The 144,179-nt window shown below is 47.7% G+C and overlaps 1 protein-coding gene across 1 annotated transcript; it reads left to right on the top strand.

Annotated features, from left to right (window-relative positions):
* The first annotated feature begins 37,386 nt into the window (after nucleotides 1-37,386).
* Nucleotides 37,387-120,667, top strand: LOC149445074 (vomeronasal type-2 receptor 26-like). The gene is made up of 5 exons (XM_089654246.1): nucleotides 37,387-37,641; nucleotides 41,083-41,868; nucleotides 66,592-66,810; nucleotides 100,074-100,197; nucleotides 119,259-120,667. Exons 1-5 carry the CDS (start codon nucleotides 37,387-37,389, stop codon nucleotides 120,149-120,151), a joined length of 2,277 nt encoding a protein of 758 aa, XP_089510372.1. The 3' UTR covers nucleotides 120,152-120,667.
* Nucleotides 120,668-144,179: the final 23,512 nt, after the last annotated feature.

Here is a 144,179-nt window from a genome sequence, read left to right on the forward strand (position 1 = left end):
GAGGAAGAATGGAGAGGTCCAAGGACCCCGAGAATGGAGGAAGAATGGAGAGGCACAAGGACCCCGAGTACGGAGGAAGAATGGAGAGGCACAAGGACCCCGAGAATGGAGGAAGAATGGAGAGGCACAAGGACCCCGAGTACGGAGGAAGAATGGAGAGGCCCAAGGACCCCTAGTATGGAGGAAGAATGGAGAGGCCCAAGGACCCCGAGTATGGAGGAAGAATGGAGAGGCCCAAGGACCCCGAGTATGGAGGAAGAATGGAGAGGCCCAAGGACCCCGAGTATGGAGGAAGAATGGAGAGGCACAAGGACCCCGAGTATGGAGGAAGAATGGAGAGGCACACACTGCAAGATGCTTGAAGTCCAGTGTGAAGTTTCCACAGTCTGTGTTGATTTGGGGAGCCATGTCATCTGCTGGTGTTGGCCCACTGTGCTTCATGAAGTCCAGGGTCAATGCAGCCATCTACCAGGAGATTTTGGAGAACTTCATGCTTCCTTCCGCAGACGAGCTTTATGGGGATGCTGACTTCATTTTCCAGCAGGACTTGGCACCGCCCACACTGCCAAAAGCACCAAAACCTGGTTCAATGACCGTGGGATTAGTGTGCTTGATTGGCCAGCAAACTCGCCTGACCTGAACCCCATAGATAATCTATGGGGCATTTCCAAGAGAAAGATGAGAGACATGAGACCGAACAATGCAGAAGAGCTGAAGGCCGCTATTGAAGCATCCTGGTCTTCCATAACACCTCAGCAGTGCCACAGGCTGAGAGCTTCCATGCCATGCCGCATTGAGGCAGTAATTGCTGCAAAAGGGGCCCAAACCAAGTACTGAGTACATATGCATGCTTCTACTTTTCAGAGGTGCGATATTGTTCTATGTACAATCCGTGTTTTATTGATTGCATGGAATATTCTCATTTTCTGAGATTGTGGATTTGGGGTTTTCATGAGCTGTAAGCCATAATCATCACAATGATGACAAATCACGGCTTTAACTATCTTGCTTTGCATGTAATGAGTCTCATATATTAGTGTCACCTTTTAAGTTGCTGCACTGAAATATATATATACACACACACATACATATATATACATACATATACACATACACACACATTATATATATATATATAAGTATATATACACACATATACACACACACACACTGTATATGCCCAACATGGACCAGCAATGTAATGGTATGTCGCTGGACTTTGAGTGGTCATACCAGGATGATGCTTGCAGCAACAGGGATCATCCTGGTATTGTTTTTTTCAGCTGGCAGTCTGCTTTCATGTAAAAGCAATTCTAGTGGCCAATTAGCAGCTGGATTGTTTTGAAAAGCGTCAGGAAGGGACTCCTCCTCCCTCTTGCCGCCTTCCACAGTTTTCTTGGGCTCTTCTGTCCCACAGGGGAATCTGAGAATGCAGCCAGCAGTTCTGCTGGCTGACCATAGAGCTGATTAGAGACCACAATGGCTCCAAGAAAGGGACAGTGTAAAAAAAAAACAAATCACCCTGCCCCTCCCCCCTTCCCATGCTCCTGCAAAAAGGCGAATGCAAGCGTTGGTCCCATGTTGGTATGTAAACAGGGATTGCTCCATTCATGTGAGGTATCACCATGAACGTTAGATCAACGGCAGTAATTATTGCATTAGACCTCCTGTGTAAATATAAATTTGGGACCTGTAAAGGCTTTTAAAGCATTGCCTATCGATATTATTAAGATATCTATTCTTCGGTTCTTTGTTCTGTAGTGTAAATCGGTCTCAGTCGATGTTTCTATTCTTCCGTTCTTTGTTCTGTAGTGTAAATCGGTCTCAGTCCATGTTTCTATTCTTCCCTTCTTTGCTCTGTAGTGTAAATCGGTCTCAGTCGATGTTTCTATTCTTCCGTTCTTTGTTCTGTAGTGTAAATCGGTCTCAGTCGATGTTTCTATTCTTCCGTTCTTTGTTCTGTAGTGTAAATCGGTCTCAGTCGATGTGTATAAAGTTCAGGTGATTGTGTCTCCTCCTGGGCAGATCTGCCGGTGACTGAGAGGATCTGCTGTGTGCCATGAGATGGTCTCCACTCTTCTGTGTCTGTTACCTGCTGATCCTTGTCCTTCCCATCACATTCTATGGAGTTGTATTGACCCGGAGATCAGCATCTCCTTGTAGACTTGATATGTTGAAGCCATTGTTTGAGTATGAATATTACCAGGAGGGAGATGTCATTATTGGAGGATTAATGTCTGCTCACCATAACACCCTATATACAGCCAATGTTAAAGGTTATGGTCTGGCTGGTGCACCTGTGTGCTTTGACTTTTGTGAGTTGTAAGTCTCTTTTTATCATGTTTCTTCTCTCTGTATAACTCAACAAAAAAAATGTTCTGTCTTTATTTTCACAGTAATATTGTATGAACATGTATAGCTTTTATTCTGATATAACCCTTTACATATACTAACATGTATCATTTTATATTAACCCACTACTAAAAACATACATCTATCGGTACCGGCACAATTCTGCACAATTCTGATTGCTGGGAAGGGCTATGGCAGTTGTACAGCAGCTCCTTGTGGCTTAGTGGTGGACAGCACAGTGGCTCAGTGGTTAGTGTTCCTTCTCTGAAGCACTAAAGTCCTTGGCATGATTCCCAACTAGGAGAAGGAAGAATATCCATCTATCCTTCTCCTCTCTGACGAATAATGCCGGAAGCTATGAGGATTTTGTCATTTCCGGTTACTGATCTGTGTTTGATCAAATGCTTCAGAGGGCAGAGGAGGCATCAGGGGTACAATAGATCCCTACACTCTTCATAAAGAGTACCTGTCACTGTCCGAGCATTCACAAAGGATGTTGTTAATCCCTTGCCCTTTAAACTGGGCCGCTGTGATCCCAGGTGTAACAGTCTCCTCTCCATGTGTAAGCGTTGGCTTCTCCTGCTGCACCACACACCAGATCCTCTCTACATCAGCAAGGTTGGCTCAAGAGAAAAGATAACTTTCATTGTGGAATATATTAATTAAAACGCCCCAAAATATTTAAAAGCCAGAGAAAAGCTCTCACAAACAATGTACACTGTATCCCAATGAACTCAGATATATTGCCTCCATGAAAGCTGTATTGCCCCCTTAAGTAATACATAGACATCGGTACATGTGTAAAAACCTCATTCCTGGTAACGACCCCGGAGTGATGACATCATCATCATACGGCCGCACTCCTGCTGTGTTTGGTCATTTTACTGAAACCTTTTCTAAGGTAGACAGCCGTAACACTGTTCCTGTGCTATGTATACCAGCTTCCTATTTAGAATCACCAAGATTAAAATGTTGCCTATGAATAATTGTAAGCACTGTAGTTTGTCGCCATTTTACAGGAATGCACAGTTCTAAGTCTTGACATGTTTGGTATCTATTTACTAGATGCAATGTTATCTTTTATATTTAACCAAAAAATGTGTATTATTTTGTGTCTGTGTGCACTAAAATTCATGTAGGTTTATTTTTTTTCTGAATAGTTTAGAAAATCTTTGATGTTTGGGGGTTCAAAGTACTTTTGTAGGAAAAGAAAATCTGCTACCAACCTGTATGTGATGTCATAACTATTCTGGATGGCAAGTGGTTATATTGTCCCAATAAACCTAGATACAGTATTCATACAGTATTCACCCATTCTGCAAAACAGGATAGAAAGGACATTGTTCCAATTTGTAGATTACTTACATTCCTCATAGTATCCATAAAAGCATCAACAGACCTGGTCTGACTTGTTAGAATGTCCTACAGGACTTCCTTCCCTTTACCAACATGGTGCACATTGAGCCATTCCTTACAGGTCTGACACCTTGCACAATGTGACCAGTCCACAACACAATGTGACCCGTCCACAACACAATGACCCAACATGGTTCAATGTTATGGCACCACGTGCGAGGAATGCACACCTAACAACATCGGACCACAAATGGTCACATATACAGTAGTTCAGGTGGCCTGTGCAGCTGAGCTTGTGGAGAACAACCAGCAATCCACCATCCAGATCTACACAGCCCCGCCCCGACCCACAATGGACCTCCAGAATTAAAGCCAATCTCAGTGCTGCTGGAGTCCCTCTGCTGGAATCACTGGGAGGACCATGACATGGACACATAGCTCCCCAGAGTAGCACAATAAAATTGCAGGCATACAGGACATTTTCATTATATACAAATCACATGTACAAAGGTGGTTACATTAAATTCAGTGAATATATATTATGCAGACACACACACACACACGGGCTTCCCTCGGGTTGCTGTCACCCGGTGCGGTAACACTTGGTGACACCCCCTCCAACGATCCCCGCAGAATGGTTCAGATCTGCGGATTGAGCATAATGGATTGGAGTCTGATCCATTATACTCCCCAATCCACAGATCCCATCCATCCTGCGGGGATCATTGGCATTCAACCTATACGGGGTGACACCGGACCCACTCCACGAAAAGGTAAGTTGTACAGCAAGCCAGTGATCTCCGCAGGATGGATCTGACATGCGGATTGAGCATAATGGATCAGAGTCCGATCCATTATGCTCCCCAATCCACAGATCCCATCCATTCTGCGGGGATCGTCGGCATTCAACCTATACGGGGTGACACTGGACCCGCTCCACAAAAAGGTAAGTTGTAAAGCAAGCCGACAATCCTCGCAGGATGGATTGGATCTGTGGATTGGGGAGCATAATGGATTGGTCTCCGATCCATTATGCTCCATCCGCAGATCCGATCCATCCTGCGGGAATCATTGGTTTGCTTTACAACTTACCTTTTTGTGGAGCGGGTCCTCTGTCACCCCGTGCGGGAGGTGTCACCCGGTGACAATGGGGATGTATAGCTCCGTGGTAGATGCATTTCCAAGTGAGTTCCCATCAGTCAGGAACTATATTTCAGGGCTTGGTAGCCCACTTTTATTAACCACTTTCCCTCCTGAAGGTTTACCTCCCTTCATGATCAGGCCATTTTTTTGCTGTTTGGCACTGCACTATTTCAACTGGTAATTGTGCGATCATGCAGTGCTGCACCCCATCGAAATGTATCTCCTTTTTTCAGACAAATAGAGCTTTCTTTTGGTGGTATTTGGTCACTTCTGTGTTTTCTACTTTTTGCGCTATAAATAAAAAAAGACTGAAAATTTAAAAAAAAAAACAATATTTTTCACTTCATAAATTGAGGCCAAAATGTATTCCGCTCCGTGTCTTTGGTAAAAAAAAATCCCAATCCGTGTAATTTCATTGGTTTGTGTGAAAGTTATAGCATCTACAAATGGCGGTATAGATACTGGAATTTTTTTTTATACTAATAATGGTGGAAATCAGCGACTTATACTGGGACTGCGGGATTGCGGTGGACATTCTGACATTGGGGGGAACTGACTGGGGGTCACTGACATCCCCAGTGACACCAATACAGTGATCAGTGCTATAAAAAGCCCTGACACTGTACTAATGGCACTGGGCAGGAATGGTTAACATTTGGGGGTGATCAATGGGGTAGCTGTGTGATGGGAGTGTTTTACTAAGGGGGGGGGGGGGTGTTCTTCAATGTAATCATATTATATATATATAGCGTCTACAAACTATGGGATATATATTGGAATTTCCACAGATTTTACTTTCTGCCCATCACATTTCTTGAGGTGCTAAAATACCAGGATAGTACAACCCCCCTCCATCCCCCCAATGACCCCTTTTTGGAAAGTAGATACCTCTAGGATTTTGCAGAGAGGCATGCTAAGTCCCTGGAAAATTGTATTTTTTGCCCTTCTCTCCCTGGACTTATGGGGGGCAGCTGGGGTCAGGCACGTTCACACCGCAAAATAGGAAGCGACGTAAGATCACGTTGCTTTGCCCAGATTGCTGATCGCCCGCAGACATGTGGGTAAGCGGTCGGAAAGATGTTTAAGAAATAACCCTTACCATTTTTTTTTTACTCTCAATATGGAATTTTTTTACATGCTTTTAAATTTTTTTTAATACTTTTATGAGAAAAGTACAATGTTACCATAGTAACATTGTACTACTGTGGGGGGTTGGGGAGATCAGAGATCTTTTTTTTTTAACACAGAAATTATGATCATTTCTCCTGCAATGCAAAACCTGAACTGTCATGAATGATTTAGGTTTTGACAGCTCAAGATAGTGATCTGTGATTGGCTGGAGCTGGTCACATGGTACAGGATGCTGTGATTGGCCCCATGTATCATGTGGGCCAATCACAGCTCATTAGGAAGAGAAGCAGAGCTGTTATGAATCAGATTGATTCATAACAGCTTTGCTTACATTGTGATCATGTGATCGCATACTGATCACATGTTCACCGTGATCTTCATTCCGCTGTGTCTGCCGCGGGGGGAGTGTTGTGCACCCGCTCGGGCCCGCAGCGCCCTCTGTGTTAGTACAGCCAGAGTGACGTACCGGTACGTCGCTTTGCCTGTAGCTGCCGCCCGGCTGCAGTACATTGCAGGTGGGCAGGAAGTGGTTGAAAGGAAAGGCAAAAAAAAAGTCCAACATTAGGTTTCCCACACAGAGGTTCTTCTCCTGCTGTTCCTCCACAAAACCTGGACACTGGATTGGAGATTCCATCCCGCCCAAGACACTATGGGATCTACAAACTAGGGAGCCCCATCCAGGACTATCAAAACCTGAAGAAAGCTGCAAAATCAGTTTTTTCCATTTAAAACCTATGCTCCCTAATCCTGCACTTGGCAAAAGTGCAAACCCCGAGACCTTTAGATGACCAATTTCACCATGACAGAGTCTCGTCCGGTCACAATATATATATATATACATACATACATACAATGAATACAGTATTAATGTGGTAAAGCCTTTACTACTCCAAAGCCACAATAAAGCCTGGTTACAATATGTCCGACAACACTTTGACATGCATCACCAGGCTATTTTGTGGCTTTGGCACAGTAAAGGGCTGAGTAGCACCCTGAGTGGGAGTCAACCTGGGTATGAGTCAGTCAGGTCATTTTAGGTCATGGCTGAGGGCTCTGCAGGTCAGTTCCCTGATGCCTCTGCCTGCTCGGGAAACTTGAAAAGTTTCTAGAAGGCAGTGGGTGGGGGTGAGGAGGATCTGATCTGCATAATTAAATGATCTTGACCAATCCCCAAGAAGGAGGTTTAACATGGAGTCAGGACAGCCTTAAATATGAGAGATCCTGGTCAGCAGCAGAAGAGTGTTGGGTGGAAGATGAAGTGAGGAGGCTGGAGTGTGGAGTTTGGGGGGAGGGGGCAGGGAGGGGTCTACCTACAGTCAAGAGTGCTGGAAAGGAGGATCTCTCAGCAGACCCCTGAGAAAGGACCACCTGTATAGCAGTGAAGGAGCCAGCCCAGCGGAAGGTCTGAAGGCAGCTACCAACCCAACAAGCTTGCAGGAGAGGTGGAGTTAGTAAACCTACACCCCCTGGGCCAGCTAAGGGGAGAGGGCTTTCGGGTGGGAAAACTAACTAGCCCCCATATGAGACTGTTGATTTAAAGCGGAAGATTCTGGGTCCCCTTGCCCAGGGATTCCTTCAAGCAGCTGTGTAAAGAGGAGAATTCATCTGGGGTCTGAGGTGGTACACAAGGAGGGCTGGAGAACTCTCCAAGAAGAGAATTGTTGTTTATGGACATGTATATCGTTGCAAGGAGATTGTCCTCAATTACAGTTCCCTTGGGCACCCCATACACCCATCTACCCCACTCAAGTTCAATACCTCTAAATAAAACACAAAATCAAGCTCAAGAAATGCTTGCTGACTCCAGTGTGCAAGTGTGAAGAAAATGTGTGTTGCCTGGCTGTGCAGAACTATAGGGGGCCCCAAAACTCAGTGACTCCTAAGGTGATATTGTAGCAATCATGCACACAGAGATGGAAGCGATCATCCATTTTGCTCCAAACCCCTCCATTTTGTATTTCTCTCCCCCATAATCAGATTCCTCCGATATCCCCCCTCCCTCTCTGCTGAGTGACATGTGGTCTGTTTGATGCAGAGTTCAAAAGGCAACAGACCCCAGTGGGAGAGCTCCATGGCTATAAAACCCCCAGCTGAGCTGTGTTAGATGCCTGTTAACTTCACAATCTGGGATATCGTACAACCATAACCCAAGTCCTTCACTGAGTTCACAGACATTCCAAGGAGTCACTTCCATATAATTTTATATCTTCAAATAGGAAATAATTGTACAAACATGGAGCACACTTTCGGATGGCTCACTGTAAGACAAGTCGCCTGGTATATTACACTCACTATCTGACATACACAGGAGAGCAGAAAATTATATCTCCTGAACCATTCAAGCAGATATTTCATATCTAACTGTTCAACAGATGATTCTGGGTATTAATCTACTTGTGGATAGAATGTTATATGTACCTAGGAAAAATTATTGGCCATAGTATAATTTGTGAAGGCTTTGATCAAAGCCTGAGCTCCCCGCCTACACAACCCCCTCCCCAAATGAGGCGATTGGTTCTCTGAGTCAGGGAGACACCCTGTGGAGTTCGAAGAAAAGCTAAGCTAAGCTGAGTTGAGAAAAGTTGAAGATTTCTCCCTTTTTAACATCGTAACCAACTTTGGGAGAAAACACCCTTTTGCTCAGAAAACTTGAAAGCTGCTCAACCCAAGGCTTTTGGCAAGAACTTTATCTATCTAAATACCTTTCTGTTATCTCTTTGCTGTGCTATTGCTTTCTGTATATTTATGTATAAATATTGGCTACATCTTTTTCCATAAATATTTTTATTGCACCCTTTTGACCTTTTAGTAATAAATCTTACTTTCTGAAAGTGTTGAACTGTTTCTAAAGCTCTTTAATGCACACTAAGAATCCCTGCCTCTGAAGAGCGCTACTGTGTGTTTTAAACTTCTATATATCTCTGCCTGCGGTGACAGTGGTATACCGACGATTATTCCAACATCATAGTGTTATTGCTGAGTTTCCTTATTCTCTGTACAAAAAGGAGGGGGTGGCAGTGGGAAGGGTTAATTACGGAATTAACCTGACCCAGTAACAATCGCTCCCAGGCTGCCGGCACACAGGTTGTGTTCCATTAGCTGGAAAATCGTTGTGCAGGGTGAAGCTGGGCGTGGCATTGTTACGCACGTGACAGCACGGTTTTAGATTGGCTAGTCCTTCGGTCATGAGTTTGGTGAGAAGGGCTGGGGTCTAACGCCGCGATCGTCACAGGTATTGCTACATATGTAAATGTTTCTGTGAGGACTCCCAGTGGGTGATGCAATGAGAATGTTTATGGGATAAAGAAGTCGCTGATTGCCACTGTACTGGCAAGGAAGTGATTGTTCCCAGAAGGACATTGTTTGGACAAAAGGGTGTATATTGCTGAAATTCCTCTTTGCGATGTATTTGGTGTCATGACTAGGGGATGGGATCACCTGGGACTGTAAACTCAAGATCTAGCGGCCAGTGGAAATGACTAAACGGGTACCCGGGTACTGGTGTTGGAAGATGCAGGATCAGTGAGTCCGCAGAGGTGTGTCAGAGTCACAGGGTCTAAGGAACCACATGGAGACCACTGGAGGTGCGGATGTTGCTCTGTGAGGCATCCCCCTGGTTGCAGCTCTCTAACACACCCACGCGAGTACAGTGCAACCATGTAGCATGCTGGAAGGACGCGGGAAGACACAGCATAAAGGAAACCAAGGGAACCTACAGTAGCAAGGAAGGGACATCAGGGGAGAGGATGCAGGGAACAAGCATGAAGTGCAGGAGAGTGGGAGATGCTCAGCAATGGTGGAGAGAGAGGAAGAGACTCAGCAGGATGGAAAGGGCTGCAGGAGGAACAATAAGAAATGGTGCTGAGACACACACACAGCAACAGGAGAGAAATGGATCCACAGACAGAAGGCGAAGGGAACAGCACAGCCAGAGGGAAACACTGATAACAAAGACAGGACAAACCAACACAGAGTAGGAGAATACTCAAATGGTGGCCAACACCATAGGAACAGAGGGATCCAGATTCAACGTGAAGACACGTTGCTCAAACACACAGGAAGGGCCACTGTTAGAAATCATGGGGCCCATGTAGCCTACCTGATGTGTCCCCCTTTGACCCTACCCTTGACCCCAACCCTGAGTCTGCCACAAAACAAAACGCAGGCCACCAGTGACCTGTCATAGAGAATGGGGCCAGCAACCGCACCTACCTGCTGAGAACCACAGGAGGAACTGCCGCTACAATGTTCACCGGCCCTAAACGCTGGTGTGAATGTAGCCAATGGAGGATGTCATTCACTGTCCTATCATCATCATGATAATCACACAATACAGGTGCTGTGGCTCAAAACCCCCTGTACTGTGTGATGGTGATGACAACATTTGGCTGCTGACTGAACCCTCCGTGTGCCGACTCCTGCGCGCGAACCCTCCGTGTGCCGACTCCTGCGCGCGAACCCTCCGTGTGCCGACTCCTGCGCGCGATCCCTCCGTGTGCCGACTCCTGCGCGCGATCCCTCCGTGTGCCGACTCCTGCAGATGATCCCTCCGTGTGCCGACTCCTGCACACGATCCCTCCGTGTGCCGACTCCTGCACACGATCCCTCCGTGTGCCGACTCCTGCACACGATCCCTCCGTGTGCCGACTCCTGCACACGATCCCTCCGTGTGCCGACTCCTGCACACGATCCCTCCGTGTGCCGACTCCTGCACACGATCCCTCCGTGTGCCGACTCCTGCAGATTGACTGCTGACTCTGCTCTGCCACTACCTGCTGCACTGATGATGGTTGCTGCCAGCCTGAGCCTGCCACTGTTCTGCTGCTATTTCCCTAAGACTGAGCTGCTCTCTCCTCAGCACTTACAGTGAAGGAAATGCATATTTGCTCCCCGGCTGATGCTGAATGTTCGCCCCTCACACAGAAATGATCGGTCTAACAATGGAATGTTCGCCCCTCACACAGAAATGATCGGTCTAACAATGGAATGTTCGGTGTAACACTGAGAGACAGAATACAACAACAAATTCAGCAGAAATGCGTCTAATAAATGATGACTGATCTGCATGTTCATGAGGGAAAGAAGGATTTGATCCCCTTCACAAAACATGAATTAGTACTTGGTGGCCAATCCCTTGTTGGCAATCACAGAGGTCAGACCTTTCCTGGAGTTGGCCACCAGGTTTGCACACATCTCAGGAGGGATTTTGGCCCACTCCTCTTGGCAGATCCTCTCCAAGTCATTAAGGTTTGGTGGCTGACGTTTGGCAACTCGAACTTTCAGCTCCCTCTACAGATTTTCCATCGAATGAAGGTCTGGAGACTGGTTAGGCCACTCCAGGACCTTCTTGAGCCACTCCTTTGTTGCCTTGGTCGTGTGTTTTGGGTCATTGTCATGCTGGAACACCCATCCAGGACCTATTTTCAATGCCCTGGCTGAGGGAAGAAGGTTCTCACCCTAGATTTGAGGGTACATTGCCCTGTCCATCGTCCCTTTGATGTGGTGCAGTTGTCCTGTCCCCTTAGCAGAAAAACACCCCAAAGCAGAATGTTTCCACCACCATTTTTCACAGTTGGGATGGTGTTCTTGGGGTCATAGGCAGCATTCCTCCTCCTCCAAACACGGCGAGTTGAGTTGATGCCAAAGAGCTGGATTTTGGTCTCCTCTGACCACAACACTTCCAACCAGTCCTCCTCTGCATCATTCAGATGTTCAGTGGCAGACTTCAGACGGTCCTGGACATGTGCTTTCTTGAGCAGAGGGACCTTGCGGGCACTGCAGGATTTCAGTCCTTGTCGGCGTAGTGTGTTACCAATTGTTTTCTTGGTGACTGTGGTCCCAGCTGCCTGGAGATCATTGACAAGATCCTCACGTGTAGTTCTGGGATGATTCCTCACTGTTCTCATGATCATTGACACCCCACGAGGTGAGATCTTGCATGGTGCACCAGACCTAGGGAGACTGACACTTGTTTTGTGTTTCTTCCATTTGTGAATGATTGCACCAACTGTTGTCACCTTCTCACCAAGCTGCTTGGCCATAGTTTGGTAGCCCAGTCCAGCCTTGTGTAGGTCTACCATCTTGTCCCTGACATCCTTGGACAGCTCTTTGGTCTTTGCCATGGTGGAGAGTTTGGAATCTGATGGTTTGATTGCTCCTGTGGACAGGTGTCTTTTATACAGGTAACACAATGAGATTAGCAGCACTCCCTTTAAGAGACTGCTTCTAATCTCAGCTTGTTACCTGTATGAGAGACACCTGGGAGCCAGAAATCCTGCTGAATGATAGGGGATCAAATCCTTCTTTCCCTCATGAACATGCAGATCCGTCATCATTTGTTAGACGCATTTCTGCTGAATTTGTTGTTGTATTCTGTCTCTCAGTGTTACACCGAACATTCCATTGTTAGACCGATCATTTCTGTGTGAGGGGCGAACATTCACCATCAGGGGGGAGCAAATACATATTTCCTGCACTGTACTTGCTGAAGGAGGCAGGCAGTGAGGAGGCTGATATAACTCCACCAGCAGCAGGGACTGTGAGCAAGGCCTTTCATGTTACCATTGACAAATGCGGCTCTGACATGTGGTGCAAATCAGCCTGTGCGTCAGATAAGGAAAAATGTCCCTCTATTCTTCACCTACCAGACACATACTGCAGGAGATGGTCAGAGACTGCAGATATTGTACAGGAGATGGTCAGAGACTGCACACTACAGGAGATGGTCAGAGACTGCAGATATTGTACAGGAGATGGTCAGAGACTGCAGATATTGTACAGGAGATGGTCAGACACTGCAGATATGATACAGGAGATGGTCAGAGACTGCAGATATTGTAAAGGAGATGGTCATACACTACAGACACTACAGGATATGGTCAGAGACTGAAGATACAGTACAGGAGATGGTCAGAGACTGAAGATACACTACAAGAGATGGTCAGAGACTGCAGACACACTACAGGAGATGGTCAGAGACTGAAGACACACTACAGGAGATGGTCAGAGACTGCAGACACTCTACAGGAGATGGTCAGAGACTGCAGAAACACTACAGGAGATGGTTAGAGACTGAAGATACATAACAGGAGATGGTCAGACACTGCAGATATTGTGCAGCAGATGGTCAGAGACAGCAGACACACTACAGGAGATGGTCAGAGACTGAAGACACACTGCAGGAGATGGTCAGAGACTGAAGACAGAGTACAGGAGATGGCCATAGACTGCAGACACACTACAGAAGATGGTCAGAGACTGAAGACACACTACAGGAGATGGTCAGAGACTGAAGACACACTACAGGAGATGGTCAGAGACTGCAGACACTCTACAGGAGATGGTCAGAGACTGCAGAAACACTACAGGAGATGGTCAGAGACTGAAGACACACTACAGGAGTTGGTCAGAGACTGAAGATACACTACAGGAGTTGGTCAGAGACTGAAGACCAGACATAGTACAGGGGATGGTCAGAGACTGCAGACATAGTACAGGAGATGGTTAGAGACTGCTGATATAGTACAGGAGATGGTCGGAGACTGTGGACACAGTACAGGAGACGGTCAGAGACTGCAGATTTAGTACAGGAGACGGTCAGAGACTGCAGATATAGTACAGGAGACGGTCAGAGACTGCATTTATGCAATGATGCCTGACCCCAGTGGAAAAGTGTATAATATTGCAGAGCTTATCCACTCTACTTAAGCCAGCTCTGCAAGATCCAGTCAGAAATCCTCATTACAAAGTACAAGTGACAGGAGGAAGCAGCACTTCCAATCTTCCAGTCTTATAAAACAGTCAACTGGTCAGGAGCCGTGGAGGACAGTAATCAGTTAATGAATTTGTTAAGCTGCCAGCCCTAACCAGCAGTAACTCCTCATCAATGTGTCCAACCATGTGTCACTGGTCACCGGCAATGCCAACCATGTGTCACTGGTCAACGGCAATCCCAGCCATGTGTCACTGGTCACCGGAAATGCCAACCATGTGTCACTGGTCACCGGCAATGCCAACCATGTGTCACTGGTCACCGGCAATGCCAGCCATGTGTCACTAGTCACCGGAAATGCCAACCATGTGTCACTGGTCACCGGCAATGCCAACCATGTCACTGGTCACTGGCAATGCCAACCATGTGTCACTGGTCACCGGCAATGCCAAACATGTGTCACTGGTCACCGGCAATGCCAAAGATGTGTCACTGGTCACTGGTAATGCCAAACATGTGTTACTGGTCATCGGCAATGCCAACCATGCGTCACTGGTCACTGGCAATGCCAACCATGCATCACTGGTCACTGGCAATGCCAACCATGTGTCACTGGTCACCAGCAGTGCCAACCATGTGTCAGGTCACCAGCAATGCCAACCATGTGTCACTGGTCACTGGTAATGCCAAACATGTGTCACTGGTCATCGGCAATGCCAACCATGCGTCACTGGTCACTGGTAATGCCAACCATATGTCACTGGTCACCGGCAATGCCAACCATGTGTCACTGGTCACTGGCAATGCAATGCCAACCATGTGTCACTGGTAATGCCAATCATGTGTCACTGGTCACCGGCAATGCCAACCATGTCACTGGTCACCGGCAATGCCAACCATGTGTCACTGGTCACCAGTAATGCCGGCTGATCCTATCGGTGTGTTCAGGCAGCTTTCAGGTTAGATTAGGCAGTTATAAAATGAAGAGTAATGAGTGAGACAAGACAGAGGGGAGGTTGTAGGTATCCTGTGTAACCTGCACCCTGCCTGAACACACAGAGAAGATCGGCCGCCATTACAGTGACACAGTTGTTTCTGATTGGACCTTCTTCTTGTAGCTCCTGGGCTTCAGGTTTTATGTCTCCCCCTGCCTAGGCCCTCATTCAGCCTTGCTCCAGCCACCAGCATCTTCCATATACAGTCAAATGTGGCGGGCTGGGGAAGGGGAGCATTACAGTGTTTGCTGATGGGCTAAGGATGGGCGAGAGGAGGAGCAACTGTTGCTGCAGCCAGTGCGGTGTATTTGTCTTGTCCCTCCCCCATACTTACATAGGCAGCACTATTGCTTGCTCTACTAAGCATTCAGAAACCAGAATCTTTTGTGTAACTTCAAAACCAAGTTAACCCCAAATGCTATTAGACCAAAAACTCAATAAGTATGTGCTATAGATACGTTTCCAAAGTGTCCAACCCCTGGTCACCAAGTTATCTCTTCCTCCTCAGGAAGTCCAAAATGTCAACTCCTCCACAGCGTCCAATCAATAAATGTCCTCAATTTGTAACCCTAAGTGATCTGTCATTTCATCCCGGCTCACAAGGTGCTCAACTTTCAAATCCTCCGAGTGATATCATCCTCTTCCTCTTCTAACCCTCAAAAAAATGTGTATAAACAGCACATAGTGCATTACCTTCATCACATGGAAATCAGCTATAATAAATGACACTCACAAAAAGTGCTCAAAACCGGGCCAAAAACTCCACCAAGTGTCAGCATATAATATCTGTCATTCCCACCCTTACCCTCTGGGTAGGCCTTGCTTGCTTTATATATACATTTTCAATGCATGGACTCCTCTAATAATCCTCCTCGTGGATAATCATACCCTCCATGAGATTTAAAACATATAGTGTAACACTGTTAAATAGATTTCATATAGTGCCACTCAGTGCTCCTTTTACTCCATCCTTTGACAAAGTCGTCATGATGAGACGTGTACAGGAAGTGACATCAGAAGCCAACCGGAAGTTATATGGCAGCCATTTTGGACGAGGTCCATTCCATAGAAACTGTAACCCAAACGCTGATGTACATCCCATACTTGTAAGAGCTTTTACATTCAATAAATCTGATGGTTGTGATTTGCTATGCGATGTTTGCCCATTCTGTTTTGATTGACATGCTGGCATTGTGGTGGGAGTAACAAGAGCCTTGAGAGTTGATCTGGAAAGAGACTGTCTGCTCAAGGCTGGTAAGGTGCATGGACTGTGAGGTGGCCGATCACTTTATGGTTTTACTCATGCTGGTGGTCACTTGTTTGGAATAAAAGGAGCACTGAGTGGCACTATATGAAATGTATTTAACAGTATTACACTATATGTTTTAAAGCTCTTGGAGGGTATGATTATTGTAATGGAACCGACCCCAGACTGCGCTTGGGTACTCCTGTTAGAATACTGCTTCCCCGTCCGAACACCAACCACAGCCAACCATACAAGACTAGACAACACCAGTCTTGAAGTAAACCAGAGTAGACTAGATTATTTTAACACAGATACAAGATATATACACTCAGGGGAACAATCCCCCCTCCCTGCATAATGACACAGGGCGGGGCAATCTACATTTAGTAACAAGAGACACACTAGCAGACAGTCCCATCAGGAGGGTGGGCAGCTGGAGACAACCCCCCCCCACCAAGCCAATACACATAAACACCTGCATCCCATAATAGTTTGCTCCCAAGCAAGACACACATTAGAACAATGGGATGCAACCACATGGCATTAAACAACCCCCACCCCACCTATACATGTCTACACAATATTAGGACAGATCACCCTGTACCCCTAACAGGCACAGGGTGACTTACACATAATAGGGATATGAGGATCTGAGACAGGGGTCTCCCCACCTCCCCAAAGTGAGCTGTGTTCCATGGGCCCCCCACCCAAAGTGACTCTCGTCACAATAATCTATGAAGAGGATTATTAGAGGAAGAGTCCACGCATTAAATATTTATATATAAAGCAAGCAAGGCCTACCCAGAGGGTAAGGGTGGGAATTACAGACACTGTATTATATGCTGACACTTGGTAGAGTTTTTGGCTCGGTTTTGAGCACTTTTTGTGAGTGTCATTTATTATAGCTGATTTCCATGTGATGAAGGTAATGCACTATGTGCGGTTTATACACATTTTTTTGAGGGTTAGAAGAGGAAGAGGATGATATCACTCAGAGGATTTGAAAGTTGAGCACCTAGTGAGCCAGGATGAAATGACAGTGTCAGGAATGGACTCGCCAATAGTAGTGGGACTCACCTGCCTTGTGGGTTGCAGTAGCAGGACTGGCCAGCGGGTGCTCTCAACAACCAGAGGCTCACTCCGGCAATTAGCCACCACCTGGGGCTGATTGCAGGTGATGTATTTAAGGGATGGCCAGACCTGCAGTCAGTGCCTTGTTGTACTGTTTGCTTGGCCCTGGTTTCCTGATCCTGTTACTTCTGTCCTGACTCTGCTTGAACTCTGCCTGCACTGACCTCGGCTAGTCCTGACCACTCTCCCGCCTGCTCCTGGTACTCTGTTTGCCCGTTTGCTATCGACCTGTCTGACTACTCTTGTATTGTATGTTTGTTATCTGTTGGAGGCTTGGTTCAGTTTGTTTGCACTGTGTTATGTTTAGTTTTGCACTGTGTTTGTATTGTTAGTCTTAATAAATTATATTATTTACTATATCTGAAGCCTGCGTTTCCCTGTGTCAGTCCACACATCTGGTCACACCCGCATCCCTGACATTACACCAAGGCCAATCCTGACCAGAGGTGGCTGCACAGGGAAGCCATCTTGGCTTGTTGCTGGGAAGGATGCATCTTGATGAGGTTGTGTATTTGTCGCTGCTGGTCTTTGATGACAGGGAGTATGCTTATCAGACTCTGAGGGAGTATACCCGGGATCAACTGCTAGAATGTATACGGATCGCTCATGTTCTAGTAGATCAGGGCACAGAATTCTCTGAGGTGCAGCCATTGATTCAGGTTTGTGTTGAGTTGGTTTCATCTGGTACCCCTGAAAGCAGGAATGACTTTTTGCCACCATTTAGTGCAGACCAGGTAGAGTCCCTGGTGTGGTTATTAGAGGATGATGTGGATTGCTTCTTGGAGCGTTATTCTGCATGTTCACCACAGACACTAAGAGATTGTATAAACGCAGTGCAGTCATTGACCAGACAGGCTTTGTGTAAGCTAAGCTTTGTTCAACCCATACTGCAGACATGGACAGACTTGTTGCACCCAGCCTCAGTCAGCTTACAACATCATTCCTCTGCTCAAAGCACTCTTCCTGCATCCCCGACAGCACCCCCAGTGACGGCCCAGTATACTCTGCTAACTACCACATATCAGTCCCCTGCTCCCACTCGCTGCACCTATCCTGCCTTTAACCCTGTAAAGAAGTCCTCGGTAGCAAACGGAGTACCAGGAGCAGGCGGGAGAGTGGTCAGGACTAGCCGAGGTCAGCACAGGCAGAGTTCAAGCAGAGTCAGGACAGAAGTAACAGGATCAGGAAACCAGGGCAAAGCAAACAACAACAACAAGGCACTGACTGCAGGTCTGGCCATCCCTTAAATACATCACCTGCAATCAGCCCCTGGTGGTGGCTAATTGCCGGAGTGAGCCTCTGGTTGTTGAGAGCACCCGCTGGCCAGTCCTGGTACTGCAACCCACAAGGCAGGTGAGTCCCACCACTATTGGCGAGTCCATTCCTGACAGTACCCACGATCGAGCCAGATGACCCAATGCCTGATGACTCAGCGCCCGCAGTCTTGCCAGATGACTCGATGCCCGCTGTTCCACCAGATGACTCGGTGCCCGCAGTCTTGCCAGATGACTCGATGCCCGCTGTTCCGCCAGATGACTCGGTGCCCGCAGTCTTGCCAGATGACTCGGTGCCCGCAGTCTTGCCAGATGACTCGGTGCCCGCAGTCTTGCCAGATGACTTGGTGCCCGCTGTTCCGCCAGATGACTCGGCGCCCGCAGTCTTGCCAGACGTCTCGGTGCCCGCAGTCTTGCCAGACGACTCGGTGCCCGCAGTCTTGCCAGATGACTCGGCTACCGCGGTCTTGCCAGATGACTCGGTGCCTGCTGTCGAGCTTAAAGACCCGATGCCCGCTGTTTTGCCAGATGACTCGGTGCCCGCTGTTTTGCCAGATGGCGCGGTGCCCGCAGTCTTGCCAGATGACTCGGAGCCCGCTGTCCTGCCAGATGACTCGATGTCCGCTGTTCCGCCAGATGACTCGGTGCCCGCTGTCTTGCCAGATGACTCGGTGCCCGCAGTCTTGCCAGATGACTCAATGCCCGCTGTTCCGCCAGATGACTTGGTGCCCGCTGTCTTGCCATATGACTCGGTGCCCACAGTCTTGCCAGATGACTCGGTGCCCGCAGTCTTGCCAGATGACTTGATGCCCGCTGTTCCGCCAGATGACTCGGTGCCTGCAGTCTTGCCAGATGACTCGGTGCCCGCAGTCTTACCAGATGACTCAGTGCCTGCAGTCTTGCCAGACGACTCGGTGCCCGCAGTCTTGCCAGACGACTCGGTGCCCGCTGTTCCGCCGGATGGCTTGGTGACCGCAGTCTTGCCAGATGACTCGGTGTCCGCGGTTTTGCCAGATGACTCGGTGCCTGCTGTCGAGCTTAAAGACCCGATGCCCGCTGTTTTGCCAGATGACTCGGTGCCCACTGTTTTGCCAGATGGTGCGGTGCCCGCAGTCTTGCCAGATGACTCGGAGCCCGCTGTCTTGCCAGATGACTCGATGCCCGCTGTTCCGCCAGATGACTCGATGCCCGCTGTTCCGCCAGATGACTCGGAGCCCACTGTCTTGCCAGACGACTCGGAGCCCGCAGTCTTGCCAGACGACTCGGTGCCCGCAGTCTTGCCAGACGACTCGGTGCCCGCAGTCTTGCCAGACGACTCGGTGCCCGCTATTCTGCTGGATGGCTTGGTGCCCGCCGTCTTGCCAGATGATTCGGCGCCCGCAGTCTTGCCAGAGGACTCGGCGCCCACGGTCTTGCCAGATGACTCGGTGCTTGCTGTCGAGCTTAAAGACCCGATGCCCGCTGTTTTGCCAGATGACTCGGTGCCCGCAGTCTTGCCAGATGACTTGGAGCCCGCTGTCTTGCCAGATAACTCGGTGCCTGCTGCTCCGCCTGGTGGCCTGGTGCCCGCTGCTCCGCCTGGTGGCCCGGTGCCCGCTGCTCCGCCTGGTGGCCCGGTGCCAAGCCTGATGTGCCTCTGTCCAGTGCCCAGCCTAATGTGCCTCTGTCCGGTGCCCAGCCTGATGTGCCTCTGCCCGGTGCCCAGCCTGATGTACCAGTCCTTGATATCCCACCAATTACCGGATCCGGGCGGTGGAACATTTTGCCCATTTAGGATGGTTTGGAGCATCCTGAGGCCGCTCCTTGAGGGGGGGTACTGTCAGGAATGGACTTGCCAATAGTGGTGGGACTCACCTGCCTTGTGGGTTGCAGTACCAGGACTGGCCAGCGGGTGCTCTCAACAACCAGAGGCTTACTCCAGCATTTAGCCACCACCTGGGGCTGATTGCAGGTGGTGTATTTAAGGGATGGCCAGACCTGCAGTCAGTGCGTTGATGTACTGTTTGCTTGGCCCTGGTTTCCTGATCCTGTTACTTCTGTCCTGACTCTGCTGGAACTCTGCCTGTACTGACCTCGGCTAGTCCTGACCACTCTCCCGCCTGCTCCTGGTACTCTGTTTGCCCGTTTGCTACCGACCCGGCCTGTCTGACTACTCTTGTATTGTATGTTTGTTATCTGTTGGAGGTTCGGTTCAGTTTGTTTGCACTGTGTTTATGTTTAGTTTTGCACTGTGTTTGTATTGTTAGTCTTAATAAATTATATTATTTACTATATCTGAAGCCTGCGTTTCCCTGTGTCAGTCCACACACATCTGGTCACACCCGCATCCCTGACAGACAGATCACTTAGGGTTACAAATTGAGGACATTTATTGATTGGACACTAAGGAAGAGTTGAGCAACCTGAATCTGCCAGATTGCCAGGCCCCTCTGTCAAAGTGGCAGGGCCTGGGCCCCCTACAGGATATCTGGAGGTACCCCCTTATCAGCGGCTCTGCACACAGGTATAACAGCTTAACCTCCTTGGCGGTATGATTCTTTCTGATTTTTTGTGCTGAAAGCGGTACATTTTTTTTGCATGGAAATATTTTTATTGTAGGCTGTAATTTTTAGGAATAACTCCCTGAAATCTGTCCAAACAAGAGTCTAGTAAACATTCCGGATATGATAAAATTTGAAACACAAAATCATAAATTATAATTTAATAAATAATCATAAAAAATAATAATATAATAATAAAATTAATTCAATAATATAATCAAACCAAAAACACTGAAATTTGAAATACAGAGGCAAGTTCGCACATCGCTGAGCAAAGTCGCAAAATCATTTTCAGTGTCGGATGACGAATTTCCCCCACAAATCATTATCACTCAATTCTGCAAGTGGTTCTGATTTACTATCGCTGTTCTAAAACCGCTTTTGACGTAAAGGGACGCTTTTTGGACGCCGTGGACTTTTCTAAGTTTCCAGGCAGAAAGAACAGACAAAATGCAGGCAGGGCGCCGGACAAAGCACTCGGGACAAAATGTATGTGAAATGCATTGAAATAGCAATGACAGCAAAAATGACATTTTTAAAAAAATTCATATTTCCCGCCGTTTGCGGCGCCCGTACGTCCCGACGTCACGGACCGGAACACAGAAGCCGGATGCCGGCATCAGCCGGAGGAGATGGCCGGGGACGCTGCAGGGGACACATCGTGGGAGCGAAGGACAAGGTAAGTGCTGCAGGGACCCCCAGAGCAGCGCCGCATGGTAAGCCCGAGTGTAGCTCGGGGTTACCCCTTTTGGTATAGAAATTTTACCCCGACCTACACTCGGGAATACCGCCAGGGAGGTTAATAATACCTAGATTCAGGGTGAATAGGCAGGAATCCAGGCAACTAGGGCAGGAGACAAAACCCAGGGCTGGATCAATGTGCATGGCAGTGTGACATTCGCAGAGTTGAAGAGTTCCAAAAGTGGGGAGCTGAGAAGTTGAACATGTTGTAAGGCGTGGTATATTTGAAGAACATGGAATGTGGTGTGGAGTAGACACAACAGAAGTCTTAGAAAGAACAAAGTTGTGATTGGGAGGACAAATGAGCAACTGAGGGGATGCTTGAAGATTCCCAAGAATGAAAAAATATCTCACAGATGAGAGGTTCCAGTGATCCCAACCTTAACCGATGCAGAGCTGTGGATGAGAGGTGATAACAGGGCCCCACTAAAGAATTCCACACCTTGCAGGCAGTAGTGTTGGGTTCTATGTTCGACTCGAACATGGGCCATTCGTGTGTTCATTGAACACAGGAACGGTACGGGCATTTGGTGGGCTGTTCGCCCGCTACACCCCACAATGCACTGTGCCCTGACAGTGTATTTTGATTGGTCAAAGCAATGCACTTGACTGCAGGTTTCCCTCAAAATGCATGCCAGACCTAATGGGCTTGATATGAATGGGACGGGGACTCCACACCATAAAAAAAAAAAAAAATTTGTATATACAGCTGTGTTCAAAATAATAGCAGTGTGTTGAAAAAAATGACTAAAGCTGAAAATCCTTCTAATAGCTTTTATTTCCATCCACACAAATGCATTGGGAACACGACACATTCTATTCCAAATCAAAACAGGAAGAAAAATACATCAAATTTGTGTTGTTCCTCTAAAAAAATGGAAGAAAGTGAATATTAGACGGTTCAAAAAAATGGCCGTGTTTGTATTCTTCTTTACAAACTCCAACATTCACTATATAAACTGAGAAATGTTTGAAGATTTTGCTTTCCTTTGAATGACTTCATGAATATTTGGTTGTAGTCGCACTGTTTCTGAGAACTGCTGTACATCTGTGTTGCATGGAGTCACCCAACTTCTGGCCCCTGTGATCAGGTATTCCAGCCCAGGATGATTGGACCACATTCCACAGTTCTTCTCTATTTCTTGGTTTTGCCTCAGAAACTGCATTTTTGATGTCACCCCACAAGTTTTCTATTGGATGAAGATCCGGGGATTGGGCTGGCCACTCCATAACGTCCATCTTGTTGGTCTGGAACCAAGATGTTGCACGTTTACTGGTGTGTTTGGGGTCGTTGTCTTGTTGGAACACCCATTTCAAGGGCATTTCCTCTTCAGCATAAGGCAGCATGACCTCTTCAAGTATTCTGATGGATTCAAACTGATCCATGATCCCTGGTATGCGATAAATAGGCCCAACACCGTAGTATGAGAAACATCCCCATATCATGATGCTTGCACCACCATGCTTCACTGTCTGCACAGTGTACTGTGGATGAATTCAGTGTTTGGGGGTCGTCTGACAAACTGTCTCCGCCCAATAGACCCAAAAAGAACAATCTTACTTCCATCAGTCCACAAAATGTTGCGCCATTTCTCTTTAGGCCAGTCAATGTGCTCTTTGGCAGATTGTAACCTCTTCAGCACACGTCTTTTTCCCAACAGTGGGACTTTGCGGGGACTTCTTGCAGATAGCTTGGCTTCACATAGGCGTCTTCTAATTGTAACAGTCCTCACAGGGAACGTCACACCTTCTTTCATCTTCCTGGGGCTGATTGTTGGCTGAGTCCTCACAGGGAACGTCACACCTTCTTTCATCTTCCTGGAGCTGATTGTTGGCTGAGTCCGCCCCATTTTGGCTATTCTTCTATCCATTCCAATGGTATTTTTTCGCTTTCTTCCACATCTTTCAGGTTTTAGTTGCCATTTTAAAGCATTTGTGATCATTTTAGCTGAGCAGCCGATCATTTTCTGCACTTCTTTATATGTTTTCCCCTCTCCAATCAACTTTTAATCAAGGTACGCTGTTCTTCTGAACAATGTCTGGAACCACCCATTTTCCTCAGAATTTCAGAGAGAAATGCACTGTAACCAGCATGTACAACATTTGCTGCCTTCCTTCCTTAAATAAGGGCAATAATTGCCACCTGTTTATCAAAGAATGAATGACCTCACTAATAGAACTCCACACTGCTATTATTTTGAACACGCCCCTTTCAATGAGTGATTCAATGACACAGAATCAGCAGCATGCATGTCATGACTGTTGGGTCTGTTGGATTTCTATGACTCTACTACACCTGCTAGGAAATTATTTGCCGTGTAGAAATATCATTTCCACCAAAAACAGTGATTGATCCGGTTAGTGATGTCTGACGGATATTATTTTGAACATATATATATACAGTGGGGATCGAAAGTTTGGGCACCCCAGCTAAAAATTTGTATTAATGTGCATAAAGAAGCCAAGGAAAGATGGAAAAATCTCCAAAAGGCATCAAATTACAGATTAGACATTCTTATATGTCAACAAAAGTTAGATTTTATTTCCATCATTTACACTTTCAAGATAACAGAAAACAAAAAAATGGCGTCTGCAAAAGTTTGGGCACCCTGCAGAATTTATAGCATGCACTGCCCCCTTTGCAAAGCTGAGACCTGCCAGTGTCATGGATTGTTCTCAATCATCGTCTGGGAAGACCAGGTGATGTCAATCTCAAAGGTTTTAAATGCCCAGACTCATCTGACCTTGCCCCAACAATCAGCACCATGGGTTCTTCTAAGCAGTTGTCTAGAAAACTGAAACTGAAAATAGCTGACGCTCACAAAGCTGGAGAAGGCTATAAGAAGATAGCAAAGCGTTTTCAGATGTCAATATCCTCTGTTCGGAATGTAATTAAGAAATGGCAGTCATCAGGAACAGTGGAAGTTAAAGCAAGATCTGGAAGACCAAGAAAAATATCAGACAGAACAGCTCGCAGGATTGTGAGAAAAACAATTCAAAACCCACGTTTGACTGCACGATCCCACCAGAAAGATCTGGCAGACACTGGAGTTGTGGTACACTATTCCACTATAAAGAGATACTTGTACAAATATGGTCTTCATGTAAGAGTCATCAGAAGAAAACCTCTTCTACGTCCTCACCACAAAAATCATCGTTTGAACTTTGCAAATGAACATATAGACAAGCCTGATGCATTTTGGAAACAAGTTCTGTGGACCGATGAGGTTAAAATTGAACTTTTTGGCCGGAATGAGCAAAGGTACGTTTGGAGAAGAAGGGGCACAGAATTTAATGAAAAGAACCTCTGTCCAACTGTGAAGCATGGGGTTGGATCAATCATGCTTTGGGGTTGTGTTGCAGCCAGTGGCACAGGGAACATCTCACGAGTAGAAGGAAAAATGGATTCAATAAAATGTCAGCAAATTTTGGATGGTAACTTGATGCCATCTGTGAAAAAGCTGAAGTTAAAGAGAGGATGGCTTCTACAAATGGATAATGATCCTAAACACACCTCGAAATCCACGGGGGATTACATCAAGAGGCGTAAACTGAAGGTTTTGCCATGGCCTTCACAATCTCCTGACCTCAACATAATTGAAAATCTATGGATAGACCTTAAAAGAGCCGTGCGTGACAGACAGCCCAGAAATCTCAAAGAACTGGAAGACTTTTGTAAGGAAGAATGGGCAAAGATACCTCAAACAAGAATTGAAAGACTCTTGGCTGGCAACAAACAGCGTTTACAAGCTGTGATACTTGCCAAAGGGGGCAGTACAAGATATTAACTCTGCAGGGTGCCCAAACTTTTGCAGACGCCATTTTTTTGTTTTCTGTTATTTTGAAAGTGTAAATGATGGAAATAAAATCTAACTTTTGTTGACATATTATAAGAATGTCTAATCTGTAATTTGATGCCTTTTGGAGATTTTTCCATCTTTCCTTGGCTTCTTTATGCACATTAATACAAATTTTTAGCTGGGGTGCCCAAACTTTCCATCCCCACTGTATATATATTAGTATTTGCTATAAAACATATTAAAGAAATACAATGTCTTCACCAATTTAGGCCAAAATGTAGTCTCCTATATGTCTTTGGTACAAATAATCATGAAAATTGTAGCATCTCAAAGGACGGTATACAGTATATACTGGAATTTTATTTTTGTACTAGTAATGGCAGCAATCAGCATCTTATAGCGGGACGGTGATAGTATGGCGGCATTCTGACACCGGCATGACCAGCGACACTAATACACTGAGAAGTGCTGTATAATGCACTGACACGGTACTAATGACACTGGGCAGGAAGGGGTTAACATCTGGGGCAATCAAAGGGTTAAAGTATAACTAAAAGGCAAAACTTTTTTTTTTTTTAGTTTCGGACGAGTAGAGATAGATTAGAGCCCCTGTCAGTTTGTATTGCCATTTGTGTTTTTTTTAATATATTATAATATGGTTTAAATGATATTCTGTTAAACAAACCCTCAAATAATAATTTAATGTAACAGCCCTAACCCCATATTGTTCTAGCAGAAGCAGTCTTGCCATCAGCATGTCCTGCACCCCCCCACTCGGGGGGGACATTCCTTGGTTTCATAACAAGAACCTGGAGTGGTAGATAGCAGAGCCGTCATTAAGGTGAGGAAAAGGGGGCAGTTGCCCTGGGCCCAGTCATAGTTGTGGGACCCAAAGCATCTGCCCCATACTTGCCAACTGTCCCAGGTTACATTCCCTTATCCCTTGAAGTCTTCGTCCCGCGCTGCCTTCCAATATCTCCGTGTGAAGTGCTGTCACTTCTGCTGCCCAGCTCTGACCTATTGCCAAGACTCACATGCAGACCATGTCAGCATTCACATGGAAACAACTGGCATTCATATGTAAAGAGAGGCGGGCGGGTAGAATTGATATGTAAATAGGGGGCATTCATATGTAAAGAGAGGCGGGCGGGTAGAATTGATATGTAAATAGGGGGCATTCATATGTAAATAGAGGCGGGCGGGTAGAATTGATATGTAAATAGGGGGCATTCATATGTAAATAGAGGCGGGCGGGTTGAATTGATATGTAAATAGGGGGCATTCATATGTAAGTAGAGGCGGGCGGGTAGAATTGATATGTAAATAGTGGGGCATTCATATGTAAATAGAGGCGGGCGGGTAGAATTGATATGTAAATAGGGGGCATTCATATGTAAATAGAGGCGGGCGGGTAGAATTGATATGTAAATAGGGGGCATTCATATGTAAATAGAGGCAGGCGGGTAGAATTGATATGTAAATAGGGGGCATTCATATGTAAATAGAGGCGGGCGGGTTGAATTGATATGTAAATAGGGGGCATTCATATGTAAGTAGAGGCGGGCGGGTAGAATTGATATGTAAATAGTGGGGCATTCATATGTAAATAGAGGCGGGCGGGTAGAATTGATATGTAAATAGGGGGCATTCATATGTAAATAGAGGCGGGCGGGTAGAATTGATATGTAAATAGGGGGCATTCATATGTAAATAGAGGCGGGCGGGTTGAATTGATATGTAAATAGGGGGCATTCATATGTAAATAGAGGCGGGCGGGTAGAATTGATATGTAAATAGGGGGCATTCATATGTAAATAGAGGCGGGCGGGTAGAATTGATATGTAAATAGGGGGCATTCATATGTAAATAGAGGCGGGCGGGTTGAATTGATATGTAAATAGGGGGGCATTCATATGTAAATAGAGGCGGGCGGGTAGAATTGATATGTAAATAGGGGGCATTCATATGTAAATAGAGGCGGGCGGGTAGAATTGATATGTAAATAGGGGGCATTCATATGTAAATAGAGGCGGGCGGGTAGAATTGATATGTAAATAGGGGGCATTCATATGTAAATAGAGGCGGGCGGGTTGAATTGATATGTAAATAGGGGGGGCATTCATATGTAAATAGAGGCGGGCGGGTAGAATTGATATGTAAATAGGGGGGCATTCATATGTAAGTAGAGGCGGGCGGGTAGAATTGATATGTAAATAGGGGGCATTCATATGTAAGTAGAGGCGGGCGGGTAGAATTGATATATAAATAGGGGGCATTGAAATGTAAATAACGACTGAATTCATATGTATATTATACCCCCCCCATGTGGGTCACATGCAGAGCAGCAGCAGCGCATTTATTTGAATTGGCTTCTCAGTGCGCTAGAAATGCGAAAAATAAAGTCCTTTAAAATCACACCGAGCCTCAACACCGTGAATTTTGGTGCATGTGGAAATGCGCACGTCAGCAGATGTGTGAGGGTGTCACCAACAATTAATGACACCGCGATGTATCTGCTAAAGGGCATCACATTTTTGTGGTGTCAGGAAAGCGATTTTGCATGCGTTCCCGACACCCACAAATGTGAACATAGGCTGAATGACTCAATTACATTGGAGGTCAGTGTAAATCTTCTCATCACATTGGGGCTTGGTGAAGAATCCTTTCATTCACACTAGTGGTCAGTGTAAATCCCTCCTCACATTGGTGGTCACTGTGAATGGTCCTATTTCATTAGTGATCGGTGTAAATCTCCTTTACATTGGTGGCCTCTGGAAAAACTCCTCTTTATATTGGTAGGCGGTAAAAAATCCTAACTTTCATTTTTGGTCAGTGTTGAATCTTCTTTTACATTGGTGGTCCATGTAGAGGCCTCCCTTTAATTGGTGGTCAGTATAAATTCTCCCTTACATTGTTGGTCAGTGTAGAAATGTATTGCTTGTTGGTGTAAAATCCCCCCATTACATTGGTCGTCAGTAAATTCCCCATTACATTGGTCATCAGTAAATTCCCCATTACATTGGTCATCACTAAATTCTCCATTACATTGGTCATCAGTGCAAATTCCCCATTACATTGGTCATCAGTAAATTCTCCATTACATTGGTCATCAGTAAATTCTCCATTACATTGGTCATCACTAAATTCTCCATTACATTGGTCCTCAGTGTAAATTCTCCATTACATTGGTCCTCAGTGTAAATTCCCCATTACATTGGTCCTCAGTGTAAATTCCCCATTACATTGGTCCTCAGTGTAAATTCTCCATTACATTGGTCCTCAGTGTAAATTCTCCATTACATTGGTCCTCAGTGTAAATTCCCCATTACATTGGTTGTGAGTGTAAATTCTCCATTACATTGGTCATCAGTGTAAATTCCCCATTACATTGGTCCTCAGTGTAAATTCCCCATTACATTGGTCCTCAGTGTAAATTCCCCATTACATTGGTTGTGAGTGTAAATTCTCCATTACATTGGTCGTCAGTGTAAATTCCCCATTACATTGGTCGTCTGTGTAAATTCCCCATTACATTGGTCCTCAGTGTAAATTCTCCATTACATTGGTCCTCAGTGTAAATTCCCCATTACATTGGTCCTCAGTGTAAATTCTCCATTACATTGGTCGTCAGTGTAAATTCCCCATTACATTGGTCGTCTGTGTAAATTCCCCATTACATTAGTCATCAGTAAATTCCCCCTTACATTGGTTGGCAGTGTAAATTCCCCATTACATTGGTTGTGAGTGTAAATTCCCCATTACATTGGTCATCAGTAAATTCCCCATTACATTGGTCATCAGTAAATTCCCCATTACATTGGTCATCAGTAAATTCCCCATTACATTGGTCATCAGTAAATTCTCCATTACATTGGTCATCAGTAAATTCTCCATTACATTGGTCATCAGTAAATTCTCCATTACATTGGTCGTCAGTGTAAATTCTCCATTACATTGGTCGTCAGTGTAAATTCCCCATTACATTGGTCGTCAGTGTAAATTCCCCATTACATTGGTCGTCAGTGTAAATTCCCCATTACATTGGTCCTCAGTGTAAATTCTCCATTACATTGGTCCTCAGTGTAAATTCTCCATTACATTGGTCATCAGTAAATTCTCCATTACATTGGTGGTCAGTGCACATTCTCCATTACATTGGTGGTCAGTGCACATTCTCCATTACATTGGTGGTCAGTGCAAATTCTCCATTACATTGGTGGTCATTGTAAATCCCCTCTTACATTGGTGGTCAATGTAGAAATGTCATCTCCCATCCCCATCCAGAAATGCCACTAATCCCATCCACCCCAGGCACTGCCACTGATCCCATACCCCAAGTACTGCCACTGATCCCATTCCCCCACCAGCACTGTCACTCATCCCATCCCCCCAACACTGCCACTTATCCCATCCCCCCACCGCTGCCACTGATCCCATCCTCAAACCACTGCCACTGATCCCATCAACCCCCCAGCACTACCACTGATCACACCCTCCCCCCCGCACTGCCACTGATTCCAGGAGTCCTAGAATCCCTAGGAGTTTCTGTCTTTTAGTGGGTCCCTTCACCTTCCAGTTCAAAGGTGTGCAGGCAGTGAGGAGATGATGTGCTGTAACATTCAGCAATCAATCAGTGAGCTGCAATAATGTGCTGTAACTTGTAGCAATCAACGAGTAAGTGGTAATGATGCACGGTAACCAACAGCAACCAATGAGCAGTAATAATTTGCAACAACCTCTAGCAACCAGTGACCAGTAATGATGTGCAGTAATCTCCAGCAACCAACCAGTGAGCAGTAATGATGTGCAGTAACCTCTAGCAACCAATCAGCAAGCAGAAATCATGTGCTGTAACCTCCAGCAATTAAGCAGTGAGACATAATGTGCGCTGTAACCTCTACCAACCAGTCAGTAAGCTGTAATGATATGCTGTAACCTCCTGCAGCCAATTGCAATTGCTGGCAGTCCTGCTAAATAAACTGATTTTAGCTGCTAAATAAACTGAGTCTATCTGCTGTCTCAGAGCAGGTGGAGAGCGAAATTGCATGGGGGGCCCAAGAAAATGTTTTCCCAGGGTCCAATCAATAATAAAGATGGCCCTGGTAGATAGTATGCAAAAAGCTTTCATATAGTTGTCATAGGCCAGGGGTGGGCAAACTTTTTGACTTGAGGGCCGCAATGGGTTCATATATTGGACCCGGGGGCCAGACTAGCTGCTGGCCGGCCCAGCCACTACCATGCCATCCATAGTAAGTATAGTAATATTCCCCCATAGTAAGCATAGTAATTAATCCCCCATATAGTAATTCATCCCCCATATAGTAATTCATCCCCCATAGTAATTCATCCCCCATATAGTAATTCATCCCCCATATAGTAATTCATCCCCCATAGTAATTCATCCCCCATATAGTAATTCATCCCCCATATAGTAATTCATCCCCCATAGTAATTCATCCCCCCTATAGTAATTCATCCCCCATATAGTAATTCATCCCCCATATAGTAATTCATCCCCCATATAGTAATTCATCCCCCATAGTAATTCATCCCCCATAGTAATTCATCCCTCATAGTAATTCATCCCCCATATAGTAATTCATCCCCCCTATAGTAATTCATCCCCCATATAGTAATTCATCCCCCATAGTAATTCATCCCCCATAGTAATTCATCCCCCATATAGTAATTCATCCCCCATATAGTAATTCATCCCCCATAGTAATTCATCCCCCATATAGTAATTCATCCCCCATAATAATTCATCCCCCCTATAGTAATTCATCCCCCATAGTAATTCATCCCCCCTATAGTAATTCATCCCCCATATAGTAATTCATCCCCTATAGTAATTCATCCCCCATATAGTAATTCATCCCCCATAGTAATTCATCCCCCATATAGCAATTCATCCCCATATAGTAATTCATCCCCCATAGTAATTCATCCCCCCTATAGTAATTCATCCCCCCTATAGTAATTCATCCCCCATATAGTAATTCATCCCCCCTATAGTAATTCATCCCCCATATAGTAATTCATCCCCCATAGTAATTAATCCCCCATATTGTGCCAATTCACTTACCTTTGCTCCGCGCGTTCCTCTCGCCGTGTTCCCGCGCCATTCCGGTCTTCAGGGCGGACTGTGAGAGGAGAGGAGTTTGTCACGCTGCCCCGCCTACATCCTGACAGCCAATGTTTGCCACGCTCCGCAGGCTGGATTAAAAGGTCCGCCGGGCCGTATACGGCCTGCGGGCTGTAGTTTGCCCATTGCTGTCATAGGCACTACAATGAAAAGGGGGTTGGAGATTAGAAACATTGTGAGAGTTCCATGTATCATTCCACTGGCCTCCATGGCCTGCAGCAGAAGCCAGAAGAGTCCGGTGGGATCACTGACAAGAGCTGGTGCAGGAGAGAGTGTAGGCGCTGGGGCAGTGGTAGGAGCATAGCAAAATAGAACCTCATCCTTCTGTATATACAGCACATGGGCCCAGTATGAGCTGGGAATGGTGGGGGTGGTGGGGGGACTACAGTGATGGCAGTAGATGCTAACAGTGCCAGGCCAGTAGTGGCAGAAGAAAGTGTTAATGGTGGCCAGCTGTGCTCATGGGGGGCAGGAGACAGCAATAGAGGAGGAAGGTGGGATTTATATCATTCCTGGAGTGATGAAAGAAGAGGTTTAGACTGTTCAGAAATCAATACTTTAGCAGAATGCCCCAATTATTCAGAAGCATCTGCAGAAGGGGCTTGCTATTTGTTCCCGATTCAGGATTGGATCATCTTCAGGCACACAACTGTGTGCAAGGGCAGATGAAATAATTGTTTTGTCACAAGGACTCCCCCCCCCCCCACATTACTAAATGTATGTGCAGAGAGGATACTCACTGTAGCACAGCCCAGCATCTTGAGTGCATACTGGGAGAGCTTTTGTCAGTGATCCATCTTTCTTGCCCAATGATCAAGGGGGTCACCCATTATAATGGTGTCAGAGTGTGCCTTTGACTCCAAGTAATCCTTCACCACATGATGCAGCCTCTGCCAATAGCTGCTGGCAGTATACAGTGTACGAGGTCTTGCGAGGAGCAGAGAGTACGGTTTGGGTGATATTTGGAGACAAGATTGGTGATGTAATTGGGGCGGAGTTATAAATGTTTTTATATGTTATTTTTAATGGTTTGAATTTTATCCATTGGCCAATGGGAAGCCAGTGGAGGGACTGGCAGAGAGGGGTGGAGGACACTGAGTAGAGGCCAGTGGAGGGATTGGCAGAGAGGGGTGGCAGATATAGAACGGTTAGTAAGGTGGATGAGTCTGGCAGCAGCATTCATGGTAGACTGAAGAGGGGACAGAGATTAGGTAGGCCAATGAGGAGGGAGTTACAATAGTCAAGGCGAGATATAACAAGGGAGTGAATAAGTTGCTTAGTGGTTTCCGAGGTTAGGAACGGACGTATCTTGGAGATGTTGCGGGGGTTGGAGATGTTGCAGAGGTGAAGTCTACAAGATTTGGACAGTGATTGGATTTGGGGCTGAAAGGACAGATGGGAGTCTAGGATTACACCTAGTACCCTGGTATGAGGGGAGGGACTGATGATTGTGTTATTGATCTTGATAGAGAAGTCAGGGGAGGGGGCACGGGCTGGGGGAATACTAAGAGCTCAGTTTTGGAAAGACTGAGTTTGAGGAAGTGGAGTGACATCCATGCCGATATGTCACTTAGTAGGTTAGTAATGTGAGAGGAGACTGAAGGGGTGAGGTGAGGGGTAGACAGATAGATTTGTGTGTCATCAGCATAGAGATGGTACTTAAAGCCATGGGAGTTTATCAAGTGACCAAGGGAGGAGGTGTAGATGGAGAAGAGAAGGGGTCCAAAGACAGAACCTTGAGGGACCCCTACAGAAAGAGGCAGCGTTATAGGCAACACTGAAGGAGCGCTGCGATAGGTAGGAGGAGAACCAGGAGAAAGCAGAGTCTCTGAGGCCAAGAGAGTGGAGTTTTTGAGGAGGAGGGGATGGTCAACAGTATCAAAAGCCGCAGAGAGGTCGAGTAGTAAGAGTACGGAGCAGTAGCCATTGGTTTTAGCAGTTAGTAGATCATTAGTGAGTTTGAGTAGGTCAGTTTCAGTGGAGTGGAGTGAATGAAAGCCAGACTGTAAAGGGTCAAGAAGGTTGTTGTTGGTGAGGTAGGAGCTCAGGCCATTGTAGACTAAGTGTTCTAGGAGTTTAGAGGTAAATGGCAGCAGGGAGATGGGTTTTAAGTTGTTCAGGTTGGTGGGGTCCAGGTAGGGCTTTTTAAGTATGGGAGTGATGTGCGCATGCTTTAGAGGGGAGGGGAAGACACCAGTAGAGAGGGAAAGATTGAAGATGTGAGTGAGGGAGCATAGAATGGAAGAAGAGGGTGACCATAGTAGTTGTGAGGGGACAGGATCCAGGGGGCAGGTAGTGAGATGGGCTTCTGAGAAAACCTTAGTGACCTCTTCGGTAGTAGCAAGGTCAAAAGAGGAAAGTGTTCAGGGAGGTTTAGTATAAGGTATGCTAAGTGGGATGGATGTCTGTGCAGTGGCGATGCACCTACGAATTGCATCAATCTTGTTTTTGAAATGATTTGCAATCTCGTGAGCAGTGAGTGAGGTACTGGGTGGAGGTGGAGAAAGCAGAGAAGAGATGACGAGGTACTAATAAGAGTGACAAAGTAGGCTTGTTTGGCAGCATGGAGGGAGGAATTGTATGTTAAAAAAGCAGATTTATATCGGGTGAATGCTTGGTGAGATTTGGTTTTACGCCACATTCGCTGCAGCGCACGACTATGTTGCTTAAGATTTCTGGTGTCATCAGTCTGCCGTGGTTGTAATGGTCGGGGCCTGATGCTTCGTGTTGTTAGAGGAGCAAGTGAGTCTAATGTGGATGAAAGTGAACTGTTGTAGACAGCAGTGGCCAGGTCAGGGCAGGACAGGGAGATATTCTGTCATAGAGTTGGTCAGTTGTAGAGTGTAAAGGAGCCGGGTTCAAGTTGTGAAGGTTTCTGCAGATAATTCATAGCACATCCTCCAAGTATTTTATCTCTCTGCATAGACAGGATGAGCTCTGATACTTTCCCCTTGTGACATGGATCCAGGAGGGTTGCCAACCAGTAAAGTGCCCCCTATTTGTGCCCTAAATTCTGGGGATCTTCTCCAGGCTCTGGAGCATGGATGAGACCATCTAAAACAAGTTATAGAGGAAACAAAGTCCCCAGGGTCAGTGAGACTTACATATTCCTCAGCTACCTCCTCATATCTACATATAATTAAACCCCCCTGAAGCCTGCTCTATGCCCTCCTTCTCCTCAATACCACCATGGCAACTATACTCCCCCTAATGTTGCTCCTGTATCTACTAAGGCCTCACAGTGATGGTGGCCATATATATCAGACCCTGAGACACTGGGAAGTTCACCTTTTAATTCTACTGTGCCCCCAGTGCCCTGTCTATAACATCATGAACTGTATGTTTCAGCAGAAATGCCACAGGAAGAGTGATGCTGATGCCCGCAGTGTCACAGCTCACCATTGTGGTTGCCTCCTTTAATCATGACAATATGATGCATGCATCTTGTATGAATTGTTATTGACTTGGGGAGAAGAATCCCAATTCCCGGAGTCTGTGCTCATTTCATACTTATAAAAGGACTAATTTATGGCCTGAAGATGCATGAGCAGTTGATGCAGCAAGTCAGTAGAGTTCCACCAGCTGGGTTACATATCAAGCAGTTTCCAGATATATCAATTTCCGTGCTGAATTTCACAAGGTTGCATACAATCTGGGTGTGACCAGCTGAAATGACTACAAACTCTCTTCTTGCCTGCCTCAGAAGATTCTGTAAGCCAGGGTACCTGTCCAGGAAGCACTTCGCCACCAGACTGAGGACTTGCACCAGGCAAAGTATGTATATGAACTTTTCATGCTGAAGGGTGGACAACAGGTTGATGCCGTATTCCCACATGGCCTTACCCAGCACAAATATCATACAATCATCCATTTCTGGGCCAGCCGTATCTCTGCCTCAGTGAGGTTCCTGTCACCTAGGGGTACCAGCTGCAACAGCACATGGCATGGTTTTGCCTGAGCCATTGCATAGTCTCTAGGTTCAGTGGTTGACTCACCCAAAGAGGGCATTAAAGAGGCAAAGAAGTTGGTGGCTATATTCACCATCAGCAGTTATAAGGACACAGGAAAGAACAATCAGCTCCAATGGTGTGCCCCATCCTACATTCACCCTTGATGCCAGCACAGTCGTCCAGTGGGCCATGAGTGATAAATATATAATGCCCCCGACCATACTGTCCGGATTACATGTCTATGGTCAGGTGAAAAACCCCAGTTCATCACGGTGTGTTTGCTCTAGACTTTTATACAAGTTTACAATAGCCATTAGCAAACTCTGGCTTCATTTACATGTACGATATTCTGCTTTGCTGTTAGCTTAGAATGTTTTCATTGTATGTATCTTGTCTCTGCTTTTCATTAAACATGTCTTCAGCTGTCCGTGATGTTATTTAAGGGTGTTTCAGTCTGGTCTGTGGAGTTCTGGAATTATCACCTTCTCTGAATAAGTCAATGTATAATAAAGCTGAGCTGTAATCTAGTGGGGGGGGGGGGGGTTATATGAAATGTCTCACTGTCTCTCGCTGTCTACTTTAGACATAACGCAGGCCATACGGGGCACTTATTAAGAAATGAGGGGGGGTGTGATCAGCGCAAGCACTGCTAGAAGTCCTGGGTGATCCTGGTATGGGGTAATGGTGGTGGTTATGGCTGTATGAGGAAGATGAGTGTGGGGGTAGGGGGTCCGTGTAGCACTGAGGGCAAGGCTTCCCAATAGACTGTAGCAGACTCTGTAAGTGAGAGAAGCACCTCTAAGTGCAGTATATCTCTTTATTCAGGTATATAGGTAGGAACACTCACATAGATAAGGCAAGTATAAGTATAAAAACCGTGATTGGTGTAACCATCAGTAAGGTTGACAAAGGAGCGCACTTCCGCCTTTCCTGGCCAGCGCATGCTCTGAAACGCATCACAGTGAAACTTGGGTATCTGACGTCATCACGGCCATGCCGCTGCTGCATTCCACTGTGAGTTCTACCTGGCTCTGAGGGAGGACGTGCACGCCGGCCTCACAACTGTTCCCCTCCAGCCACCACGCTGCTCCAGCGGCACGCTGACTTCTCCATAACCCACACAGATGACAGCTCTCACCCTGGATACCCACCTTACTGATGGTTACACCAACCATGGGTTCTATGCTTATACTTACCTTATCTATGTGAGTGTTCCTAGATATATACCTGAATAAAGAGATATATTGCACTTAGAGGTGCTTCTCTCCTTCTCTCACATCCAGCACTTATTGATGGGAAAAACTGAACAGATTTACCGTAGATCGATTTCTGTACAACCAGCCTGCCCATACATGGATGGAAATTTGGCCGGTCCCTGCTGTATCGGATGAAGTTTCAGCTATGCATGGCTGCATTGAGATTTAATTCTCACCTTTTTGTCACTCTCTTTCAACACTTTTCTTTCCTGCACCCTGCCCTTCTGATCCAGAACTGCTCACTTCTGTGCCTCATCCACCCTCTTCCAAACGTGCGCACTTTAGCACCCCTGCAGTCTGTTTTCAGTACTGCTCCCCTCTGCACCTTCTGCAAACCTCTTCCATCGTTACTCACTTCTCCCCCTTTGTGTCCTTGCACCCCTGGGGTACTGCATTACAGCACTTTCAAAATGGAGTTACCGTTTACCAACAGCAGTTCATTGTTTGTAATGTATGTTGTCTGCAATTACCATTTAAATCATTTTTTTCCTGTGAGAGTCTTAGTTTTATGGGCTGTGGCTAAACTGTAATCTCAGAACTCACCATTTTGTGTAGTTTGAAAACCTCTCAATATCTTGTAGAGTTGACTTAGAAGAATACAGAAGCGTCTTAGCGATGATCTTTATTATCGAGGAGATTAACATGGACCCCGATCTTCTGCCCAATGTCACCCTGGGCTATCGTATATTTAGTACTTGTAATGATGCAAAGAAAACTTTGGGATATGCCATAAAGATATTGTCTGGAGAGAAGGAAGCTCCCAACTATTACTGTAAGGAACATGGAGAAGTGGCCGGTTTTATTGGTGACAGTGGTTTCCATTCAAATTATGCATTGGCCCAGTTACTTAGTCTGTATCGGTATACACAGGTAAGTGATCACTGCAATAAATTATGTATGTAACATGGTGAGTTCAATGGATGGCTCTCTACATTCTAGGTGGAACTTTTGTAGATTTACTTTTCTAGAATGAGTGCAGATCAGAATGAACAGAAATCTGAATATTCCAGGTATATAGAACATTGTTGGGGAAGTTATTCAGTGATCATTGTCCCCAAATTCCACCATATTACTAACCAGGTTCAATGCTTGAATGAGAGAGCAATCCAGGTGGCTCACCATGTCCCTTTGGTAGGTTCCTGGAGTTGTCTTCTGGGTTTTGGATCTAATGCCCAGAATATTAGCTCAACAACCAGAAGCTGTAAGAAATGAAGTTGTGTCATTTGTTAAGTCTCCTTTAAGTAGTTGCTTCTAAACTGATCAGAAGTGAATGTATCTGGACATCTGCCAACATTATTGTATTGTGTGTGGAGGATCTGTACAGGAAATCATTTAACAAGGTAGAGTAGTCAGTGACGTCTTTCACCAGGTGCCACCATTACTTCCAATCTGGAATCTCACCATTCATGGATGGTGGCTTTAAACAGAGTCCATCCCACACTGAGAATTCCTTTCAGTCTACATATAGGAATGGGAGGACAGAAATAGAGGGATCACAGATCCAAGAAGGTGAAGTAGAAGCCAGCACATCAATACAGTAAAAAGAAATAGTAAAATGATATAAATATAGCAAAATGTAACCAATCAAGTGACAGCATTAAGATTTCTCCATGTATAATACATAAGGGGGGATATGATCTCCATGTATAATACATAAGGGGGGATATGATCTCCATGTATAATACATAAGGGGGATATGATCTCCATGTATAATACATAAGGGGGGATATGATCTCCATGTATAATACATAAGGGGGATATGATCTCCATGTATAATACATAAGGGGGGATATGATCTCCATGTATAATACATAAGGGGGGATATGATCTCCATTTATAATACATAAGGGGGATATGATCTCCATGCATAATACATAAGGGGGGATATGATCACCATGTATAATACATAAGGGGGGGGGATATGATCTCCATGTATAATACATAAGGGGGGATATGATCTCCATGTATAATACATAAGGGGGGATATGATCTCCATGTATAATACATAAGGGGGGATATGATCTCCATTTATAATACATAAGGGGGATATGATCTCCATGCATAATACATAAGGGGGGATATGATCACCATGTATAATACATAAGGGGGGATATGATCACCATGTATAATACATAAGGGGGGGGATATGATCTCCATGTATAATACATAAGGGGGGATATGATCTCCATGTATAATACATAAGGGGGGGATATGATCTCCATGTATAATACATAAGGGGGGATATGATCTCCATGTATAATACATAAGGGGGGATATGATCTCCATGTATAATACATAAGGGGGATATGATCTCCATGTATAATACATAAGGGGGATATGATCTCCATGTATAATACATAAGGGGGGATATGATCTCCATGTATAATACATAAGGGGGGGATATGATCTCCATGTATAATACATAAGGGGGATATGATCTCCATGTATAATACATAAGGGGGGATATGATCTCCATGTATAATACATAAGGGGTGATATGATCTCCATGTATAATACATAAGGGGGGATATGATCTCCATGTATAATACATAAGGGGGGATATGATCTCCATGTATAATACATAAGGGGGGATATGATCTCCATGTATAATACATAAGATGAGATATGATCTCCATGTATAATACATAAGGGGGGATATGATCTCCATGTATAATACATAAGGGGGATATGATCTCCATGTATAATACATAAGAGGGGATATGATCTCCATGTATAATACATAAGATGAGATATGATCTCCATGTATAATACATAAGGGGAGATATGATCTCCATGTATAATACATAAGGGGGGATATGATCACCATGTATAATACATAAGGGGGGATATGATCTCCATGTATAATACATAAGGGGGATATGATCTCCATGTGGATGCAAAGCAGACCCGGGTCGGTAAGATCGTGCACGCACCTCATTTCAGTGTTGGCGCCTAGAGACTGAGTCCAGGCCTATAGTTAGTTAGGGTCTCTGTTTGTGTCAGGCCACAAGTGTTGTTACTGATTATTGGAAGGACTCCACAACTTAAAGTGACATTTCACATTGGAGAGCTGATAAAATCCTACAAACTCAAGCCAGACTGCGTTTTGCTCAGAAGGAATACTCAGGCACGTGCTACAGGAGCAGTTATGGGAGGGGGAATACTGTAGATTTGTGTAAGATTGTAAGCTGTTGTGCTGCACCGCAGGCTAGCCCATACCGTACACCCATACACTGATTCCTGCTCTGTAGGGTAATAACAGGTAAGGTGTGGCAGCTTAGTTGTGCCCCCAGTAGGTAAGTTACTACACTTTCTACCTTCATCCATCAGGAGGCGCCGTGCTGTGCAGCACAAGGGTCTCAGCCTGTGGGCTGGGTGTATGTAAATTTGTTGTATGTTCCCAGCATTTGTGGTTGTGTTTATTTGCCACCTCCAAGTAAAATTCTGTTGTGGCAAAAGCTGGTGTTGGGATTACTTTCCTCGTTCGTGACTTCACTGTATCCTGGGGAGCCCACCCCGGTACACGGCTTACAGAAGCACACTTTGCCTAGCAGGGAGCAAGGGGTTCATTTGGTTCGGCAACCAACAAGCAGTGTTTTGCAAAACTTTATGAACACTGACAGGTTAAGGAAATAACATTAATTAATGACAGTGGCAACCTACAAGAAGAGATCACGATGGCAGAATGAAGGATGGCAGTCTGAAACTTGAAGAACCTGATTGGTAGCAAGCTGATTATAACTGACTATGATGATATGTTTGCCAGGAACCCTCTCATCCAATCCTTGGGTGGTGATCAGTAGAGTCAATGGGGGTCTGGCAGTAGGGGGCCCCCTTCGACTTAAGATGTGGCTATGATGGCAGCAACTCTCATGTTTCTGCATCTAACAGGTTTCCTAGAGGTGGCCTCTGTCACCTGATGCTCTTCTTCCCAGTAATCTGTCCAGTTCCTCCAGAAGCTGTGCTTGCTCTGGTCCAGTCCGGTCTGGTCTGGAGCTATCACATGCACCCTCACCTTCCAAAATCTCTCCTCAACTCCCCACTGTCTTCCCAGGCTTTTTCTTTGAAATGCCCCGGCCCCTTAGTGATCGCTCATGGATCCTGTAGTTTGACCTCAGCTTAACGATGTAGAAAAGTTTTACTGTCAGCTTACACTTCCCAGAAGTCTCTGATTACCGAGATTAGGACTATGGCAGATAAAGTGCTGAATGTTGTCATATTGAGAATAAGGAAAGTCCTGCATTCACAGAAACAATGTAAAGTGTTCCAATAATAACAACCCAATAAAATATTTCCCAACATTTCATCTAGATCAATTATCGAGTCACTGACCGTCGCCTGAGTGATGGAAAAACCTTTCCAACTTTATTCCGTATGACACCAGATGATGGGGCTCGTTATACAGCTATTATTAAACTTTTGCAGCATTTTGGGTGGAACTGGGTTGGAATAATATCATCAGGGATTGGCAGCGGTGATGATGAGTCCCAAGAACTGAGTAAGATGATGAGACTACATGGGATCTGCACAGATTACATTATTCAACTCACTTCAGATGAAGCCACTTATAATCAGAAAAGGAGAACTGTTAGTGAATCATCAGCTAAGGTTGTCATAATATGTGGAACTTTTACAAGAAACTTTTTTTCTTTATCTTCTCCTATACATTCTGTTATAACAAATATCACATTTATTCTCCCACAATCATGGAATAAATTAAGAAGTATGCTTTCCTTTGACTACACAACACTCAACTGCAGCTTCATATTTATATGGCAACCAAAAGGAGAATATGACAATATGATTTATGGTGATGGTGCCAACATCTCTGACTGCCTAACCGACCCAATAATGGAAGATTTTTGGATTTATGGGTATCACTGCCTTTCCCCAAACTCACACAAAAATGACATTTACCGATCATGGTATCATATTCCCGCAAAACCTTGTACAAAGCCAATAGATTTGTCATCAATATTTTATCGTTATACAACTCTAACTGCCTGTGTGATGATGGCTGTAAATGTTCTGGCCCACGCTCTACACGAAATGTACATGAAGAAAAAGAAATCTGAACAAAATGGATTACAGCACAGAGTAAGTTGGATAATACGTGTGTATCTTACTAGGATCCTATATTACAAAATACAAGTAATTATGTCATTTAGGTGAGATGGACAGCTACAGTGAAGGAAAAGAAATGCCCGTAGCGAATAGGGAAGAATGGAAATAGCGCAGGGCATACATGACTAGGCCCAGAGTGGTGTAGGGAACGGAAAGGGTTAAATTTAGCTCCAGGGGGTGGGGATTGATTGGGGAATTATAGCATTGGCCAGATGTGGAGTGTAGGAGGGGTTTGTGGTACCTTAGGGTGGGGGGTTCTGCGGAAGGGGCGTCAGTGGAGCTGGACGTGGCAAGGAACAGAGCTTGAGAGCTTGGGGGACCAGAGCGTGGTGCGTGGACCGGAGCTTCATGTGAGCTGTTATATTTTCCCCCTTTCAGACCGGTGCGGTATGGAGGACCTTTTGGGGCAGCTGCGGGTGGCTGCGGAGGAAAGAGGGACGGGCTGGTTGCAGGGCCGGGTCTCTGAGCTGTTGGGAGACCCGGGCTTGGCACCAGCTGCAGGGGGGTGGGTGCGCCCACGTGCTCGGAGGTCTAGGCCTCCGGAGCGCTTTAGTCCGGCCCCGACCCCTGTTGGAGCTCGGCGCCGCAATGGGAGCCCCCCTCGGGACCCTCCGGCCCCGCTGGCAGGGCGCTTACTTGCCTCTGCTAGCGGCGGTGCCGGGAGGAATCCCCGGCGATGGCGGTGCTCGGCGGGCAGGGTTTCTCTGCGTGGCTCCTCCCCCCCGCCCGCACGGCGAGGAGAACACAGAGGGAGCTCGGCGGGCGGGGTTTCACTGAGTGGCCCCTCCCCCCCGCCCGCACTGCAAGGAGGAAACAGAGGGAGATCGGCGGGCGGGGTTTCTCTGCGTGGCCCCTCTCCCCCGCCCGCACGGCGAGGAGTGCGCAAGGGGAGCTTGGCGGGCGGGGTTTCTCTGAGTGGCCCCTCACCCCCGTCCGCACGGCAAGGAGAAACCGGAAGGAGCTCGGGGGGCGGGGTTTCGCTGGGTGGCCCCTCCCCCCCGCCTGCATGGCAAGGAGGACATAGAGGGAGCTCGGGGGCGGGGTTTCACAAGGTAGCCCCTCCCCCCCACCTGCACGGCACAGAGGAGGCAGAGTGAGCGCTGGTCCCGGCTCCTCCGCTGGCAGGGGGTCTGTCAGGGAGGGAGCTCAGCGTGGGAGGCGTTCGGCTGCGGCTGCCGGGCTGTCCCCTGATGCGGCTGGTGGGCCCCCTGGACAGTTGGGAGCTGGGGCTCCAGGACGACGGAAGAAGAGGTGCGGCGCTGGGCGGAGTGCAGCTGGGAGTGCTGCAGGACAGAGCCCAGGGATGGCGACAGGCGTGGCTGGTGCCCAGAGGCGGAGTCTGGAGCGGCACAGCCCTGAGGGACCCGTGGCTCCTGGGACCGGGAGGCCATCCGGACGTCGAGCAGTGGACGAGAGGTCGGAGGGCGAGCTGTCGGAACCCAATGCGGGGGCGACGGCTCGCCGCTCTTCATCGGTGGAGCGAGAGCGCGCGGCTGATGGGGCGTCTCCTGGGCAGCCTGGTGAGTTACCTGTTCCTGTGTCTGTCTCCCTTTCTTCTGCGTTGCGGGATCTGCTGGGGGGCGGTCGGGCCGATACGGTGGGTGCGGCCTCGGCGGCGTTCGTTGGCGGCGTTCCCCTGTCCGGTTTAGGTGGGGGTCTTGGGGAGGTGATTTCCGTTTTGCGGGACTTGCTGCGGAGGCTGGAGTGGGGCGGTGTTGGGACCCCTGGGCCTGCTTCTGCGTGGCTCCCGCCGGCCGGTGGGGACGGGCTCGCGGTTCCTGGACGGGACAGCGGGGTGGTGCAGGGCCTGGGGGTTTCTTCTCCGCTTAGTTCTGGGATGGGGGTGGTTACCGCGGAGTCTGGGGTTATGGGCTCTGCGGTTCCTTCTGTGGTTTTGGGGGACGGTTCAGGGGTGTCCGGACCTGTCGGCGTGGCGGACTCTGCGAAGGGGGAAGTGTATGTGTGTTTTGAGGGCCCCTTGGGTGCGCATTTGCAGTCGGACGTACGGGAACAAATTTGGAACGGGGAGTATGTGGACATATTCACGCTCTTGCCTTTGGAGCGTTTTCCGTTCGATGGGTCCCAGGTTGATGACGGTAGACGGGAGGATGCGGAGCAGCGGCGTTTTCGGCTTATCCCCCGTACTTTTGCGAATTGGTTGCAGGCTTTCGCAATCATGGCCAGTGTCATTGGGGAAAAAGCTCCGGAACATTGCTCGGCGTTGTTCTGTTACCTGGATGCCATTGGTGAGGCTCACAGGGTTTACGGCGGGTCTGCGTGGCTTCGGTATGATGAGCAGTTTAGGCAGCGGCGAGCAGTTCGCCCGTCGTTGCGTTGGGACCATAAGGACATTGGCCTCTGGATGCGGCTCATGGCGCCGCCAAGGCCCCCTGGTCCGTTTTTTCAGGGCGGGGCCGGTGGTTCGTTTTCCCCGGGACAATCGGCCGCCAAGCGTAGGGGTTTTTGCTGGCAGTTCCAGGAGGGCACTTGTCGTTTTGGCGGGTCCTGCCGGTTTAGGCACGAGTGTTCCGGGTGCGGTGGATCCCACCTTTTCTCGCGCTGCTTCAGGCGGGGTAGAGGCCCTCCCGGAGAGCCTGCGGGTAAGAGGGACGACGCCGGTGCGAGTGGAAAGGATGGGGCCTTTCTTAAATAGGTATCTTGATCGGGCTGCGGCGGTCCTGCTGGCGGCAGGTTTTTCGGAGGGTTTTCGCATCCCCTGTACTTTGACTTTGGTCCCCCCATTAGCTCGGAATTTGCGTTCGGCCTTGCAGCATGCTGAGGTGGTTTCGGCTAAGTTGCGGAAGGAAGTGGGGTTAGGTCGTATGGGTGGTCCGTTTGCTTGTGCTCCGTTTGCGGATCTGGTAGTTTCTCCCTTGGGGGTGGTGCCTAAGAAAGAGCCGAACGCATTTCGGTTAATTCACCACCTCTCCTTCCCTAAGGGGGGGTCGGTGAATGACGCTATAGATCCGCAGTCGTGTTTGGTGTCTTACACGTCCTTTGATGCGGCAGTGTTCTGGGTTCGTCGGTATGGGCGCGGTGCACTCATGGCGAAGTCCGACATTGAGTCGGCGTTCCGGCTGTTGCCGGTTCATCCGGATAGTTTTCGTTTTTTGGGTTGCCGTTGGCAGGGCGTGTTTTATGTTGATCGGTCTTTGCCCATGGGGTGTTCTATCTCTTGTGCGTTGTTTGAAAAGTTCAGTTCGTTCGTGGAGTGGGTGGTTCGGGATGTTTCGGGGGTGAATTCGGTCATCCATTATTTGGATGATTTTCTCTGCGTGGGTCCGCCGGCTTCAGGGGTGTGCACGGTCTTGCTTGCTACGTTGCAGCACGTTGCTGAACGTTTCGGGATTCCTTTGGCGGCTGATAAGACGGAAGGTCCGGCTTCGGTGATGACTTTCTTAGGCATCATTTTGGATTCTGGCGCAATGGAGTGCCGGCTGCCTGCGGAGAAGCTGTTGGCCCTCCAGGGTGAAATTTGCGCGGTTCAGGGGAAGCGAAAAATTCAGCTGCGGCCCTTGCAGTCCTGGTTGGGAAAACTTAATTTCGCTTGTCGGATCCTGCCGATGGGTCGGGTGTTCTGCTGCCGGTTGGCGGCGGCGACGGCGGGCATTGCCTCCCCTTTTCATTTCATTAGGCTGACTCGGGAGCATCGGGAGGATTTGCAGTTGTGCCACACCTTTTTGGATTCTTTCAACGGGCGGGCACTTTGGATGTCTGGCCCGGTTAGTAATTTTGACTTGGAACTGTTCACGGACGCGGCGGCTTCTGCGGGATACGGGGCCTTTTTCCAGGGTCGGTGGAGTGCGGCCTCGTGGCCGGCTTCCTGGCGGGAGGCGGGTTTTCTCAGTAACTTGGCGCTGTTGGAGCTTTTTCCAGTGGTGTTGGCGTTTGAGGTTTGGGGGGAAAATTTTCGGAATCAGAAGGTGCGTTTTCACTGTGACAATTTGGGGGTGGTTCAGGTCATCAATAGGGTCTCGGCTTCTTCCCGACCGGTGGTGGCCCTGCTTCGCCACTTGGTGTTGCGTTGCTTGCAGCTGAATGTTTTTCTCCATGCGGTACATCTCCCTGGGGTGGACAACACCTTAGCTGACGCTTTGTCTCGTTTTCAGTGGGACAAAATTCCGAGAGTTGGCGCCGGCGGCGGAGCAACACAGGGTTCCTTGTCCCGACTGGCTGTGGGAGATTGCCTTGGAGTCGTTGCGGGCTGGATCCGGCGGTCGGTGAGTGAGGCGACTTGGTCCGCTTACTCTGCGGTCTGGCGGGAGTGGTTGGATCTGTTGCGCTTGGCCGCTATTGATCCCTGGGGGCCGGAGGTGCGTGTGGCAGTGTTGTACTTCTTGGCGCGGAGTTTGGAGAGGGGGGTGTCGGCGTCCGCGGTGGATCGCCGACTGGCAGGATTGGCATTTTTCTTTCAGTTACAAGGGTGTCGGGATTTCACTAAGGATTTTTGGGTTCGCATGGCTCTGCGGGGTTATCGGAGGGCTCATCGTTGTAGGGATTCTCGTCATCCGGTGTCGTTCGAGTTGTTGGGGTCTTTGTTTGAGCATTTGCGGGCTGTGTGTTCTTCGGATTTTGAGGTGGTTTTATTTCGGGCTGCCTTTGCGGTGGCCTTTTTTGGGGCGTTGCGGATTGGGGAGCTCGTTAGTCCGTCCAAGTCGGTTCTTGGGGGGTTGTTGGTGGAGGAGGTTGTGTGCTCCGGTGATTGGGTGGAGGTGCTTGTCCGTCGGTCTAAGACGGATCAATTGGGCAGGGGTGCGAAGGTGCGTTTTTTCGCTCTTCCGGGTTCCCTGGTGTGCCCGGTTCGGGCGGTTCGGGAATTTTTGTCCCGTCGCCCTGGGGGGCGGGGGTCCTTTTTCCTGCACATTGATGGATCCCCTTTAACGCGTTTTCAATTTGTGGCTGTTTTTCGCCGGTGTTTGACGGCTGCTGGTTTGGATGCGTCTTTGTATGCTTCGCACTCGTTTCGGATCGGGGCTGCTACGGAGGCGGCCAGGTGGGGGCTGTCGGATGCTGTGGTGAAGCGCATTGGTCGGTGGGATTCCCAGAGATTTCGCCTGTACGTTCGGCCGCATTTGTTGAGGGCATAGTGGGCGGTCCTGTGTTTTGGTTTGTTTGGGTTGTGGGTGGTAGTTGCGGTTCTGTCCATGTGCTGTATTGTTCTGGCGGTATTGTTTCTTTTCTTTCAGGTGGAGAGGTGTGCCTGGTGTGGATCCTGGGTCACTCGTATGTGTTTTGGGGGGCCAGGCGGGCTAATGTTCGGCCCAATGGCAGGCAGCTGGGGTTCGATAGAAGGGAGGTTTGTGTCCGCTGGTTAGGCGTGCCGGGCATGTTGTGGAGTCGTGTCGTGCCTGAGGTGTGGAGTTTTGCGCGGCTGGATAGGCCACCGGATGTGTTGGTGATTCACGCGGGTGGCAACGATTTGGGGGGTAGGTCCATGCGGGAGCTGGTTCGCGATGTCAAGCTGGATTTTCTTCAGTTGCGGCGGGAGTTTCCGGGGATGGTGGTGGTGTGGTCTGACATGGTCGCCCGCACTTCTTGGCGCTTGGCGCGGTCGGTGGAGCGGCTCAACAAGGCCAGGATTAAGGTCAACCGGGAGGTGGGGCGCTTTTTTAGTCGCAATGGAGGGTTGGTGGTCCGGCATGTGGAGTTGGAGGTGGATACTTGGCGGTATCTTCGCAGTGATGGAGTGCATTTGAATGTGGTGGGCACGGATTTGTGGGCCCTGGAGCTGCAGGACGGCATACTACGGGCGGTTCGTTTGTGGCGTGGCACGCATGGGTAAGGGCTTACCCAGCGTGCTGTGGCGGTTGTTGGTCTTTGGAGGCGGTTCTCATCTTGGAAGGTAAAACAATGGTGTGGGACCCCATCCGTGGTATGGGGGGCCCGGTGGATATTCCCAGTTAACCAAGGTTTAACTGGAAGGTGGTGGTGCTGCACTGCGGACGGTATGGTTGTCTCCGAGCTGGTTGGTTGCGGCTGGAGGCCTGGTGTATAGGGTTGTCCGCAGGTGCATTTTGGATCGTTTGTGGGTGCCTTTGAAGACCAACAACAATTCTTTGGTTTCTGTTAAGGAACGGTTGATGTATGTAAAATGTGAAGTTGTTAATAAAAGGCCATGTTGGCCATTTACTCCAAAATGCTGTCATGTTTTTTGTAAAGTTTAGTCGGTTAAGGGGGTGTGGAGTGGTATGGTTAAGTAAAGGTGGAAGTCGGAGTGGACAAGCCTATCTATGGTGCATTAGTCATGCATATTTGCTCCCCTGCTGATGGTGAATGTTCGCCCCTCACCCAGAAATGATCGGTCTAACAATGGAATGTTCGGTGTATTGTAACACTGAGAGACAGAATACAACAACAAATTCAGCAGAAATGCATCTAACAAATGATGACGGATCTGCATGTTCATGAGAGAAAGAAGGATTTGATCCCCTATCATTCAGCAGGATTTCTGGCTCCCAGGTGTCTTTCATACAGGTAACAAGCTGAGATTAGAAGCATCCTCTTAAAGGGAGTGCTGCTAATCTCATTTTGTTACCTGTATAAAAGACACCTGTCCACAGGAGCAATCAAACCATCAGATTCCAAACTCTCCACCATGGCAAAGACCAAAGAGCTGTCCAAGGATGTCAGGGACAAGATTGTAGGCCTACACAAGGCTGGACTGGGCTACCAAACTATGGCCAATCGGCTTGGTGAGAAGGTGACAACAGTTGGTGCAATCATTCACAAATGGAAGAAACACAAAACAAGTGTCAGTCTCCCTAGGTCTGGTGCACCATGCAAGATCTCACCTCGTGGAGTGTCAATGATCATGAGAACAGTGAGGAATCATCCCAGAACTACACGTGAGGATCTTGTCAATGATCTCCAGGCAGCTGGGACCACAGTCACCAAGAAAACAATTGGTAACACACTACGCCGACAAGGACTGAAATCCTGCAGTGCCCCCAAGGTCCCTCTGCTCAAGAAAGCACATGTCCAGGCCCGTCTGAAGTCTGCCACTGAACATCTGAATGATGCAGAGGAGGACTGGTGGGAAGTGTTGTGGTCAGATGAGACCAAAATCCAGCTCTTTGGCATCAACTCAACTCTCCATGTTTGGAGGAGGAATGCTGCCTATGACCCCAAGAACACCATCCCAACTGTGAAACATGGTGGTGGTAACATTCTGTTTTGGAGGTGTTTTTCTGGTAAGGGGACAAAACAACTGCACCGCATCAAAGGGATGATGGATGGGGCAATGTGCCATCAAATCTTGGGTGAGAACCTTCTTCCCTCAGCCAGGGCATTGAAAATGGGTCGTGGATGGGTGTTCCAGCATGACAATGACCCAAAACACACGGCCAAGGCAACAAAGGAGCGGCTCAAGAAGAAGCACATTAAGGTCCTGGAGTGGCCTAGCCAGTCTCCACACCTTCATCCGATTGAAAATCTGCAGAGGGTGCTGAAAGTTTGAGTTGCCAAACGTCAACGTTCCTCCCTGGGCTCTGTTATGAAGGAGCATTCCACACATGCTGTGAAACGGGTTGCCGCCCTACAACCATGTCACTTCCGGTTTGCACTCCAGCATGCATTCCAGCATTCCTGGAAGAGCAGTGGCCATCTTGGCATCTCATCTTGGGGGGGGGGGGGGGGCTGCAGCTACTGGCTAGCACAGCAGGCTGACATACAGTGAGAAGAGCCCCACATAGATATACTATCGATTAGCCTGTTTATTTATCAGTCTTGTGTGTTTTTAATCATTTTTATTAAAGCATTTTGGACTTATTGCAACTAGAAGCGCCTTCTTGTTTCTTCTGTATTCATATATTTGCATAGATACAGCACCAGGGGACATGAAAAAGCCTTGCTGCATTCAAACGATTGGGATAGTCTTAATAGTAACTGCAAAGAGACAAACAGGGCACAAGCCTAGTGCATTATCCCACGAATAGTTTGATGAAAAAAAAAATCACAAAAATTGTGTGTGAACAGCATGTCAGGCCATTGCCTCGTGGTACAGTGGTGGGTGAAACCCAGAAGAATCAAATGCCAAAGGGACGTCGTTCTAGGTCCAAAAAGTGTCTTACACATTTCAAAGGTAAACCCTCTACTTCAGAGCCAAATCATTTGGCTCTGAGGATACGGGTATACCCTTGAAACACAAAAGTCACTTTCTGGATTCTGGATGGTGTCCCTTGGCATTTGATTCTTCTGGTTCTGACTTACCATCATACCACGAGGCCGTGGCCTGACATGCTGTTCACAGACATTGTTTGGGAGTCTGTTTTATCCTTTTTACATTCATCTATCCTTGGGATAATGCACTAGGCTGGGGTGCTGTTTGTCTCTTTGGAACAGGACAACACAGTTCCAGTTGTCGCAGTAGCAGCGTGTGAACACCATTGTGTTCTGTATTGAGAGTCTGAGCTCCAGGCGTCTAGAGAGCCGTGTAGTCCAAGGTGAGCTCCCTTATAGCCAGGGGCTGTGTTTTTGTTCTGATAGCTGTGTGGAAGCTGAACCCCTGTGTGGGAATCCTGATCTGAGGAACCTTTACTTTTAAATTACTGTAAATTAAAGTGGGCAAAGAAAGCCCTTCAATGGACTTCACTGGCTGGGCTGAAGATCATGAAATGTTCTACGAATCTTGAGATTTTTTTTTTAATCTTCACATTAAACAGAAAATGATGTCTCCAATATATGATAACACAAAATCACATGGATCTACTCCCACTCCTACACCAGTGCCATCTTAATAGTATCATGAGCCCCTGGGCAAAGAGGGGAAACTTGGGCTCCTACTAGCCTGCATCAGGTTTCCAAATCACAGTGCCCATATACTGTTCATCAGATGTCTCCATCACAATCTTCCCATACATCAGGTGTCCCCACCACAATCTCCCCATACATCATGTGTCCCCATCACAATCTCCCCATACATCATGTGTCACCATCACAATCTCCCCATACATCATGTGTCCCCATCACAGTATTCTCATACAGCATGTGTCCTCACCACAATCTCCCCATACATCGTGTGTCCCCATCACAGTATTCCCATACATCATGTGTCCCCATCACAATCTCCCCATACATCGTGTGTCCTCAACACAATCTCCCCATACATCGTGTGTCCCCATCACAATCTCCCCATACATCGTGTGTCCCCATCACAATCTCCCCATACATCGTGTGTCCTCACCACAATCTCCCCATACATCGTGTGTCCCCATCACAATCTCCCCATACATCGTGTGTCCCCATCACAACCTCCCCATACATCGTGTGTCCCCATCACAACCTCCCCATACATCGTGTGTCCCCACCACAACCTCCCCATACATCGTGTGTCCTCACCACAATCTCCCCATACATCGTGTGTTCCCATCACAATCTCCCCATACATCGTGTGTCCTCACCACAATCTCCCCATACATCGTGTGTCCTCACCACAATCTCCCCATACATCGTGTGTTCCCATCACAATCTCCCCATACATCATGTGTCCCCATCACAACCTCCCCATACATCGTGTGTTCCCATCACAGTATTCCCATACACCATGTGTCCCCATCACAGTATTCCCATACATCATGTGTCCCCATCACAATCTCCCCATACATCATGTGTCCCCATCACAATCTCCCCATACATCATGTGTCCCCATCACAATCTCCCCATACATCATGTGTTCCCATCACAATCTCCCCATACATCATGTGTCCCCATCACAATCTCCCCATACATCATGTGTCCCCATCACAATCTCCCCATACATCATGTGTCCCCATCACAGTATTCCCATACATCATGTGTCCCCATCACAATCTCCCCATACATCATGTGTCCCCATCACAATCTCCCCATACATCATGTGTCCCCATCACAATCTCCCCATACATCATGTGTCCCCATCACAATCTCCCCATACATCATGTGTCCCCATCACAATCTCCCCATACATCATGTGTCCCCATCACAATCTCCCCATACATCATGTGTCCCCATCACAGTATTCCCATACATCATGTGTCCCCATCACAATCTCCCCATACATCATGTGTCCCCATCACAATCTCCCCATACATCATGTGTCCCCATCACAATCTCCCCATACATCATGTGTCCCCATCACAATCTCCCCATACATCATGTGTCCCCATCACAATCTCCCCATACATCATGTGTCCCCATCACAATCTCCCCATACATCATGTGTCCCCATCACTGTATTCCCAAACATTTATTTATGTAGTTCAGGTACTTATATAGGGCTGTCAATTTACACAGCACTTTACATATATATTGTACATTTACATCAGTCCCTGCCCCCGAGGGGCGTACAATCTAAGGTCCCTAATTTACATTCATACATGCACATACTAGGGCCAATTTAGACAGGAGCCAATTAATATATCAGGTGTCCCCATTATTATATTATATTATTATTATACAGGATTTATATAACGCTAAGAGTTTGCTGAGCGTTTTACAAAATTAAGTCAGACATTCCAGTTACAATACAATTTGGTACAAGAGGAATCAGAGGGCCCGGCTCATTAGAGCTTACAATCTAGGAGGAAGGGTTGAGTGATACAAAAGGTAATAGCTGTGGGGGATGGGCTGATAGAGGAAATAAAAGGCAGTTTACTAATTATAAGCAGGATAGGCTTCTTTAAAGAGAAAGGTTTTCAGGGACTGTCTAAAGGTGGATAGATTAGGATTTAGTTGGACAGATTGGGGTAGGAAGTTCCTTAGGATGGGAGAAGCTCTGGAGAAGTCCTGGAGGCAAGCATGGGAGGAGGTGACACAGGAACTAGAGAGCAGAAGGTCTTAGGAGGATCAAAGAGAGTGGTTTGGTAGATATTTTGAGACCAGGTTGGTGATGTAGCCGGGGCAGAGCTGTGGATGGCTTTGTAAGTCGTTGTCAGTATTTTGAATTTTATTTCTTGGGAGAGTGGAAGTCAGTGGAGGGATTGGCAGAGAGGGGTGGAGGACACTGAGTAGAGGCCAGTGGAGGGATTGGCAGAGAGGGGTGAAGGACACTGAATGGAGGCCAGTGGAGAGATTGGCAGAGAGGGGTAGTAGACACTGAATGGAGGCCAGTGGAGGGATTGGCAGAGAGGGGTAGCAGACACTGAATGGTTGGTAAGGTGGATGATGAGCCTGGCAGCAGCATCCATGATGGACTGGAGGTGGGATAGCCTATGTAAAGGTAAACCAGTGAGGAGGGAGTTGCAGCAGTCAAGGGCGAGAGATAACCAGGGAGTGAATTAGTAGCTTTGTGGTATCATTGGTTAAATCTGGGCATATTCTGGAGACAGGGATTGAATGTGGGCCTGAAAGGATAGTTCAGGATCCAGGGTTACCCCTAGCACTCTGGCATGCAGGGATGGGTTGATAGTGGTGATATTGATCCTGACTGAGAAATCAGGGGTAGAGGCACAGTGTCTCCTTACAACAGGTTCCACATTACAATCTTCCCTTACATCAGGTGTCCCCTTCACAACCTCCCCATACCTCAGGTGTTCCCATCACAGTGCCCCCTTACATCAGGTTCCCCCATCACAGTGCCCCATACATCAGGTGTCCCCATACATCAGATATCCTCCACCACAGTGTCCCCACAAAGCCGAGGTCCCTCTCCACAGTTGTCCCCTTATAGCAGATACTCCCCATCACAGTATCCCCATACATCAGATGTCCCCACACATCAACGTTATGCCCCCCTTCACTGTTGTACTCACAGCCATCTGCAATGAAGACAGTATAAGATAATGGTAGTGAGCGCCCTCCTGTGAAGCAGCTGATACACTCAGGGAACCAAATGAAACCTTAAAAATACAATAAATAATAAAGTGCAGCGCTAGGGTAAATCGACGTGAAATCAGTCTATAAACATATGATCAGTCCGGGGATATGCCAATATAGATGATACAGTGTTGTAGAAAATGGTGGGATTGGGCGCTTACCAGATGTGCATAAATAATTCCGCCACAGGAACTAAAAGTAGTGATGTGTGGTAGGTGTCTGTAGGTCATCCGTCTGGGAATGGGCAGCTCTGCGGTCAATGGAAGATGTCTGCTTGGCTCCAGAGGTCTCCTTCAGGATGGATAGGGTCAGCCATCTGTTTACAGGGATTCCCTTCCTCTGGATACCGGTTCAGACTGGCTCTTCTCACAGGTTCTGCAGGCCTAAAGGCTCCATAAAGAAGCCATAAGAATAGTGCCCATAGTGTAGTATTTTCAAAATCAATAAATTTTATTTAAATCCAGAAAATGACACTTTATGAAAACACAGGTACACTGACCATCACTAAAGATGGCCGCTGGACCAGCTCATGGCTCCGGCGGCGTGACGTCACAGCTTGTTGATTTCCTGAGGCCTTTCGTGCAACAGCACGTCTTCAGAGGAAAATCAACAAAGCTCTGACTGTTGTAGATAGGTTTATATACGCTGCGCATGCGTGGGCACATTAGCACCATTTTGCCGAAGGGCGGCTAGTGCGCATGCGCGAGCACATTGGTGCCATTTTACCGTGGGTCTTTTAGTGACTGCAGAGTAAATATACTCTGATACAGTCAATCTCTTTATCAAACACCCGAGAACCGGCTAAAATCATCAAATACATATTGCAGCGTGATCTATCAGCCCTTAAACCTGTTGCTGGAGACTAGTATAGAAACAAACAATGTAAACCGATCTAGGTTACTTCTATTAGGGGGATGGTAAATACCTCAAGTATAATACAACCAGGTAAGTATCTCCAATATGAATATTTCTCATGATACACCTTATACTGCATTGGTGTAAAAAAGGATATATGCAAACAATGGAAATTGTGCAAATCCAAAATTATATATAAAAAAGAGCAAATCTCTTGCATGTCCAAATAATAAAATATTATTATAAAAAGCCGGCAATAAAACGGGGGATAAAAAGACCCATAATGAAATGAACGCCCAATAGAGTACATAGTTATATATAAAATTCAAAATATTGAAAAACAGATTAAAAATCCAATAACCTATGACATCCCAGTGGAAAATAATAAAATATATATCCTAGCAAGATAGACCAGGATAGAAATGAATCAAAAAATTTATCATACAGTTGTAAAATATATATATAGTCCATATAAAAATATCTGTAATATTATAGAATGATAAAAAGCTGTTTGTCCTTTTATAACTACTTTTTCTATACAACATAGGGCTATTCTAGATTGTAAGCTCGAAAGAGCAGGGCCCTCGATCCCCTCATGTTTTGCATTGTATTGGTATTGTTCTGTCACATGTTCTGTCCCCCTTTGTAATGTACAGCACTGAGCGAACTATTGGCGCTTTATAAATACTGTATAATAATAATAATAATAAGCAGTATTATTAAAAAGAACTGGGATATTCTTAAAACGGACCCGACACTTACTAATATTCTACCTGGGAAACCCAAAATAATTTTTCGTAAGGCGACAGACATCAGACATCGTTTGGCAGCTAACATTGTGGACCCACCCATGACTAGAGCACCAGAGATAGGTCATCCAAATCCCCCCCCCCCCCCTTAGCTATACTTAAAGAAAACCATGACACCAATTTTGGAGTAAATGGCCAACATGGCCTTTTATTAACAAACATTTAAACACCAACCATTCCTTATAACAGAAACATACAGAGTTGTTGTTGTTGGTCTTCGAAGGCACCCCACAAAAATGATCTGAAATGCACCTGCGGACAACCATATTACACAAAGGCCTCCAGCCGCAACCAACCAGCTCGGAGACAACCATACCGTCCACAGTGCAGCACCACCACCTTCCAGTTAAACCTTGGTTAACTGGAATGTCCCCGGGCACACCATACCACCGATGGGTCCCACACCATTATCTGTACCTCCAAGATAAGAACCGCCTCCAAGACCAACAACCACCCAAGACCGAAATAACCCCCTTTTCCCCCCGAGAGGAACACAATACTCCCTATAATAGGGAGGGCGGGAGGGAATCTCACTCACCAACGTCCAGCTCCGAATGATGTCCCCCCCCCACTGGGACACCCCACCCTAAGGTGCGGCAGAGCCCACCCTCGCTCTCCCTCTACCAACCAGCACCCCCAGCTAAACTTTTCCACACCCCCTGGCACATAATTAACCCTTTCTATTCTCCTTCCCACTCTAGGCCTAGTCATGCCTGCCCTGCGCTAATTTTCTTTTCCTTTTTTCGCTACGGGCATTACTAGACTGTTTCATTGTTCTCTAATCTTACTGGGTTTCATCCCTGCAGCAGGTGTGTTATTTGTACCTGTAATAGTATAAGGAAACGTGAGATAGAATCCTTCGCCTCGAATACCACAGGCAGATCCTACAAAATTAAGAATTGTATTTCTTGTCATAGTAGACATGTGGTCTACATGCTCACATGTCCCTGTAATAAGCAATAGGTGGGACGCACAACAAGGAGACTGAGAGGCCGCCTTCACGAACATGTCTACAACATTAAGCGGGGTTTCAAAGAACATTCCTTGTCTAAGCATTTCAGGCTACATCACAATTGAGACCCTACCTCTCTCAGATTTGTGGGGATCGATATTGTGACCCCGCACTGGGGAGGCATATACAAAAAACGTGCGGTCTCGCAGTTAGAAACAAAATGGGTATACGAATGAGACACTTTATACCCTAGGGGACACAATATAGAGGTGGATATTAACTACTTTATTAATAATAGTTAATTATTTATATATTTATTGGGGTCCCCCTTTCATTTTATTACTCTGGTTCTAGCTAATCTTATTGGTTTTATGGAGTCTAGCTTTTAATCACGGGTATTTTTATTTATATTACATTTTATGGCTATATTATTTGATATCTTATAATCTTTCATATGCAGCTTTTTACCATTTTATGATATTACAAATATTTTTATATGGACTATATATATATTTTACAACTGTATGATTAATGGTTTAATTCATTTCTATCCTAGTCTATCTTGCTAGGATATATATTTTAATATTTTCCACTGGGATGTCATAGGTTATTGGATTTTTAATCTGTTTTTCAATATTTTGAATTTTATATATAACTATGTACTCTATTGGGCGTTCATTTCATTATGGATCTTTATATCCCCCATTTTATTGCCGGCTTTTTATAATAATATTTTATTATTTGGACATGCAAGAGATTTTTAGATTTGCACAATTTTCATTGTTTGCATATATCCTTTTTACACAAATGCAGTATAAGGTGTATCATGAGAAATATTCATATTGGAGATACTTACCTGGTTGTATTATACTTGAGGTATATACCATCCCCCTATCTACAACAGTCAGAGCTTTGTTGATTTGTGCTGTTGCACAAAAGGCCTCAGGAAATCAACAAGCTGTGACGTCACGCCGCCGGAGCCATGATCTGGTCCGGCGGCCATCTTTAGTGATGGTCAGTGTACCTGTTTTTTCTTGAAGTGTCATTTTCTGGATTTAAATAAAATTTATTGATCTTGGAAATACTACACTATGGGCACTATTCTTATGGCTTCTTTATGGAGCCTTTAGGCCTGCAGAACCTGTGAGAAGAGCCAGTCTGAACCGGTATCCAGAGGAAGGGAATCCCTGTAAACAGATGGCTGACCCTATCCATTCTGAAGGAGACCTCTGGAGCCAAGCAGACATCTTCCACTGACCACAGAGCTGCCCATTCCCAGACGGATGACCTACAGACACCTACTTTTAGTTCCTGTGGCGGAATTATTTATGTGCATAAGCTATGCACATCTGGTAAGTGCCCTACAGACACCTACCACACATCACTACTTTTAGTTCCTGTGGCGGAATTATTTATGCGCATCTGGTAAGTGCCCAATCCCACCATTTTCTACAGCACTGTATCATCTATATTGGCATATCCCCGGATTGCGTCAAAGATGAGTTCTCAGTCTCAGTGCCCATTCTCTGCCACCCCCTGCAGGAGGGAGGAGAAAGCTGAATCTTCTCTCCAGCGGAAACCAGCTGTTGCTCCTTCTTCAGTTACACCTGGCAAAGAAGAGCAGCATGAGTGACCAAATCGCCAGTGCACCCCCCCCCAACACAGCATCTGCCCACCCCACTTTGTCTTGGGCCTGATCATGGGCGCCCCATGCACCTTGGGGTCATGGGCAGTGCCCAGGTGTGCCCCTTCATTAAGACTAGAAATTCTGAAGGGCCCTCTGCACACTGGTATGTACCCTTTCAAGCAGACTATGCAATAAATAGGGATATTTAGTTCACACATATTGCAATACATGTTTAAGCTGCCAACTGCGTAAAAGTAATCCCTCTATGGCCAGTCCTACTCTGCTCTGCCTATGTTGTCAGCACCTGTGGTAGTGAGCGCTTTGATCCACAATTTGGGATTCCCAAGAGTGTGGAGTCTAAGCCCCAACCTGCTTGTCCACCGGGGCCCCTGATGGTGGGGATGGACTTGCAGCAAGCTGGGACCAGATCGCGGCCCTCAGCTCCACCCAGTTGAGGTAGAGGAGTCCGCTAGCGGGAGCAGGGTACAACGGGAGTAGACACAGGAAATCCAGTAGGCAAGCCGAGGTCAGGACAGGTGGAAAACTAGCAATGTCAGGAACGAAGTCGGGGTCGGTACACAGATAGACTATAAAGGATTCTCAGTAGAAACACAAGGGAGCTCCGACAACAATATGTTGCTCAGGCAAAGTGGGCCTGACTGAGCATGTCTTAAATAGACAAGCCAGCTAGGAGGCGGCCCAGGAAGTGATGAAAGGGAAGGACATAAAGCCCAGGGAATAGCAGACGACGCCTACGGGTGAGCACAGACAAACACACATGTGAAACACACAGAAGAGAAACATGGAAAACATTAGGGATTCTCAGATGTGAAGGGAGGCAAAGTTTAAAAACAACAGATTGACCTGGCGGAGGATGGTAAACAGACCAATGAAATGAGGAGCAAATTTCATAGAGGGTACTCATAGACGGATATTCTTGGTATAGAGCCAAGCCTTGTCACCAAGGAAAAATTTGGGACTCACGCAGCGATGGCGATCTGCAGCCGTTTTGTACTTCGAAGCTGCCAGATGTAAATTCTTGGAAACCTCTGCCCAGATGGAATTGAATGATCGTTGTTTATCTGCAGCCGTGGGTACCGTAGAAGAGATAGGAACAGGAAATGGCACCGAAGGATGATGACCATACACTGTGAAAAAAGGGGACTCACCAGTACGGGCACTGGCATGGTTATTAAGGGCAAACTCTGTCCATGGTAGAAGGTCTACCCAATCATCCTGATGGGCCAAAATGAAGGCACGCATATAGCGTTCCCCATTCTGGTTGACCCTTTCGGTTTGGCCATTAGACTGCAGATGAAAGGCTGAAGAGAAGTCCAACTCGACTCCGAAGGACGTGGCTAGAACCCTCCAAAAGCGAGCTGTAAATTGAACCCCTCTATCAGAAACGATGTGTGAAGGCATACCGTGAAGACAAAAGATTTCCTTAATGAAGTTGGAGGCCAACGTGACGGCCGAAAGAAGTCCCGGAAGTGGAGTTAGGTGGCACAGTTTAGAAAACCTGTCCACAACCACCCAGATAGCAGTGAAACCAGCAGAAGGGGGTAGTTTGAAGATAAAGTCCATAGAAATGCAACGCCAAGGTTCATCTGGAACTGGTAGAGGTAAAAGGAGACCTGCTGGAGCAGACGTGGAGGACTTAGATTGCACACAAATGGAGCAAGCCTGGACATATTCTTCAACATCCTTCTGCAGTGAGGGCCACCAGTAATGACACTGCAGGAAGGCACAGGTGCGTTGTACCCCAGGATGTCCAGAAAGTTTAGAGTCATGTGCCCATTTGAGTAACTTGGGATGAAGGGTAGGAACCACAAAGGTCTTTCCGGGTGGGATACATTTAGGCTTAAGATGAGTGGTGGCTAGGATCCGATTGGCAGAAATGATAGGTTCCGGTTCAATATGACACTCAGAGTCAGCACTGTCAAATGATCTAGACAAGGCAACTGCATGGGCATTTTTGGAACCGGGCCAGAAGGTAATGTCAAAATTAAATCTGGCAAAGAAGAGAGCCCACCGTGCTTGTCTGGGATTCAATTGGCGGGTGGACTGGTGATAGTGGAGGTTCTTATGATCCGTATAAATCAAAATGCGATGTGGAGATCCCTCCAGCAGATGTTGCCATTTCTGCAGTGCCAGCGTTATCGCCGGCAATTCCTGAACACCAATGGTGTAATTATTTTCAGCATCCAAAAACTTCTTAGAGAAGGCACAAGGATGGAGCTTACCATCATGCATTTGGAGAAGGATGGCCCCCGCTCCCAAAGATGAAGCATCTACCTCCAAGAAAAGAGGCTGAAAAATGTTCGGACGTAAGAGAATTGAAGCAGAGAGAAAGGCGGATTTTAGTCTGTGGAATGCGTCGACTGCCTCAGAAGGCCAGGTTCTGGTGTTGGAACCCTTTGAGTCAAAGAAGTGATTGGGGCCACCAGCGAAGAATAGTCAGGAATGAACTGGCAATAGAAGTTAGTGAATTCCAAGAAGCGCTGTGTGGCTTTCAACCCAGAGGGCTGAGGCCAGTTGGACATGACTTGGAGTTTGGCAGGATCCATAAGCAGCCCTTTATCCATGACTATGTAGCCTAGAAAAGGAACCTGGGTTTGTTTGAAGACACACTTCTTCAATTTTCATACAGGCGGTGGTCCCGAAGACGTAGGAGAACAGTACTCACGTGCGGATGATGAGTTCCTAAATCTGGAGAAAAAATTAGTATGTCATCCAGATAGACAATGACACAAACATACAGAATATCAGAAAAAATGTCATTAACGAAGTTCTGGAAGACGGCTTGAGCGTTACACAAGTCAAAGGGCATTACTAGATATTCATAATAACCGTCTCTGGTATTGAAAGCTGTCTTCCACTCATCACCCTCACGGATCCCAACCAGATTGTATGCTCCATGGAGGTCTTTGTGAAAATTTGAGCATACCGGAGTCTGTCAAGGAGTTCCGAAATCAGAGGTAAAGGGTACCGATTCTTGACGGTGATAGCATCGATGCCTCTATAATCAATGCAGGGTCATAGCGTACCATCTTTTTTCTCCACAAAGAAGAAGCCAGCCCCAGCAGGAGAATTGAACTTATGGATAAATCCTTTCTGCAGATTCTCCTGGATGTATTTAGACATGGTTTGAGTCTCAGCAATGGAGAGAGGGTAAGCTTTACCTCGTGGTGGAGAAGACCCAGGTTGAAGGTCAATAGTACAATCATAGGGACGGTGAGGCAGCAGAGAGTCAGCAGATTTCTTGCAGAAGACATCTTGGAAGGCCTGATAGTGCGAAGGGAGTATCGGAGAGGTGATGACCTCAGCCACGGGTACAGACCTAGGAGGACACACTTTAGGGAGACAAGTCTGATGGCATTGTGACTCCCACAATAATACTTGGCCAGAGTTCCAGTCAAGATAGGGTGAATGTTTCTTCAACCATTGGAGTCCCAGAATGATGGGACTTGAAGACTTAGGAAGGACCAGGAAGGAGATTTCCTCACGATGAAGAATGCCTACATGCATAGTTATGCTGTTAGTTCAAAAGCGTAGAGGTCCTAAGGCCAAGATAGAGCCATCAACTGCAGATACTGATAGGGGAGTCATCAAAGGAACAAGAGGAATGCCCAATTCAGCAGCCAAGGATTGTTCGATTAAATTTCTGGCTACCCCAGAGTCCACATAAGCCTAAACCTGATAGGAGTTCAGAGCCCAATGGATGGAGACAGGTATAAGAAATCGAGGGAAGGAGGCGGAGTTCAGGTTCTGGTCTAGATCACCTCCCTCAAAGCGATCTAGACCAAAGAGTTTCACGGACGGATTGGAGAAGAGTTAATTACATGACCCTTAGCCCCAGAGTAAAGGCATAGACCAAGTCTTAAGCGATGCGATTGCTCTTGTGGAGTGAGGCGTGTTCGACCCAACTGCATAGGTTCCTCGGAATTTGGCCCGGCTGTGGAGGTAGGTGGTTCAGGGAATTTTTGGAACACAGAAGCAAACGAACCCACTTGGGAATGATGTGGACCAGACTTTTCCAGATCTTGTTCCTGGAAGCGGACATCGATTTTGATGCTAAGCGTAATCAAGTCATCCAGGACGGTGGGTATGTTTCTTCCAGCTAATTTGTCCTTAATACGGTTCACTAGACCTTGCCAAAAGATTTCAGAAAGGGCCTCATCATTCCATGCAGGTTCTGAAGCCAAGGTGTGAAACTGAACTGCATACTGACCAACAGTCATGCTACCTTGGCGTAGCTGAAGAAGGGCTCCCGCAGCAGATGAAGTCCTGCCAGGCACGTCCAAGGATTTCCGGAAAGCTTGCTGGAAAGCTGGGAGACTGGAGATAGTGGGGTCCTGATGCTCCCACAGTGGCGAGGCCCAAGCCAGTGCTTCACCTAAAAGGAGGGAAATCATGTATGCCATTTTGGAATGATCAATAAGGAAACGATCGTCTGCTAGTTCAAAATGAATCGAGCACTGATTGATGAAGCCTCGACAAGCCTTGGGATCACCAGAGAAGTGAGGCGGTGGAGGCAGCTGGAGTCTCGCAGGATGGTGTTCCACTGGGGGAACAGCGGAAGGTGGAACAGCATTAGCCGGAGCAAGGGCCGGAACCAAAGCAGAGGGTGAGGAAGTGGCCCCAGCCTGTAGCTGATCCAACCGTGAGGAGATTTCCTGCAGACAGTGCATAATCTGTTCTTGATAGGCTTGCTGGACATCGACTCTCTGCACCAAACCCTGAAGTTGTTTCAGGAGAGGCCGCGGTGTCTTCGAGGAGCTCATGGACTGAGCAAACTGTCAGCATCTGTGGTAGTGAGCTCTTTGATCCACAACTTGGGATTCCCCAGGGTGTGGAGTCTAAGCCCCAACCTGCTTGTTCACCAGGGCCCCTGATGGTGGGGATGGACTTGCAGCAGGCTGGGACCAAGTCGCGGCCCCCAGATACACCCAGTTGAGATAAAGGAGACCACTAGAGGGTACAACAGGAGTAGACACAGGAAATCCAGTAGGCAAGCCAAGGTAAAGGATTCTCAGTAGACACACAAGGGAGCTCCAACAACAACACGTGGCTCAGGCAAAGTGGGCCTGACTGAGCATGTTTTAAATAGACAAGCCAGCTAGGAGGCGGCCCAGGAAGTGATGAAAGGGAAGGACATAAAGCCAAGGGAATAGCAGACGACGCCCATAGGTGAGCACAGACAAACACACATGTGAAGGAATCAAGAGCAGCAAGGAGGTAAGAATAAACACACAAGAAGCTGCAGGCTAACTTGTGACATCCGCAAATCCTACTGTGGACACAATGCCAACATTGGGGAAAGACAAAGTGGATTACTTTGACGCAGTTGGCCAACTTAAGCATGTATTGCAATATGTGTGAACTAAATATCCCTACTTATTGCATAGTCTGCTTGAAGGGTACATACCAGTGTGCAGAGGGCCCTTCAGGATTTCTAGTGTTAATATGTGGTTGCACCCCTTTAGCACCTGATGGGTAAATGCATGTACTAGCTGGTGGGATTTGAGCACAGGTATATCTTGTTTGTTTTCCTTCATTAAGACAGCCCTGTCCTACACCTCTTTCTATGGTTACACCTCCACACGCTTCTCCTTGATTATGAATTTGCACATTTTTGATCTTGCTTCATTAGTGGCCCATGGTGCACCTGGAAATGGGTGGCCTGGTCTGATGTGCCCCATTTTTTTTCATCATGAAGGTGGCTGGGTGTGTGGGAAAGATGGCACCAGGATACAGTATGGGAAGAAGGAAAGTCAGTAGAAGCAGAGTGATGCCTCAGATTGCTTTCTTGCCATAAAGCATCCAGTTTTGCTGTTATGCTGGGAATATTCTGTTGAGAAACCTTGGGTTCTGCCATTCATGTGAATGTTACTTGACATGTACCACCTACCTAAACATTGTTGTTAACTAAGTACACCTCTTCATAGAAATGACAATCCCTGATGGCAGTGGCGTCTTTCAGCATGATAATTTGCCCTGCCATACTGCAACAATTCTTCAAAATTGGTTTGAGGAATACAAGTTTGAGGTGTTAACTTGACCACCAAATTCTCCACATCTCAATTTATTTGTGGGAGGTGCTGGAAAAACATTTCTGATCCATGGAGGCCCCATCCCACAACTTACAGGACAAGCTACTGACAGCTTGGTGCAGATGCCACAGCATACCTTCAGAGGTCTAGTAGTGTCCTTGCCTCGATGGGTCAAGGCCATGTTGATAGCAAAACGGGGACCTACTCAGTATTAGGTGGGTGGTCATAAAGGTATGGCTGATCAGTGTATTTGCCCTTATTGGGGTGCTGCATCAGAGTGGACAGAGTTTTCTTCTGCAGATACTACAGACTATTGACATTGACTCTAGTTGCAAAATACAAGAGGGATATAAAAAGAAATCCAGTGGGTTTCCAACTCAGACTAACCCGAGTGTAGAGCTATTTGTCAGATGAATGGTGGAGGAGATGAAGAATATGGCCTTAGGATCTATATCCTGCAGTTCGAGCCCTTAGAACTAGACTACACTGAAAGAGAGAAATGTTCTACCTACAAACCTTCAGACAAAGGAGGTAACATTGTGGCAGGTATTTAGGAATACATAATGGTGGGTTTGAAAATTCTTACCCCTTTCTTTGCCCTGACATAGTAACTATGGTGGTACCAGGGGGAGGGGGGGTTTGCACACACTCCCAGCTGAGTGTTCCCAACAGAAGATGGAAGTGTTCTGGAGGCCGGACAGCCACCCGATCACTTTCAAACACCCCCAGTAACAGCCGCCTTTCTACGCACCATCAGAGATCTTTTAGAACCTGTCACCAAAAAAATCATCATATAGGGGACTTTTTGACTCCTACGTGATGAAAAAAAGGTTTGTAAAATAAAATTAAAAAAAAGAAAATTGTAAAAAATGTAATTTACTTCAAAGCACTTAAAATATCCCCTCCAACATTCTGGGGCCCCCAACCCCCGCACATTGCATGTATTAATGTAATCACATGCATTAGGAAAGCCTTTAAAGGAAAACGTTGCTTGTGCTACACATTTTACATATCACCGTACACTCCGGAGTGAGACCAATAATTCTGGCACTAGAGCTCCTAGAGAACTCTGAACCGATGACTTGTAAAGCTTTGCCTATCCACTCGCCCTCCAGGAGATTTACCCTTCATTACCCGGCCATTTTTTGCTATATGGCGCTGTGTTACTTTAATTGACAATTGCGCGGTCATGCAACACTGTACATTTCCCCTTTTTCTGACAAAGAGAGCTTTCTTTTGGTGCAACATATTTTTTACTTTCTGCTATAAAAACATATCCAATAAAAAAAATTTTTTTTAAATCTAATTTCTAGTTACTAGTAATGGCGACGATCAGTGACTTATAGCAGAACTGCAATATTGTGGTGGAAAGCCTGACACTAACTGACACTGGGAACCAGTGACACTAATACAGTGATCAGTGCTAAAAATATTCACTCATTGTATGAATGACACTGGCTGGGAAGGGGTTGAACACCTAGGGTGATCAGAGGGGTAACTGTGTGCCTAGCCAGTGTACGTGTGTCCACAATGGGCTGTTTTTAGGTAATGTGCTGGATTTTATTCCCTGCTTTGCAGAGAAAGATAACCCAGCACATTGCCACTGACAGGACACAGCTCAGCCTTGTTTACATAAGCAGAGCTGTGTTCTGTCTCTCCTCACCGATCACCGTGTGCCGGCGGACATCCCTTTTCCGGCACATGCTGATAGGCTTTTGGTGTGACTAATCATGTCAGAAGCTGTGTGCCGGCAGCATGTATGTTCCCTAAAGAAAGTGCAAACTCCGGTGTATATACGGATTTTGCTTAGATTGGCCACCCTGTGGCAGTACATCTGCTATAGAGCGGTCCTTAACTGGCTACAGAAAATACAGAGTAATGACGTTTGTTGCCATTTCACGGGCGCACACAATTTTACGGTTTGACACGCTGGGTATCTATTTACTCGGTGCAACCTAATCTTTTATATGTTATCAGCAATTGGGAAATACATTGTCTGTGTGCCCTAAAATTATCTTTAGTGTATTTTGTACTGAAATTTTGTTTTTCCTAAACCGGCACACTAATATTGTGACATAAAACATTGGAGCTGCCGCCATTTTATTTTTCCTACTTTTAGAAAATACTGTATATACTTTTTGGGAGTTTTATATAATTTAGGATTAAATGATTTTTTAAACATTGCAAAAAATGCACAAAATGGTTCCGTAAGCGAATCAGTTCATAATCATCAATACCAATCAGTCCATATGAAGCTTTTCTGTCCTCTGCTTATCTCTCTTGGAGCAAAAATGTAAATAGAATAGACAGAAAAATGTCCATTTTATTGATTCTCCCAAATATATACATACAGACTTGTGCAATCTGAATATAAAATGAATGATTGATGGTTCTCTGGATTATTAGGTCAGGAGATTCTTTTCATATCAGAGGAGACATTGCAGGAGAACCAAAAGTGAAGAATAAGTGATTCTCCTGGTTCATTCATTTATAGAAAGCCCGCCGAGTCACTTGGATGGAGCTCTCTCACTGTTTGTGTTTTGTGAAGAGATTCCAGAACTCTTCTATCTGTATATAGTAATCTGTGAATTCTTTGTCTTCCATGAAAAGCTGCATAAATATGTGGAAAAAGTTCACTTCATGGACCTAGCAGAAGGCGATGTCTACTTCAACGAGAGAAGAGAAATTCCAACCGATCTTATATTACACCACTGGAGTATAAATGCTACAAAAGTATATTATGGCACAATTGCCATTATGGAAGGCCCAGATTATGTGCCAGAAAGGTTTCCAGATATGAGTGTCCCCCGCGTGTGGAGAAATGGCAAAGTAAGAAATGACTTGATTGTTTTCTGTGTATATATGTAGCTCTAACCTCACAGGGGCCGCTTCTAACGTGTGTCCCCAGTGGTTGCCCTGACCTTGCAAGCCTCCCGACACTTCTGTGACCAAGCCCCGGTGTGAGGGGCAAAACATGTCAGAGGGCCTGGATGCAGGAGGGGCAAAAGTCATTGTTGTGGGGCTCAAAGCAGCTGCCCCTTCCTTGCCAACTGTCTCGGTTTACATTCCCTTGTCCCTTGAAGTCTTCGTCCCGCATTGTGTCCTGATATGTCAGTGTGAGGTGCTGTCACTGATTCTGCCCGACTCTGCCCTATTGCTGTGTACAGATGATTCACCTGGGCAGGTGGGGTCAGCATTCACATGAATAACTGGCATTCATATGTAAATAGTGGTGGCAATGTGACATTCATATGTAAATAGTGGTGGCAATGTGACATTCATATGTAAATAGTGGTGGGAATGTGACATTCATATATAAATAGTGGTGGGAATGTGAAATTCATATGTAAATGGTGGTGGGAATGTGAAATTCATATGTAAATAGTGGTGGCAGTGTGACATTCATATGTAAATAGTGGTGGCAATGTGACATTCATATGTAAATAGTGGTGGCAATGTGGCATCCATGTGTAAATAGCGGCGGCAATGTGGCATTCATATGTAAATAGTGGCGGCAATGTGACATTCATATGTAAATAGTGGCGGCAATGTGACATTCATATGTAAATAGTGGTGGGAATGTGACATTCATATGTAAATAGTGGTGGGAATGTGAAATTCATATGTAAATAGTGGTGGCAATGTGACATTCATATGTAAATAGTGGTGGCAATGTGGCATTCATATGTAAATAGTGGTGGCAATGTGACATTCATATGTAAATAGTGGCGGCAATGTGGCATTCACATGTAAATAGTGGTGGCAATGTGGCATTCATATGTAAATAGTGGTGGCAATGTGGCATTCATATGTAAATAGTGGCGGCAATGTGGCATTCATATGTAAATAGTGGCGGCAATGTGGCATTCACATGTAAATAGTGGTGGCAATGTGGCATTCATACGTAAATAGTGGGGGCAATGTGACATTCATATGTAAATAGTGGTGGGAATGTGGCATTCATATGTAAATAGTGGCGGCAATGTGGCATTCATATGTAAATAGTGGCGGCAATGTGGCATTCATATGTAAATAGTGGCGGCAATGTGGCATTCATATGTAAATAGTGGCGGCAATGTGGCATTCATATGTAAATAGTGGCGGCAATGTGGCATTCATATGTAAATAGTGGCGGCAATGTGGCATTCATATGTAAATAGTGGCGGCAATGTGGCATTCATATGTAAATAGTGGCGGCAATGTGGCATTCATATGTAAATAGTGGAAGCAATGTGACATTCATATGTAAATAGTGGTGGCAATGTGACATTCATATATAAATAGTGGCAGGAATGTAGCATTCATATGTAAATAGTGGTGGGAATGTAGCATTCATATGTAAAACTGCTGTGGGGAATATGTGCAAAATTGTGCATGTTCCTGACACGCAGACACGCACGCTGCTCTTTAGCAGATGCACAGGGGTGCCATTCATTCTTAATAGTACCCCCACACATTGGGAAATGCCATGTGTTTTTGCTGCAGTCACAGAATACCAGAACATTTAGGCTTTTTAAGCACCAGGTATCAAATAATGACAACTATGTATCAACAGACATACAAATGTTTATTTTTACACAATAAAAAAGATTATACATGTAGCCCTGTTTTTGGGGGGGGGGGGGTTATGTGAAATGGCCCACACCAAACAAGCTATGGCGCTAACCTGCATATGAGTAGGCAATCCTGAGCCTTCGCTATATGGAAGAGGGGGTTGTGATAATACAAATGGCAGTGCTTCCACCTAGAATAGGGATCCTGCAATTGAGGAGACTCCCCCCTGTCTAGGAATGTAACAGGCAGACAACTTAAAGTAACTATACATAGCAGTATTAATGCACCCAGCTTATATTTCTAACATGGAAACATGTCACCACACCTGTATGAGACTAATGCAAAGTTTATATAAAGCAGCCACATAAACAGGATGCATAAGAAGAACATTCAGGAATTACAATTTACCATAAATTGGGAGGTTGCAGTTATACCCGGGTATACAGTCAGGTCCATAAATATTGGGACATGGACACAATTCTAACATTTTTGGCTCTATACACCACCACAATGGATTTGAAATGAAACAAACAAGATGTGATTTAACTGCAGACTGTCAGCTTTAATTTGAGGGTATTTACATCCAAATCAGGTGAACGGTGTAGGAATTACAACAGTTTGCATATGTGCCCCCCACTTGTTAAGGGACCAAAAGTAATGGGACAGAATAAAAATCATAAATCAAACTTTCACTTTTTAATACTTGGTTGCAAATCCTTTGCAGTCAATGACAGCCTGAAGTGTGGAACGCATAGACATCACCAGACGCTGGGTGTCATCCCTGGTGATGCTCTGCCAGGCCTCTACTGCAACTGTCTTCAGTTCCTGCTTGTTCTTGGGGCATTTTCCCTTCAGTTTTGTCTTCAGCAAGTGAAATGCTCAATCGGATTCAGGTCAGGTGATGGACTTGGCCATTGCAGAACATTCCACTTCTTTGGTTGCTTTTGCAGTCTGCTTTGGGTCATTGTCCTTCTGCACTGTGAAGCGTCCAATGAGTTGTGAAGCATTTGGCTGAATATGAGCCGATAATATTCCCGAAACACTTCACAATTCATCCGGCTGCTTCTGTCAGCAGTCACATCATCAATAAATACAGGAGAAGCAATTCCATTGGCAGCCATACATGCCCACGCCATGACACTACCACCACCATGCTTCACTGATGAGGTGGTATGCTTAGGATCATGAGCAGTTCCTTCTCCATCCTCTTCTCTTCCCATCACTCTGGTACAAGTTGATGTTGGTCTCATCTGTCCATAGGATGTTGTTCCAGAACTGTGAAGGCTTTTTTAGATGTCGTTTGGCAAACTCTAATCTGGCCTTCCTGTGTTTGAGGCTCACCAATGGTTTCCATCTTGTGGTGAACCCTCTGTATTCACTCTGGTGAAGTCTTCTCTTGATTGTTGACTTTGACACACATACACCTACCTCCTGGAGAGTGTTCTTGATCTGGCCAACTGTTGTGAAGGGTGTTTTCTTCACCAGGGAAAGAATTCTTCGGTCATCCACCACAGTTGTTTTCCGTGGTCTTCCGGGTCTTTTGGTGTTGCTGAGCTCACCGGTGCGTTCCTTCTTTTTAAGAATGTTCCAAACAGTTGTTTTGGCCACGCCTAATGTTTTTGCGATCTCTCTGATGGGTTTGTTTTGATTTTTCAGCCTAATGATGGCTTCACTGATAGTGACAGCTCTTTGGATCTCATCTTGAGAGTTGACAGCAACAGATTCCAAATGCAAATAGCACACTTGAAATGAACTCTGGGCCTTTTATCTGCTCATTGTAATTGGGATAATGAGGGAATAACACACACCTGGACATGGAACAGCTGAGAAGCCAATTGTCCCATTACTTTTGGTCCCTTAACAAGTGGGAGGCACATATGCAAACTGTTGTAATTCCTACATCGTTCACCTGATTTGGATGTAAATACCCTCATATTAAAGCTGACAGTCTGCAGTTAAAGCACATCTTGTTCATTTCATTTCAAATCCATTGTGGTGTATAGAGCCAAAAATGTTAGAATTGTGTCGATGTCCCAATATTTATGGACCTGACTGTATGTGCATGTAGTATACAGAATACCTCCAACCATGGGTTATAGCGCAGTCCGGTTGCAGGGGCCCCTGGAGAGGTGAGGGTCAATAAGATGCACGCTTCCACTTTAGATGCTGCGATGGCGTCCAAGTAACACGTTCTATGCGGATGATTGCACTGCTTGTCTGACGATCAGCGATGCATCACCTAAAAGGATAAAATGTCCTATCTAGCCTTACTCTTAGTCCCTATCCCTAAACTGGGCTGTCACTGCAACCGGGCCTCTATCTGTCTAAGTGGCCATCGGATGCCTAACCTACCTCTAGCCTAGTCTATCCAACGCTCCCTATGCTAATCCTAGCTAAAGGGAGATCCAGACCAATAAGGGTGCTATGGCTTTAAGCCAAGAGGCTGCAAAGATACACTGCGATTAACAGAAAGTTCACCTGACAGTCTTATGCAGCTGAAAACACCGATATATATATATAGACTATAAGGATTCTGCAGTGTAAATAGAATAATGATAATGAACCACAAATCCCTCTCTTACAGAGATATTAGGGTTCCAATACAGAAGTTGAAATATAACAGAGGCAGACCTAATCTGCTTCAGTAACAACTACATAGATAGCAGCCTTGTTAATCTGGATCAATACTCACAGAATCCCCATACAGTTCTCCCCAGATACACAGCACATGGCAGGCTGGCACCCTCTGCCTGATACTTCCTGGAAAACAAACTATATAACATCCTGGGGTTTCTTGACCTCCTTGCAGGGGCAGGAAGCACACCTAGGGACTTGTCTGTAATGGGACCTCTATGGTAGTGGCTGTATATGAATGTAAACAAACCACAACTAGTGTATAAAATAACAGTTCCCTACATACATAAAACACATTAAAAAAGGAAAATGAATCATTAATATTAGAGATGAGCGAATCGAAGTAGGCGAAGTGGAATTCGTTTCGAATATTGGAAAATTTTCGATTCGCGCCGAATCCGAAAAATAGCCTACTTCGGATGCGCGAATCAAAATTTTTCCTAAAATGGCGGCGGACATGTGCGGCGACGGAGCGGGGATGTCTGGGAAGGCGCGCAGACAAGGCGCGCTGACCCATAATGCATTCCTTAATGACATGTGATCGCATTAGCCAATCAGCAGCCAGCCAGCCAGCACTGTGTAATGGTCGAGCTATAAATGGCGGCCATTTTAGAATTCTCCATTTGCCTCCAGTCATTCAAAAGAGGCAGACCGCTCTGTATTAGGGACAGAGTTAGGGCCACAGAAACGTTACTTAGGGACAGAGAAACGTTACTTGGGGACAGAGAAACATTACTCAGGGACACAGATTTGTTAGTGAGGGCCACAGAATCGTTACTTAGGGCCACAGAAACGCTAGTTAGGGCCACAGAATTGTTACTCAGGGACAGACAGAATTGTTACTGAGGGCCACAGAATTGTTACTGAGGGCCACAGAAACATTACTCAGGGACACAGAATTGTTAGTGAGGGCCACAGAATCGTTACTTAGGTCCACAGAAACGCTAGTTAGGGCCACAGAATTGTTACTCAGGGACAGACAGAATTGTTACTGAGGGCCACAGAATTGTTACTGAGGGCCACAGAAACATTACTCAGGGACACAGAATTGTTAGTGAGGGCCACAGAATCGTTACTTAGGGCCACAGAAACGCTAGTTAGGGCCACAGAATTGTTACTCAGGGACAGACAGAATTGTTACTGAGGGCCACAGAATTGTTACTGAGGGCCACAGAAACGTTACTCAGAGACACAGAATTGTTACTGAGGGCCACAGAACTGTTACTTAGGGCCACAGAAATGTTAGGGCCACAGAATTGTTACTCAGGGACAGACACAGAATTGTTACTGAGGGCCACAGAATTGTTACTTAGGGCCACAGAAACGTTACTCAGGGCCACAGAATTGTTACTGAGGGCCACAGAACTGTTACTTAGGGCCACAGAAACGTTAGTTAGGGCCACAGAATTGTTACTCAGGGACAGACACAGAATTGTTACTGAGGGACACAGAATTGTTACTTAGGGCCACAGAAACGTTACTCAGGGACACAGAATTGTTACTGAGGGCCACAGAACTGTTACTTAGGGCCACAGAAACGTTACTTAGGGCCACAGAATTGTTACTCAGGGACAGACACAGAATTGTTACTGAGGGACACAGAATTGTTACTTAGGGCCACAGAACTGTTACTTAGGGCCACAGAATTGTTACTCAGGGACAGACACAGAATTGTTACTGTGGGACACAGAATTGTTACTGAGGGCCACAGAACCGTTACTTAGGGCCACAGAATTGTTACTCAGGGACAGACACAGAATTGTTACTGAGGGCCACAGAACCGTTACTTAGGGCCACAGAATTGTTACTCAGGGACACAGAATTGTTACTGAGGGCCACAGAACTGTTACTTAGGGCCACAGAAACGTTAGTTAGGGCCACAGAATTGTTACTGAGGGACAGACACAGAATTGTTACTGAGGGACACAGAATTGTTACTGAGGGCCACAGAACCGTTCCTTAGGGCCACAGAACCGTTACTTAGGGCCACAGAATTGTTACTCAGGGACACAGAATTGTTACTGAGGGCCACAGAACCGATACTTAGGGCCACAGAATTGTTACTCAGGGACAGACACAGAATTGTTACTCAGGGACACAGAATTGTTACTGAGGGCCACAGAACCGTTACTTAGGGCCACAGAAACGTTACTCAGGGACACAGAATTGTTAGTGAGGGCCACAGAACCGTTACTTAGGGCCACAGAATTGTTACTCAGGGACAGACACAGAATTGTTACTGAGGGACACAGAATTGTTACTGAGGGCCACAGAACCGTTACTTAGGGCCACAGAATTGTTACTCAGGGACACAGAATTGTTACTGAGGGCCACAGAACCGTTACTTAGGGCCACAGAATTGTTACTCAGGGACAGACACAGAATTGTTACTCAGGGACACAGAATTGTTACTGAGGGCCACAGAACCGTTACTTAGGGCCACATAATTGTTACTCAGGGACACAGAATTGTTACTGAGGGCCACAGAACCGTTACTTAGGGCCACAGAATTGTTACTCAGGGACAGACACAGAATTGTTACTCAGGGGCACAGAATTGTTACTGAGGGCCACAGAACCGTTACTTAGGGCCACAGAAACGTTACTCAGGGACACAGAATTGTTACTGAGGGCCACAGAACCGTTACTTAGGGCCACAGAATTGTTACTCAGGGACACAGAATTGTTACTGAGGGCCACAGAACCGTTACTTAGGGCCACAGAATTGTTACTCAGGGACAGACACAGAATTGTTACTCAGGGACACAGAATTGCTCCTGAGGGCCACAGAACCGTTACTTAGGGCCACAGAATTGTTACTCAGGGACACAGAATTGTTACTGAGGGCCACAGAACCGTTACTTAGGGCCACAGAATTGTTAATCAGGGACAGACACAGAATTGTTACTCAGGGGCACAGAATTGTTACTCAGGGGCACAGAATTGTTACTGAGGGCCACAGAACCGTTACTTAGGGCCACAGAAACGTTACTCAGGGACACAGAATTGTTACTGAGGGCCACAGAACCGTTACTTAGGGCCACAGAATTGTTACTCAGGGACACAGAATTGTTACTGAGGGCCACAGAACCATTACTTAGGGCCACAGAATTGTTACTCAGGGACAGACACAGAATTGTTACTCAGGGACACAGAATTGTTACTCAGGGACACAGAATCGTTGAATTAAAGAGTATGTCAGACAACATGCAGAGGAGTGGCAGAGGAGGCAATGTTTTAGGAGCGAGCAGACGTGGCAGCAGAGGAAGGGGTCGAGGCAGCACTAGTCGCAGCCAGAGGCCAGTGCTCCCGGTGTCATCCAGCGGTCGTGTCTCCACCGACAACCCTGCCGTCATCGATTGGTTGGCTCGGTCGTCTTCCTCTTCCCAGGTCACCTCTGACACCTACAGCCAACGGTCGGTGTGTACGTCAGACACAACTGTTAGTTGGCATGGCCCGGGAGCAAGCCCACTGAAATCACGTGTCCTCTACCTGCCCCTGTCCTTTGCTGTTCCCTCACCAAGCGAAGTATCGCATGCTGTGGGCTCAGCCCCACTGTACAGTGAGGAAGAGCTAACAGAGGGCGGTCAGGAACAGGGGGAGACATCCGCCTTTTCAGCAGCCAGGCGAAGAAGTACTGGCGAGGAGAGTGGCTCGGTAGCCGGTCTAGAGACAGGTCTGTCTCCTGACCCAGACGCAGCCGAGGGGGCTAGTAGTGAGGCGGAGACCCTACTTGATGATGAGGAGGTTGATTGCACTTGGCAGCCTCGTCGTCATCAGGTAATTTCTTCCGCATCATCAGGAGAAGAGGGTGCCAGCTTGGCAGCGAGCGAAACAGTCGGTGGGTTGCCCAGGAGGCAGCAGGGTCGCAGCAGTGTCAGTGGAGCCCAACGGCCACGGAGTAGAGCACCAGCTCCACTGCAGCCTACCACCACGGCCAGTAGTGGTGCCGGTGTGCACGGAGGAAGTAGCAGTCAGCCAGTGAGGAGTAGCGGGGGCAAAGTTTCCTACTCGGTGGTGTGGCAATTTTTCGTCAAGCCGCCCGAGGAAGTAAACGTAGCCGTATGTCGACTATGTGGCCAGAAATGCAAGCGTGGCCAGGGGGCCCATGTTGGGACTACAGCGTTGCGTCAGCATATGCAGCGTCACCATTAGGTGGCCTGGGAAAACCGTGATAAAGATACGGCGGTTCTGCCTGCCCCAGCCCCCGCTCCATCACCCGCTCCGTTACTTGCTCCGTCACCCGATGTCAATCGCCCTCTATCAGCCAGTCAAGGCTCCAACACCTCTGCTGAGGGGAGTTGTCGCTCGTTGGCATCTTCCGCTCATTCAGATGCTCCTTCTCCTGCTACTCCTCTTCACGGATTCCGTCAGCAGTCTTTCTTGGAATCCGTTTCCAAGAGACAACAGTTTGCGAGCACGCACCCGACGGTGCAAAAGCTGAACGTCCTCCTGTCCAAGTTGCTGGTGCTGCAGTCCCTCCCTTTCCAACTGCTGGACTCAGCACCTTTCCGAGAAATGATGGCTTGTGCCGCGCCGCGGTGGAGAGTGCCAAGCCGTCATTTCTTCGCCCAAAAGGCAGTGCCAGCCCTGCATTCACATGTAGAAGAGATGGTGGGCCAGTCTTTGAGCATGTCGGTCTCTGCCAAAGTGCACGGCAGCGCCGACGTGTGGAGCTGTAACTACGGTCAGTGACAGTACATGTCATTTACGGCCCACTGGGTGAACGTGGTGCCGGCACAGCCGCACCAGCAACTTGGACAGGTCACGCCGCTTTTGCCTCCACGTTTGCACGTCCTTGGTCCAGCAAACATGTCCGCCTCTACCACCTCTTCTTCCGCCGTGTCCTCAGCCGCCACCCCCGTGCCAAGTCCCATTACCCGACCGGCATATCACATGTGCAGGGCGCAACGGTGTCACGCTGTGCTGCACCTGGTATGCCTTGGCGAACGTAGTCACACAGGGGAGGAACTTCTGAGTGTAATGAACAGAGAAATCGACAGATGGCTGTCTCCGCACAAACTGAAAATCGGAACCATGTTGACCGACAACGGAAAGAACATGATGTCTGCTCTGCGTCAAGGAAGGTTGTGCCATGCGCCATGCATGGCTCACGTGTTCAATCTGGTTGTCAAGCGGTTCCTAAAATCCACCATCCCACTGCAAGACATCCTTAAAATGTCACGTAAACTTTGCATGCATTTCAGCCATTCCTACAGCGCAAAGCACACCCTCCTTGAGCTGCAGCGGCAGAACGGAATTCCACAGCATCGCCTGATCTGCGACGTTGCAACATGGTGGAATTCAACCCTACACATGTTAGACCGCCTTTACGAACAGCGAAAGGCCATCACCGATTTCCTGATGTTACAAGCGGATAAAGGTACTCCCCTGTGTAACTTCGATGTCAGCCATTGGCAGCTCATGCGTGACACCTGCCGCTTGCTCAGGACCTTTGAGGAGGCCACGCTATTCGTGAGTCGGCAGGACTATGGGATGAACGACGTCATTCCTCTGTTGCACGTCCTGGAACAAATGCTGTTAACAATGGCTGGTCAGGGTGCGGTAGACGTGGCGCACAGATCTCAACGCCACATGACCCCTGTGGGGGCAGGACAGGAAGAAGAGGAGGAGGTAGAGGAGGACATTTGTGCTCAGGAATTATTGAGTGAAATGGGTGTTTTTTCCACTCAGCGGACAGGAGTGGAGGAGCAGGAGCATCTGGTAGAGGAGGAGGAGACAGAGGACCCAGACGCACCGTGGCAGTATGCTGTGGAGATGGAGGCAGGGAGTCCCTCGCATTCCTTGGCACAAATGGCCCATAGCATGCTCGGTTGCTTGCGTAGCGACAGCCGAATAATAACCATCAGACAGAGGGATGACTTTTGGCTGTCCACCTTGTTGGACCCTCGCTACCGTTCCAAAATGGTGGCCTTTTTCACACCTGCTGAGAGGGAGGCCAAAATTACGTACTATAAAAACCACCTATGTAGTCATTTGTTCTCTGCCTTTCTGCGCCAACGTCCATCCTCAGACACTGTGGGCCCTGTGCGCTCGCGTTCCGCTGCCATGGCAGCAGGGGAGGGGTGGGGTGGTAGGAGCAGTGGCAGCTCCACCAGCAGCGGCTGCCTCAGTCTGCAGCCGATGATGAGTAGCTTTCTTCACCAGCGCAGTGAGGAAACTACTAACCAGCCGCAGCAGCATCAGGTGGACCTGGAGCAGGAGCTCAAACAACAGGCTTGGGCCTACTTGGACAGCACCCTGCCAACCGAGGTAGACAATCCCCTTGACTACTGGGCAACGAAACTTGACCTTTGGCCCCAACTAGCTGAATTTGCCCTTGAAAGGCTGTCATGCCCGGCCAGTAGCGTGGCATCGGAGCGCGTGTTTAGTGCGGCAGGAGGTATTGTAACTCCGCGGAGGACACGACTGTCCACCCAAAGTGTGGAGAGACTCACGTTTGTGAAAATGAATCAGGCGTGGATTAGTCTGGATTTCAAACCACCAGTTCCTGACACAACTGACTAAATCCGCCATGAATCATGCCCCAAACATGTGCCACTTTCAGGTCTCCTCACACACTGCTGGTGTGTTCCATTTTTTGTCATAGGGTGCTGGCAGATTACGGGCCTCCCATAGCTGCTGCCAGGCACCTAATCTGCCATGGGCCCCTATACCGCCTCCTCATGCTGCTGCCAGGTCTAGAGTCTCTCATGCCATGTGCCACTTTCAGGTCTCCTCACACACTGCTGGTGTGTTCCATTTTTTGTCATAGGGTGCTGGCAGATTACGGGCCTCCCATAGCTGCTGCCAGGCCCCTAATCTGCCATGGGCCCCTGTACCGCCTCCTCATGCTGCTGCCAGGTCCACAGTGTGTCATGGGTCCCTGTACGGCCTCCCATTGCTGCTGTCTCCATCGCCACACTCTGCCATGTGCCACTTTCAGGTCTCCTCACACTGCTGGTGGGTTCCATTTTGTCATAGGGTGCTGGCAGATTACGGGCCTCCCATTGCTGCTGCCAGGCCCGTAATCTGCCATGGGCCCCTGTACCGCCTCCTCATGCTGCTGCCAGGTCAACAGTGTCTCATGGGTCCCTGTACGGCCTCCCATTGCTGCTGTCTCCATCGCCGCACTCTGCCATGTGCCACTTTCAGGTCTCCTCACACTGCTGGTGTGTTACATTTTTTGTCATAGGGTGCTAGCAGATTACGGGCCTCACATAGCTGCTGCCAGGCCCCTAATCTGCCATGGGCCCCTGTACCGCCTCCTCATGCTGCTGCCAGGTCCAGAGTCTCTCATGGGTCCCTGTACGGTCTCCCATTGCTGCTGTCTCCCATCGCCTCACTCTGCCATGTGCCACTTTCAGGTCTCCTCACACACTGCTGGTGTGTTCAATTTTTTGTCATAGGGTGCTGGCAGATTACGGGCCTCCCATAGCTGCTGCCAGGCCCCTAATCTGCCATAGGCCCCTATACCGCCTCCTCATGCTGCTGCCAGGTCCAGAGTCTCTCATGGGTCCCTGTACGGCCTCCCATTGCTGCTGTCTCCATCGCCACACTCTGCCATGTGCCACTTTCAGGTCTCCTCACACACTGCTGGTGTGTTCCATTTTTTGTCATAGGGTGCTGGCAGATTACGGGCCTCCCATAGCTGCTGCCAGGCCCCTAATCTGCCATGGGCCCCTATACCGCCTCCTCATGCTGCTGCCAGGTCCACAGTCTCTCATGGGTCCCTGTACGGCCTCCCATTGCTGCTGTCTCCATCGCCACACTCTGCCATGTGCCACTTTCAGGTCTCCTCACACTGCTGGTGTGTTCCATTTTTTGTCATAGGGTGCTGGCAGATTATTGGCCTCACATAGCTGCTGCCAGGCCCCTAATCTGCCATGGGCCCCTATACCGCCTCCTCATGCTGCTGCCAGGTCCAGAGTCTCTCATGGGTCCCTGTACGGCCTCCCATTGCTGCTGTCTCCATCGCCACACTCTGCCATGTGCCACTTTCAGGTCTCCTCACACACTGCTGGTGTGTTCCATTTTTTGTCATAGGGTGCTGGCAGATTACGGGCCTCCCATAGCTGCTGCCAGGCCCCTAATCTGCCATGGGCCCCTATACCGCCTCCTCATGCTGCTGCCAGGTCCACAGTCTCTCATGGGTCCCTGTACGGCCTCCCATTGCTGCTGTCTCCATCGCCACACTCTGCCATGTGCCACTTTCAGGTCTCCTCACACTGCTGGTGTGTTCCATTTTTTGTCATAGGGTGCTGGCAGATTACGGGCCTCACATAGCTGCTGCCAGGCCCCTAATCTGCCATGGGCCCCTATACCGCCTCCTCATGCTGCTGCCAGGTCCACAGTCTCTCATGGGTCCCTGTACGGCCTCCCATTGCTGCTGTCTCCATCGCCACACTCTGCCATGTGCCACTTTCAGGTCTCCTCACACTGCTGGTGTGTTCCATTTTTTGTCATAGGGTGCTGGCAGATTACGGGCCTCACATAGCTGCTGCCAGGCCCCTAATCTGCCATGGGCCCCTATACCGCCTCCTCATGCTGCTGCCAGGTCCAGAGTCTCTCATGCCATGTGCCACTTTCAGGTCTCCTCACACACTGCTGGTGTGTTCAATTTTTTGTCATAGGGTGCTGGCAGATTATGGGCCTCCAATAGCTGCTGCCAGGCCCCTAATCTGCCATGGGCCCCTATACCGCCTCCTCATGCTGCTGCCAGGTCCACAGTCTCTCATGCCATGTGCCACTTTCAGGTCTCCTCACACTGCTGGTGTGTTAAATTTTTTGACATAGGGTGCTGGCAGATTACGGGCCTCCCATAGCTGCTGCCAGGCCCCTAATCTGCCATGGGCCCCTGTACCGCCTCCTCATGCTGCTGCCAGGTCCAGAGTCTCTCATGGGTCCCTGTACGGCCTCCCATTGCTGCTGTCTCCCATCGCCTCACTCTGCCATGTGCCACTTTCAGGTCTCCTCACACACTGCTGGTGTGTTCCATTTTTTGTCATAGGGTGCTGGCAGATTACGGGCCTCCCATAGCTGCTGCCAGGCCCCTAATCTGCCATGGGCCCCTGTACCACCTCCTCATGCTGCTGCCAGGTCCAGAGTCTCTCATGGGTCCCTGTACGGCCTCCCATTGCTGCTGTCTCCATCGCCACACTCTGCCATGTGCCACTTTCAGGTCTCCTCACACTGCTGGTGTGTTCAATTTTTTGACATAGGGTGCTGGCAGATTACGGGCCTCCCATTGCTGCTGCCAGGCACGTAATCTGCCATGGGCCCCCGTACCGACTCCTCATGCTGTGACGTTGCAACAAGGTGGAATTCAACCCTACATATGTTAGACCGCCTTTACGAACAGCGAAAGGCCATCACAGATTTCCTGATGTTAAAAGCGGATAAAGGTACTCCCTGTGTAACTTAGATGTCAGCCATTGGCAGCTCATGCGTGACACCTGCGCTTGCTCAGGCCCTTTGAGGAGGCCACGCTATTCGTGAGTCGGCAGGACTATGGGATGAACGAGGTCAAATCTGCCATGGGCCCCCGTACCGCCTGGTCACGCTGCTGCTGGTCCCACAGTGTGACCTGGGTCCCTGTACGGCCTCCCATTGCTCCCACTCTGCCATGTGCCACTTTGAGGTCCCCTCACACTCCTGCGTTTTTCCATTTTGTCATAGGTTGCTGGCAGATTACAGGCCTCCCATAGGTGCCGCCAGGCCCCAAATCGGCCATGGGCCCCCGTACCGCCTGGTCACGCTGCTGCTGGGCCCACAGTGTGACCTGGGTCCCTGTACCGCCTCCCATTCCTCCCACTCTACCATGTGCCACTTTGAGGTCTCCTCACACTCCTGCGGTTTTCCATTTTGTCATAGGTTGCTGGCAGATTACAGGCCTCCCATAGGTGCCGCCGGGCCCCAAATCGGCCATGGGCCCCCGTACCGCCTGGTCACGCTGCTGCTGGTCCCACAGTGTGACCTGGGTCCCTGTACCGCCTCCCATTGCTCCCACTCTGCCATGTGCCACTTTGAGGTCTCCTCACACTCCTGCGGTTTTCCATTTTGTCATAGGTTGCTGGCAGATTACAGGCCTCCCATAGGTGCCGCCAGGCCCCAAATCGGCCATGGGCCCCCGTACCGCCTGGTCACGCTGCTGCTGAGCCCACAGTGTGACCTGGGTCCCTGTACCGCCTCCCATTGCTCCCACTCTGCCATGTGCCACTTTGAGGTCTCCTCACACTCCTGCGGTTTTCCATTTTGTCATAGGTTGCTGGCAGATTACAGGCCTCCCATAGGTGCCGCCAGGCCCCAAATCGGTCATGGGCCCCCGTACCGCCTGGTCACGCTGCTGCTGGGCCCACAGTGTGACCTGGGTCCCTGTACCGCCTCCCATTGCTCCCACTGTACCATGTGCCACTTTGAGGTCTCCTCACACTCCTGCGGTTTTCCATTTTGTCATAGGTTGCTGGCAGATTACAGGCCTCCCATAGGTGCCGCCAGGCCCCAAATCGGCCATGGGCCCCCGTACCGCCTGGTCACGCTGCTGCTGAGCCCACAGTGTGACCTGGGTCCCTGTACCGCCTCCCATTGCTCCCACTCTACCATGTGCCACTTTGAGGTCTCCTCACACTCCTGCGGTTTTCCATTTTGTCATAGGTTGCTGGCAGATTACAGGCCTCCCATAGGTGCCGCCAGGCCCCAAATCGGCCATGGGCCCCCGTACCGCCTGGTCACGCTGCTGCTGGGCCCACAGTGTGACCTGGGTCCCTGTACCGCCTCCCATTCCTCCCACTCTACCATGTGCACTTTGAGGTCTCCTCACACTCCTGCGGTTTTCCATTTTGTCATAGGTTGCTGGCAGATTACAGGCCTCCCATAGGTGCCGCCAGGCCCCAAATCGGCCATGGGCCCCCGTATCGCCTGGTCACGCTGCTGCTGAGCCCACAGTGTGACCTGGGTCCCTGTACGGCCTCCCATTGCTCCCACTCTGCCATGTGCCACTTTGAGGTCTCCTCACACTCCTGCGGTTTTCCATTTTGTCATAGGTTGCTTGCAGATTACAGGCCTCCCATAGGTGCCGCCAGGCCCCAAATCGGCCATGGGCCCCCGTACCGCCTGGTCACGCTGCTGCTGAGCCCACAGTGTGACCTGGGTCCCTGTACGGCCTCCCATTGCTCCCACTCTACCATGTGCCACTTTGAGGTCTCCTCACACTCCTGCGGTTTTCCATTTTGTCATAGGTTGCTGGCAGATTACAGGCCTCCCATAGGTGCCGCCAGGCCCCAAATCGGCCATGGGCCCCCGTACCGCCTGGTCACGCTGCTGCTGAGCCCACAGTGTGACCTGGGTCCCTGTACCGCCTCCCATTGCTCCCACTCTGCCATGTGCCACTTTGAGGTCTCCTCACACTCCTGCTGGTTTCCATTTTGTCATAGGTTGCTGTATGGCCTCCCATTGCTGCTGCCTCCACCGCCACACTGTGGCTCCAAACACTGGTTTTGGCCCCGTGACTGGCCAAATGAGTGAAGTGTGCGGTGATTCTAAGATCGGCGGCACTCATTTGCATGTCATACTGACTGACAGTATTATTTCTCTTCCCCAGCAGACTCCAAGGGCATTTAAATTAAAGGTACAGTGTTCTGCACTAATATAAAGTCTCTCTGAAGCCTAGAAACACCCTTTTTTAAGTTAAATTCACAGCGAATATATTCGACTCGAATCGAATATTGTCCACGAATTCGCCGAATCAGTCGAATCAAATTTTTGAATACTTCGCTCATCTCTAATTAATATAGGTGCACCCAAAACAAATCTCCAACCCTCTATAACCGTGTTATACTTGTAGATCAAGAGTCAGATGTTCTGTCCAAAAAAGAACCATGTACAGTACTATAAATAGATTTTATACAAAGAGGGGGGAGAAGAGGGTCACAATGAGCTCTACGCGTTTCACGGTCCAAGCAGCTTCATCAGGAGCAGTACAGATCAGAATCTATTACAATCTATAAAACAATCAGCAGTAAGTGTATACAAATGTAATAGGAAGAAGGGTGAGCCGCACACCGGAGGATTGATGAATATAGTGTGTATTTATTATCCATAGGACACACAACACCAGGACATCGATACAGGACCTGTTAACGCGTTTCACACCATCTCGTGCTTAATCATAGCTTTGGTCCTGTATTCATGTCCTGGTGTTTTGTGTGTCCGATGGATCAATAAATACACACTATATTCATCTATCCTCCGGTGTGCGGCTCACCCTTCTTCCTATTGCATGGTGTGTGGTGGTGAGCCAGAGCCGGCACCTGTTGTGAATTGGTCTGGATTGTTTGCCTGAGCCGTATTCCTTTGTTCTTCAAAGTGTATACAATGACAAAATATAACAACGTAGATACAAATACACATCACATCTTCTCTTTCCCATGTCATTCTCTTACCTAAGATGGATGTGGCTATCTAGGAGTAACCATCAGCCCAAGACCCCCCAGTGAGGGAGAGATATCCCCCCTAAAGCAAGACCACTGGAGCATACTAGGACAGACCGGGCCAAAACCCCACCAGTCTCCAACATTTTCAATGTATCCTGCATGGCGGTATAAATATATAGTATGCAGTAATATACTAAGTACATCCCTAATTGTAACACCAATACTATGTAATACCACTTGCACCCGGTATACAGGTGATCTCGAAAAATGAGAATATGGTGCAAAAGTTCATTTATTTCAGTGCAGCAACTTAAAAGGTGACACTAATATATGAGATAGACTCATTCCATGCAAAGCAAGATAGTTCCAGCCGTGATTTGTCATCATTGTGATGATTATGGCTTACAGTTTATGAAAACCCCAAATCCACAATCTCAGAAAATGAGAATATTCCATGAAATCAATAAAACAACATTAGACATAGAACAATATCGCACCTCTGAAAAGTAGAAGCTGCATATGTACTCAGTACTTGGTTTGGGCCCCTTTTGCAACAATTACTGCCTCAGTGCGGCGTGGCATGGAAGCTATCAGCCTGTGGCACTGCTAAGGTGTTATGGAAGACCAGGATGCTTCAATAGCGGCCTTCAGCTCTACTGCATTGTTCGGTCTCATGTCTCTCATCTTTATCTTGGCAATGCCCCATAGATTCTCTATGGGGTTCAGGTCAGGCGAGTTTGCTAGCCAATCAAGCACACTAATCCCACGGTCATTGAACCAGGTTTTGGTGCTTTTGGCAGTGTGGGAGGTGCCAAGTCCTGCTGGAAAATGAAGTCAGCATCCCCATAAAGCTGGTCTGTGGAAGGAAGCATGAAGTGCTCCAAAATCTCCTGGTAGATGGCTGCGGTGACCCTGGACTTAATGAAGCACAGTGGACCAACACCAGCAGATGACATGGCTCCCCAAATCAACACAGACTGTGGAAACTTCACACTGGACTTCAAGCATCTTGCAGTGTGTGCCTCTCCATTCTTCCTCCATACTCGGGGTCCTTGTGCCTCTCCATTCTTCCTCCATACTCGGGGTCCTTGTGCCTCTCCATTCTTCCTCCATACTCGGGGTCCTTGTGCCTCTCCATTCTTCCTCCATACTCGGGGTCCTTGTGCCTCTCCATTCTTCCTCCATACTCGGGGTCCTTGTGCCTCTCCATTCTTCCTCCATACTCGGGGTCCTGGGGCCTCTCCATTCTTCCCCCATACTCGGGGTCCTTGGGCCTCTCCATTCTTCCCGCATACTCGGGGTCCTTGGGCCTCTCCATTCTTCCTCCATACTCGGGGTCCTTGGGCCTCTCCATTCTTCCCCCATACTCGGGGTCCTTGGGCCTCTCCATTCTTCCTCCATACTCGGGGTCCTTGGGCCTCTCCATTCTTCCTCCATACTCGGGGTCCTTGGGCCTCTCCATTCTTCCTCCATACTCGGGGTCCTTGGGCCTTTCCATTCTTCCTCCATACTCGGGGTCCTTGTGCCTCTCCATTCTTCCTCCATACTCGGGGTCCTTGGGCCTCTCCATTCTTCCTCCATATTCGGGGTCCTTGGTTTCCAAATGAGATGCAAAAGTTGCTCTCATCAGAAAAGAGGACTTTGGACCACTGAGCACCAGACCAGGTCTGTTTTTCTTTAGCTCAGGTAAGACGCTTCTGACTTTGTTTGTTGTTCAGGAGCTGCTTGACAAGAGGAATACGACATTTGAAGCCCATGTCCAGGATCCGTCTGTGTGTGGTGGCTCTTGATGCACTGACTCCAGCCTCAGTCCACTCCTTGTGAAAGTCCCCAACACTTTTGAATGGCCTTTTCCTAACAATCTTCTCCAGGCTGCGGTCATCCCTGCTGCTTATGCACCTTTTTTCTTCCACACTTTTCCCTTCCATATAACTTTCTATTAATGTGCTTTGATACAGCACTTTGGGAACATCCAACTTCTTTTGCAATCCCCTTTTGAGGCTTTCCCTCCTTATGGAGGGTGTCAGTGATGGTGTCAGGTCAGCAGTCTTTCCCATGATTGTGATTCCTACTGAACCAGACTGAGAGACCATTTAAAGGCTCAGGAACCCTTTGCAGGTGTTATGGCTGAATTAGCTGATTAGAGTGGGACACTTTGAGCCGAGATTATTCCACCTTTTCACAATATTCTCATTTTCTGAGATTGTGGATTTGGGGTTTTCATGAGCTGTAAGCCATAATCATCACAATGATGACAAATCACGGCTTGAACTATCTTGCTTTGCATGGAATGAGTCTATCTCATATATTTCACCTTTTAAGTTGCTGCACTGAAATAAATCAACTTTTGCACCATATTCTGATTTTTCACGTTTCACCTGTATACATGATTCACCTCCCACAATTTTGGAAGGCCTGGGGGGGGGACCCCAAGGGATCAATCATCCAATTTAGGCCAGTGATCCTTTTAGGGATCTCCCTGTACATGTGATTACACTTACACAGGTACAGGAAATGATGACATCTTCTCTCTCGGTGCACATTCCATCCCAGAGAGAGAAGAAAGAAGAAGCCCACTCACACAGTAAGAACACACTTTAGGACACATTTATCCTCTTGATCGCCCCCCCATCCCCCCCCCCCGAGTTAACCCCTTCACTGCCCTGTCACCAGTGTCATTAGTACAGTGCACAGATTTTTTACTGATCACTGTATTAGTGTCACTGGCGACTTCAGATGGTGCTAGCATCAGTTAGCGTCCCTCCCAGATAGCGTCAGATTGCCCGTCAGTACACCAGTCATCACATTTAACCCCTTGATTGCCAGGAAGACGCTCATACACAATATACCTCCATTGCTAGTATAGTGTCTGAACGGATCAATATCTTTGATCAGATCAGCACTATACCAGTGTTCACATTAGTATAGTGTCCCCAAAAATTCAGCATTAGCTGGATCAGCCCCGACACTGCCAGTACCTGTGTTTAGCCCCTACGTTTACCCCCCCCCCAGCCAGTGCAGTGTCAGTAGGTCACTGTCACTTGATACATTGCACACAAAACCGCAGTGTTGGCAGAATCAGGCCTGATCTCTGTTAGCACTTGCCAAAAAATTTTTTATAGCGGTTCATGCAGTCCCTGACAGCCAGGTGATCTTTTTCCCGTGAGTCCCACTAGGTACCTAGAAATTTAGTAGCCAACATGTCAATGGAAAGGTACTCTAGTGAAGAGGCCTACAGGATTCTGAGCATGTCAGATGAGAGCAAAGGGGAAGACTCCCTGACACAATCAGCCTTAGATAATGAACCTGTAGATAGCAGAGGCACCCTGACAGATCGCTCAGACGATGGAGAAGAGGTCCCTGCTAAGGTCAGGCTTACCCAACCCCACTCCCAGGTTGCTGAGATGTTACAATCGCATTATGATTCTCATATGCAGCAGAGTACCAGTACTAGTGCCGCACTACCTTTTGGCGAGTCCCATAAGTGCAGTACAAGCTGGTGCGGTGGCGAGCACACGTAGTTCTCTTTTTTCCATTCAGCCCACAAGCTGCATAAAGAAAAAATTACATATCATATACACCCAACAAGGACCAGCTACTTACTGGTACAATCACTGGACTTTGAGTGGTTATACCAGGATGATATTGTCAGGAATGGACTTGCCAATAGTGGTGGGACTCATCTGCCTTGTGGGCTGCAGTACCAGGGCTGGCCAGCAGGTGCTCTCAACAACCAGAGGTTCACTTCGGCAATTAGCCATCACCTGGGGCTGATTGCAGGTGGTGTATTTAAGGGATGGCCAGACCTGCAGTCTGTGCCTTGGTGTGTGTTTTTCCATGGGCCCCTGTATCTTGTAACCTGCATTCCTGTTCCTGTTCCTGTTCCTGCCTGACTTGTTGCCGACCCTGCCTGATCCTGACCTCTGCTAACTTCTCCTGTTTGATCCCTGGCTTGTGACCCTGACCATTCTCTCCGCCTGCTCCTCCTGTACCTACCTGCCCGATAGTTATCGACCCGGCCTGCCTGACTACGTTGTGCTCTATATGTGTATGTACCTGTGTATCTTTATCAGTTTAGGTTTGGGTTTGTTTCACTTTGTTGTATGTATTTGTGTTAGCTTGGGGTTTGGTGCACTGCGTTTATGTTTGTATTGTTAGTCTTTAATAAATTGTCTTATATATACCATATCTGAAGCCTGCGTTTCCCTGTGTCAGTCCACACACTTCTGGTCACACCCGCATCCCTCACATTACACCAAGGCCATCCTGACCAGAAGTGGCTGCACAGGGAAGCCATCTTGGCTTGTTGCTGGGAAGGATGGATCTTGATGAGGTTGTGTATTTGTCGCTGCTGGTTTTTGATGACAGAGAATATGCTTATCAGGCTCTAAGGGAGTATACCCGGGATCAACTACTAGAATGTATACGGATCGCTCATGTTCTAGTAGATCAGGGCACAGAATTCTCTGAGGTGCAGCCATTGATTCAGGTTTGTGCGGAGTTGGCTTCATCTGGTACCCCTGAAAGCAGGAATGAATTTTTGCCGCCATTTAGTGCCGACCAGTTAGAGTCCCTGGTGTGGTTATTAGAGGATGATGTGGATTACTTCTTGGAGCGTTATTCTGCATGTTCACCACAGGTATTAAGGGATTGTATAAACGCAGTGCAGTCTTTGACCAGACAGGCTTTGTGTAAGCCAAGCTTTGTTCAACCCATACTGCAGACATGGTCAGACTTGTTGCACCCAGCCTCAGTCAGCTTACAACGTCATTCCTCCGCTCAAGGCACTCTTCCTACATCCCGATAGCACCCCCAGTGACTGCCCAGTATACTCTGCTAACTACCACATATCAATCCTCTGCTCCCACTCAGTGCACCTATCCTTTCTTTAACCCTGTAAAGAAGTCCTCTGTAGCAACTGCTCCCCCCTCTGTTCCATCCTCCAGCTCTTCTCTGTCTTCAGCTGCTCCATCTGTTTACAAACCTGCGCTTACTTACAGTGCTCCGGTAACTAAAACCAGGAAAAGGCGAAAATTCTTTCCAGCCAATACCATCCTGCCAGTATCCAAACCGGTCAGCCTGCCATCTGAGAACCCGCCTTCCGTGGTGCAGCCTGGTGTCTCGGTGCCCACAATTCAGCCTGATGTCCTTACCCAGCATGATGTCTCTACCCAGCCTGATGATCTGATCCAGCCTGATGATCCTATTATGCCAGATGACTCGATGCCCGCTGTCTTGCCAGATGACTCGGAGCCCACTGTCTTGCCAGATGACTCGGTGCCCGCAGTCTTGCCAGACGACTCGATGCCCGCTGTCTTGCCAGTTGACTCGGAGCCCGCAGTCTTGCCAGACGACTCAGTGCCCGCAGTCTTGCCAGACGACTTGATGCCCACTGTTCCGCCAGTCGACTCGGTGCCCGCTGTCTTGCCAGTTGACTCGGAGCCCGCAGTCTTGCCAGACGACTCAGTGCCCGCAGTCTTGCCAGGCGACTTGATGCCCGCTGTCTTGTCAGACGACTCGGTGCCCGCTGTCTTGTCAGACGACTCGGTGCCCACAGTCTGGCCAGACGACTCGATGCTCGCTGTTCTGCCAGTTGACTCGGAGCCCGCTGTCGGGCCGGTTGACTCGGAGCCCGCAGTCTTGCCAGACGACTCAGTGCCCGCAGTCTTGCCAGACGACTGGATGCCCGCTGTTCCGCCAGACGACTCGGTGCCCGCAGTCTTGCCAGTTGACTTGGAGCCCGCAGTCTTGCCAGACGACTCAGTGCCCGCAGTCTTGCCAGATGACTCAGTGCCCGCAGTCTTGCCAGACGACTCGATGCCCGCTGTTCCGCCAGATGACTCGGTGCCCGCAGTCTTGCCAGACGACTCGATGCCCGCTGTTTCGCCAGACGACTCGGTGCCTGCTGTCTTGCCAGTTGACTCGGAGCCTGCAGTCTTGCCAGACGACTCAGTGCCCGCAGTCTTGCCAGACGACTCGATGCCCGCTGTTCCACCAGATGACTCGGTGCCTGCTGTCTTGCCAGTTGACTCAGAGCCCGCAGTCTTGCCAGACGACTCGGTGCCCGCAGTCTTGCCAGACGACTCAGTGCCCGCAGTCTTGCCAGACAACTCGATGCCCGCATTTCCGCCAGGCGACTCGGTGCCCGCAGTCTTGCCAGACGACTCGATGCCCGCTGTTCCACCAGATGACTCGGTGCCCGCTTTCTTGCCAGTTGACTCGGAGCCCGCAGTCTTGCCAGACAACTCAGTGCCCACAGTCTTGCCAGACGACTCGGTGCCCGCAGTCTTGCCAGACGACTCGATGCCCGCTGTTCCGCCAGACGACTCGGTGCCCGCAGTCTTGCCAGACGACTCGGTGCCCACAGTCTTGCCAGATGACTCGATGCCCGCTGTTCCGCCAGACGACTCGTGCCCACAGTCTTGCCAGGCGACTTGATGCCCGCTGTTCCGCCAGACGACTCGGTGCCCGCAGTCTTGCCAGATGACTCGATGCCCACTGTTCCGCCAGACGACTCGGTGCCTGCTGTCTTGCCAGACGACTCAATGCCCGCTGTTCCGCCAGACGACTCGGTGCCCGCTGTTCCGCCAGACGACTCGGTGCCCGCAGTCTTGCCAGACGACTCGGTGCCCGCAGTCTTGCCAGATGACTCGATGCCCGCTGTTCCGCCAGACGACTCTGTGCCCGCAGTCTTGCCAGACGACTCGATGCCCGCTGTTCCGCCAGACGACTCGGTGCCCGCTGTCTTGCCAGTTGACTCGGAGCCCGCAATCTTGCCAGATGACTCAGTGCCCGCAGTCTTGCCAGACGACTCAGTGCCCGCAGTCTTGCCAGACGACTCGATGCCTGCTGTTCCGCCAGACGACTTGGTGCCCGCAGTCTTGCCAGACGACTCGATGCCTGCTGTTCCACCAGACGACTCGGTGCCCGCTGTTCCGCCAGACGACTTGGTGCCCGCAGTCTTGCCAGACGACTCGATGCCCGCTGTTCCGCCAGACGACTCGGTGCCCGCAGTCTTGCCAGATGACTCGATGCCCGCTGTTCCGCCAGACGACTCGGTGCCCGCTGTTCCGCCAGACGACTCGGTGCCCGCAGTCTTGCCAGACGACTCGATGCCCGCTGTTCCGCCAGACGACTCGGTGCCCGCTGTCTTGCCAGTTGACTCGGTGCCCGCTGTCTTGCCAGTTGACTCGGAGCCCGCAATCTTGCCAGATGACTCAGTGCCCGCAGTCTTGCCAGACGACTCAGTGCCCGCAGTCTTGCCAGACGACTCTATGCCCGCTGTTCCACCAGACGACTTGGTGCCCGCAGTCTTGACAGACGACTCGATGCCCGCTGTTCCGCCAGACGACTCGGTGCCCGCTGTCTTGCCAGACGAATCGATGCCCGCTGTTCCGCCAGACGACTCGGTGCCCGCAGTCTTGCCAGATGACTCGATGCCCGCTGTTCCGCCAGACGACTCGGTGCCCGCTGTCTTGCCAGACGACTCGGTGCCCGCAGTCTTGCCAGACGACTCGGTGCCCGCAGTCTTGCCAGACGACTCGGTGCCCGCAGTCTTGCCAGACGACTCGGTGCCCGCAGTCTTGCCAGACGACTCGGTGCCCGCAGTCTTGCCAGACGACTCGGTGCCCGCAGTCTTGCCAGATGACTCGATGCCCGCTGTTCCGCCAGACGACTCGGTGCCCGCAGTCTTGCCAGTTGACTCGGAGCCCGCAGTCTTGCCAGACGACTCGGTGCCCGCAGTCTTGCCAGATTGTCAGTTAAACTAGCGCAGCGCTGTATAACAAAAAATGTCTTAAATTGCACTATCCCATAGTTTGTAGACGCTATAACTTTCACACAAAGCAATCAATATACACTTATTGGGATTTTTTTTGCCAAAAACATGGAGCAGAATACATTTTGGCCTAAATTTATAATTAACTTTGAGTTTATTATACATTTTATATAGCCAAAAGTAAAAAAATATTTTTTCTTTTTTTTGTTTATAGTGCAAAAATAAAAAGCGCACAGGTGATCAAATACCACAAAAAGAAAGTTCTATTTGTGTGAAAAAAAGGACGTAAATTTCATTTGGGTACAGCTTTGCATGACTGCGCAATTACCAGTTGAAAAAGTGCCAGGGTGGATAAAAATCAATGATTTAAAAAAAAAAAAAAATCTGATTTTTTAATTTAAATCGGATTTTTTTGATTTAAATCGGATTTTTTTAAAATAAAGGAGATGACCAGAGACTGCGGACACAGTACAGGAGATGACCAGAGACTGCAGACATAGTACAGGAGATGACCGGAGACTGCAGACATAGTACAGGAGATGACCGGAGACTGCAGACACAGTACAGGAGATGACCGGAGACTGCGGACTCAGTACAGGAGATGACCAGAGACTGCAGACACAGTACAGGAGATGACCAGAGACTGCGGACTCAGTACAGGAGATGACCAGAGACTGCAGACACAGTACAGGAGATGACCAGAGACTGCAGACATAGTACAGGAGATGACCAGAGACTGCGGACACAGTACAGGAGATGACCAGAGACTGCGGACACAGTACAGGAGATGACCAGAGACTGCGGACAGTACAGGGATGAGCAGAGACTGCGGACACGGTACAGGAGATGACCAGAGACTGCGGACATAGTACAGGAGATGACCAGAGACTGCGGACATAGTACAGGAGATGACCAGAGACTGCAGACACAGTACAGGAGATGACCGGAGACTGCGGACTCAGTACAGGAGATGACCAGAGACTGCAGACACAGTACAGGAGATGACCAGAGACTGCAGACATAGTACAGGAGATGACCAGAGACTGCGGACACAGTACAGGAGATGACCAGAGACTGCAGACACAGTACAGGAGATGACCAGAGACTGTGGACAGTACAGGGATGAGCAGAGACTGCGGACACGGTACAGGAGATGACCAGAGACTGCAGACACGGTACAGGAGATGACCAGAGACTGCAGACACAGTACAGGGGATGACCAGAGACTGCAGACACAGTACAGGAGATGACCAGAGACTGCGGACAGTACAGGGATGACCAGAGACTGCGGACACAGTACAGGAGATGACCAGAGACTGCGGACACAGTACAGGAGATGAGCAGAGACTGCGGACATAGTACAGGAGATGATCAGAGACTGCGGACAGTACAGGAGATGACTGCTGACCTTTGGGGGGGGGGGGCAGGTACCTGAATTTGACAGGTACCAGCTTTTACTTCCGCGGAGTTGTTCTTTAAGTGTCCGATCTGCAGCGGGACCTTACCTGTTCCTCTATCCATCCGCACGCTGTCTTCCCGGCTTCTGTAGTGTTGGCGCTCAGCTTGACAGCCGGGTGCCCAGTGCACATGTGCGAGAAGTGCTGCGCTTTGTGATTGGTCCAGCGGCTTCTGGGACCTGTCATGTCCATTCACAAAGAGCACTGCTTCTTGCGCATGCGCACTTGGCACCCAGCTGTCAAGCCGAGCGCCCACACTACAGAAGCCGGGAAGACAGCGCGCCGCTGGATAGAGGAACAGGTAAGGTCCCGCTGCAGAGCTGAGTGGCCGGCCCGGTATTCTGACACAGTGGAAATACCGGACCGCCCACTCCATATTCGCTCCATAAGACGCACTGACATTTCCCCCCCCTTTTTTGGGGGGGAAAAGTGCGTCTTATGGAGCGAAAAATACAGTATTTTGTTTAGCCAAATTAGTTAACAAACATGGATGTTTAAGCGAATAACAGATGCTGGAATGTTGTTGTTTCAGATGAATAAATCTATTTACATTGTTATTATTATGGTAATGATTATTTTTCTCCTTCCTAAGTACAGCAGAAAAGTTGTCCAAATATGAATGATTAACCTATTAAACTGGGGAGAAAAAAACTAATATGGAAAGTTGTTATTCTAAAAATCTTCATCTACTTGTATATTAAAGTTATACCAGAAGAATGAGTGTTTATGTAGAAAACTAGGATTTACATCCAGCCTTACTGACTAGTGATTTACATCAATCCTGACTGACGAGTGATTTACATCCAGCCTTACTGACTAGTGATTTACATCCAGCCTTACTGACTAGTGATTTACATCCAGCCTTACTGACTAGTGATTTACATCAAGCCTCACTGACTAGTGATTTACATCCAGCCTCACTGACTAGTGATTTACATCCAGCCTTACTGACTAGTGATTTACATCCAGCCTTACTGACTAGTGATTTACATCCAGCCTCACTGACTAGTGATTTACATCAATCCTTACTGACTAGTGATTTACATCCAGCCTTACTGACTAGTGATTTACATCCAGCCTTACTGACTAGTGATTTACATCCAGCCTCACTGACTAGTGATTTACATCCAGCCTCACTGACTAGTGATTTACATCCAGCCTCACTGACTAGTGATTTACATCCAGCCTTACTGACTAGTAATTTACATCAATCCTTACTGACTAGTGATTTACATCCAGCCTTACTGACTAGTGATTTACATCCAGCCTCACTGACTAGTGATTTACATCCAGCCTTACTGACTAGTGATTTACATCCAGCCTTACTGACTAGTGATTTACATCCAGCCTCACTGACTAGTGATTTACATCCAGCCTCACTGACTAGTGATTTACATCAAGCCTTACTGACTAGTGATTTACATCCAGCCTTACTGACTAGTGATTTACATCCAGCCTCACTGACTAGTGATTTACATCCAGCCTCACTGACTAGTGATTTACATCAAGCCTTACTGACTAGTGATTTACATCAATCCTTACTGACTAGTGATTTACATCAAGCCTTACTGACTAGTGATTTACATCAAGCCTTACTGACTAGTGATTTACATCCAGCCTCACTGACTAGTGATTTACATCCAGCCTCACTGACTAGTGATTTACATCCAGCCTCACTGACTAGTGATTTACATCCAGCCTCACTGACTAGTGATTTACATCCAGCCTCACTGACTAGTGATTTACATCAATCCTTACTGACTAGTGATTTACATCCAGCCTTACTGACTAGTGATTTACATCCAGCCTTACTGAATAGTGATTTACATCCAGCCTCACTGACTAGTGATTTACATCCAGCCTCACTGACAAGTGATTTACATCCAGCCTTACTGACTAGTGATTTACATACAGCCTTACTGACTAGTGATTTACATCCAGCCTCACTGACTAGTGATTTACATCCAGCCTCACTGACTAGTGACTTACATCAATCCTTACTGACTAGTGACTTACATCAAATCCACCCTGAAAAGTGCAGTGCCGAATAGCAAAAAAGAGACGTGGTCAGGAAGGGGGGTAAATCCTCAGGAGGGCGAGGGGTTAACTGATGACTTGTAGTGAATTACTGTGTACTTACCGATAACGTAGATAACACCGAAGACGTTCCCTACTCATCTCTCTGGGGAAGTGAATGAGAAATGCATTGAACAATAGAAAGCCACCTTTACATCCCCGTCTGAAGGGATTGCATTCCTGTGGAGATCTATTAGGACTGAGCTGTGTAATGATGAAAGGGAATTTACAGTGGCAGTCAGAGTAAATGAAATCATTATTACATTCTGTAATGTTCAACCATATATATTCCAGTTTAAGTCAATTTTATTAGGATCATTTTAAGATAAAAAAGATTTTATTGTTATTTTTGTCTTATTTCTGGCAACTTTAAAGTCCCACAAATATGCATTTTCCTCTCGGTTCCTAGAGGTTTCCTCTCAGTAAGTGATCCCTCAACTCAGCAGAAGCTATGAACACTTTCAGATCCTGGGATCCTTTCTCCAGGAACAGTTCCACTGGTGTATAGAAGGTTGGAGGTACCACCTTGATCTTATCAAATAAACCCAGTTTTCTCCTGCCCCCCCCCCCCAAAAAAAAATCAGGAATATATTGAGGAATTTCAGGTTGAAGTGAGAAATGAGTTAACATACGGAGAGATTAGGGTATGACCTTGCTCAGATTCCCCCAACCCCATCCGGTTATCTTCAGCTACAACATTGGGCAGGCAAGTTTTTGTGTTTACTCCTAGCCACCTTTGAAATATTGGTGGTTTTACAGATTGCGCCTTTCTAGCTGGTGGATTCAAACCCAGGGGTGGACTGATCTTGGGGCAATCCCACCAGATGTGGGTCATTGTACCTGTCATAGGACAACAGCGCCAGCAAGTATATGGGACGTGAGGTAAGATGTTATGAAGAATGTTGGGTGTTCTATACCACTGTGTAAGGACTTTGTAGTTGTGTTCTTGAATTGAAACATTCTGAGAACCCTTGTAGACCGATAAACAAACATTCTGCCAATCCTCTGTAGAGAGATCAAGAGAATGCTCCGTATCCAGGGGCGGACTGACCATTTGGAAACTTGGGCACTGACAGAGGGCCCGGGGTCAGTAGGGGGCCCCATGAGATGCCCCTGGTACCTTTTTTCATAGGCTTTTTTGAGTTTGGGCAAGGACACAGGGGCCCCATGATCCCATATTGCCTGGGGGCCCCATGAGTTGTCAGTCCACCCCTGTTCAGACCCCTTTATGACTTTTCAGTAGCAGGTTCCCAGTCACCATTTCTTTGTGTAAGACAATCCCTAACAACCACCATCATGAGGAAGGCAATGTTTCTACATCACTGGACCATGTGATCATCTGAAGAGTCTACCTGACTACAGGAACATGATCCAGCAAGTATAGACAGGGATGTTATATATATATAGTTCATGGCCAAATGAGTAACTATCAACTGGGACAGATGCAGGACAGGGCAACTGTTGGAGCTGATTGTGTTGGCCTCCATTTGGATGGCTGGTGATGGTGACAGCACAGTCACCTCCATATCCTGCTCCCCTCAATGCCCTCTTTGGATGAGTTGTTCTGTGAACTGGTCCTCTTCAGGAATTTAATAGGCTAAACAAAGGTTAGGCAAACCAATACCATGCAGCATTGGAGCTTGTTCCCAGGAGAAAGGTGCCACACTGGGGAAGAGCTTTTGTCAGCTCTGCAGGGGCAGGCCCAAGGGTGGTTACTCCCATGTCATCTTGTGCCCAGAAAAGCTGTTACAATGTTGTTTCATGCCCCAGAGCCAGCAAAAGGACCAGGGTATTTTTTCAGTTGGAGCGCGGGAAGCGCAATTTCAGCACCTCCAGCACTAAGTGTATATAATGCCAGAGGGACAGGTGGAGGGCAGCTTGACAGGGAGCATTGGACAGGATCGGGGCAGTGGGACAGGAGGAGCGCAGTGGGACAGGTGAGGGGCAGTGGGACAGGAGGAGCACAGAGGGACAAGTGAGGGGCAGATGGACAGGAGGAGTGCAGAAGGATAGGTGAGGGGCAGTGGGACAGGTGAGGAGCGCAAAGGGACAGGTGAGGGGTAGTGGTACAGGAGGAGCGCAGTGGGACAGGTGAGGGGCAGTGGGACAGGAGGAGCTCAGAGGGACAGATGGGGGGCAGCGTGACAGGGGGGCATGGGACAGGATCAGGGCAGCGGAAGAGGAGCAGCACAGTGGGACAGGTGAGGGGCAGTGGGACAGGAGGAGTGCAGTGGGACAGAGGAGAGGCAGTAGGACAGGAGGAATGCAGTGGGACAGCTGAGGGGCAGTGGGACAGGAGGAGCGCAGTGGGACAGGTGAGGGGCGGTAGGACAGGAGGAGCACAGTGGGACAGGTGAGAGGCATTGGGACAGGAGAAGGAGCACAGAGGGAAAGGAGGAGTGCAGAGGGATAGGTGAGGGGCAGTGGGACAGGAAGAGCGCAGAGGGATAGGTGGGGGGCAGCGTGACAGGGGGTATGGGACAGGATCACAGCAGCTGGACAGGAGGAGCGCAGAGGGACAGGAGCGGGGCAGATGGACAGGAGGAGAGCAGAAGGATAGGTGGGGGCAGCGTGACAGGGGGCATGGGACAGGATTGGAGCAGCGGGACAGAAGAAGCACAGAAGGATAGGTAAGGGGCAGTGGGACAGGTGAGGAGCGCAGTGGGACAGGTGAGGGGCAGTGGGACAGGAGGAGCGGAAAGGGACAGGTGAGGGGTAGTGGGACAGGAGGAGTGCAGAGGGACAGATGGGGGGCAGCGTGACAGGGGGGCATGGGACAGAATCAGGGCAGCGGGACAGGAGCAGCACAGTGGGATAGGTGAGGGGCAGTGGGACAGGAGGAACACAGTGGGACAGAGGAAAGGCAGTAGGACAGGAGGAGCACAGTGGGACAGGTGAGAGGCATTGGGACAGGAGAAGGAGGACAGAGGGACAGGAGGAGTGCAGAGGGATAGGTGAGGGGCAGTGGGACAGGAAGAGCGCAGAGGGATAGGTGGGGGGCAGCGTGACAGGGGGTATGGGACAGGATCACAGCAGCTGGACAGGAGGAGCGCAGAGGGACAGGAGCGGGGCAGATGGACAGGAGGAGAGCAGAAGGATAGGTGGGGGCAGCGTGACAGGGGGCGTGGGACAGGATTGGAGCAGCGGGACAGAAGAAGCGCAGAAGGATAGGTGAGGGGCAGTGGGACAGGAGGAGCGGAAAGGGACAGGTGAGGGGTAGTGGGACAGGAGGCGTGCAGAGGGACAGATGGGGGGCAGCGTGACGGGGGGGCATGGGACAGAATCAGGGCAGCGGGAAAGGAGCAGCACAGTGGAACAGGTGAGGGGCAGTAGGACAGGAGGAGCGCAGTGGGACAGGTGAGGGGCAGTGGGACAGGAAGAGAGCAGTGGGACAGGTGAGAGGCAGTGGGACAGGAGAAGGAGCGCAGAGGGACAGGAGGAGTGCAGAGGGATAGGTGGGGAGCAGCATGACAGGGGTTATGGGACAGGATCACGGCAGCTGGACCGGAGGAATGCAGAGGGACATGTGAGGGGCCGATGGACAAGAGGAACGCAGAGCGACAGGTGAGGGGCAGATGGAGAGGAGGAGCGCAGAAGGACAGGTGAGGGGCAGATGGACAGGAGGAGTGCAGAAGGATAGGTGAGAGGCAGTGTGACAGGAGGAGTGCAGAGGGATAGGTGGGGGGCAGCGTGACAGGGGTATGGGACAGGCTCGCGCCAGCTGGACAGGAGGAGCGCAGAGGGACAGGATCACGCCAGCTGGACAGGAGGAGTGCAGAGGGACAGGTGGGGGGCAGATGGACAGGAGGAGTGCAGAGGGACAGGTGAGGGGCAGATGGACAAGAGGAGCGCAGAGGGATAGGTGTGGGGCAGTGGGACAGGAGGAGCACAGAGGGATAGGTGGGGGGCAGATGGACAGGAGGAGCACAGAGGGACACGTGAGGGGCAGATGGACAGGAGGAGCGCAGAAGGATAGGTGAGGGGCAGCGTGACAGGGGGCGTGGGACAGGATTGGGGCAGCTGGGCAGGAGGAGCGCAGAGGGACAGGAGAAGGAGCACAGTGGGACAAGTGAGGGGCAGTAGGACAGGAGGAGCACAGTGGGACAGGTGAGGGGCAGTGGGACAGGAGGAGTGCAGAGGGACAGGTGAAGGGCAGATGGACAGGAGGAGTGCAGAAGGACAGGTGAGAGGCAGTGTGACAGGAGGAGTGCAGAGGGAAAGGTGGGGGGCAGCGTGACAGGGGTATGGGACAGGCTCGCGCCAGCTGGACAGGAGGAGCGCAGAGGGACAGGATCGCGCCAGCTGGACAGGAGGAGCTCAGAGGGACAGGTGGGGGGCAGATGGACAGGAGGAGTGCAGAGGGACAGGTGAGGGGCAGATGGACAAGAAGAGCGCAGAGGGACAGGTGGGGAGCAGATGGACAGGAGGAGCACAGAGGGATAGGTGGGGGGCAGTGGGGACAGATGGGTGGTAGTGGGACAATGTGGGGGACAGGAGGGGGAAGTGGAACAGATGTGGGGCAGGGTGACATGTGGGGGCAGGGGGCAGTGTGATGGATGGGGGGCAATGGGACAGGGAGGGAAGTAGAACAGGTGGGGGGCAGTGTATAAGGGGACAGTGACACAGGACTGAGGGAGCACCAGACCTCCAAGCACTTACCTGTTCAGCAGCCGCTCCTCCTGTCAGGATCATTCCAGTACGGGTGCCTGTGTCCCTTCTCCCCCACGATCTCCGGCGGCGGCTGAAAAGGAGTGGGCGGGCTCCGCCCCCCTGACCTCTTCGTCTTCTGCTTCCTCCTTCCTCTGGCCTTCCTGCAGATCCCAGATCTTCATGGGGGAACTCATCTTGCCGCTACACTGGCACACTGACAGCGGGCACCGCCACTCAAGCACTCCGAGCGCACACCGGGGATCCACCCACCACTCTGCTCTCCTCTGCAGCCAGTCCCTCAGCCATGGCGGCCCTGCTCCTGTCCCTTTCCCACGGTAGTGTCTCTTCCGTGGGAAAGGGGGGGGCAGCACTGCCGCCCCCCTGAAAAGTGCCGACCTAGGCAAATGCCTAGTTTGCCTCGTGGCAAATACGCCCCTGTTTGTATATCCTCATGAGATATGATGGAATGTCACAAAATAATCATCATCATCATATTAATAATATCTGATTTCAGATCCCGATATCTCGATGCTCAGATCCCTGTTTGCCCGGCAGCAGAAAAAAATTTGGATCTTCATTTCACAAATGCTGCTATGAGTGTGTCCTGTGTCCGGAAGGAGAGATATCCAACATTTCTGGTAGAGTTGTACTTGTTACTAAGTTATATTTGGCCTGGTCAGAAGTAACCTCACTACTTAAAGTGTTAATCAGGGAAAAATATGAAGTATGTACCTGCAAAATGTGCACATTTATTATTATTATTATACAGGATTTATTCAGCGCTTTACAATATAAAGGGAGACAATACAGCAACAATACAGTTCAATACAAGAGGGTTAGGAGGGCCTGATCCTGGGAGCTTACAATCTAAGAGGAAGGGGCCAGTGGTACAAAAGGTAGTAACTGTGGGGGATGGACTGGTAGAAGATTACATTATTAGTTGTGGGCGGGATAGGCTTCCTTGAATGAGAGGTTTTCAGTGATCGCCTAAAAGTGTGCAGAGCAGGCAATAGTCTGATAAATTGGGGTAGAGAGTTACAGAGGATGGGGGAAGCTCTGGAGAAGTCCTGGAGATTAGAATGGGAGGAGGAGATAAGGGAGCTAAAGGGCAGGTCGTGCGAGGAGTGGAGAGTATAGTTTGGGTGATATTTGGAGACAAGATCGGTGATGTAATTTGGGGGCGGAGTTATAAATGGCTTCATATGTTATTGTTTGGAATTTTATCCGTTGGGCAATGGGAAGCCAGTGGAGGGATTGGCAGAGAGGGGTGGAGGACACTGAATGGAGGCCAGTGGAGGGATTGGCAGAGAGGGGTGGAGGACACTGAGTGGAGGCCAGTGGAGAGATTGGCAGAGAGGGGTGGAGGACACTGAGTGGAGGCCAGTGGAGAGATTGGCAGAGAGGGGTGGCAGATATAGAACGGTTAGTAAGGTGGATGAGTCTGTCAGCAGCATTCATGATAGACTGAAGAGGGGATAGTCTGCGATGAGGTCGGCCAATGAGGAGGGAGTTACAATAGTCAAGGCGTGAGATACCAAAGGAGTGAATAAGTTGCTCAGTAGTTTTAGAGGTTAAGAAAGGGTGTATCTTGGAGATGTTGCGGAGGTTGGAGGTGTTGCGGAGGTTGGAGATGTTGCGGAGGTGAAGTCTACCAGATTTGGACAGTGATTGGATTTGAGGGTGAAAGGACAGATGGGAGTCTAGGATTACACCTAACACCCTGGCATGGGGGGAGGGATGGTTGATTATTGATCTTGATGGAGAAGTCAGGGGAGGGGGCACGGGCTGGGGGGAATACTAAGAGCTCCGTTTTGGAAAGATTGAGTTTGAGGAAGTGGAGTGACATCCATGCCGATATGTCACTTAGTTGATTAGTAATGCAAGAGGAGACTGAAGGGGTGAGGTGAGAGGTAGAAAGATAGATTTGTGTGTCATCAGCATAGAGATGGTACTTAAAGCCATTGGAGTTTAGCAAGTGACCTAAGGAGGAGGAGTAGATGGAGAAGAGAAGGGGTCCAAGGACAGAACCTTGAGTAACCCCTACAGAAAGAGGAAGTGAAGAGGAGGAGGCAGCGTTATAGGTAATGCTGAAGGCGCACTGCGATAGGTAGGAGGAGAACCAGGAGAGAGCAGAGTCTCAGAGGCCAAGAGAGTGGAGTTTTTTTTAGGAGGAGGGGATGGTCAAAAGTATCAAAAGCCACAGAGAGGTCAAGTAGTAAGAGTACAGAGTAGTGGCCATTGGTTGGGATGAGTAAGGAGTAGTGGCCATTGGTTGGGATGAGTACGGAGTAGTGGCCATTGGTTGGGATGAGTACGGAGTAGTGGCCATTGGTTGGGATGAGTACGGAGTAGTGGCCATTGGTTGGGATGAGTACGGAGTGGTGGCCATTGGTTGGGATGAGTACGGAGTGGTGGCCATTGGTTGGGATGAGTACGGAGTGGTGGCCATTGGTTGGGATGAGTACGGAGTGGTGGCCATTGGTTGGGATGAGTACGGAGTGGTGGCCATTGGTTGGGATGAGTACGGAGTGGTGGCCATTGGTTGGGATGAGTACGGAGTGGTGGCCATTGGTTGGGATGAGTACGGAGTAGTGGCCATTGGTTGGGATGAGTACGGAGTAGTGGCCATTGGTTGGGATGAGTACGGAGTGGTGGCCATTGGTTGGGATGAGTACGGAGTGGTGGCCATTGGTTGGGATGAGTACGGAGTGGTGGCCATTGGTTGGGATGAGTACGGAGTGGTGGCCATTGGTTGGGATGAGTACGGAGTGGTGGCCATTGGTTGGGATGAGTACGGAGTGGTGGCCATTGGTTGGGATGAGTACGGAGTGGTGGCCATTGGTTGGGATGAGTACGGAGTAGTGGCCATTGGTTGGGATGAGTACGGAGTAGTGGCCATTGGTTTTAGCAGTTAGTAGATCATTAGTGAGTTTGAGTGGGGCGGTGTCCGTGGAGTGGAGTGAACAAAAGCCAGACTGTAAAGGGTCGAGAAGGTTGTTGTCAGTGAGGTGGGAGCTCAGGCCATTGTAGACTAAGTGTTCTAAGAGTTTAGAGGTAAATGGCAGCAGGGAGATGGTTCTTAAGTTGTTCAGGTTGGTGGGGTCCAGGGAGGGCTTTTTAAGTATGGGAGTGATGTGCACATGCTTTAGAGGGGAGGGGAAGGCACCATTAGAGAGGGAGAGACTGAATATGTGAGTGAGGGAGCATAGAATGGAAGAAGAGGGTGACCGTAGTAGTTGTGAGGGGACAGGATCCAGGAGGCAGGTAGTGAGACGAGCTTCCGAGAAAACCTTAGTGACCTCTTCAATAGTAGCAAGGTCAATAGAGGAAAGTGTTGAGGAAGGTTTAGTATAAGGTATGCTAAGTGGGATGGATGTCTGTGCAGTGGCTATGCACCTACGAATTGCGTCAATCTTGTTTTTGCAATCTCGTAAGCAGTGAGTGAGGTGCTGGGTGGAGGTGGAGAAAGTAGAGAGTTAAAAGTAGAGAAGAGACGACGAGGACTGGATGACAAGCTATTGATGAGATTTACAAAGTAGGCTTGTTTGGCAGCATGGAGGGAGGAATTGTATGTTAAGAAAGCAGATTTACAGTTGTGTTCAAAATAATAGCAGTGAGTTGAAAAAAGTGAATAAAGCTGAAAATCCTTCTAATAGCTTTTATTTCCATCCACACAAATGCATTGGGAACACGACACATTCTATTCCAAATCAAAACATGAAGAAAAATACATCAAATTTGTGTTGTTGCTCTAAAAAAATGGAAGAAAAGTGAATATTAGACGGTTCAAAAAAATGGCAGTGTTTGTATTCTTCTTTACAATCTCAAACATTCACTATATAAACTGAGAAATGTTTGAAGATTTTGCTTTCCTTTGAATGACTTCATGAATATTTGGTTGTAGTCGCACTGTTTCTGAGAACTGCTGTACATCTGTGTTGCATGGAGTCCCCCAACTTCTGGCCCCTGTGATCAGGTATTCCAGCCCAGGTTGATTGGACCACATTCCACAGTTCTTCTCTATTTCTTGGTTTGGCCTCAGAAACGGCATTTTTGATGTCACCCCACAAGTTTTCTATTGGATGAAGATCCGGGGATTGGGCTGGCCACTCCATAACATCAATCTTGTTGGTCTGGAACCAAGATGTTGCACGTTTACTGGTGTGTTTTGGGTCGTTGTCTTGTTGGAACACCCATTTCAAGGGCATTTCCTCTTCAGCATAAGGCAGCATGACCTCTTCAAGTATTCTGATGTATTCAAACTGATCCATGATCCCTGGTATGTGATAAATAGGCCCAACACCGTAGTATGAGAAACATCCCCATATCATGATGCTTGCACCACCATGCTTCACGGTCTTCACAGTGTACTGTGGCTTGAATTCAGTGTTTGGGGGTCGTCTGACAAACTGTCTCCGCCCACTAGACCCAAAAAGAACAATCTTACTTTCATCAGTCCACAAAATGTTGCCCCATTTCTCTTTAGGCCAGTCAATGTGCTCTTTGGCAGATTGTAACCTCTTCAGCACACGTCTTTTTTCCAACAGTGGGACTTTGCGGGGACTTCTTGCAGATAGCTTGGCTTCACATAGGCGTCTTCTAATTGTAACAGTCCTCACAGGGAACGTCACACCTTCTTTCATCTTCCTGGAGCTGATTGTTGGCTGAGTCCTCACAGTGAACGTCACACCTTCTTTCATCTTCCTGGGGCTGATTGTTGGCTGAGTCCGCCCCATTTTGGCTATTCTATCCATTCCAATGGTAGTTTTTCACTTTATTCCACGACTTTCAGGTTCTGGTTGCCATTTTAAAGCATTTGCCATCATTTTAGCTGAGCAGCCGATCATTTTCTGCACTTCTTTATATGTTTTCCCCTCTCCAATCAACTTTTTAATCAAGGTACGCTGTTCTTCTGAACAATGTCTGGAACGACCCATTTTCCTCAGAATTTCAGAGAGAAATGCACTGTAACCAGCATGTCCAGCATTTGCTGCCTTCCTTCCTTAAATAAGGGCAATCATTGCCACCTGTTTTTCAAAGAATGAATGACCTCACTAATAGAACTCCACACGGCTATTATTTTGAACACGCCCCTTTCAATGAGTGATTCAATGACACAGAATCAGCAGCATGCATGTCATGACTGTTGGGTCTGTTGGATTTCTATGACTCTACTACTCCTGCTAGGAAGTTATTTGCCATGTAGAAATATCATTTCCACCAAAAACAGTGACTGATCCGGTTAGTGATGTCTGACTGCTAGTATTTTGAACACAACTGTATATCGGGTGAAAGCTTACTGAGATTTGGTTTTACGCCACATTCGCTCCTGCTTTATATCGTTAAAACCACTGCAAGTACAGAAAGATACCTGTTGATCCTGCTAGAAATGTAGTTAGCTCCTAATACTGTTGTAGGCTGACAACACACTGGAGTTTGTGAATTGAAATGGTGTCAGCCCTGCCTGGTTGTATTTTGCTATTGTTACTACTACTACTAATACTGCTATCACCACTAACACTACTACATACAGGAAAAAATTACCCCCCTTGGGACTTAAATGCAGCTAATAAAACATCATCACATATATATTGATTCAAAATTAGATATACTTTATTATACAAAAAAAGATTTATTACACCCTAAAATCATATTGATATAAATTAATAGGCATCCTCTGCAGTGAAGGCGTGTGAAGCCTCTGGATGGATAATGGTCATCGACAACTGGCGGTGCTGCTGGTGGCTTCCAGCATGTTCTCCTAGTTCTGGGATTCCCTCAGCTGAGATGTCACTTCCGGTCACATAATGACGGGGGTTGGCATGTGTTTGGAGCATGCGTGCTCGCTCCTCATGGCCTGGAACTAGGAGGACCTGCTGGAAGCCACCAGCACCATTGCCAGATGCCGGTGACCACCATCCATCCAGAGGCTTCACACGCCTTCACTACAGTGGATAACTATTAATTTACAAGCACAAACCTTCTTACACTTTGTGTGGCCTGTATTACTACACTTTGTATCCATTAAAAAGCTTTCATACTGCACTTAGAAGGTGCCTCCTCTTTCTTCCTGATCTTCCACAGGGCCTTTGTACCTCGTTATTGGCCCACTGCCTCCACTCCATGGTGCATCAGAATTACCTATAGGACTCTAGCTAAGGAAATTTGATTTGTATATTTATTACAGTATATTGTTCATGATTTATTTTCCCCAATTCCATCACCATTGATTATATGCTTATACATATTATTGTAAGCCGCATCTACCTCCTTACCCCATCTTGGAGTGCACCAAATATCCTACTTGCCTTTTGGTGTTGGTCAAATTAACAATAGGTGCACTAGATGGGCAACAATGAGACAACTCCCAAAACCGGAATGGTTTTACAGGTGGAGGCCACTGACATTTTTTTCTCTACTCATCTTTTATGACTGTTTTTCTCTAGTTTTGCATTTGGCTACTGTCAGTGTCACTACTGGTAGCATGAGGCCATACCTGGACCCTACAGAGGTTGCACAGGCAGTCCATCTCCTCCAGGATGGCACATCAATAAGTGACATTGCCAGAAGGTTTGCTGTGTCTTCCAGCACAGTCTCAAGATCATGGAGAAGATAGGTAGAGATGAGCGAATCGAAGTAGGCGAAGTGGAATTCGAGTCGAATATCGGAAAATTTTCGATTCGCGCCGAATCCGAAAAATAGCCTACTTCGGACGCGCGAATCGAAATTTTTCCTAAAATGGCGGCGGACATGTGCGGCGACGGAGCGGGGATGTCTGGGAAGGCACGCAGACAAGGCGCGCTGACCCATAATGCATTCATTCATGACATGTGATCGCATTAGCCAATCAGCAGCCAGCCAGCCAGCACAGTGTAATGGTCGAGCTATAAATAGCGGCCATTTTAGAATTCTTCATTTGCCTCCAGTCATTCAACAGAGGCAGACCGCTCTGTATTAGGGACAGAGTTAGGGCCACAGAAACGATACTTGGGGACAGAGAAACGTTACTTAGGGACAGAGAACCATTACTCAGGGACACAGAATTGTTAATGAGGGCCACAGAATCGTTACTTAGGGCCAAAGAAACGCTAGTTAGGGCCACAGAATTGTTACTCAGGGACAGACAGAATTGTTACTGAGTGCCAGATAATTGTTACTTAGGGCCACAGAAACGTTATTAGGGCCACAGAATTGTTACTCAGGGACAGACAGAATTGTTACGGAGTGCCAGAGAATTGTTACTTAGGGCCACAGAAACGTTAGTTAGGGCCACAGAATTGTTACTCAGGGACAGACAGAATTGTTACTGAGGGCCACAGAACTGTTACTTAGGGCCACAGAAACGTTATTAGGGCCACAGAATTGTTACTCAGGGACAGACAGAATTGTTACTGAGTGCCAGAGAATTGTTACTTAGGGCCACAGAATTGTTACTCAGGGACAGACACAGAATTGTTACTGAGGGCCACAGAACTGTTACTTAGGGCCACAGAAACGTTAGTTAGGGCCACAGAATTGTTACTCAGGGACAGACACAGAATTGTTACTGAGGGCCACAGAACTTTTACTTAGGGCCACAGAAACGTTATTAGGGCCACAGAATTGTTACTCAGGGACAGACAGAATTGTTACTGAGTGCCAGAGAATTGTTACTTAGGGCCACAGAAACTTTAGTTAGGGCCACAGAATTGATACTCAGGGACAGACAGAATTGTTACTGAGTGCCAGAGAATTGTTACTTAGGGCCACAGAAACGTTAGTTAGGGCCACAGAATTGTTACTCAGGGACAGACACAGAATTGTTACAGAGGGCCACAGAACTGTTACTTAGGGCCACAGAAACGTTATTAGGGCCACAGAATTGTTACTCAGGGACAGACAGAATTGTTACTGAGTGCCAGAGAATTGTTACTTAGGGCCACAGAAACTTTAGTTAGGGCCACAGAATTGTTACTCAGGGACAGACACAGAATTGTTACTGAGGGCCACAGAACTGTTACTTAGGGCCACAGAAACGTTAGTTAGGGCCACAGAATTGTTACTCAGGGACAGACACAGAATTGTTACTGAGGGCCACAGAACTGTTACTTAGGGCCACAGAAACATTATTAGGGCCACAGAATTGTTACTCAGGGACAGACAGAATTGTTACTGAGTGCCAGAGAATTGTTACTTAGGGCCACAGAAACTTTACTTAGGGCCACAGAATTGTTACTCAGGGACAGACACAGAATTGTTACAGAGGGCCACAGAACTGTTACTTAGGGCCACAGAAACGTTAGTTAGGGCCACAGAATTGTTACTCAGGGACAGACACAGAATTGTTACTGAGGGCCACAGAACTGTTACTTAGGGCCACAGAAACGTTATTAGGGCCACAGAATTGTTACTCAGGGACAGACAGAATTGTTACTGAGTGCCAGAGAATTGTTACTTAGGGCCACAGAAACTTTACTTAGGGCCACAGAATTGTTACTCAGGGACAGACAGAATTGTTACTGAGTGCCAGAGAATTGTTACTGAGGGCCACAGAACTGTTACTTAGGGCCACAGAAACGTTAGTTAGGGCCACAGAATTGTTACTCAGGGACAGACACAGAATTGTTACTGAGGGCCACAGAATTGTTACTTAGGGCCACAGAAACGTTACTCAGGGACACAGAATTGTTACTGAGGGCAACAGAACCGTTACTTAGGGCCACAGAATTGTTACTCAGGGACAGACACAGAATTGTTACTGAGGGCCACAGAACCGTTACTTAGGGCCACAGAAATGTTACTCAGGGACACAGAATTGTTACTGAGGGCCACAGAACCGTTACTTAGGGCCACATAAACGTTAATCAGGGACACAGAATTGTTACTGAGGGCCACAGAACCGTTACTTAGGGCCACAGAATTGTTACTCAGGGACAGACACAGAATTGTTTCTTGAGGGACACAGAATTGTTACTGAGGGCCACAGAACCGTTACTTAGTGCCACAGAAACGTTAATCAGGGACACAGAATTGTTACTGAGGGCCACATAACCGTTACTTAGGGCCACAGAATTGTTACTCAGGGACACAGAATTGTTACTGAGGGCCACAGAACCGTTACTTAGGGCCACAGAAACGTTAATCAGGGACACAGAATTGTTACTGAGGGCCACAGAACCGTTACTTAGGGCCACAGAACCGTTACTTAGGGCCACAGAATTGTTACTCAGGGACAGACACAGAATTGTTACTGAGGGCAACAGAACCGTTACTGAGGGCCACAGAATTGTTACTCAGGGACACAGAATTGTTACTGAGGGCCACAGAACCGTTACTTAGGGCCACAGAATTGTTACTCAGGGACAGACACAGAATTGTTACTCAGGGACACAGAATTGTTACTGAGGGCCACAGAACCGTTACTCAGGGACACAGAATTGTTACTCAGGGACACAGAATTGTTACTGAGGGCCACAGAACCGTTACTTAGGGCCACAGAATTGTTACTCAGGGACAGACACAGAATTGTTACTCAGGGACACAGAATTGTTACTCAGGGACACAGAATCGTTGAATTAAAGAGTATGTCAGACAACATGCAGAGGAGTGGCAGAGGAGGCAATGTTTTAGGAGGGAGCAGACGTGGCAGCAGAGGAAGGGGTCGAGGCAGCACTATTCGCAGCCAGAGGCCAGTGCTCCCGGTGTCATCCAGCGGTCGTGTCTCCACCGACAACCCTGCCGTCATCGATTGGTTGGCTCGGTCGTCTTCCTCTTCCCAGGTCACCTCTGACACCTACAGCCAACGGTCGGTGGGTACGTCAGACACAACCGTTAGTTGGCATGGCCCGGGAGCAAGCCCACTGAAATCACGTGTCCTCTACCTGCCCCTGTCCTTTGCTGTTCCCTCACCAAGCGAAGTATCGCATGCTGTGGGCTCAGCCCCACTGTACAGTGAGGAAGAGCTAACAGAGGGCGGTCAGGAACGGGGGGAGACATCCGCCTTTTCAGCAGCCAGGCGAAGAAGTACTGGCGAGGAGAGTGGCTCGGTAGCCGGTCTAGAGACAGGTCTGTCTCCTGACCCAGACGCAGCCGAGGGGGCTAGTAGTGAGGCGGAGACCCTACTTGATGATGAGGAGGTTGATCGCACTTGGCTGCCTCGTCGTCATCAGGCAATTTCTTCCGCATCATCAGGAGAAGAGGGTGCCAGCTTGGCAGTGAGCGAAACAGTCGGTGGGTTGCCCAGGAGGCAGCAGGGTCGCATCAGTGTCAGTGGAGCCAAACGTCCACGGAGTAGAGCACCAGCTCCACTGCAGCCTACCACCACGGCCAGTAGTGGTGCCGGTGCGCACGGAGGAAGTAGCAGTCAGCCAGTGAGGAGTAGCGGGGGCAAAGTTTCCTACTCGGTGGTGTGGCAATTTTTCGTCAAGCCGCCCGAGGAAGTAAACGTAGCCGTATGTCGACTATGTGGCCAGAAATGCAAGCGTGGCCAGGGGGCCCATGTTGGGACTACAGCGTTGCGTCAGCATATGCAGCGTCACCATTCGGTGGCCTGGGAAAACCGTGATAAAGATACGGCGGTTCTGCCTGCCCCAGCCCCCGCTCCATCACCCGCTCCGTTACTTGCTCCGTCACCCGACGTCGTCAATCGCCCTATATCAGCCAGTCAAGGCTCCAACACCTCTGCTGAGGGGAGTTGTCGCTCGTTGGCATCTTCCGCTCGTTCAGATGCTCCTTCTCCTGCTACTCCTCTTCTCGGATTCCGTCAACAGTCTTTCTTGGAATCCGTTTCCAAGAGACAACAGTTTGCGAGCACGCACCCGACGGTGCAAAAGCTGAACGTCCTCCTGTCCAAGTTGCTGGTGCTGCAGTCCCTCCCTTTCCAACTGGTGGACTCAGCACCTTTCCGAGAAATGATGGCTTGTGCCGCGCCGCGGTGGAGAGTGCCAAGCCGTCATTTCTTCGCCATAAAGGCAGTGCCAGCCCTGCATTCACATGTAGAAGAGATGGTGGGCCAGTCTTTGAGCATGTCGGTCTCTGCCAAAGTGCACGGCAGCGCCGACGTGTGGAGCTGTAACTACGGTCAGGGACAGTACATGTCATTTACGGCCCACTGGGTGAACGTGGTGCCGGCACAGCCGCACCAGCAACTTGGACAGGTCACGACGCTTTTGCCTCCACGTTTGCACGTCCTTGGTCCAGCAAACATGTCCGCCTCTACCACCTCTTCTTCCGCCGTGTCCTCAGCCGCCACCCCCGTGCCAAGTCCCATTACCTGACCGGCATATCACATGTGCAGGGCGCAACGGTGTCACGCTGTGCTGCACCTGGTATGCCTTGGCGAACGTAGTCACACAGGGGAGGAACTTCTGAGTGTAATGAACAGAGAAATCGACAGATGGCTGTCTCCGCGCAAACTGAAAATCGGAACCATGTTGACCGACAACGGAAAGAACATGGTGTCTGCTCTGCATCAAGGAAGGTTGTGCCATGCGCCATGCATGGCTCACGTGTTCAATCTGGTTGTCAAGCGGTTCCTAAAATCCACCATCCCACTGCAAGACATCCTTAAAATGTCACGTAAACTGTGCATGCATTTCAGCCATTCCTACACCGCAAAGAACACCCTCATTGAGCTGCAGCGGCAGAACGGAATTCCACAGCATCGCCTGATCTGCGACGTTGCAACAAGGTGGAATTCAACCCTACACATGTTAGACCGCCTTTACGAGCAGCGAAAGGCCATCACCGATTTCCTGATGTTACAAGCGGATAAAGGTACTCCCCTGTGTAACTTCGATGTCAGCCATTGGCAGCTCATGCGTGACACCTGCCGCTTGCTCAGGCCCTTTGAGGAGGCCACGCTATTCGTGAGTCGGCAGGACTATGGGATGAACGACGTCATTCCTCTGTTGCACGTCCGGGAACAAATGCTGTTAACAATGGCTGGTCAGGGTGCGGTAGACGTGGCGCACAGATCTCAACGCCACATGACCCCTGTGGGGGCAGGACAGGAAGAAGAGGAGGAGGTAGAGGAGGACATTTGTGCTCAGGAATTATTGAGTGAAATGGGTGGTTTTTCCACTCAGCGGACAGGAGTGGAGGAGCAGGAGCATCTGGGAGAGGAGGAGGAGGAGGAGACAGAGGACCCAGACGCACCGTGGCAGTATGCTGTGGAGATGGAGGCAGGGAGTCCCTCGCATTCCTTGGCACAAATGGCCCATAGCATGCACGGTTGCTTGCGTAGCGACAGCCGAATAATAACCATCAGACAGAGGGATGACTTTTGGCTGTCCACCTTGTTGGACCCTCGCTATCGTTCCAAAATGGTGGCCTTTTTCACACCTGCTGAGAGGGAGGCCAAAATTACGTACTATAAAAACCACCTATATAGTCAGCTGGTCTCTGCCTTTCTGCGCCAACGTCCATCCTCAGACACTGTGGGCCCTGTGCGCTCGCGTTCCGCTGCCATGGCAGCAGGGGAGGGGTGGGGTGGTAGGAGCAGTGGCAGCTCCACCAGCAGCGGCTGCCTCAGTCTGCAGTCGATGATGAGTAGCTTTCTTCACCAGCGCAGTGAGGAAACTACTAACCAGCCGCAGCAGCAGCAGCATCAGGTGGACCTGGAGCAGGAGCTCAAACAACAGGCTTGGGCCTACTTGGACAGCACCCTGCCAACCGAGGTAGACAATCCCCTTGACTACTGGGCAACGAAACTTGACCTTTGGCCCCAACTAGCTGAATTTGCCCTTGAAAGGCTGTCATGCCCGGCCAGTAGCGTGGCATCGGAGCGCGTGTTTAGTGCGGCAGGAGGTATTGTAACTCCGCGGAGGACACAACTGTCCACCCAAAGTGTGGAGAGACTCACGTTTGTGAAAATGAATCAGGCGTGGATTAGTCTGGATTTCAAACCACCAGTTCCTGACACAACTGACTAAATCCGCCATGAATCATGCCACAAACATGTGCCACTTTCAGGTCTCCTCACACACTGCTGGTGTGTTCCATTTTTTGTCATAGGGTGCTGGCAGACTACGGGCCTCCCATTGCTGCTGTCTCCCATCGCCTCACTCTGCCATGTGCCACATTCAGGTCTCTTCACACTGCTGGTGTGTTGAATTTTTTGACATAGGGTGCTGGCAGATTACGGGCCTCCCATAGCTGCTGCCAGGCCCCTAATCTGCCATGGGCCCCTATATACCGCCTCCTCATGCTGCTGCCAAGTCCAGAGTCTCTCATGGGTCCCTGTACGGCCTCCCATTGCTGCTGTCTCCATCGCCACACTCTGCCATGTGCCACATTCAGGTCTCTTCACACTGCTGGTGTGTTGAATATTTTGACATAGGGTGCTGGCAGATTACGGGCCTCCCATAGCTGCTGCCAGGCACGTAATCTGCCATGGGCCCCTATATACCGCCTCCTCATGCTGCTGCCAAGTCCAGAGTCTCTCATGGGTCCCTGTACGGCCTCCCATTGCTGCTGTCTCCATCGCCACACTCTGCCATGTGCCACATTCAGGTCTCTTCACACTGCTGGTGTGTTGAATTTTTTGACATAGGGTGCTGGCAGATTACGGGCCTCCCATAGCTGCTGCCAGGCCCCTAATCTGCCATGGGCCCCTGTACTGCCTCCTCATGCTGCTGCCAGGTCCACAGTCTCTCATGCCATGTGCCACTTTCCGGTCTCCTCACACACTGCTGTTGTGTTCAATTTTTTGACATAGGGTGCTGGCAGATTAGGGGCCTCCCATAGCTGCTGCCAGGCCCCTAATCTGCCATGGGCCCCTATACCGCCTCCTCATGCTGCTGCCAAGTCCAGAGTCTCTCATGGGTCCCTGTACGGCCTCCCATTGCTGCTGTCTCCATCGTCACACTCTGCCATGTGCCACATTCAGGTCTCTTCACACTGCTGGTGTGTTGAATCTTTTGACATAGGGTGCTGGCAGATTACGGGCCTCCCATAGCTGCTGCCAGGCCCCTAATCTGCCATGGGCCCCTGTACCGCCTCCTCATGCTGCTGCCAGGTCCACAGTCTCTCATGCCATGTGCCACTTTCAGGTCTCCTCACACACTGCTGTTGTGTTCAATTTTTTGACATAGGGTGCTGGCAGATTAGGGGCCTCCCATAGCTGCTGCCAGGCTCCTAATCTGCCATGGGCCCCTATACCGCCTCCTCATGCTGCTGCCAAGTCCAGAGTCTTTCATGGGTCCCTGTACGGCCTCCCATTGCTGCTGTCTCCATCGCCACACTCTGCCATGTGCCACATTCAGGTCTCTTCACACTGCTGGTGTGTTGAATTTTTTGACATAGGGTGCTGGCAGATTACGGGCCTCCCATAGCTGCTGCCAGGCCCCTAATCTGCCATGGGCCCCTATATACCGCCTCCTCATGCTGCTGCCAAGTCCAGAGTCTCTCATGGGTCCCTGTACGGCCTCCCATTGCTGCTGTCTCCATCGCCACACTCTGCCATGTGCCACATTCAGGTCTCTTCACACTGCTGGTGTGTTGAATATTTTGACATAGGGTGCTGGCAGATTACGGGCCTCCCATAGCTGCTGCCAGGCACGTAATCTGCCATGGGCCCCCGTACCGACTCCTCATGCTGTGACGTTGCAACAAGGTGGAATTCAACCCTACATATGTTAGACCGCCTTTACGAACAGCGAAAGGCCATCACAGATTTCCTGATGTTAAAAGCGGATAAAGGTACTCCCTGTGTAACTTAGATGTCAGCCATTGGCAGCTCATGCGTGACACCTGCGCTTGCTCATGCCCTTTGAGGAGGCCACGCTATTCGTGAGTCGGCAGGACTATGGGATGAACGAGGTCAAATCTGCCATGGGCCCCCGTACCGCCTGGTCACGCTGCTGCTGGTCCCACAGTGTGACCTGGGTCCCTGTACGGCCTCCCATTGCTTCCACTCTGCCATGTGCCACTTTGAGGTCTCCTCACACTCCTGCAGTTTTCCATTTTGACATAGGTTGCTGGCAGATTACAGGCCGTCCATAGGTGCCGCCAGGCCCCAAATCGGCCATGGGCCCCCGTACCGCCTGGTCACGCTGCTGCTGAGCCCACAGTGTGACCTGGGTCCCTGTACGGCCTCCCATTGCTTCCACTCTGCCATGTGCCACTTTGAGGTCTCCTCACACTCCTGCAGTTTTCCATTTTGACATAGGTTGCTGGCAGATTACAGGCCTTCCATAGGTGCCGCCAGGCCCCAAATCAGCCATGGGCCCCCGTACCGCCTGGTCACGCTGCTGCTGAGCCCACAGTGTGACCTGGGTCCCTGTACGGCCTCCCATTGCTTCCACTCTGCCATGTGCCACTTTGAGGTCTCCTCACACTCCTGTGGTTTTCCATTTTGACATAGGTTGCTGGCAGATTACAGGCCTCCCATAGGTGCCGCCAGGCCCCAAATCGGCCATGGGCCCCCGTACCGCCTGGTCACGCTGCTGCTGGTCCCACAGTGTGACCTGGGTCCCTGTACGGCCTCCCATTGCTCCCACTCTGCCATGTGCCACTTTGAGGTCTCCTCACACTCCTGCGGTTTTCCATTTTGACATAGGTTGCTGGCAGATTACAGGCCTCCCATAGGTGCCGCCAGGCCCCAAATCGGCCATGGGCCCCCGTACCGCCTGGTCACGCTGCTGCTGAGCCCACAGTGTGACCTGGGTCCCTGTACGGCCTCCCATTGCTTCCACTCTGCCATGTGCCACTTTCAGGTCTCCTCACACACTGCTGTTGTGTTGAATTTTTTGACATAGGGTGCTGGCAGATTACGGGCCTCCCATAGCTGCTGCCAGGCCCCTAATCTGCCATGGGCCCCTATATACCACCTCCTCATGCTGCTGCCAAGTCCAGAGTCTCTCATGAGTCCCTGTACGGCCTCCCATTGCTGCTGTTTCCATCGCCACACTCTGCCATGTGCCACTTTCAGGTCTCCTCACACACTGCTGTTGTGTTGAATTTTTTGACATAGGGTGCTGGCAGATTACGGGCCTCCCATAGCTGCTGCCAGGCCCCTAATCTGCCATGGGCCCCTATATACCGCCTCCTCATGCTGCTGCCAAGTCCAGAGTCTCTCATGGGTCCCTGTACGGCCTCCCATTGCTGCTGCCAGGAGGCAGCAGGGTCGCAGCAGTGTCAGTGGAGGCAAACGGCCATGGAGTAGAGCACCAGCTCCACTGCAGCCTACCACCACGGCCAGTAGTGGTGCCGGTGTGCACGGAGGAAGTAGCAGTCAGCCAGTAAGGAGTAGCGGGGGCAAAGTTTACTACTCGGCGGTGTGGCAATTTTTCGTCAAGCCGCCCGAGGAAGTAAACGTAGCCGTATGTCGACTATGTGGCCAGAAAGTCAAGCGTGGCCAGGGGGCCCATGTTGGGACTACAGCGTTGCGTCAGCATATGCAGCGTCGCCATTCGGTGGCCTGGGAAAATCGTGATAAAGATACAGCGGTTCTGCCTGCCCCAGCCCAGGGTTCCATTTTGTCATAGGGTGCTGGCAGATTACGGGCCTCCCATAGGTGCCGCCAGGCCCCAAATCGGCCATGGGCCCCCGTACCGCCTGGTCACGCTGCTGCTGGTCCCACAGTGTGACCTGGGTCCCTGTACGGCCTCCCATTGCTTCCACTCTGCCATGTGCCACTTTGAGGTCTCCTCACACTCCTGCAGTTTTCCATTTTGACATAGGTTGCTGGCAGATTACAGGCCTTCCATAGGTGCCGCCAGGCCCCAAATCGGCCATGGGCCCCCGTACCGCCTGGTCACGCTGCTGCTGAGCCCACAGTGTGACCTGGGTCCCTGTACGGCCTCCCATTGCTTCCACTCTGCCATGTGCCACTTTGAGGTCTCCTCACACTCCTGCAGTTTTCCATTTTGACATAGGTTGCTGGCAGATTACAGGCCTTCCATAGGTGCCGCCAGGCCCCAAATCAGCCATGGGCCCCCGTACCGCCTGGTCACGCTGCTGCTGAGCCCACAGTGTGACCTGGGTCCCTGTACGGCCTCCCATTGCTTCCACTCTGCCATGTGCCACTTTGAGGTCTCCTCACACTCCTGTGGTTTTCCATTTTGACATAGGTTGCTGGCAGATTACAGGCCTCCCATAGGTGCCGCCAGGCCCCAAATCGGCCATGGGCCCCCGTACCGCCTGGTCACGCTGCTGCTGGTCCCACAGTGTGACCTGGGTCCCTGTACGGCCTCCCATTGCTCCCACTCTGCCATGTGCCACTTTGAGGTCTCCTCACACTCCTGCGGTTTTCCATTTTGACATAGGTTGCTGGCAGATTACAGGCCTCCCATAGGTGCCGCCAGGCCCCAAATCGGCCATGGGCCCCCGTACCGCCTGGTCACGCTGCTGCTGAGCCCACAGTGTGACCTGGGTCCCTGTACGGCCTCCCATTGCTTCCACTCTGCCATGTGCCACTTTCAGGTCTCCTCACACACTGCTGTTGTGTTGAATTTTTTGACATAGGGTGCTGGCAGATTACGGGCCTCCCATAGCTGCTGCCAGGCCCCTAATCTGCCATGGGCCCCTATATACCACCTCCTCATGCTGCTGCCAAGTCCAGAGTCTCTCATGAGTCCCTGTACGGCCTCCCATTGCTGCTGTTTCCATCGCCACACTCTGCCATGTGCCACTTTCAGGTCTCCTCACACACTGCTGTTGTGTTGAATTTTTTGACATAGGGTGCTGGCAGATTACGGGCCTCCCATAGCTGCTGCCAGGCCCCTAATCTGCCATGGGCCCCTATATACCGCCTCCTCATGCTGCTGCCAAGTCCAGAGTCTCTCATGGGTCCCTGTACGGCCTCCCATTGCTGCTGCCAGGAGGCAGCAGGGTCGCAGCAGTGTCAGTGGAGGCAAACGGCCATGGAGTAGAGCACCAGCTCCACTGCAGCCTACCACCACGGCCAGTAGTGGTGCCGGTGTGCACGGAGGAAGTAGCAGTCAGCCAGTAAGGAGTAGCGGGGGCAAAGTTTACTACTCGGCGGTGTGGCAATTTTTCGTCAAGCCGCCCGAGGAAGTAAACGTAGCCGTATGTCGACTATGTGGCCAGAAAGTCAAGCGTGGCCAGGGGGCCCATGTTGGGACTACAGCGTTGCGTCAGCATATGCAGCGTCGCCATTCGGTGGCCTGGGAAAATCGTGATAAAGATACAGCGGTTCTGCCTGCCCCAGCCCAGGGTTCCATTTTGTCATAGGGTGCTGGCAGATTACGGGCCTCCCATAGGTGCCGCCAGGCCCCAAATCGGCCATGGGCCCCCGTACCGCCTGGTCACGCTGCTGCTGAGCCCACAGTGTGACCTGGGTCCCTGTACGGCCTCCCATTGCTTCCACTCTGCCATGGGCCACTTTGAGGTCTCCTCACACTCCTGCAGTTTTCCATTTTGACATAGGTTGCTGGCAGATTACAGGCCTTCCATAGGTGCCGCCAGGCCCCAAATCGGCCATGGGCCCCCGTACCGCCTGGTCACGCTGCTGCTGAGCCCACAGTGTGACCTGGGTCCCTGTACCGCCTCCCATTGCTCCCACTCTGCCATGTGCCACTTTCAGGTCTCCTCACACTCCTGCTGGTTTCCATTTTGTCATAGGTTGCTGTATGGCCTCCCATTGCTGCTGCCTCCACCGCCACACTGTGGCTCCAAACACTGGTTTTGGCCCCGTGACTGGCCAAATGAGTGAAATGTGCGGTGATTCTAAGATCGACGGCACTCATCTGCATGTCATACTGACTGACAGTATTATTTCTCTTCCCCAGCAGACTCCAAGGGCATTTAAATTAAAGGTACAGTGTTCTGCACTAATATTAAGTCTCTCTGAAGCCTAGAAACACCCTTTTTTAAGTTAAATTCACAGCGAATATATTCGACTCGAATCGAATATTGTCCACGAATTCGCCGAATCAGTCGAATCGAATTTTTGAATTCTTCGCTCATCTCTAAAGATAGGCAGTTAGTCTAGGAGAGCTGGACAGGGCCATAGAAAGGTCCTTAACCCATCAGCAGGACCGGTATCTGCTCCTTTGTGCAAAGAGGAACAGGATGGGTACTGCCAGAGCCCCACAAAATGACCTCCAGCAGGCCACTGGTGTGAATGTCTCTGACCAAACAATCAGAAACAGACTTTATGAAGGTGGTCTGAAGGCCCAACGTCTTCTAGTGGGCCCTGTGCTCACTCCCCAGCACCATAGAGCTCAATAGGCATTTGCCATTGAACCCCAGAATTGGCAGGTCCACCACTGGCGCCCTGTGCTTTTCACAGATGAGAGCAGGTTTCCCCTGAGCACATGTGATAGACATGAAAGGGTCTGGAGAAGCCATGGAGAACGTTCTGCGCCTGTAACATGGTTCAGCATGAACGTTTTGGTGGTGGGTCAGGGATTTAACAGACCAACAAGGGTAGAAAATATGTTCATTATCAGGGTTTTATGACTATTTCAACTGAAACTCCCAATTATCACATTTCTGCCTATAACACAATTCTTGTGCATTCTATTATTCGTCTTTTCACTCTTTATTGTGTCCTTATGGAACCAACATTTTTTTTAACACTTCCCATTAGGCACATCATCTATCTATCTATCTATCTATCTATCTATCTATCTATCTATCTATCTATCTATCTATCTATCTTTCTATCGCTATATCTCAAATAAATTAATCTTTTTAATGTGTGTTCTAAGCTCTGACCCCGATGCTCATTGTGTTTGTATTGTTCTTCCTGCAGACAGTGAAGATTGCATAAAATGTCCTGATGAAGAATGGCCAAATGAGAAGAAGGATCGGTGTGTTCCAAGAGTGGTGGAATTTCTCTCCTATACTGATGACACCATTGTTGCCGTATTTTCAGCTGTCTCCATCCTCTGTTGCCTTCTGACTGGTTTAATATTGGGGATATTTATATATTACCGGGACACCCCCATTGTTAAAGCCAATAACCGGAACCTGAGCTATCTTCTCCTGGTCTCCATCATGCTGAGCTTCCTCTGTGTCTTCTTGTTCCTCGGCCATCCAGTAGATGTGACCTGCATGCTGCGTGTCACCTCTTTTGGTGTCATCTTCTCAGTTGCTGTTTCTTCTCTACTTGCCAAAAGTATCATGGTGTGTATTGCCTTTAAGGCCACCAAACCTGGGAGTCCCTGGAGGAAATGGATGGGAGCCAAACTGCCCAATTGTATCATTTGTGTCTTCTCACTGGTCCAAGTCATAATCTGTGTGACTTGGTTGTCTATTTCTCCCCCCTTCCAGGATCGAGACATTCACTCTTATCAGGGGAAGATCATCATTCAGTGTAATGAGGGTTCAGTTATCGGCTTCTACTCTGTCCTGGGATATATGGGGCTTCTGGCAGCTGTGAGCTTCATTATCGCTTTTATGGCCAGGACATTACCGGACAGTTTTAATGAGGCCAAGTACATTACCTTCAGCATGCTGGTGTTCTGCAGTGTCTGGATTGCCATGATCCCGGCCTATCTGAGCACCAGAGGGAAATACATGGTGGCTGTGGAGGTCTTTGCTATAATGGCATCAAGTTCTGGACTTCTTGGCTGTATATTTTTCCCAAAATGTTACATAATTCTGTTCAGACCTGACCTGAATACAAAGACAGTTATCCGCTAATATGTGAGGAGCAACACTGGGCTACCTGTCGTTATGGCATTATCTCTATTAGTGTTCATTTTAGTATTTTGCTAGTGTATTGAGAATGAACATTGTTATATATAAACATTTAATACTTCTCTGGAACGAATTAAGATGGTGGACAGTGAGGGTGATTTTTGCACTGGACACCTTTGGTATCAGATACTTTGGGTTTGTTAGAAGCCTTGTCCCTTGCTGGGTGTAGTGGTTCCTCCCACTAGCCATTACATCACTACAGAACAATGTAGTCACTTAGTGAGGAGGAACCACAGTGACCAGAGATGGGAGAGTATCCCAAACATCCTAAAGTGTCAGATACCAGCGACACCCATCACTCTTCCAGAGAGGGAAGATTTCACTCACCACCTTCTAGAAAGATAAATATCATACATGTTCTTTCATAAGCGGATTGTAATGCAGTTTTGTTTGGTGTCAGGGTCACTTTATATTGTATGTAGATGTATTTGTCTATATTAATAAATACATTTTGCTTGGTTTATTTTAAAATAATTTTGAATGTTAGTTAAGTTGATGAGAGCGTGTTGTCAGTAAGTTCACATTTAAAGTGAAAGGTTTACGTCATCTTAAAGGACATTTTCTATTACGTACTAAATCTTTCTCCTTGTAGACATTACAAACTGCTGCCACAAGGGAGGATACGGCTTCCCCATACAAAGCTGCAGAGACAACTCTACACCAGACCTCGCCAGATCCTGATAGGAAAACGTCTAAAGTAAAAACAGATTCCAGGGGCGCATTGATCAATCAGAGGTTTTATTCTCAGAATCAGAATCACAACAACCAAGGAGCTTAATGTAGGACCCCTAAGGTGGTATGTCTCCAAGCTCTAAGACCTCCTGGTCAGACATGTCAAAGAAAAAGCTAAAAAAAGATGAAGAAGTAATCATTAGCATTTAACACATTTTCCTCACTAGATTCAAGTACGCTCTTGTCCATCAGAGCAGCACCATAGTCCTGGGCAACCTCGGGATCCAATACACAAAGCTCCCTGGAGGTTTCTAGGGACAGCTCTGCGGCCTCATATACTCTTTGTTCAACTGACACAGATGTATACACAGCAGTAATATCATACTCATCAGTAGGATCACATCAACAGATTCATGTTCAACTCTTTCCTCCCCACTACACAGGGCACTGCACTGAGGAAAGTCATTTTTCACACAGATGGTAGGTCTCCCAGTTGGGGTCACCCCCATAGCATTTTGGGCAATCACAGTCAGTCTCTCTCATGACTTTTCCATCAACAGTCTTACCCAAAAGTGTAACAGGTTTTGCCATCTTCCTTTGAGTACCTTGACGTTCTGCTGCACCTCTACTGGCCAACTCCCCCAGGTGGACAGAGGATGAAATTACTGCAGGAATCTCCCTCTCTGAACTGTTTCCCATCCCCCGTATAGCAGTAATACTACTACAGGGCGGCACTGGTGTGCAAAATTATTATTATTATACAGGATTTATACAGCGCCAACAGTTTGCTCAGCGCTGTACAGTATAATGGGAGACAGTACACGAGACAGTACAGTAACAATACGATTCAACACGAGGGGTTCCAGGGCCCTGCTCCTTGGAGCTTACAATCTAGGAGGGAGGGGATGGTGGCACAGGAGGAGATAGCTGTGGGAGATGGAGTGGTAGGAAGAGTGGAGGAGGTCGGCAATTAGCTGAGGCAAGGTAGGCTTCCCTGAAGAGATGGGTGTTCAGAGTGCACCTAAAGGTGAGGTGATATATATATATATACATACACATACAGTACGTGATTCAAGCTCCCGCTGTGATCACGGCCCAGGAAGAGTACACGTGCCCCAGCCGAAACGCGGGTGCCGTAATTCAGTCCCCAAGGGATCCTGCATTAGATTTTGGCCAGTGATGTTTGGCCTGAATTGGATGATCGATCCATGGCCTATCAGGGCTCTTCCTGTACCTGTATTTACACATACACAGGTACAGGAAATGATGACATCTTCTCTCTCGGGGCACATTCCATCCCAGAGAGAGAAGAAACAAGACACAGTGAGTAAATCCGCACACTTGAACACAGTTAGAACACACTCAGGTCACATTTAACGTCTTTCTCACCCCCCTCCCCCCAGTTAACCCCTTCACTGCCTTGTCACCGGTGTCAGTAGTACAGTGTACAGAATTTGTGCTGATCACTGTATTAGTGCCACTGGCGACTTTAGATGGCGTTAGCGTCAGTTAGCGCTCCTCCCAGATAGTGTCAGATTTCCCGCCACTACACCAGTCATCACATCTAACCCTTTGATTGCCAGGAAGACGCTCATACACAATATACCTCCATTGCTAGTATAGTGTCTGAACGGACCAATATCTTCGATCAGATCAGCACTATACCAGCATTCACATTAGTATACTGTCCCCAAAAATGCAGCATTAGCGGGATCAGCCCCGGCACCTGCCAGCACCTGCGCTTAGCCCCTATGCTTACCCGCCCTCCCCCAGCAAGTGCAGTGTCAGTAGACCACTGTCACTTGATACATTGCACACAAAACTGCAGTGTTCCAAGAATCAGGCCTGATCTCTGCTAGAGGAACTCTTAAGAGGAAGGGGCCAGTGGTACAAAAGGTAGTAACTGTGGGGGATGGACTGGTAGAAGGAATAGAAGATTACATTATTAGCGGAGGGCAGGATAGGCTTCCCTGAATGAGAGGTTTTCAGTGATTGCCTAAAAGTGTGCAGAGCAGGCAATAGTCTGATAAATTGGGGTAGAGAGTTACAGAGGATGGGGGAAGCTCTGGAGAAGTCCTGGAGATTAGAATGGGAGGAGGAGATAAGGGAGCTAAAGGGCAGGTCATGCGAGGAGTGGAGAGTATAGTTTGGGTGACATTTGGAGACAAGATCGGTGATGTAATTTGGGGGCGGGGTTATAAATGGCTTTATATGTTATTGTTTGGAATTTTATCCGTTGGGCAATGGGAAGCCAGTGGAGGGATTGGCAGAGAGGGGTGAAGGACACTGAATGGAGGCCAGTGGAGGGATTGGCAGAGAGGGCTGGAGGACACTGAGTGGAGGCCAGTGGAGGGATTGGCAGAGAGGGGTGGAGGACACTGAATGGAGGCCAGTGGAGGGATTGGCAGAGAGGGGTGGAGGACACTGAGTGGAGGTCAGTGGAGGGATTGGCAGAGAGAGGTGGAGGACACTGAGTGGAGGCCAGTGGAGGGATTGGCAGAGAGGGGTGGCGGACACTGAATGGAGGCCAGTAGAGGGATTGGCAGAGAGGGGTAGAGGACACTGAATGGAGGCCAGTGGAGGGATTGGCAGAGAGGGGTGGAGGACACTGAGTGGAAGCCAGTGGAGGGATTGGCAGAGAGGGGTGGAGGACACTGAGTGGAGGCCAGTGGAGAGATTGGCAGAGAGGGGTGGCAGACATACAACGGTTAGTAAGGTGGATGAGTCTGGCAGCAGCATTCATGATAGACTGAAGAGGGGATAGTCTGCGGTGAGGTCGGTTACAATAGTCAAGGTGTGATATAACAAGGAAGTGAATAAGTTTCTCAGTAGTTTTAGAGGTTAAGAAAGAGTGTATCTTGGAGATGTTGCAGAGGTGAAGTCTACAGATTTGGACAGTGATGGGATTTGGGGGTGAAAGGACAGATGGGAGTCTAGGATTACACCTAACACCCTGGCATGGGGGGAGGGATGGTTGCATTATTGATCTTGATGGAGAAGTCAGGGGAGGGGGCACGGGCTGGGGGAAATACTAAGAGCTCCATTTTGGAAAGATTGAGTTTGAGGAAGTGGAGTGACATCCATGCCGATATGTCGCTTAGTAGGTTAGTAATGCAAGAGAAGACTGAAGGGGTGAGGTGAGGGGTAGAAAGATAGATTTGTGTGTCATCAGCATAGAGATGGTACTTAAAGCCATGGGAGTTTAGCAAGTGACCTAAGGAGGAGGTGTAGATGGAGAAGAGAAGGGGTCCAAGGACAGAACCTTGAGTAACCCCTACAGAAAGACTAAGTGAAGAGGAGGAGGCAGCGTTATAGGTAATGCTGAAGGCGCACTGCCTGAAGGCGCACTGCGATAGGTAGGAGGAGAATCAGGAGAGAGCAGAGTCTCAGAGGCCAAGAGAGTGGAGTTTTTTTTAGGAGGAGGGGATGGTCAACAGTATCAGAAGCCACAGAGAGGTCAAGTAGTAAGAGTACAGAGTAGTGGCCATTGGTTGGGATGAGTATGGAGTAGTGGCCATTGGTTGGGATGAGTACGGAGTAGTGGCCATTGGTTGGGATGAGTACGGAGTGGTGGCCATTGGTTGGGATGAGTACGGAGTAGTGGCCATTGGTTGGGATGAGTACGGCGTAGTGGCCATTGGTTGGGATGAGTACGGAGTAGTGGCCATTGGTTGGGATGAGTACGGAGTAGTGGCCATTGGTTGGGGATGAGTACGGAGTAGTGGCCATTGGTTGGGATGAGTACGGCGTAGTGGCCATTGGTTTTAGCAGTTAGTAGATCATTAGTGAGTTTGAGTGGGGCGGTGTCAGTGGAGTGGAGTGAACAAAAGCCAGACTGTAAAGGGTCGAGAAGGTTGTTGCCAGTGAGGTGGGAGCTCAGGCCATTGTAGACTAAGTGTTCTAAGAGTTTAGAGGTAAATGGCAGCAGGGAGATGGGTCTTAAGTTGTTCAGGTTGGTGGGGTCCAGGGAGGGCTTTTTAAGTATGGGAGTGATGTGCACATGCTTTAGAGGGGAGGGGAAGGCACCATTAGAGAGGGAGAGACTGAAGATGTGAGTGAGGGAGCATAGGATGGAAGAAGAGGGTGACCGTAGTAGTTGTGAGGGGACAGGATCCAGGGGGCAGGTAGTGAGACGGGCTTTCGAGAAAACCTTAGTGACCTCTTCGGTAGTAGCGAGGTCAGAAGAGGAAAGTGTTGAGGGAGGTTTAGTATAAGGTATGCTAAGTGGGATGGATGTCTGTGCAGTGGCGATGCACCTACGAAGTGCGTCAATCTTGTGAGCAGTGAGTGAGGTGCTGGGTGGAGGTGGAGAAAGTAGAGAGTTAAAAGTAGAGAAGAGACGACGAGGACTGGATGACAAGCTATTGATGAGATTGACAAAGTAGGCTTGTTTGGCAGCATGGAGGGAGGAATTGTATGTGAAGAAAGCGGATTTACAATTGTGTTCAAAATAATAGCAGTCTGTTGAAAAAAGTGACTAAAGCTGAAAATCCTTCTAATAGCTTTTATTTCCATCCACACAAATGCATTGGGAACACGACACATTCTATTCCAAATCAAAACATGAAGAAAAATACATCAAATTTGTGTTGTTCCTCTAAAAAAATGGAAGAAAAGTGAATATTAGACGGTTCAAAAAAATGGCCATGTTTGTATTCTTCTTTACAAACTCAAACATTCACTATATAAACTGAGAAATGTTTGAAGATTTTGCTTTCCTTTGAATGACTTCATGAATATTTGGTTGTAGTCGCACTGTTTCTGAGAACTGCTGTACATCTGTGTTGCATGGAGTCCCCCAACTTCTGGCCCCTGTGATCAGGTATTCCAGCCCAGGATGATTGCACCACATTCCACAGTTCTTCTCTATTTCTTGGTTTTGCCTCAGAAATGGCATTTTTGATGTCACCCCACAAGTTTTCTATTGGATGAAGATCCGGGGATTGGGCTGGCCACTCCATAACGTCCATCTTGTTGGTCTGGAACCAAGATGTTGCACGTTTACTGGTGTGTTTGGGGTCGTTGTCTTGTTGGAACACCCATTTCAAGGGCATTTCCTCTTCAGCATAAGGCAGCATGACCTCTTCAAGTATTCTGATGTATTCAACCTGATCCATGATCCCTGGTATGCGATAAATAGGCCCAACACCGTAGTATGAGAAACATCCCCATATCATGATGCTTGCACCACCATGCTTCACAGTGTACTGTGGCTTGAATTCAGTGTTTGGGGGTCGTCTGACAAACTGTCTCCGCCCACTAGACCCAAAAAGAACAATCTTACTTCCATCAGTCCACAAAATGTTGCGCCATTTCTCTTTAGGCCGGTCAATGTGCTCTTTGGCAGATTGTAACCTCTTCAGCACACGTCTTTTTCCCAACAGTGGGACTTTGCGGGGACTTCTTGCAGATCGCTTGGCTTCACATAGGCGTCTTCTAATTGTAACAATCCTCACAGGGAACGTCACACCTTCTTTCATCTTCCTGGAGCTGATTGTTGGCTGAGTCCTCACAGGGAACGTCACACCTTCTTTCATCTTCCTGGAGCTGATTGTTGGCTGAGTCCGCCCCATTTTGGCTATTCTTCTATCCATTCCATTGGTAGTTTTTTGCTTTCTTCCACGTCTTTCAGGTTTTGGTTGCCATTTGAAAGCATTTGCCATCATTTTAGCTGAGCAGCCGATCATTTTCTGCACTTCTTTATATGTTTTCCCCCCTCCAATCAACTTTTTAATCAAGGTACGCTGTTCTTCTGAACGACCCATTTTCCTCAGAATTTCAGAGAGAAATGCACTGTAACCAGCATGTCCAACATTTGCTGCCTTCCTTCCTTAAATAAGGGCAATAATTGCCACCTGTTTATCAAAGAATGAATGACCTCACTAATACAACTCCACACTGCTATTATTTTGAACACGCCCCTTTCAAGGAGTGATTCAATGACACAGAATCAGCAGCATGCATGTCATGACTGTTAGGTCTGTTGGATTTCTATGACTCTACTACACCTGCTAGGAAATTATTTGCCATGTAGAAATATCATTTCTACCAAAAACAGTGACTGATCCGGTTAGTGATGTCTGACTGCTAGTATTTTCAACACAACTGTATATCGGGTGAAAGCTTACTGAGATTTGGTTTTACGCCACATTCGCTCCTGCTTTATATCGTTAAAACCACTGCAAGTACAGAAAGATACCTGTTGATCCTGCTAGAAATGTAGTTGGCTCCTAATACTGTTGTAGGCTGACAACACACAGCAGTTTGTGAATTGAAATGGTGTCAGCCCTGCCTGGTTGTATTTTGCTATTGTTACTACTACTACTAATACTGCTATCACCACTAACACTACTACATACAGGAAAAAATTACCCCCCTTGGGACTTAAATGCAGCTAATAAAACACCATCACATATATATTGATTCAAAATTAGATATACTTTATTATACAAAAAAAGATTTATTACGTCCTAAAATCATATTGATATAAATGAATAGGCATCCTCTGCAGTGAAGGAGTGTGAAGCCTCTGGATGGATAATGGTCATCGACAACTGGCGGTGGTGCTGGTGGCTTCCAGCATGTTCTCCTAGTTCTGGGATTCCCTCAGCTGAGACGTCACTTCCGGTCACGTGATGACAGGGGTTGGCGTGTGTTTGGAGCATGCGTGCTCGCTCCTCATGGCCTGGAACTAGGAGGACCTGCTGGAAGCCACCAGCTCCATTGCCAGATGCCGGTGACCACCATCCATCCATCCAGAGACTTCACACGCCTTCACTACAGTGGATAACTATTAATTTACAAGCACAAACCTTCTTACACTTTGTGTGGCCTGTATTACTACACTTTGTATCCATTAAAAATAGGACTCTATCTAAGGAAATTTTATTTGTATATTTGTATATTTATTACAGTATATTGTTCATGATTTATTTTCCCCAATTCCATCACCATTGATTATATGCTTATACATATTATTGTAAGCCGCATCTACCTCCTGACCCCATCTTGGAGTGCACCAAATATCCTACTTGCCTTTTGGTGTTGGTCAAATTAACAACAGGTGCACTAGATGGGCAACAATGAGACAACTCCCAAAACAGGAATGGTTTTACAGGTGGAGGCCACTGACATTTTTTTCTCTACTCATCTTTTATGACGGTTTTTCCCTAGTTTTGCATTTGGCTAGGGTCAGTGTCACTACTGGTAGCATGAGGCCATACCTAGACCCTACAGAGGTTGCACAGGCAGTCCATCTCCTCCAGGATGGCACATCAATAAGTGACATTGCCAGAAGGTTTGCTGTGTCTTCCAGCACAGTCTCAAGAGCATGTAGAAGATAGGCAGTTAGTCTAGGAGAGCTGGACAGGGCCATAGAAAGGTCCTTAACCCATCAGCAGGACCGGTATCTGCTCCTTTGTGCAAGGAGGAACAGGATGAGTACTGCCAGAGCCCCACAAAATGACCTCCAGCAGGCCACTGGTGTGAATGTCTCTGACCAAACAATCAGAAACAGACTTCATGAAGGTGGTCTGAAGGCCCAACGTCCTCTAGTGGGCCCTGTGCTCACTCCCCAGCACCATAGAGCTCAATAGGCATTTGCCATTGAACCCCAGAATTGGCAGGTCCACCACTGGCGCCCTGTGCTTTTCACAGATGAGAGCAGGTTCTCCCTGAGCACATGTGATAGACGTGAAAGGGTCTGGAGAAGTCATGGAGATGTTCTGCTGCCTGTAACATGGTTCAGCATGAACGTTTTGGTGGTGGGTCAGGGATTTAACAGACCACCAAGGGTAGAAAATATGTTCATTATCAGGGTTTTATGACAATTTCAACTGAAACTCCCAATTATCACATTTCTGCCTATAACACAATTCTTGTGCATTCTATTATTAGTCTTTTCACTCTTTATTGTGTCCTTATGGAACCAACATTTTTTTTAGCACTTCCCATTAGGCACAACATCTATCTATCTATCTATCTATCTATCTATCTATCTATCTATCTATTTATCGCTATATCTCAAATAAATAATCTTTTTAATGTGTGTTCTAAGCTCTGACCCCGATGCTCATTGTGTTTGTATTGTTCTTCCTGCAGACAGTGAAGATTGCATAAAATGTCCTGATGAAGAATGGCCAAATGAGAAGAAGGATCGGTGTGTTCCAAGAGTGGTGGAATTTCTCTCCTACACTGGTGACACCATTGTTGCAGTATTTTCAGCTGTCTCCATCCTCTGTTGTCTTCTGACTGGTTTAATATTGAGGATATTTATACATTACCAGGACACCCCCATTGTTAAAGCCAATAACCGGAACCTGAGCTATCTTCTCCTGGTCTCCATCATGCTGAGCTTCCTCTGTGTCTTCTTGTTCCTCGGCCATCCAGTAGATGTGACCTGCATGCTGCCTGTCACCTCTTTTGGTGTCATCTTCTCAGTTGCCGTCTCTTCTCTACTTGCCAAAAGTATCATGGTGTGTATTGCTTTTAAAGCCACCAAACCTGGGAGTCCCTGGAGGAAATGGATGGGAAACAAACTGCCCAATTGTATCATTTGTGTCTTCTCACTGGTCCAAGTCATAATCTGTGTCACTTGGTTGTCTATTTCCCCCCCCTTCCAGGATCGAGACACTCACTCTTATCAGGGGAAGATCATCATTCAGTGTAATGAGGGTTCAGTTATCGGCTTCTACTCTGTCCTGGGATATATGGGGCTTCTGGCAGCTGTGAGCTTCATTATAGCTTTTATAGCCAGGACATTACCGGACAGTTTTAATGAGGCCAAGTACATCACCTTCAGCATGCTGGTGTTCTGCAGTGTCTGGATTGCCATGATCCCGGCCTATCTGAGCACCAGAGGGAAATACATGGTGGCTGTGGAGGTCTTTGCTATAATGGCATCAAGTTCTGGACTTCTTGGCTGTATATTTTTCCCAAAATGTTACATAATTCTGCTCAGACCTGACCTGAATACAAAGACAGTTATCCGCTGATATGTGAGGAGCAACACTGGGTTACCTGTAGTCATAGAATTATCTCTATTATTGTTCATTTTAGTATTTTGCTAGTGTATTGAGAATGAACACTGTTATATATAAACATTTAATACTTCTCTGGAACGAATTAAGATGGTGGACAGTGAGGGAGATTTTGCACTGAACACCTTTGGTATCAGATACTTTGGGTTTGTTAGAAGCCTTGTCCCTTGCTGGGTGTAGTGGTTCCTCCCACCAGCCATTACATCACTACTAACAATGTAGTCACTTAGTGAGGAGGAACCACACTGATCAGAGATGGGAGAGTATCCAAAACACCCTAAAGTGTCAGATACCAGAGACACCCATCACTCTTCCAGAGAGGGAAGATTTCACTCACCACCTTCCAGAAAGATAAATATTATACATGTTCTTTCATAAGCGGATTGTAATGCAGTTTTGTTTGGTGTCAGGGTCACTGTAATTATATTGTATGTAGATGTATTTGTCTATATTAATAAATACATTTTGCTTGGTTTATTTTAAAATAATTTTGAATATTAGTTAAAGTTGATGAGAGCGTGTTGTCAGTAAGTTCACATTTAAAGTGAAAGGTTTACTTCATCTTAAAGGACATTTTCATTATAGGACCTACTAAATCTTTCTCCTTGTAGACATTACAAACTGCTGCCACAAGGGAGGATACGGCTTCCCATACAATGCTGCAGAGACAACTCTACACCAGACCTCGCCAGATCCTGATAGGAAAACTTCTAAAGTAAAAACAGATTCCAGGGGCGCATTGATCAATCAGAGGTTTTATTCTCAGAATCAGAATCACAACAACCAAGGAGCTTAATGTAGGACCCATAAGATGGTATGTCTCCAAGCTCTAAGACCTCCTGGTCAGACATGTCAAAGAAAAAGCTAAAAAAACATGAAGAAGTAATCATTAGCATTTAACACATTTTCCTCACTAGATTCAAGTACGCTCTTGTCCATCAGAGCAGCACCATAGTTGTCCTGGGCAACCTCGGGATCCAATACACAAAGCTCCCTGGAGGTTTTTACACATACACAGGTACAGGAATTTGTCTCTCTCGGGACAAATTCCATCCCAGAGAAAGAAGAAACAAGACACAGAGAGTAAATCCGCACACTTGAACACAGAACACGCTCAGGTCACATTTAACGTCTTTCTCATCCCCCACCCCACCCCAGTTAACCCCTTCACTGCCTTGTCACCGGTGTCAGTAGTACAGTGTACAGAATTTGTGCTGATCACTGTATTAGTGCCACTGGCGACTTCAGATGGCGTTAGCGTCAGTTAGCGCTCCTCCCAGATAGCATCAGATTTCCTGCCACTACACCAGTCATCACATCTAATCCTTTGATTGCCAGGAAGACGCTCATACACAATATACCTCCATTGCTAGTATAGTGTCTGAACGGACCAATATCTACGATCAGATCAGCACTATAAAAGCATTCACATTAGTATACTGTCCCCAAAAATGCAGCATTAGCTGGATCAGCCCCCGCACCTGCCAGCACCTGCTTTTAGCCCCTATGCTTACCCCCCCTCCCCCAGCAAGTGCAGCGTCAGTAGACCACTGTCACTTGATACATTGCACACAAAACTGCAGTGTTCCAAGAATCTGGCCTGATCTCTGCTAGCACTTGCCGGTAATTTTTTTTTGTAGTGGTTCAAGCAGTCCCTGACAGCCAGGCGCTCTTTTTCGCATGAGTCACACTAGGTACCTATAAATTCAGTGGCCAAAATGTTCAACAAAAGGTACTCTAGTGAAGAGGCCTACAGGATTCTGAGCATGTCAGGTGAGAGTGAAGGGGAAGACTTACTGACACAATCAGCCTCAGGATATGAACCTGTAGACAGCAGCGGTACCCTGACAGACAACTCAGACTATGGAGTAGAGATCCCTGCTAAGGACAGGTGTACCCGACCCCATTCCCAGGTTGCTGAGGTGTTACAATTGCATGATGATTCTCATGTGCAGCAGAGTGCCAGCACTGGTGCATGTGCCTGATGAAGGGGTCCTGCGAGACTCTGAAACGTTGCTTTGCTGTAACTATGTGATCGTTCATTGAAACTTTTGGACCCATATTGGTGATCCTCGATGTGCTGGTGACATTCTCCATTGTGCCCTCACTCCCACATCCCTTCCAACACAGGGGTGACTTATCTGTTTGTAACCTATGTGCCACACTCGGTGTGATATACCGCCTTACTAAACATTTATAGTTCATTTCTACCACCTTCACAATCTACAACCCCGCGTGCCAATCTATATATTTTTTTTCTCTGCTGCACATCTAGTGCAATTCCCAAATCCCTTTCCCATTTTACCATATACGGGGGGGGGGGGATAATTTCTAATTCTACAGTAAGGAGTTTGTAAATTCGAGAAGTACCCAGGTTTTTTTTTATTATCTCTTTTATTATTAATTTTCCTTTTATATAAAAAATGTGACCACATATATAACAAAAAACATAAATACATAAATATCAACATTATTATTCAAACACATCCCCTCTTCTTCCCCCCCCAAAAAAAACCTGCCCTCTCCCTAGAAAACCCCTTGTCCATAGCAATCTTAAACTTCTCATTCCCCTCCTGTAAACAATACTATTTCTCTAAATTCTTTTAAGCCGTTTTAATTCCTCATCTCTACTATTGTATCACCTCTTATTTGTAAATATATTTTTGATGTTTTAAATTCACACCACTTTCTCCAGATTTCCTTAAATACTTCCCCTTTATCCTCTTCAGTATAACACAACTCCTCCATCTTATAAAGATACTCAATTCTATTCATCCAATCTTTCATTGATGGGGACTCTTGGGTCTGCCAGAATTGAGGGATTAGACTTTTTGCTGCACCAAGCAAATAGTAAAACAATATAAGAACAATATAATATACCAACATCTCTGTTTTATAAAAGAGACATACCCACGGATATTTCTGAATTTGGATTCCCTCAATCTTCTGTATATTTTAAATTATTTCTTGCCACAATACCTGAATTTTTGGACATTCCCACCAAATATGTGACATTGTACCTATTCCCCCACATTTCCTCCAACATAATGGTGATATTTCCTCTCTGTGTTTGTGTGCCACACTCGGTGTACAATACCATCTAGACATACATTTATAGTTCATTTCAACTGTGTTCATATACGTGTATTCATTTAAACATTTGACTCTTTTGTTGTTCATCTATTTTTGTTCCCAATTCTCCTTTCCATTTCTCCAAGAATGTCGGAGTTTCTGCTTCTGTAAATTCAGATAATAATTTATATATTCTTGATATAATATGATCACAGCTCGTCTTCGAACTTAGCAGTTTTTCAAAAGGTAGCATCTCCTCCGACATTCTCAGTGGTTGGGGGAACGTTGTGACAAAGTGACTCAATTGACTATATCTAAACTCATCTAGTGCAACAAATTTACTACTTAATTCTGGAAAAGTGCATATCTTCCCTTTATCTACTGTATCTCCCAACCATGTATTTCACTCTCTGAACCATTTTCCAGACACCTTCTCTCTCCCGGGGGAAAAAATTCTGTATCCACCAACGGCATCAATAGTGAGTTATAATTCCACCCCATGGGTTTATGTATACCATCCCAAACTCTTAAGACCTCTCTTGTCAACATGTTACCTTTTTCATCTACTAATCAAAATGTTTGTGGAATCCAAATAATCTTCTCCAATCATGCATTACTTAATATACTTTCCATCATGACCCAACTTTTTTCCTGTGACTTATATGTCCATTCCACCACCCTTGCTAATAATGCTGATTTATAATATCTCCTTGTATTTGGCAAATTTAATCCTCCCTTCTCTTTTTTATTACATAGGGTTTCATGTTGAATTCTATGTTTCTTATTTTCCCATATATACCCCCTTATTATTTTTTTCATTATCCTAAAAAAGGATGCAGTTAAGTTTATTGGGAGCATTTGACATTTATACAGGATTTTTGGTACTATAATCATCTTAACTAAATTTATTTGTCCAATCCATGAAGCCCATCCTCCTGATAATCTTCTTAACTCATCTTTAATTTCATTTATAAATGGAATATAATTAGCTTGATACAAATCTTTTATTGTAGAGGTTACTTTTATTCCCAGATAACTTAATTCTCTTTCCCTACAAATGAATGGGAAGTCTTGTAGATTCTTCTTATCCTGTTTTGACACATTAATATTTAATATCTCTGATTTTGTAGGATTTATTTTTAGGTTAGATAGTTCTCTATATTGTTTTATTAACTTCATTAAGTTGGGTAATGTTATTCTAGGATTCTCTATATAAAATAGCATATCATCCTCATATGCTGCTACTTTATCTTTTACTCCTCCTATTTTAACTCCTGAGATATCTATATTCTTTCTAATTGATGCTAATAATGGTTCTAAGTACAAAGCAAACAATAATGGCGACAGAGGGCAACCCTGTGTAGTTCCATTGTACAAACCAAAGACCAAAGGATTCAGTCAGAGTCCCATTAACTTTCACCGCCGCTGAGGGACAACTATAAAGTCCTTTTATCCACTTCATCATCTTATCTCCAATTCCCAAAGCCTCCAGCGTTTCTATCATGAACCCACAATCTACTCTGTCGAAAGCTTTTTCTGCATCAATTGACAATATTATTGTTGGTTGTTTACTTCTTTTTAACTTTTGCAATATGAACAGTGTTCTCAATCCATTATCTTTCCCTTCTCTTCCTGGTATAAACCCTACCTGATCTAAATGTATCCATTCCGGCATCAGCTCCTTCAACCTAGTAGCCAGAGCGTTCACATAAAATTTAGTATCAGTATTTAACAATGATATGGGTCTATAACTAGCACACTGAGAGCCATCCTTTCCTTCCTTAAGAATAATCGTTATATGGGCATGTAATGATTCTCCTCTCATTCCCATTCCCTCTCCCAATGCATTCATATATCCACAGAGTTTGGGGATTAATATCTCTTTGAATCTTTTGTAATACACCACTGTATACCCATCTGGGCCCTCTTTCCTCCCTTCATACTTTTCAAAGCCTCCCTAATATATTCCTGAGAAATATTCCGTTCTAATGATATTAATTTTTCTTTTTCAATCTTTAGTAGATCTGCCTCTACCAAAAAATTCTTGCCTTCTCCTATTTTTATCTTCCTCTATTACTTTTTGTTTCACGGGGTTCATATTATACAGCCCACTATAGAACCGTTGAAATCTTTCAGCAATACCAGTGGTGGTATAGACCAGGTCTCCGTTCTCAGCCTTTATTTTCTCTACATAGTTTTTTTACTTCTTTTCCTTCAATATCTTCATCATATATTTATCCGGTCTATTCCCCCACTGGTATCTTTCTCTTGAAACTCTATTACAGATTTTCCTTGTTTTCTGCTCTACCAGATCTTTCAATTCATCTAAGAATTATCTACTAATATAAATCTAAATCCTGCTTTTTCTTATGTGCTTGTTCTAATATATATATCTTTTCAGTTACCTCTTTTAACCTCTTTTCACGATCTCTCTTTTTTTTTTGTTCCTGCCGCAATCAAGAATCCTCTTATATATGCATTATGTGTCTTCCATATCAATGCCAATGTTACTTCCTCTGTTTCATTTATTTCAAAAAATAGTTCTAGCTCTTGTTTTAATGTTTTTTGTATATCTGGGTCATTTATAAGAGTCTCATTTAACCTCCACATAGCCCTTCTATTTCCTTCTCTACCCATTCGTAATCTCACCTTAAGCGGGGCATTATCAGAATTAGATATAACCTCTATATCAGATTTAACTAAAGTCTCCAACTGTTTATGTTCTATTAATACAGACAGGTCCATAAATATTGGGACATCGACACAATTCTAACATTTTTAGCTCTATACACCACCACAATGGATTTGAAATGAATTGAACAAGATGTGATTTAACTGCAGACTGTCAGCTTTAATTTTAGGGTATTTACATTCAAATCAGGTGAACGGTGTAGGAATTACAACAGTTTGCATATGTGCCTCCCACTTGTTAAGGGACCTAAAGTAATGGGACAATTGGCTTCTCAGCTGTTCCAGGTGTGTGTTATTCCCTCATTATCCCAATTACAATGAGCAGATAAAAGGTCCAGAGTTCTGTTCAAGTGTGCTATTTGCATTTGGAATCTGTTGCTGTCAACTCTCAAGATGAGATCCAAAGAGCTGTCACTATCAGTGAAGCCATCATTAGGCTAAAAAAACAAAACAAACCCATCAGAGAGATAGTAAAAACATTAGGCGTGGCCAAAACAACTGTTTGGAACATTCTTAAAAAGAAGGAACGCACCGGTGAGCTCAGCAACACCAACAAACCCGGAAGACCATGGAAAACAACTGTGGTGGATGACCGAAGAATTATTTTCCTGATGAAGAAAACACCCTTCACAACAGTTGGCCAGATCAAGAACACTCTCCAGGAGGTAGGTTTATGTGTGTCAAAGTCACCAATCAAGAGAAGACTTCACCAGAGTGGATACAGAGGGTTCACCACAAGATGTAAACCATTGGTGAGCCTCAAAAACAGGAAGGCCAGATTAGAGTTTGCCAAACGACATGTAAAAAAGCCTTCACAGTTCTGGAACAACATCCTATGGACAGATGAGACCGAGATCAACTTGTACCAGAGTGATGGGAAGAGAAGAGTATGGAGAAGGAAAGGAACTGCTCATGATCCTAAGCATACCACCTCATCAGTGAAGCATGGTGGTGGTAGTGTCATGGCGTGGGCATGTATGGCTGCCAATGGAACTGCTTCTCTTGTATTTATTGATGATGTGACTGCTGACAGAAGCAGCCGGATGAATTGTGAAGTGTTTCGGGAATATTATCTGCTCATATTCAGCCAAATGCTTCACAACTCATTGGACCCTTCACAGTGCAGATGGACAATGACTAGAGATGAGCGAATCGAACCAGGTGAACCGGAATTCGAGTCGAATTTCAGGAAATATTCGATTCGCGTCGAATCCGAAATTTTGCCTACTTCGGGTGCGCGAATCGAATATTTCCCGATCAGCCGGCAAAAGTGTCCCTGCAGTGAGCTCCGCTATTTCTGACAGTTCTCTGACAGAAGGAACACATGTAAAGCGGTTGAAACATTGTATCTATTAGTTTCCATTTAGGATACAGATGTTTCAACCGCTGTACATGTGAAGAAGCTGTCAGAGAACTGTCAGAAATAGAGGAACTCTGCACATACACTTTTTGCCGGTTTGGAATTCTTATTTTCATCCTACTTCTTCTTCTTCTTCTACTTCTTCATCCTCATCCTCAGAAGAAGAAGAAGAGGATGAGGATGAAGAAGAAGAAGAAGTAGGATGAAAATAAGAATAATTCCAAGCCGGCAAAAAGTGTATGTGCAGAGTTCCTCTATTCTGCAGATACACTTAGAGGAGCTCTGCAGATACACTTAGAGGAGCTCTGCACATACACTTTTTGCCGGCTTGGAATTAATCTTATTTTCATCCTACTTCTTCTTCTTCATCCTCATCCTCAGAAGAAGAAGAAGAAGAGGATGAGGATGAGGATGAAGAAGAAGAAGTAGGATGAAAATAAGAATAATTCCAAGCCGGCAAAAAGTGTATGTGCAGAGTTCCTCTATTCTGCAGATACACTTAGAGGAGCTCTGCAGATACACTTAGAGGAGCTCTGCAGATACACTTTTTGCCGGCTTGGAATTACTCTTATTTTCATCCTACTTCTTCTTCTTCTTCTTCTTCATCCTCAGAAGAAGAAGAAGAGGATGAGGATGAAGAAGAAGAAGAAGAAGAAGAAGTAGGATGAAAATAAGAATAATTCCAAGCCGGCAAAAAGTGTATGTGCAGAGTTCCTCTATTCTGCAGATACACTTAGAGGAGCTCTGCACATACACTTTTTGCCGGCTTGGAATTAATCTTATTTTCATCCTACTTCTTCTTCTTCATCCTCATCCTCAGAAGAAGAAGAAGAGGATGAGGATGAAGAAGAAGAAGAAGAAGTAGGATGAAAATAAGAATAATTCCAAGCCGGCAAAAAGTTTATGTGCAGAGCTCCTCTAAGTGTATCTGCAGAGCTCCTCTAAGTGTATCTGCAGAATAGAGGAACTCTGCACATACACTTTTTGCCGGAAACCGCTGTATGGAGGGAATGTCCCAGAACTGTCAGAAATAGACTATTAATGACAGTTCTGGGACATTCCTTCCATACAGCGGTTGAAACATTGTATCTATTTGTTTCCATAAATGGATCCATTTATGGAAACAAATAGATACAATGTTTCAACCGCTGTATGGAGTGAGTGTCCCAGAACTGTTAGAAATAGTCTATTTCTGACAGTTCTATGACATTCCCTCCATACAGCGGTTGAAACCACTGTATGGAGTGAATGTCCCAGAGCTGTCAGAAATAGACAGAAACTGTCACAGAACTGTCCTTCTTCTCATCCTTCTCCTTCTTCTCATCCTTCTCCTTCTCCTTCTTCTCATCCTTCTCCTTCTTCTCATCCTTCTTCTCATCCTTCTCCTTCTTCTCATCCTTCTCCTTCTTCTCATCCTTCTCCTTCTTCTCATCCTTCTCCTTCTTCTCATCCTTCTCCTTCTTCTCATCCTTCTCCTTCTCCTTCTTCTCATCCTTCTCCTTCTCCATCTCCTCATCCTTCTCCTTCTCCTTCTTCTCATCCTTCTCCTTCTGCTTCTCCTTCTCCTTCTTCTCATCCTTCTTCTTCTCATCCTTCTCCTTCTTCTCATCCTTCTCCTTCTTCTCATCCTTCTCCTTCTCCTTCTTCTCATCCTTCTCCTTCTTCTCATCCTTCTCCTTCTTCTCATCCTTCTTCTCATCCTTCTCCTTCTTCTCATCCTGCTTCTCATCCTTCTCCTTCTTCTCATCCTTCTCCTTCTTCTCATCCTTCTCCTTCTTCTCATCCTTCTCCTTCTTCTCATCCTTCTCCTTCTCCATTCTTCTCATCCTTCTCCTTCTCCTTCTTCTCATCATTCTCCTTCTCCTTCTTCTCATCCTTCTCCTTCTCCTTCTTCTCATCCTTCTCCTTCTCCTTCTTCTCATCCTTCTCCTTCTCCATCTTCTCATCCTTCTCCTTCTCCTTCTTCTCATCCTTCTCCTTCTGCTTCTCCTTCTCCTTCTTCTCATCCTTCTCCTTCTTCTCATCCTTCTCCTTCTTCTCATCCTTCTCCTTCTCCTTCTTCTCATCCTTCTCCTTCTTCTCATCCTTCTTCTCATCCTTCTCCTTCTTCTCATCCTTCTTCTCATCCTTCTCCTTCTTCTCATCCTGCTCCTTCTTCTCATCCTTCTCCTTCTTCTCATCCTTCTCCTTCTCCTTCTTCTCATCCTTCTCCTTCTCCTTCTTCTCATCCTTCTCCTTCTTCTCATCCTTCTCCTTCTCCTTCTTCTCATCCTTCTCCTTCTCCTTCTCCTTCTCCTTTTCCTTCTCCTTCTCCTTCTTCTCATCCTTCTCCTTCTTCTCATCCTTCTCCTTCTTCTCATCCTTCTTCTCATCCTTCTCCTATTGAAACCGCTGTATGGAGTGAATGTCCCAGAACTGTCAGAAATAGACTATTAATGACAGTTCTGGGACATTCCTTCCATACAGCGGTTGAAACATTGTATCTATTTGTTTCCATAAATGGATCCATTTATGGAAACAAATAGATACAATGTTTCAGCCGCTGTATGGAGTGAGTGTCCCAGAACTGTCAGAAATAGTCTATTTCTGACAGTTCTGGGACATTCACTCCATACAGCGGTTGAAACATTGTATCTATTTTTTTCCATAAATGACATTCTGTAGATATTCTCATCCTTCTTCTCATCCTTCTCCTTCTCCTTCTTCTCATCCTTCTCCTTCTCCTTCTTCTCATCCTTCTTCTCATCCTTCTCCTTCTCCTTCTTCTCATCCTTCTCCTTCTCCTTCTTCTCATCCTTCTCCTTCTCCATCTTCTCATCCTTCTCCTTCTCCTTCTTCTCATCCTTCTCCTTCTGCTTCTCCTTCTCCTTCTTCTCATCCTTCTCCTTCTTCTCATCCTTCTCCTTCTTCTCATCCTTCTCCTTCTCCTTCTTCTCATCCTTCTCCTTCTTCTCATCCTTCTTCTCATCCTTCTCCTTCTTCTCATCCTTCTTCTCATCCTTCTCCTTCTTCTCATCCTGCTCCTTCTTCTCATCCTTCTCCTTCTTCTCATCCTTCTCCTTCTCCTTCTTCTCATCCTTCTCCTTCTCCTTCTTCTCATCCTTCTCCTTCTTCTCATCCTTCTCCTTCTCCTTCTTCTCATCCTTCTCCTTCTCCTTCTCCTTCTCCTTCTCCTTCTCCTTTTCCTTCTCCTTCTCCTTCTTCTCATCCTTCTCCTTCTTCTCATCCTTCTCCTTCTTCTCATCCTTCTTCTCATCCTTCTCCTATTGAAACCGCTGTATGGAGTGAATGTCCCAGAACTGTCAGAAATAGACTATTAATGACAGTTCTGGGACATTCCTTCCATACAGCGGTTGAAACATTGTATCTATTTGTTTCCATAAATGGATCCATTTATGGAAACAAATAGATACAATGTTTCAGCCGCTGTATGGAGTGAGTGTCCCAGAACTGTTAGAAATAGTCTATTTCTGACAGTTCTATGACATTCCCTCCATACAGCGGTTGAAACCGCTGTATGGAGTGAATGTCCCAGAACTGTCAGAAATAGACAGAAACTGTCACAGAACTGTCCTTCTTCTCATCCTTCTCCTTCTTCTCATCCTTCTTCTCATCCTTCTCCTTCTCCTTCTTCTCATCCTTCTCCTTCTTCTCATCCTTCTTCTCATCCTTCTTCTCATCCTTCTCCTTCTTCTCATCCTTCTCCTTCTCCTTCTTCTCATCCTTCTCCTTCTTCTCATCCTTCTCCTTCTTCTCATCCTTCTCCTTCTTCTCATCCTTCTCCTTCTCCTTCTTCTCATCCTTCTCCTTCTCCTTCTTCTCATCCTTCTCCTTCTCCTTCTTCTCATCCTTCTCCTTCTCCATCTCCTCATCCTTCTCCTTCTCCTTCTTCTCATCCTTCTCCTTCTGCTTCTCCTTCTTCTCATCCTTCTTCTTCTCATCCTTCTCCTTCTTCTCATCCTTCTCCTTCTTCTCATCCTTCTCCTTCTCCTTCTTCTCATCCTTCTCCTTCTCCTTCTTCTCATCCTTCTCCTTCTTCTCATCCTTCTTCTCATCCTTCTCCTTCTTCTCATCCTTCTTCTCATCCTTCTCCTTCTTCTCATCCTTCTCCTTCTTCTCATCCTTCTCCTTCTTCTCATCCTTCTCCTTCTTCTCATCCTTCTCCTTCTCCATTCTTCTCATCCTTCTCCTTCTCCTTCTTCTCATCCTTCTCCTTCTTCTCATCCTTCTCCTTCTTCTCATCCTTCTCCTTCTCCTTCTTCTCATCCTTCTCCTTCTCCATCTTCTCATCCTTCTCCTTCTCCTTCTTCTCATCCTTCTCCTTCTGCTTCTCCTTCTCCTTCTTCTCATCCTTCTCCTTCTTCTCATCCTTCTCCTTCTTCTCATCCTTCTCCTTCTTCTCATCCTTCTTCTCATCCTTCTTCTCATCCTTCTTCTCATCCTTCTCCTTCTTCTCATCCTTCTCCTTCTCCTTCTTCTCATCCTTCTCCTTCTTCTCATCCTTCTCCTTCTTCTCATCCTTCTCCTTCTCCTTCTTCTCATCCTTCTCCTTCTCCTTCTTCTCATCCTTCTCCTTCTCCTTCTTCTCATCCTTCTCCTTCTTCTCATCCTTCTCCTTCTTCTCATCCTTCTCCTTCTCCTTCTTCTCATCCTTCTCCTTCTCCTTCTCCTTCCTCATCTCCAAGGGCATTTAAATTAAAGGTACAGTGTTCTGCACTAATTTAAAGGCTCTCTGAAGCCTAGAAACCCTTTTAATAAGTTAACTTCGTAGCGAATTAATTCGCATCGAATCGAATTTCATACTGGAATTCGCCTAATCAGCCGAATCGAATTTTTGAGAAATTCGCTCATCTCTAACAATGACCCAAAGCAAACTGCAAAAGCAACCAAAGAGTTTTTTAAGGGAAATAAGTGGAATGTTCTGCAATGGCCAAGTCCATCACCTGACCTGAATCCGATTGAGCATGCATTTCACTTGTTGAAGACAATACGGAAGGGAAAATGCCCCAAGAACAAGCAGGAACTGAAGACAGTTGCAGTAAAGGCCTGGCAGAGCATCACCAGGGATGAAACCCAGCGTCTGGTGATGTCTATGCGTTCCACACTTCAGGCTATAATTGACTGCAAAGGATTTGCAACCAAGTATTAAAAAGTGAAAGTTTGATTTATGATTATTATTCTGTCCCATTACTTTTGGTCCCTTAACAAGTGGGAGGCACATATGCAAACTGTTGTAATACCTACACCGTTCACCTGATTTGGATGTAAATACCCTCAAATTAAAGCTGACAGTCTGCAGTTAAATCAAATCTTGTTCGTTTCATTTCAAATCCATTGTGGTGGTGTATAGAGCCAAAAATGTTAGAATTGTGTCCATGTCCCAATATTTATGGACCTGACTGTATATAGTCCAGTCGTGAATACGATCTATGTGCATAGGAAAAGAAGGCATAATCCCTTTCTCTAGGATGTTTTACTCTCCAAGTATCTATTAATTGGCTTTGATGCAATCTCCTTTTCAGCCTTCTTAATTTTTTCCCTCCATCCTTCTGCACCTTAGAAGATGTATCCATCCATGGATTCCAGACCAACAAGATGGACGTTATGGAGTGGCCAGCCCAATCCCCGGATCCTCGTCCAATAGAAAACTTGTGGGGTGACATCAAAAATGCAGTTTCTGAGGCAAAACCAAGAAATAGAGAAGAACTGTGGAATGTGGTCCAATCATCCTGGGCTGGAATACCTGATCACAGGGGCCAGAAGTTGGGGGACTCCATGCAACACAGATGTACAGCAGTTCTCAGAAACAGTGCGACTACAACCAAATATTCATGAAGTCATTCAAAGGAAAGCAAAATCTTCAAACATTTCTCAGTTTATATAGTGAATGTTTGAGTTTGTAAAGAAGAATACAAACACTGCCATTTTTTTGAACCGTCTAATATTCACTTTTCTTCCATTTTTTTAGAGGAACAACACAAATTTGATGTATTTTTCTTCATGTTGTGATTTGGAATAGAATGTGTCGTGTTCCCAATGCATTTGTGTGGATGGAAATAAAAGCTATTAGAAGGATTTTCAGTTTTATTCACTTTTTTCAACACACTGCTATTATTTTGAACACAACTGTATTTTTTTTATAGTACTTGTATTCACTTGGAGAGTTTTTACCCCTCCCCCTTTTTTTGGATCTGCTCTTCATTTCTTTTATAAGATTGGTATAGAGAATATTAATCTAAATATTTTCACTTCAAGTTAAAGTCACTTAAATATGAGATATACTGTATTTTTTGCTCCATAAGATGCACTTTTTTCACCCCAAAAAAGGGGGAAAATGTCAGTGTGTCTTATGGAGCGAAAATGGAGCGGCCGGTCTGGTATTTCCGCCGCTGCCACCATGTCAGAATACCGGGCCGGCCGCTCAGCTGCTGCAGGACCTTACCTGTTCCTCAGTCCAGAGCTGTACAGCCTTCCCGCGCCGGCATCTGTGACAGCCGGGTGCCCACTGCGCATGAACGCTGTGCTTTGTCAATGGTACGCAATTCACAAAGCGCAGCACTTCTTGCGCATGCGCAGTGGGCACCCGGCTGTCACACTAAAGGGAGGACTACTCTGCGGAAGTGGGGCGGGTACCTGTCAAATTCAGGTACCCGCTGTCCCTCCCTCCCCAAAGGTCCACAGTCTCTGGTCATCCCCTGTACTGTCTGCAGTCTCTTGATAATCTCCTGTACTATATCTGCAGTCTCTGGTCATCCCCTGTACTGTCCGCAGTCTCTGATCATCCCCTGTACAATATCTGCAGTCTCTGGTCATCAACTTTACTGTCCGCAGTCTCTGATCATCCCCTGTACAATATCTGCAGTCTCTGGTCATCCCCTGTACTGTCTGCAGTCTCTGGTCATCCCCTGTACTGTCTGCAGTCTCTGGTCATCCCCTGTACTGTCTGCAGTCTCTGGTCATCCCCTGTACTGTCTGCAGTCTCTGGTCATCCCCTGTACTGTCTGCAGTCTCTGGTCATCCCCTGTACTGTCCGCAGTCTCTGGTCATCCCCTGTACTGTCCGCAGTCTCTGGTCATCTCCTGTACTGTGTCCGCAGTCTCTGGTCATCTCCTGTACTGTGTCCGCAGTCTCTGACCAT

This window comes from Staurois parvus, unplaced genomic scaffold (assembly GCF_062004578.1).
Source record: "Staurois parvus isolate SC_StPar_1 unplaced genomic scaffold, SC_StPar_1.0 ptg000747l, whole genome shotgun sequence".
Taxonomy (NCBI): Eukaryota; Metazoa; Chordata; class Amphibia; order Anura; family Ranidae; genus Staurois; species Staurois parvus.

What these genes read in the sequence shown, in the direction of transcription:
- LOC149445074 (XM_089654246.1), top strand. Translation starts at nt 37,387, where the DNA reads ATGATCTTTATTATCGAGGAGATTAACATGGACCCCGATCTTCTGCCC. An exon ending in AAAATGGATTACAGCACAGA is followed by an intron (nt 41,869 to 66,591) that starts GTAAGTTGGATA and finishes TTCCATGAAAAG; the next exon opens with CTGCATAAATATGTGGAAAA. An exon ending in GCGTGTGGAGAAATGGCAAA is followed by an intron (nt 66,811 to 100,073) that starts GTAAGAAATGAC and finishes ATCTGATTTCAG; the next exon opens with ATCCCGATATCTCGATGCTC.